This window comes from Elephas maximus, chromosome 9, assembly GCF_024166365.1.
Source record: "Elephas maximus indicus isolate mEleMax1 chromosome 9, mEleMax1 primary haplotype, whole genome shotgun sequence".
NCBI classification, from domain to species: domain Eukaryota; kingdom Metazoa; phylum Chordata; class Mammalia; order Proboscidea; family Elephantidae; genus Elephas; species Elephas maximus.
In genome coordinates this window covers 49,547,708-49,691,886 of record NC_064827.1, presented here as the reverse complement: position 1 = coordinate 49,691,886, position 144,179 = coordinate 49,547,708, and the positions used below count along the sequence as shown (strand labels likewise).

Below are 144,179 nucleotides of genomic sequence, written 5' to 3'. Positions count from 1 at the left end.
TAATAATGTAAGTGCTAATAATATTTTTAAATCTCATTAAATAATATTTTTTACATCCCTTGGTAATAATAATAGTCAGGACAGGCTTGCAGTCTGGTTAAAAAGAGAGTTTATTTCTCAGTCATGTTTTTCCTAATTGCTGGTAAACTCTGGAAGACCACAGTAATTTGGGGGAGAAAAGTTATTACTCATTTGTGATAATCAAGTCAGGGTATTATTTATGCTTATGAAATAAGATCTGCATTTCTGCTAGAGCCGATGGATGAGGTAAATACCTCTTCCCACATATAATTGGCATAATCCTTTTCTATCACCCAGCTCTGAAAAAAATATGATTACTTGACATGTACAAGTTCAGTTCCTTTAGCATATTCTCCAAGAATGAGATGGATGTTACAAAGAGCACTGGACTGTGTCTCAGAGGCCTGAGACAGGCTTTGCTGCTATTAAATTATACAACCGTGGAAAGCTTAATCTTTTGGGGGCCTAAATATCATCATCTGTAAAATGAAGTGTTAGGCTCACCGTGTGATCTTTAAGGTTCTAAAGTTGAATGCATTTTTTGGGCCGATTAAATATTGTGAGTAATGAGTCAGCTCTGCCCTGGTCTTCTAAGTCACTACCTGATTACAGGGTAAGGAGACTATGAACTCTTTAGTATAACAAGTGTGCTATTGGTAGTAATGTTGGCAATTAACTGTAGCCATTGAGAGGAATCGTGGTGGCTGGAGAGAGTTAACGTACGGCCTTCTGTCCCTAACAAGGAAATGAGTTGAAACCTGGATAGTCCGAAAGTCATTTTATATTTAGCTTTGGAATTTGTTTTTGGACATTCATTTGAATATGGATGAGTCACAGATTGACCTCATACAAATTAACACACTTACATTGGGGTGGATTCTGTTGTTTGCTCCTCTTCAATTTCTTTCTGCTCCTTGTAAACCATTTCTTCTTAAGCATAGTGGCCAAGCTAGAACTGTCCTTTTTTTTTTTTTTTTACTTTTTCCTAGGCAAGGACTGCTGGTGGTGGAGTTGCAAATCTTTACATCTTCTTTCAGAATGTGAGTAGATAAAGTGAAATGTTGAGAAGGCAGAGCATAAGGAAAGTACCAAATAGGTAGTAAGTTGAAAAAATGTTAGCAGAGTAAGCAGGGAGAATACAATAAATTCTGTTTGCAAATTTGTGAGGTTTGCAGTTAGATACTTTGTGGATAAACAAGTGCTGACTTTATAGGCCCTGAGAAGTATCTGAATTTTCACATGTTGAAAGTTTATGTATTAAGTTAGGTTTGGATGGTAAAAACATGATTTGGCCATTAATTTAATTTGGGTTATTTCTTAAATGCCTGCCCTGCATATTTAAGTATCTAGTTTCCTGTTTAGATCATATAGTTAGTAACTGATTCTGATTTTTTAGTATAATACATTTTCCAGTATTCCGCATGTTTATAGTTCACTACTGGAAAAATTCCTCCCCAACATCTGTTCTGAATTAGTTCCCTTTTCCAGTTATGTTTTCCTGTTTTGTCAGTTGTGATCAGAATAGAAAGTCATATTTTAAAGATTTCTGCTATTTCAGTTTAATAAAATCAAAATAAGCTATCACATTTTCTAATTTTCTGAAAATGATTGCCTTATTTTAAATTCACATGTTTTTAGTAAAACCACAATACATTTTTGTGCTTTTTTTTAAGCAATAGAATAATCTGGATAAAATTTAAAATCAGTTTAGTATAGCTAAATGTTTATAAGCATTTTATAGCTGTCAAATTGACTTTTTAGTGACTTTCCTGTATTTCAAAAATTTGTTGAGAAGGGCTTCTATTTTCTCAAAATCTTTTAAAATGTCTTCTTGTTTAAAACATGGTAGACATTCTCTTTGGGCTGAATATTCTTGGCCATGAATTTATTGAACACGTAGAACACTTCTTGGCACAGAGTAGGTGCTCACTAAATATTTGATGAGTAAATGAAACCAGTTTTCAAGAAGCTGTGTTTAAAACATTTTCTTCATCCCAACCAGCCTGGTGGCCTTATTAATTTTTCTGAGATAGTTTTACTCAAAGATTAGTGAAGGAGAAGCAGAGAAGTCCTGCTCTCCATCATTGTGCTGGTGCTATTACACTGCTCGGTCCATTACAGCTCGTTTGCAGAACTACAGAGATTCCAGTTGCCCATGTTGAGAGCAGAACCCCTGAGTACCACTCTGTGACATCTGTGTTTGAGCTAAGAACAAATTCAGGTATCCTACAGAATTATTGCACCACCTGTTGACCCCAGACACTTGCAAGATTAATCTCTGGCCTGTTTTTTTATTTGGATGTGCCCTTTTTGCTATGATGCTTTCCCAAGATTGTGTTCTTCCCTCTTCACTATCTGTCCACTGGGCATATGTAACCTGTTCATCAGTGAGCTCTTTGCCCCTGGTCATCAGATTGCCAACTGTAACCCTCACTTTGCATTCTAGCTTTGGATGCCACTATTCAAGGTCTACAAGTGCCCAGTCATTTGTCTACTTTCTATCACCATAGACTGAGGAACCCAAGTGTAGAATGTTCACTGAGAACTTGACTTATATCTACTTAAAAAATTTAAATATTTTAATTTTGAAAAGGTAATACGTTCATGATTCAAACAGCAAAACATTTAGAAATGAAAAATCTTCTTTCATCCCTGATCCCCATCTACTTCATTCCCATCCTTCCATAATCTTTAAATGCATAGCCAAGCCAATACAAATTCTGTTTTCCCTTCTTTTTTTATACAAATGAAAGCTTATCATATGCATTGTTCTGCCTTTTTCACTTAACAACGAATCTTGGAGTTCTTTCCTTATAGTGGAAAAGTATCCAAGATATATTTCATTTAACAGTGTGTCTTGGAGATCCAGTCCTTATGTATCATTGTGTGGATATATAATAACTTATTTAACCAGTCTCATACTAGTAGGCATTTGAGAAATTTTCAGTCTTTTTCTATTACCAACAATGCTTCAATATGTACTTTTGTTACATAGATTATTTCACCCCCTTGCAAATATATTTGTGGCATAAATTCCTAGAAGTGGATTTGCTGGAGGGTATGTACCATAGTAGTGTGATGCCATTATTATCACCAGTTGCCATCAGTCAGCTCTGACTCACGGTGACCTCATATGTGTCAGAGTAGAACAGTGCTCCACAGCGTTTTCAATGGCTGATTCTTTGGTAGTAGATTGCCAGGTCTTTCTTCTGAGGCACCTCTGGGTGGACTTGAACCTCCAGCCTTTTGGTTAGCATCTGAGTGCATTAACTGTCCCACCCAAGGACCCCAGTAGTTTGATAAAAAGCAAAATAACCAAACCCGTTGCCATCAAGTCGGTTCTTACCTATATCTTCTTCCCTAGATGACAGAGTAGAACCACCCCATATGGTTTCCAAGGAGCGGCTGGTGGATTTGAACTGCCAACGTTTTGATTAGCAGCAGTATCACTTAAACACTGCACCACCAGGGCTTGATAGGTACTGCCAAATTACCCTCTGTAGGGGTTGTACAATTTATACCCTCACCAGAAATGTATGACAGTGTCTAGTTAGCCATATTCTTGCCAATAAAATGTGTTATTGAACTTTTGGATATTTTCCAATCTGATGGGTGAAAAATGGTATCTTAATATAATTTTTGGAGCTATTGTTGCACAATGGTTAAAGCTCTCAGCTGATAACAAATAGGTCAGCATCTCAAACCGCAGGAGAAAAGACTTGGCAATGTGCTTCCAAAAGAGTACTGTCTAGGAAACCCTATGGGGGAGTTCTACTCTGTCATATAGGGTTGCTATGAGTTGGAATCGACAGCACACAACAACAGTTTAATTTTAATTTGTATTTTTCTTATGAGTGAGTTTGAACATTTTTCATATACTTAAGCACATTTCTAGTTCTTTTTTCTATGATCTCTCTCTTAAATCTTTTGCCTACATTTCCTCCCTGTCTTAGTCATCTAGTGCTGCTATAACAGAAATACCACGAATGGATATCTTTAACAAAGGCAAGTTCATTCTCTCACAGTCCAACATCATAATAAATGGAGAAACTATTGAAGTTGTCAAGTATTTCATTTTACTTGGATCCACAACCAACGTCCATGGAAGCTGCAGTCAAGAAATCGAATGATGTGTTGCATTGGGCAAATCTGCAAAAGACCTGTTTAAAGTGTTAAAAAAGCAAAGATGTCACTTTGAGGACTGAGGTGCGCCTGAGCCAAACCATGGTATTTTCAGTCACCTCACATGCATGTGAAAGCTGGACAGTGAGTAAGGAAGACCGAAAAAGAATTGATGCGTTTGAATTATAGTGTTGATGAAGAATATTGAATATACCATGGACTATAAGAAGACTGAACAAATCTGGCTTGGAAAAAGTACAGCCAGAATACTCCTTAGATGTTAGGATGGTAAGACTGTCTCAGGTACTTTGGACACGTTATCAGGAGGGACCAATCCCTGGAGAAGGACTTCATGCTTGGTAAAGTAGAGAGTGAGCAAAAAAGAGGAAGATCCCCAATGAGTTGGATTGTCACAGTGGTTCCAACAATGAACTCAAGCACAGCGATGATTGTGAAGGTGGCGCGAGACTGAACAATGTTTTGTTCTGTTGTACATAGGGTTGCTATGAGTTGGAAGTGACGCGATGACACCTAACAATAGCAGTTGCATTTGTCTTTTATGACTACTGGATTTTGTGTCATAGTTAGGAAAGCTCTCCCCAGTCCAAGGTTATATAAAAGAATTCTGTGTGTTTTCTTCTGTTACTTTTATGGTTCCATATTTTACATTTAAATTTTTGATCCCTTTTTCTTAGTGTGTGCTATGAGGATAGATCCAGCTTTATTTTTTTTCCAACCAGCTACTCAGTTGCCCCACCACCGTTCATGAATAGGCCACTTCTACATTATTTCTCTATATTGAGTCACCTACTTTGCTATGGTTGAATGTGAATACAGTTCTCCTTTCCTTCCTGCAGAACCCCCTCTTTCATGGCCAAGATGCTATCTTCCAGCTTTCCTCAGAAAAACCAACAGCCTAGCAGCCTCTTAGTATTTGATGAATACAGGCTGCTCAGAAGGTACTCTAGCATTTTCCATGGAGCAATAACTGGTTAAAAAGAAATTCTAACTAGAAGCAGTTTCTGGAGAAGACTATTCCACTCAGAGATGTCTTCTACCTCTCTCTAGCAGTGCTACCCCAGCTAAGCTAAATGTCCACCACCTGGGTTCTTCATTCCTGCGGCAGACCAATTCTGATTGCTCCCTTCTATGTTCCATGTAAATTCACATTGTCTTCCACCTCTACTTTGTTGGACAGTCTGGGATATTATCCACTGTAATTTAGGATAAGAACCATCATATGCCAAAAAAAAAGTCATGCTGGATTCTCCGTCATGCGATGGCCAGCTCCAGAATGTAATTTAATGGGAAAGTGGTTGTGGATGAGTGATTTTGGGAAACTGCCTCCTCAATTTGAAGCTTAAGCAAATTAAGTTTTTTTGTTTTGTTTTGTTTTTCCATCTAGAGAACCTAGGGAAAACTTATGGGATGGTGTCCAGGCAGACAGATGAAATTGAATTTACTTGGTATCTTTACTGGCTTTCTCTAAGCTAAATGGGCTAGGTTTACAGTCCTCCATAAAATACTTCCTACCACTTTTCAACCATTGCCCCAGACAATCTTTCCCTCCTAAACTTGTCTAGGCCATCTTTCCTGTTCTTTATTATCGAACTTACTTTGGATCCTATTTCTTATCTCTGTGTTCAGACTTTCTCCTACTGCTGTAGCAAACTCTTTGATTGATACCATTTTTAAAAATTGTGGTAAAATGTACACAACATAAAACTTGTCATTTTAACCATTTTCAAGTGTACAGTCCAGTGGCATTAATCATACTCACAAGGTTGTGCAACAGTTACCACCATTTGTTTCCAAAATATTTTCATCACCCCAAACAGAAACTCTGTCCCATTAAGCAATAACTTCCTATCCCTCCATCCTCTGAGCCCATGGTAACCATTAACCTACTTTTTGCTGTATGCATTTATCTATTCTAGATATTTCACATAAATGGGATCATACAATATTTGTCTTTTTGAGTCTAGCTTATTTCACTTAGCATAATGTTGAAGCATGTATTAGAATTTCATTCCTTTTTATGGCTGAATAATATTGCATTGTGTGCGATACCATATTTGTTTACCCATTCATCTGTTGATGAACACATGAATTCCACCTTTTGGCTATTGTGAATAATGCTGCAGTGAATAATGGTGTACAAGTATGTGTTTGAGTCCTTGCTTTCAAGTTTTTTGGGTCTGTATCCAGGTGTGGAATTATTGGGTCTGTAAACATGGCATGGTGGGGGTGTCTGACCTCTAACTTCGTGAGGGGGAAGGAGAATCAAGATCAACAGGCCAAGGCTGATTCCTGTGAGGCAGAGGTCAGACATACCTCCTCTCTCCAAACTTTTTACCAGCCTGACACCAATCATCCCTCCCAGAGCACCCTCTGCTTCTCTGCTGGGTTCGGTAATTCATTGCAATGGCCACACAGAACTCACAGACCTTGCTTACAGTTATGGGGTTTATTAGGGAAGTAACAGGTTACAATTCAGGATCAGGAACAATTCAGGATACAGTTTTTTGATCAGGACAACCTGCTCTCAGCTGTGTCTGCAAGCAGGCCTCTCTCTGGTCTTTGGCCCCTTGACCCTGTGGTCCATCAGCCTCTCAGTCCTCTCCTCTTGGGCTTCTTGGGCTGGCCCAGCCTCTGCTGTGCTCTGGCAAGTGTTACAAAGCTCTTTAGCTCCACCAGTGAGTACCCAGAGGCACCCTACTCCACCAGCAAGCCTCCTGCTTGAAGGTGCTCAGCTGTCTTGCTCCATGGGGCAGGAAGCCCACTGCTCCTGCTATCTTCTAGTTCTGCTGCTGCCATTTCTCTTTCGCCACTTTTCACTGTCTTCTGCCATCTCTGATGTTACAGCTCTCTATCTGTCCCCTGGGTGTAGGAGGTTCTCAGTGCAGAGACCCCAGGTCTAGAGGATGTGCTCCACTCCCAGCTATTCTTTTTGGTAGTAATGAGGTCCCCTGTTTCCACCTCAGATGGCTCATTTTAAGCCTACCAGGATGGCAAAACTGACCAATCCACTTGTTAGGGTTCCATACAACTTATTTGCATGGTCCTACCCCCATCACAGGGGTGCCATGCACTTTATTTGCATTATTGGCAAGCTGTCCAATCCCCTTGGTGGGCCATAAGCACCTTATTTGCATAGCCCCACCCAGTCATTTGGTGGGAGTTACAAGACCATGGTAAGAAAGGCCATATAAAAGTGATCCATCACACTGCAGAGTCACATAGTAGTTCTGTGTTTAAGTTTCTGAGGAACCACCAAACTGTTTTCCACAGAGGCTGCACCAGTTTACATTCCCACCAGCAATGGATGAGGGTTCCTATTTCTCTACATCCCACCAACACTTGTTATTTTCTTTTTCAAATAATAGCTGTACTAATGGGTGTTTAACTAACACCATTTCAACTTGTTTATTTTGACCAAGTTCAATTTAGTTGAAAGCAAACTGGTCAACTGAACAATTTGGTTAAAACAGTGATTTGGTGAAAAATTAATATCCTTAATTATTAGTTTTTGAGCTGTGATAATTTTAGTGTATTATAGGGTGATTAAATACTTGAGCCCATTTTTAGGGATTTTCCTAATTTTTCTTCATATTTCAAGGTAATATGTAGCTAAACAACACTTGTTTGGTATAATATCAAATAATTAAAACATCCTAACTGCCCAAGAATAGGAGAATAGTTGGGCAAGCTGGAATTTAACTACAAGACAATAAGAGATTAATTGGAACAACTAAAACATCTAACAATAAAATTAAAGGTTTCTTTTATTTTTTTCCCCCTTATGAAAGAGGCAGTGCATGTGCAGGACAGAGCACTCGGAAAAACATAGATAAGGAATAGAAGGACAAAAAACTCCCAGAAATCAATTTACCTGGGTATAGCCACTGTTTTCCTTCTCTGTCCTTTTGCACGCATTTCATACACAGAAACTGCGTACTGTTTGTAATCTGCCATAATTTTCCCATTATTGGATAGTCACCTTTGTCCGGAATTAGGTTTTGTTTCTTTTTTGCCTTTTGTTTTACAGCTGTGGGCCAGCCCACCTTTAATTGGTAATAGATTACTATTTTCCCTTCTGTCCCTCAGTCTTGCACAGGCTCACTTTGAGTCTGGGCCCTCAAGTCCCCTCTGCTTCCTTTAAGTGAGGCAGTTTGTAAATGAAGCCATTCTGCCAAGTATTTTTGTGGAGCTGCTTAAGGAGTCTGGTTTCAGAATTCCTGTGAAACTCTGAACTCTCTGATTTTATACAAAATTATTTTTTTAGTTCATTCTTGATGTATATTATGTGTACACGTAAAGTGAATGGAGAAAAGGGAGGGGAGGGATTAGATTGAGTCCCCACTAAAATAAAAATAAGACATTGCAGCAGGCAGAGAAATCCATTATTATTGGAGGGAAATTATTTAAAAAGATTTGCTTTTAAACAGGGTTGGCAAATATATGCTATGTATTGTGCTCCAACCTGTGTCTGTGGCTGCTGCTGTTAAGTGCCATCGAGTTGGTTCCAACTCATGTGAACCTATGTATAACAGAAAGTAATGTTGCCCAGTCCTGCTCCATCCTCACAGTTGTTGCTATGTTTGAGCTCATTGTTGCAGCCACCATGTCAATCCATCTCATTGAGAGCCTTCCTCTTTTTCACTGATCCTCTACTTTATCAAGCATAACGTCCTTCCCCAGGGACTGGTCATTCTTAGTAACATGTCCAAAGTAGTGAGATGAAGTTTCTCCATCCTCTCTTCTAAGGAGCATTTTGGCTATACTTCTTCCGAGACGGATTTGTTTGTTTTCTGGTAGTCCATGGCATGTTCAATATCCTTTGCCAACACCATGATTCAAAGGCATCAATTCTTCTTTGGTCTTCCTTATTCATTGTCCAGCTTTCGCATGCATGTGAGGTGATTGAAAATATCGTAACTTGGGTCAGGTGCACCTTAGTCTTCACAGTGACATCTTTGCTTTTTAATATTTTAAAGAGGTCTTTTGTAGCAGATTTGCCCAATGCGTTACATAGTTTGATTTCTTGGCTGCTGCTTCCGTGGGCAGTCATGGTGCTATTTTTCATTGAGTCCAGATCCAGCTTTAGAACGCTTTTCAAAATGCATTCTAGGTAGCTACATCCATTGGGGGTTGCTTTGGGAGACAAACTTATTTACCATTTTTACCCTAAAAATTTGCACTAAAGTTTTTTTACGATGATCAGTTGACCAAGAAAGTTGTAGTAAAATGTTTTATATATGATAAATACTTTTATCATATTATAAATACTTTTATCATGATAAATATGGGATGTAAGAAAAAAGTAAGTATCTGAATCTCTGACAAATCACAAAATCACATTCTTCATTAATTAAGATCATGGTAACAGTATAATTAAATTACAAGTTTGTTATAGAGTGAAAACAATGTCACAATAATACACATTATAGTTTGCCCACTCTCTAGACGTGGTGATTGACTCTCCAGCATTCATTTTAGCACAGATGATTAGTCTCAGTAGTCAAGGTTAATCCCATTTCTCTTGTCAGTGAGAGTTTAGGAATGGCATGTCATGTATTTTGGCCAAGGGGGTATAAAGGAAAGTATGGAGGAGGGTCGAGTGCTTCTAGGGAAGGCTTTCTTATCCCTAAAAAAAAAAAAAAAAAAACTACTCTCGCCATCCTGGGACAAGAAGAGAGTCAAGTTTTGGGGGAGGAGTCCCTGGGTGGTGCAAACGGTTAAGTGCTGGACTACTAACTGAAAGGTTAGTGGTTCTAAACCACCCAGAGGAGTCTCAGAAGAAGGGCCTGGCAATCTACTTTCAAAAGGTCACGGGCTTTGAAAACCCTAAATTTGTTACTAATGCCTGTCTAATTTCTTTCATAGTATTTTTGTGATTCAAATGAAATAATGTGAATGTGACAAATTAAAAAAATTCTTTTTTTTTTTTTTAGGAACACTTAAGCGTGGTTGGATTTTATGATTATTTTTCAGTGAAGTATATATATCAAAGTATTTAGAATCAGGTCTGTGTAGTTTGTTACCGTTTGTAGACAGGCATTGGAGTACGATGTGGGGCGCATCATACAAACTGACATTTTGGTGATGACCTAAGGCCTGATATGGAAGAAAGGGCCACACAATATGGAAGGGGGAAGTAAAGGTCAGAATGTTGATCTTAAGGTAACCACCGATTCTGCCTGCAAGCCAAATTAGGGGAAAGAGAAACCGATAGAAGAAACACCCCCCTCTAGTGGCTAGGGGCCAGATTCTACACTTGGTTACTAAGATGGGTGACTGGAGAATGAACGACTTCTGAAGATATTTCTAAAGTTTATTAAGAAGAATTCTGAAGAGCTACAGTTAGAATTCTTAAGGAGGATCTTTACCTCAGGCTTTATTTATCAAGAGAACACATTTCACAGAATAATGTCTTGGCACTCTCATGGAATTGATTGTCTCAAAAATGTAGAGGCTCCAATTGTTGGAACAGGTTCACAGTTTACTTTTGTGTAGGTCATTTGGAGGTAACAAAAATTGGAAAACTATTGTTGCTAAACTTCTTACTGGTTTGAGATTATACAGAAGGTACCATTTGTAGGGCAGGGGGAACCTATATTTGGTGTTGTGGATAATGCCATAGAGTGTAGTATTCATCTTTATTCATACATAATAGTGGCAATGGATTTCCTAAGCATGATTTTTGGGTTGAAATTTTTAGTGGAGCTTCTGAGAACCAAATATTTAATTTGCATCTCTGAAGTGATTTAGTTGCTACCTACGGAAAAAAAAAAACTTGTCCAGTCAATCCTGACTCATAGTGACCATATAAAGTTTCTAAGGAGTTGCTGGTGGATTCGAACTGCTAACCTTTTGGTTAGCAGCCAGGCTCTTAACCACTGTGCCACCAGGGCTCCACCTGTGTATCAAAAGGCAGTGAAATTAAGTATATTAAAATAGCATATTACTCACAATTCAGTGGCCTAGTAGGAACACCTAATGAGTTCTTGAAGGGCATCTCATCTTAAGAATGTATGCTGTTGATGATGATGATTGCAGGTGATTTTTACATGTACACATCTTGAAGTTCATTGAGGTTTTTACTGTTTCAACTTCTGTTTGGGAGGAATTCTTTTGAGTTTACTTAAAGATCTCTGAAGACGCAAAATTTCAGAGAATAAAAATTTTTGTTTTTAATGGTACTTTGTGTTAGATGTAAAGAAGATTTGAATGCCATTCAACTCTGATACAGAAAAGAATGACTAAGGCACAAGAAAATAAATTATGGCATAAGACTACATTATCAAAGTGCTGTATCTTTATTTCTTAATATCAAACTTCTTTGCCCTGAAGAAAAGAAATTTGAAACTCGTAGTAGACAGCCTCTCTGTAGTTTGGACTATGTTTGGTGATGCTTCTTGTGAAACATATTGTTGTTGTCAGGTGCTGTTGAGTCGGCTCTGACTCATAGCAACCCCTTTGTACAACAGAATGAACCAGTCCTGGTCCTGCGCCATCTTCACAATTGTTGCCATGCTTGAGCCCATCGTTGCAGCAACTGGGTCAGTCCATCTTGTTGAGGGTCTTCCTCTCTTTTGCTGACTTTACCAAGCCTGATGACCTTCACCAGGGACTGGTCCCTCATGATAACATGTCCAAAGTGCATGAGATGAAGTCTCACCATTCTTACCTCTAAGAAGCATTCTGGCTGTACTTCTTCCAAGACAGATTTGTTCATTCTTCTGGCACTCCATGGTATATTCAATATTCTTCACCAACGCCATAATTCAAAGGCATCAATTCTTCTTCGCTCTTCCTTATTCATTGTCCAGCGTTTGCATGCATAAAAAGCAATTGAAAAGACTATGGCTTGGGTCAGGTGCACCTTAGTACTCAAAGTGACGTCTCTGCTTTTTAACCTCGTGAAATAATAATGGAAGAATTCCCTAGAAAACATAAATTTATACCTGGATGAAGTGGATTAGTTATGAAAGTAATTTTTGTTCATAGCTTGTGGAACTAATATCCTTAGTTTATGGTTGTACTTCATAAATATACTTTATTTCAGGAAAGCAGTAGGCCTGGCCTTAGATTGGGATCCACCTACTGGGGAAAACCGGAAATAGGAGGAAGAGGTTATCAGTGTGTGCATTTCTTAGCTGAGAAAAATTCAGTATGGAATAATTAAGGTCATTGAAGAAAGAATTATGATTTTGTTAAATGAGTTCACAGATATTGTTGAAAGTAAATAGGCTAGAACTTATTTAATACATACGGGGCCGTTCAACCAATTAGATGATCTCCTTACTGAATCAGTGTGACAGCAGTAGAAGGTATCTGGAGGGAAGTGGAATGGATGATAAGATTAGTAGTAATTAGACCTTCTTCCATTAAATACTAGTACCGAAGAGATACTGTGTACCTTAGTGACAGCTTAATTCTATAAATAAAATTTGAAATTAAGAATTGGTATAATGTTGGTATTGTTAAAATTAGCTCACATTGTTTTGTGTACAGAGTTGCAGCAAATGGGTTTGAATAAACGAGGCGCCAAGCCTCATTTGAAATTCCAGATAAAGTATAAGAATAATGATTCATATTTATATAGGATTTTACAGTATTCTGAGTGTTCTTACATACATAAAAAAAAAAAACATGGTCTCATTTAATTCTTATAAGAACTCTAGGTGATAGTAGGACAGATTTGATTATCCTTTTTTTTTTTTTTAAAAATAATTCAGTTGAAGCTCAGAGAGATTGATAGACTTCCTAATGAGCAAACAGGGACTAAATGACAGGAGTGGAACTTGAACCCAGGGCTTCCTTCTAACGGTTAGTAGGAAGTATGGTTATATACTTCATAAATATACTGGTTTTCCCCAATAGGCGGATTGCAATCTAGTGCCAGACCTACTTCTTTCCTGAAATAAAGTATATTTATGAAGTATAACCATACTTCCTACTAATACCTGTTCATGGTATTAGTTTCCTGCCGTAACAAATTACCACATACTTGGGCACTGGGTGGGGGTTTTGGAGGCATAAGACAGCAGAAATTTATTCTGTCACAGTTCTAGAGGCCAGAAGTCCAAAATCAAAGTGTGGGCAGGGCCACACTCTTTCTGGAGGCTCTGGGGGAGAAATTCGTTCTGTGCCTCTTTCAGCTGCTGGTGGCTGTTGGCATTCCTTGATTTGTGGCCTCGTCTCTCTGATCTCTACCACTGTGATCACATGACCTCCTTTTCTGTGTCTTCTGTCCCAAATCTCCCTCTACCTGTCTAAGGACGTTTGTCATTGGATTTAGGGCCCACCTGGATGATCCAAGATGATCTCTTCATCCCAAGACCCTTAAATGTATCTGCAAAGACCTTTTTTCCGAATAGGGTCACACCCACAGGTCCCAGGGAGGACATATCTTTCTGGGGGCCACCATTCAACCACTACATTTACCATGCCATTGAAGTCTACATTTTCCTTTTGGACTGAAGAAATAAGCCTCTGTCTGAAGATGTGCAGATGGACTGGGGAATTTTTAGCTAGTATGTAGAGAGGCTGGGAGCCGTGGTGGCACAGTGGTTAAAGTGCTCAGCTGCTAACTGCAAAGCTGGCTGTTCGAAGCCACTAGCCGCTCTGCGGGAGAAAGATGTGGCAGTTTGCTTCCATAAAGATTTACAGCCTTGGGAACGTTCTGGTGCAGCTTACTCTGTCCTAGGGTTGCCGTGAGTCAGAATCAACTCCACAGCAGTGAGTTTTTTTTTTTTTTTAAATGTAGAGAGGAACATTTTCTGTGTTGCAGATTGAAGTGCAATGACTTGCTATATGCCAGGCTCTTACATGTACTATCTCAGATACTACTTCCAACTAACCTTAGAAGCTACTATCATCATAGCATGAAGAATTTATGTAAGTTGCCCAAGTTCACACCAAAATTTGAACTCAGGTAATCTGACTTCAAAGACTATGCTCTGAAGTCCAATGCCAGTCTGATACTCATTCATTTGGAAATAACCTGTTCTTTCTTTCTGAAAGCTTGTATCTTTTCCTTCATTCATAAAATTCAGAAATTTCATCAGGTTACATCTAGGTGTATGTGTTTTTTCCACCACCCATGTGTTAGTTTGTTGTGCTGTGGTGGCTTATGTGTTGTTATGATGCTGGAAGCTATGCCACCAGGATTTCAAATACCAACAGGGTCACCCAGGGTGGACAGGTTTCAGTGGAGTTTCTAGACGAAGACAGGCTGGAAAAAAAGGCACAATGATCTAATTCCAAAAATTAGCCAAGGAAAACCTTATAGATCACAACAGAACATTGACTTGCTTGCTTTGGACACGTCATTAGGAGGGATCAATCACTAGAAGAGGACGTCATGGTTGTTGAAGTACAAATTAAGGATGTGGGAGACCCTTGGTGAGATGGATTGGCACAATGCCACAATGATGGACTCAAACATGCTGGTGATTGTGGGGATGACACAGGACCAGGAAATGTTTCACTCTGTTACATGTAAGGTCACCATGAGTTGGAGTCAACTTGACAGCAGCTAACAACAATGTGCCTTTTTCTCATTTATCCTGCCTGGCACTAAGTAAGTCCTTTTGATCTGACAACTCTAGTCTCCTACTGAGGGAAATTTTTTTTTTTTTTTGGTACTATATCTTGATTATTGCTTTCTTCATGGTCCTTGCTTTCCTTCTGGAACTTGCTTTATTTGTAATTAGGCCTCCTAGACTGTTCTCTAGTTCTTTTCCATTTGTTTTTATTTTTGCTCTGGCTAATTTAATATTCAGTTGCTTTTCCAGATAACAAATTTGTTGTTCAGAAGGGTTGGTTCTTTTTTTACTTCCTCAACTTAAATTTAAAATTTATAAATTATGTTTAAAGAATTCCTCAATTTATTATTTTTTTCCAGTTATTTCTTTGCATTCAGCAGCATGTAAAACAATACCATAACTAAGTAAACAAGGTTTATTTTAGAAATGGAAGTCTATGTCAATGTTAGAAAATATTAATGTAATATATCACTTTAATAGATCAAAGGAGAAAAATCTTAGGCTCATTTCTAAATGTACTGCAAAGACATTTGATAGATCAATATCCATTTTGATTAAAAACAAACAATAGACAGCTCTTGGTGATCCAGGAAATAAAGGATACTTTGTGAACAGTTAACATCATACTTAACATTCCAGTGCTTGAGCAACAGTTCCCAAGTGTGTTTTATATAAATAAAGGTAATACAGGATGTTATAACAATACCAGTGGCTTAATACAATAGAATTGTATTTCTCCCTTGGGTAGTAGTCCAATGTGGATGTTTCTGATTGATAAACAATTTTTCTCTATGTGGTGAGTCAGTGATCAGGTTCCTTCCATCATGTAGCTCCACCATGTACTAGGGGCTTGAAATCTGCTTCCAGCTGGTGGAAAGATAAAGGGGAGAGGGTGGAGAATGCACACCTGTTTTTCCGTTACCTTGGCCTGGACATGGCACATTATTTCTGTTCACATCCCATTGTCCAGAACTAGACCCATGACCTACGAGGTATGTGTGAAGGTCAAGGGGAGACAGGAAGGGGAAACGATATCTGGGCAGCCATAGGTAGGGAAATAGACCTTCTCATTTGTAGTTGGGAGGAGTGGAAATTAGGACCACCTGAATGGAAGGCACATAAGTAATATCTATCGAATTTTAAAATATACACATCCTTTGACCTCAAAATTTTACTTCTAACAATTTTTCCTACAGATATATTAAAAAATGCATGCATGTTTGCATTTTAAGAATATACTTAGCAATATTGTAATAGAAAATTGAAAACATCCTGAATGTATATCAAATGGGATTGGATGGAGGAATTAATTATTATTTAGCCATACAGTGGAGCGCGCTGCAGCCAGTAAGAGGAGGAAGGCAGTGCTGTGTACAGTGTGTGGGGAAAGAAAACTAAGGTACAAAACTGCGAATGCACTGCTACCATTTCTTTCAAAAGGGGAATTACTATATATATGCTCATGTGTTCATGGAATGTTTGTAGAAGGATCAGAAGAAACTGGTTAACAGTGATTGCTTCTGGTTGAAACTGTAGTGGGGGGATGAGATTGGGGGAGAGACATATTTTCACTTTTGTACCTATTCAAATAAAATAATAGTTGTAGAAGTATAGTTAATAACACGAAAGGATGGTTGTAATATATTGTTGCTTGGAAACAGCTTGCTTACAAGTATGTACATATGGTCCTATTTTTATAATAAATAAAATGGCATGTATAAAATATTATAGTGGTTTGTGGTGGTTTTTTGCTTATCTGCTTTTTTAAAATTTTTCTATAATGGACATGTATCACCTTTGAAACTTAAATTACAAAAATTAAGAAAGAAACACAGTGAATGCTTTTCTTAGGAGTCTCAGTTGACCCTGCCATGAAACCTTTTCCCCTTACCCTGTTAAGATTAACGAATGCCCCCTTTTTGCTTCCATGCTACATTTTTCATACATTTATCACACTCTCAAACACATGATCTTGTACACATTTAGCTCACCGACGTTGGAAGCACTTTGAGGACCTGGATCATGCCAAATTCATCCAGGTACCCGCCCCTCTTTGTGCCTAGACATAACAGGCCTTTCCCACGACAGGTGTGCAGTAAATACTGAGCTGGCATTTAAAGCAGGGAGCACAATGTAGGTAAAGTGCTTGTGCACTTGTGTGATGCACCCTGTCTGCAATATTGTTCAAAAAAAAAAAAAAAAAACTGGCCGTCGAGTGGATTCTGACTCACAGCGACCCTAGCGGACAGAGTAGAACTGCCCGGTGAGGTTTCCAAGCAGCGGCTGGTAGATTGACTGCCGACCTTTTGGCTAGCAGCCTTAGCTCTTAACTACTACACCAGCAGGGATTCCTATCACTTACTCTTTTGTGGATGTCAGTGGCTTCTTAAACCAAAAAACCCCAAACCCGTTGCCATCAAGTTGATTCTGACTCACGGAGACCCCATGTGTTACAGAGTAGAACTGCTGTAACCTTTATGGAAGCAAATCGTCAGGGCTTTCTTCTGTGACACCTCCGGGTGGGTTCACACCACCAACTTTTGGGTTAGTGGTCAAGTGCAAACCATTTGTGCCACCCAGCGAAGCAAAGCATATGGCATAACAGATTTCCTTTCTATAATGACATTGGTTATTTCTAGGGCTCTCTCTGCATTCTAAATTAGTCACGTGGTCTGTTGTAGAACTATATGAAGTAAAAAAAATGGCATAAAGTTAAAAAATAAACGTAAGAATAATCAAACTGCTGATGACAAATGGTCTCTGCTCTGGGAAAGGTGAATACTCTCTTAAAGACTCCTATCTGGTTGGTATTATTTAGAGCAGTCTCTTCCTATTTTTCTTTCCATGCTATTTTTCTTTCTCCATTTCTATCCTTTTGTCACAAACCCTGTTTGTGCACATAGCCATGTTTTTGGTGTAGATAATCAAGGGTCAATTATGAATGAACAAGAAAAAAGTTCAAAATAGAATTGAAAGCTGATAGCATTACTTGTAAGATTTCTAATTGAAAGTTGCTTGAGAATAGGTTGACTATTTGATGTTTTGGGTCTCTGCAATTCCCAGTTTCATTGCCACTGTCTCCTTACCCTCCATCTCTCTTCCCTATGTTCTAGCCACAGAAGCCTGCTTATTATGCCCCAAATGTTCTTTCTAGGGTCTTTCATCAAAGCTTTTCTTATTGGGAGGTCCTCTGAATATATCCATTGGTCCAAGTACTACCTGCCCATAAAGTGCCAATTCAGATGCCACCTCAAAGGAGTCATCCCTGACCCTCCCAGTCAATTTCTCTCATTTTTGCATCAAATCATCATACCTCTTATTACAGCACTAATTGCAGTCTGTTCATCATTCTTTACATCTTTGTTGAATGTGAGCAAGTTGTTCTGGGAGCTAAGGTAAGAGACCACTAAGTATGGCCTCAAGGAGCTTACAGAATAATGAAGGAGATAGATAAAACAATTTCAGTAAAATGCAGTAAGTACAATGTGTGAGGAATTTTTGAGACCGCAGAGTAGGAGCGTCTAATGTAACAGGCGATTGGTAATTCCAGAAAGAGTTGAGTTGAATATTGAAGGTAGAGAAAAAGAGGTAGGGAACGAAATTTTCCGGATGGACGGAACAACAGGTTGTAAATTATGGAGGTGTGAAATATATGGCACATCTGAAGAATGATATGTAGCTCAGTTAGGCTGCAGGAGAGCTGGGGAAAGGGGCAGGGGATGAAGCCAGAAAAGCAAGAAGGGGTGGACTTGGGACTTTTTCCAAGCTGAGAATGTGAGCTTTCTGCAGAGTCCTTGAGGGAGTTTATGTAGGGGAACAATACACCTAAGCTTTGAATTATATGAGATCCTTGAGGGTAGGAATCAAGTCTTACATGTCATTATATCACCTGAGCACCTAACACAATGCTTAATACATCCTGGAGGTTCAGTAAAATTGAGTTGGACTTCCTGTATACTGCTCTGATTTTGTAAAGGAATTAATTTACCTGAACTAATATAACAACAGTAATAGTGTTGAACACTTATTGCACTCTGTAAAATCTATAAGCGTTATCTTACCTAATCCTTGCAACTACTCTATGAGATAGGTATAGTGGCTTAGAGGGTTTAACTGACAGTACTGTAGCATAGTAGTATGTAGCTTAGGTCTGAATTACCACTTCCTCACTAATTTTTGACCTGAAAGTTAAACCCTATACGTGCCTCAGTTTCCTCAGCTGTAAAATAAGAATCCTGGCTATCTGCTTCAGAAAGGTCACATCCTTGAATACCCCATGGAGCAGTTCTACTTTGCACACATGGGGTTGTCGTGAGTCAGAATCAACTCGATGGCAACTGAAAACAACCAAAGTGATAATGATGATACCTATCTCATAGGGCATTAAGGTTAATGATATAATGCATGTAAGGAGCTTGGCCTTATACTTGCCATGTGATTCCATGCTCAATAAATGTAATTCTTAGCTATTATTAGAAACATACCTCAAAGTCACATGACCAATTAGTGGTGAAGCCTAGAGTGATCAAGGCAATCTGACTTCAGAATCCACACTCTTTAATTACTATACTATGCTATGACCGCTTTTGTAGTTATAGAGATGTGTTTACAGATTGATGGGTTCTAAAGCAATGAAACAAAAGAATTTCAGTCAATGTGGGAAATACCATTTGGGGTAGAGGGTTCTTCTTCTTCTTCAAATTACCCCACTTAAGGAATTCTTCCTTTGCTACCCTGCCTACATGTTGGGAATTATTTGAGAAATAAATGTCTATAATTAAGGTGTCATTAGCTCCAGGCTTATAATGAGCATGGCTCCTGAAGCTGGAGAATACCTTACAAAGGTCTCCCTTTAGGAGTTGATCTGCTAGTGCTGACATCTGGCATACTGTGCCAACTCTTGCTACTCTGTTCCCATTCCCCACACTCCCTTGATTTTTCCAACTTTAGGACCCAAGTGGGAGTCTTATGTTGGAGGATGTTGTGCAAACCACATGCGTAAGGAAAATAATTTACATTTTTCCTTTCTTAGCTTCTGGAACATCAGTGATTCTATCCTCCCACTTCTATTGGGCAGAAATTGAGGTATTCTCCTTATGCTCCCTCATCTTCTCCAAAACCCACCACACACACACACACGCATACACACATACCACACTCCCTGCCATACATGTCAGAGCAGAGCTAGTCTTTTTTTTTTTTCCTGACTCAAGTACCCAACAACATACAGAGTCTTCGGTAATCAAGGAGTTCATGAGCAATTAGCTTTTTCTTCTCTACTCCCATCCTTTCAACTCATGACCGTCTTTAGCTTTCTTTCCTCACCATTTTATCCCTTTATTCCTTGCACAATGCCTGGTATATAGTAGACATTCAATAAATAATTTTTGAAAGAACAAATGAAAGGGAAGATGCTTTGTATATTCAGTACCTTAATGATATTCAATTATAGAAAAGTGTGCAAAAATATCACCTTGCTTTAAATTTTGACAAGAGCAGAGTATTCTTAGCAAATGGATCCTACCTTCACCTTTACTGCCACATTAGGGCTCCCATGATTTCTCTATTTCTTTGATTGCCCTGGGTATAGCTTTGGGTAGTAAAGAAACTGAATGGATGTCTCAGAAGCATTTAAGGAGATCTACAGGCTGGAGGCAGGTTTGTCCCCTGGTAACTGTCATTCCTCTGCGTTCATTTGTAATTTTTTTTTGCCATTTTTTTTTTATAATTTTCATTGTGCTTTAAGTGAAAGTTTACAAATCAAGTCAGTCTTTCACATAAAAACTTATATACACCTTGCTACATTCATTTGTAATTTTTAAGACTTTACAATGGAAAAAGTTTCCACAGATTTAAGACCGTAAAGGAAATTAATAAACCACAGTAGGTATACTAACTTTGAAAAGTGTGGGTAAAAATAACCTGAGGGAACTGGAAGGTATCTGGAAAGCCTGACCAAGTTCGTTGCTTTAACTCACGTTCTAGGTTTAGAACCTCCATGGAAATCACTGGCTTCCACAGACCTCCAAGGACATCAGCCTTCCAGGAGAGCACCAACCCTAATTCTCTTAGTTTCCAGTCTTTGAATCCCTTGCTTACATCTTTAATTATATTTGAAACTGTAGTAATCTTCTCTCCTTAATGTCTTCCTATTCTAATCCCCCTATACACTTTTTTCTCCCTTCAACTCTACTAAATTGTTAGAATTTTTATTTTAATTAGCTCAAATTTATTGACATCATCTGTTGATCAGAGTGCTAAAGTCTGCAAAATAATAGCTACAGATACCTGGAGCCCATAGTCTTAGAATAAATAACCATCATTTTGGTATCGAAAGAGCTCAAATTTATGTAGACATGGATGTAGAGAAACCCCTCCCCCACCTCCACTGGTTTTCTAGGAAAAGCTTTAGAAATGTGAAAAAAAAAAAAAAAAAAAGCCTTAAAATTTGGGATCCTATCCTTGCCTGGTTTAAAGTCAGGAAATGTGTGCGTCGGGGTTGTATCCTTTCATCATACGTATTCAATCTGTATTCCAAGCAAATAATATGAGAAGCTGGACTATACAAAGAAGAACGGGGCATCCGGATTGGAGGAAGACTCATTAATAGCCTGCGATATGCAGATGACACAACCTTGCTTGACGAAAGTGAAGAGGACTTGAAGCACTTACTAATGAAGATCAAGGACTACAGTGTTCAGTATAGATTTCACCTCAACATAAAATAAACATCATTACAACTGGACCAATAAGCAACATCATGGTAAACGGAGAAAAGACTGAAGTTGTCAAGGATTTCATTTTACTTGGATCCACAATTAACACAGCAGTCCAGGGATCAGCTGATGTATTGTGTTGGGCAAATCTGCTGCAAAAGACCTCTTTAAAGTGTTGAAAAGCAAGGATGTGACTTTGAGGACTAAGGTGCGCCTGACTCAAGCCATGATATTTTCAATCACCTTGTATGCTTGTGAAAGCTGGACAATGAATAAGACCCAACAAGAATTGACACCTTTGAATTATGGTGTTGGCGAAGAATATTGACTATACCGTGGACTGCCAGAAGAACGAACAACTCTGTCTTGGAAGAACTACACCCAGAATTCTCCTTAGAAGCTAGGATGGCTAGACTTCATCTTACATACTTTGGCTATGTTATCGAAGGGACCAGTTCCTGGAGAAGGATATCATGCTTGGTAAAGTGGAGGGTCAGCAAAAAAGAGGAAAACCCTCAACAAGATGGATTGACACAGTGACTATAACAATGGGCTCAAGCATAGCAAAGATTATGAGGATGGTGCAGGACTGGGGAGTGTTTCGTTCTGTTGTACGTGGTGTCGCTAGTCAAAAATGACTCAATGATACCTAACAACAAGGACATCCTCACCTGAAAGCCCAGACTCATGTTTATTCTGGGCCATGCTGCTATACCAGTAGACTATCCAGACATATTCAAAGCAGTGAATCTGGTCCTTCAGGACTTCTATTGGCGCTGGATCTGATACAATGTACTGCAATATGCAGAAACATTCAACAGGTATTCAAAGACGACAAGCATCTGCATCTAAAGCCTAAGCATGCTGTGTGTGTGTGTGTGTGTGTGTGTGTGTGTGTGTGTGTGTGTGTCCAACCTGGAAGTAGTCTCCAAGACTTCAAGTGAAGTCTTGAATTGGATGTCCTCCACATCCAAATATGTTTACTGCCTGTTCTGTTCCTAAACCTCTACACTACACTGTACTCCTTTACCTGCCCTAACAACTGGGGAAGAAAATGCACAATACAAAGTTTGGACTCGGGCACCACTGAGGTCAACTGTAATTTCTAGGAAATTAGAAGGGATGTATACCTTAGGGATATACCTAGGAGAGTACAACCAAGCTCAACTATGTTTTTCATTTTACTAGGGCTGTCTACCTGGAAATCTGGGGAAACCAAATCTTCTCCAGTGGAAAGAGGAGATGTGTTACTATCTGATAGAAAAATACTGTACCCGAAACACCAGAAGCCATATCTTTTACAAGGATTCAGAGAATGTTCACCAAGATAAATCGTATAGCTCTGAACACAACAGAATTATTTTAGAAATCAACAATATCTAGAAAATCCCCAAATATTTGGAAATTAAATAACATACTTCTAATGAGATTTTCTAGTGAGACCGTATTTTGAAATTAATGACAATGAAAATTTGTGGGAAGTAGGTCAATAGGGTGTAGAGAGAAATTTATAGCTTTAAATGCTTACATTAGAAAAGAAGTAAGGTGTAAAATCACATATCTAAGTTTCCACCTTAAGAAATTAGAAAAAGAACAAATTAAACTCAAAGTAAATAGAAGGAAGAAAACAATAAAGAGAAGAGCAGAAATCAGCCAAATAGAAAAGAGACAAATACCAGAGAAAATTAAGAAAACCAAAAGTTGGTTCTTTAAAAAGGTTAATAAAATTGACAAATTCTTATGAAGACTGACGAAGAAAGGGAGAAAACATAAGTTACTAATATTAGAAATGAAAGAGATATCACTATAGATCAGACTGATATTAAATGAGTAGTAAGGGAACATCATAAAAATGTGACAATAAATTCAACAAATTGATACGTTTTTAAATTCCTTGAAAACGCAACTTACCAAAGCTAATATAAGATGGAATATAAAACCAAAGTAACCCTATATCTATTTAAAAATTTGAATTCATAGTAAAAAACCTTGAAGAAAACTCAAGGTCCAGATGGCTTCTCTGGTGAATACTATCAAACATTTAAGGAAAAAATAATATGAATGTTAAACAAACTCAGAAACTAGAGGAGGGAACATTTCCCAAACTATTTTATGAGGTAAGCATTACCAAGATACTCAAACTTGAGAAAAATATTTTAAGAAAAGAATATTGCTGGTAGATATTCTTTATGATTACAGACACAAAAACTCTTAATTAAATATTAGCAAATTGAATCTAGTAATATGTACCAAGGATAATATATCATGACCCAGTGAGATTTATCTCAGGAATGCAGAATTGGTTTAATGTGAAAATCAATGTAGTTTACATTATCAGACTAAAGGAAAAAACATATATATAATCCTGTCAATTAATACATAAAAAGCATTTGAAGAAAATTCAATGTTATTCTTGACAAAAACTTTCAGCAAACTAGGAATAGAAAGAAATTTCTTTAACCTGATAAGGGCATCTACAAAACGCCTATGGTAGCACAATATTTAACACTGAAATACTGACAGCCTTTCCCCATGAATGGGAACAAAGTAAGGATATCTTCTCTTCCCACTTCTATTCAGCATTCTACTGGAGGTTCCAGCCATTGTTATAAGGCAAGAAAAAGAAATAAAGTCTGTAAAACTTGAAAAGGAAGAAGTAAAACACTCTCTTTTTACATATGACATGATTCTTTACTAGAAAATCTTAAGGAATCTGCAAAACAATTAGAATTAATAAATGAGTTTAGAAAGGTCACAAGATATATAGTCATATAAAATATATATAAAAATATGTAAAAACCAATATATAAAAACCAATTGCATTTTATAGACTAGCAGCAAGCAACTGGAAAATACAATTAAGAACATAATTCTATATTCAATAACATCAAAAACATAAAATACTTAGAGATGGATCATAGATTCAAACAGGAAATTAAAACCATAAAGCTTCAAAAGAAAATACAGGAGGATATCCTCACAAATTTAGGTTTGTCGAAAATTTCTTAGAGAGGGTAGAAGTACACTACACATACAAAAAATAGATCACCAGGCTTTTCTTCCGCGGGCCTCTAGGTGGGCTTGAGTCGCCAAACTTTCAGTTAGCAGGTGAGTGCTTAATCGTTTGCACTACCCAGAGACTACACACACACACACACACACACACACACACATTTACAAAACAGAAGTGAGCAGAAACCAGTTAGAAAATATAATAGAAAAAAATTCCTTTCACGATCACAATAAAAACATAAAAATAGGAATTAATTTAGCAAGAAATATGCCGGACTACACGAAGAAAGCAACAAAGCTTTTCTGACAAGAGAAAATTTGAATAAGTGGAGAGACAGACCATATATAAGGATGGAAAGACTGAAAATTTAAAAAATCTAAATTCCCTCCAATTACTCCATAAATTAAATTCTAACCAAATCCCAGTGACAGGTTTTGGGAATTTGACAAAATGATTTTAACATTTAGATGAAGTTACAAACATTCAAAAATACCTAAAAAATATTTCAAAAAAATAATAAAGGGAGATTTGCTCTATAAGTTATTAAAACATCATAAAAAAACTCCAAAAAACCTGTTGCCTTTGAGTTGATTCTGACTCATAGTGATCCTACAGGACAGAGTAGAACTGCCCCACAGGGTTAAAACTTTGTGAAGTGATTATAATTTGTAGTCTTTCAGAAATAGATATGCGTTTCGTAGGGATAGAATCAAAAGTCTAGCAACAGTCAAAGTTTATATAACACATTAGGACACAATGAATGACACAGTTTAAATAAGGAGGATCATACTGTATTATTAAAAAATGGGGGGGGGCATTGGCTAATTTGTCTTAGAAAAATAATTTTGTAGCTCTCCTGCAGTCTCTCATCACAATATCAAATTTCTCTAACTTCCAATATCTTCCCTGCTCTCTGTAGCTGCTTCTAGTTCTATTACCTTTTTCTCCAAAATTTCTTCCAAATTCTTTCTTGAATTGAGCTTTATCTTCTTTCTCCCAAACTTTCCCTTTCCAGGGTCTTTGTTCCAGCTGATAGTTCTCTCCCTTTGCTTCATTCCCCTATCTCCCTTAAAAAAGGACAAACCAGTCTTTTTTCGGGTGGTGTTCGGGGTGGTGTGGGTTGACGAGGCAATGCTCGTTAGAAAACTACAGGGTTTACTTGTGGGTGGAGAGGAGACTGAGAATAGTGAGGTGCTGATTTTTTTTTTTTATCACTGTTGGAGTTAAATAAATTATGGTTCACTGCTGAACTGGTATTTTCATTAGCTTCATCATATGAAAGCTGGACAACGAATAAGGAAGACAGAAGAAGAATTAATGCCTTTGAACTGTGGTGTTGATGAAGAATATTGAATATACCATGGGCTGACAAAAGAACAAACAAACCTGTCCTAGAAGAAGTATAACCAGAATGGTCCTTAGAAGCGAGGATGTTGAGACTATATCTTACATACTTAGGACACGTTGTTAGAAGAGATCACTCCCTGGAGGACATTATGCTTGGTAAATACAGGGTCAACAAAAAAGAGGGAGACCCTCAACGAGATGGATTGACACAGTGGTTGCAACTATGAGCTCAAGCATAACAACAATTGTGGGCATGGCGCAGGACTGGGTGGCGTTTCATTCATTTGTACATGGGGTCTCTATGAGCTGGAACCGACTCGACAACACTTAACAACTAAGGACAACATGAACTGGAATGCACTCACTAAAAATGAAACATTTCAGTGATTTTCAGATTGATTGGGTGCTATGAAGATGCCTCAGAGGCTGCCAGAAGTAGACAAGGAGAAGGACAAGCAGGCAGGGCATGACTCCCTAAATGTGCTTCAACCAGAACAATATTTATATATTGAGGGTTCACATAAAATGTCCTTTAAGGAAAGGTTTCTGTTGCTAAGAAGTTTGAAGATCACTTCTTATAAACAACTAAATGGTAAAGATGCTCAACAGAAAATAAACTGATTTAAAAAGCAGTATGGTATGTAAATTAAAAAAAATGCTTGGCCATAAAAAGCATTTAAGAATAGTTATATCTGAATGGTGGGAAGTGAATGCTTTTATTTGCTTTTTTTCACTTATCACTATTTAAAGTGGTTTTTTTACAGTGGATAACATACTAATGTTATTTGTTTTTATTTTTATGTTTTAGAAATATAATTTACATACAGAAAATTTCACACATTTTAAATGTATAATTTGATGACTTTTTTCATCAGCACCCAAATCAAGATACAGAACATTTCTATTGCCCAGTCACGTCCCATTCCCATGAATAGCCCCACTCCCCATGCCCCTCCACAGGTAACCATTATTTTGACTTAATTTGGATTAATTTTGTCTGTTCTTCATATAATATGTAATTTTTGCATCTGGATTATTTGCTCAAGATAATATTTCTGAGATTCATTCAAGTTGTGTATATCAGTATCTTTTAATTGCTGGGTAATAATCCATTTTATTACTATACCAAAATTTGTCTATTCTTTTGTTGGACACTTGGGTTCTTTATAGTTTTTGCTATTGAGAACAAAGCTGATTTGAACAATCTTGTTCTTGTACAAGTTTTTGGGTAGATATATTCATTTCTCTTGGGCATATACCTAGGAGTTGGATTGTAGGATATGTACATCTTTAACTTTTCAAGACATTGCCAAATTTCTCTTGAGAGTGGTTGATTGAATTTACATTTCAATTAGCAGTGTTTGAAAGTTGCCCATTCTCTTTTTCCCTCTACCACTATAAAGTAAATGAACAAGGCAGACTTGCTGCCACTGGCAAGACCAAAAGTAAGCCTTGGGGATGTGGCAAAACCAGTTTTCATCCGGTCCAGCGCTGATCCATGAGAAATATGCAGACAGCAGCAGTAGGTCTTGGCTCAGCAATTGTTGACAGTATCAGTGTGCATCGCAGTTATAAGCGAGGAGTGTGGGAGATAAAGTGAGGAGTATAGAAAGTCACTCAGGGAAAGGGTGACAGACACTACACAAAAGGTCAGGTTCCCCTAGATAACTGGATAGGTTTTCAGCTCCTCAGGGAACTGGAGGATCTTGGGCAGAAAGGATAGGGTGCCTAGACAGGTTTTGCTTGATGTCTACAAAAGCAACAGGGCTGCTGCTGCTTCTCCTCTCTGGGCACCCAGGAAAGGAAGCTCATAGTATGCCACTAAACCTAGGCTGACTTGAAACTGCAAGTAGAAGATCTTACAAACAGTTAAGGCAGAGCTGGTATAGATAGGGACAGCTAGTACCAAAAACCCAACTGTAGACTTGAGCCTAATCTCGGGGCACAGTTTGTATGTCAGTTTTCTAGGCAGGAAGTTGTCTAAGCGCATGGGGAACCTAGGTCTATAAATGTTTGAAATAAGTGGGTGTTACTTGCTAGGACAAGGGGAAAAGATCTGAACTAAGTTGGGTCCTAATAATCACGGTGCCAACGAGGCCATGTTTTCAGGCATAGCACCCATACAAGTTACTCATTTTTGGTCCATTTCATTGTCATAATCGGATTCCTAAGTCTCCCAGGATGATTTAAAAATTTGTTGCTAAGACCCGGATGACAGAATTCAGCTGATTCTGGGTCTGCTTCTAAAAATTTATCTTGAATCCTTTTTCTTCTTTCCAATTCCAATGCCATCACTGTAGTTGAAGCAACCATCATGTATATTCTTTGGTATATTCTAGTAGTCTCTTTAGTGACCTCCTACTACCAGTTTCTGCTGCACTTCAATTCATTTTTCCCGTAGCATTGGGACATGACATTTGATCAGGGTCATCATTTTCTTAAAACCATGTTGAAATTTTAGGAGCATGTGTTTTAAGATAGGTAACATGGATACTAGAAAATATACTAGTTTGGGAGTTAGAAGATTTAGGTTCTAATTCTGGCACAACCATTAACCAGCTGTATGTTTATGAACAATCATTTTTCCACCCCTCAGGTCTTAGTTTCCTCATCTGTAAATAAAAGGATTGGATCAAACTAGAAAATCCATAAGGGCCATTCTAGGTCTAACATTCTGTGATGCTTTGTGGGGCTATTCAGTGTTCTTGCCTGGGAAGAAGAGAATTGAGGATCTGAGATGGTATTTCAGTCAGCCCTCTTATCTTTTTTCTTAGAGAGGGTAACAGTGGCTGGTATCTTTGAAGTTTGAAGACAGTTCCCATATACTAAGGAAACCAAATCCAAACCAAACCAAACCCAGTGCCGTCGAGTCAATTCCGACTCATAGCGACCCTATAGGGCAGAGTAGAACTGCCCTGTAGAGTTTCCAAGGAGTGCCTGGCGGATTCGAACTGCCGACCCTTTGGTTAGCGGCTGTAGCACTTAACCACTAGGCCACCAGGGTTTCCATACTGAGGACAGCCATATGAAAATGTTTAAAGACCATTTCCTCATTTCAGCAAGTGTGCCACAAGGACTATGAGTTGCTGCAGTATAGGGAAGTCTGGGTGGTGGTTTTACGTTGGTCTAGGCTCTTGTCGGAGCCCTGGTGGTACAGTAGTTCAGAGCTTGGCTGCTAACCAAAGGGTCGGCAGTTCAAATCCACCAGCGCTCCTTGGAAATTCCATAGGGCAGTTCAACTCTGTCCTATAGGGTCGCTATGAGTCGGAATCAACTCGACAGCTACGGGTTTTGTTTTGGTTAGGCTGTTGTCAAATTCTCTTTGCATACTTGACCTTAAAGTTGTGTGGATCTTTAGAGGCTACCAATCCAGATTTTGGTAGAAGAGACCATAAGTTTCATGGAATGCTGCTGCCATCTTTGTAGGATTCTGACTGAGTGGTTGATGTAGACATATAAATTTGTCCAGTCATATTTTTTAAAATGTAAGTATTACGATATAAACTACACACACTGTATACATCTCAATTTGCTGGTTTTGATATTGTATTGTAGTTACATAAGATGTAATCATTGGGAAAACTGGATGAAGGGTATGCAGGACCTCTCTATTCTGTCTCTGTAACTTCCTATGAATTTTTAATTATTTCAAAATAAAAAGTTAGAAAAAGATGTAAATCTTACAAGTTAGTTAATAGGACTTTTACTAGGGTTGAGTCCATAACATCTACAATGGCCTGAGTTGTGGCTTTTTTTTTTTTTTCCTGAAGCAAAATGTTGATTATCCAACAGTACAATGCATTTTCATAATTTCAACTATGAAGTCTGTTCCCGAGGAATTCCCTGTTGAGGGCTCAACACATACATTCAATGACCTGTATGTTTATATTATATTTGGTCAACACCAAGGCCAGCCTCAGCAAGAGCACTGTATGTGCTGGTAATTCTGGGTCAAGAATTTGATGACCTTTTCCTTGGATTGGGATCCAGTTCCTGCAAGACAACATCTACACCATGTCCCACCTTTCTCTTCTCCGCTTCTGGGATCCTCGGCTCTCCCTAGCTCTAGGAAGTTCATGTAGACAGAAGAGCATGTACTGGTCGGGCCAATGGCCTTCTCAGACCTCTGAGGAGAATGGGTGGGGTAAAATGTGCCCCGGTAGTCCTTTAGGAATTCAGTCAATCCAGAATCCATTCTTTTCAGGATTGGAGAGAGTGTGTGTGTGTGTGTGTGTGTGTGTGTGTGTCTGTAGGGATGAGGGGAGCTTCCTGAGGGAAGAGGAAAGACTGAGAAGTAATACTTAGTATACTTAGTAGACAGAATAATGCCCTCCCCCAGATGTTCATGTCCTAGTCTCTGGAGCCTGTAAATAAGTTACCTGGCAAAGAGGAATTAAATTTACAGATTTAATTAAGGTTGCTAGTCAGCCAACCTTAAAATAGGGAAATTATCCTGGACTATCAAGGTAGGCCCAGTGTAATCACAAGGGTCCTTTAAAGTGGAAGAGGGAGGCAGAAAAAGAGAGTCAGATAATGAGCTGTTATAATGGAAGCAAAGTCAGAGAGATGCTGTGTTGCTGGCTTTGAAGATGGAGGAAGGGGGCCACCCAACACATTGGGCGGCCTCTAAAAGCTGGAAAAGGCTAGGAGATAAATTCTGTCAATCCAGTGTCTGTGGGTGACAGTGGAATGTGGCTTCCCCCTTCCCAAAGTAACTTTGCTCTACTTTCGAGTACTCATTGTATCGCCTAAATGTAGAAGTAATGACCATGGTAGATGCTAGCCTCCCAGGGATCAAAAATAGCTTATTGTTACAGAGTTGTATGTATATGATGCTTTTCATGGTGCAAGCTCAAAGTCTTCACAAACTATCTTCTTTGGTTTCTCTTTTGGGTAGACAGGTAGTAGCCATTTTGTAGTTGGCCAGAAAAAGACCAGGCTATGGATTCCCAAATATCTTTGAATTCTGAAGCATTTAGTATTCTAGAATCCTGAAATACTGAACTCAGTAAAAATGTCTTTGCATTCTGTTTGATTTTGTACACTTTTCAGTTTCACACAAACCTTTTACTGACAGAGCATTGTAGCATCTGCCAGCGATAGGGCAACCAGAGGGTTTGGCAGCTTGTGGGTGGGAGTTTCAGGGTTTGGGGACTTGGCGGCAGTTAGATTGGGCTGTTGGTGTGGGAGGATGGAACTGTGTATTGATGATGGTCTTTGCTTTCCCTAAATCACAATTGCATCATATGAGATAGCTGAATTTATGTTGAGCTTCACAAAAGCCTCCTGGGAAAAGGGCAAAACTGGTTTGAGTGCGTAAGAAATTTATTTATGGCAATTATGGTACCAAACTGAGACTGGAGACTGTTGAGAATCTGGGCAGTTTTCTGGTGGAGAAAAAAAGATTCATTTTGTTTTTGTAAGTAGGAAACATATAGTAGAATTACTGTTTGTAGCTACAGTGATTTTTGAAAGTCTTATTGCCCTTTCCATAGGCAGCAGGTCGTATATTCTTACCAAACTAATTCTACTAGAGTAGATTCTGGAAGGAAATATGAAAAAAAGAATAAGCGTGAGTGGAAAGACAATGGCCAGCTCCACGGAGGTGGTTAGAGGATATCAAGTATGGTTGGCCAGTTCCTCATGACTCATCTGCATGGCAGAGTGTTATGACAGGTCCTCCTGGAAACACTGGGGTCACGGCTTTCTGTAGTACTAAGATGACTCACTAAGAAGGGGGCTTAGATTCCATTTCAGGTTAATCTGCCAAGCATAAATGTGACTTATGTCTTTGATTTTTCGTATTTATTTTTAACTTGTGTTGCCCTGGTCTCTAGTAACAGAATGCCATGGAAGGAAAATTGTATTAAGTAATTTTTTTTTTCCCAAAAAGATGATTAGAAAACCAGAGAGCACCCCAGCCATCCTAGAACCTTGTCCTTTAAAATGGATTACTTTTGGTAAGGTTCTAACAAGAATTCTTCCAAATACAGTGTAGTATAGTGCAACCTGTTGACAACTCAGTTGAGATGTAATAAGCACTGTAATTTTTTTTCAGTCGCTACTTTCTACTAAACTGAGTAGAATCTTCTTTTTTCTTTCTTTAATAGCACCAAAACATCCTAGTCATTTTCGATGAGTTAAACTCAGTCCAATACAGAGTCCAAAACTTCAATCTCATATCTAGTTTAAAACTCTTCTCCTAACTCCTTGCTCAAGAGACTTGAAGAGTGGATTGGCGGGGGTGTGGACAAAAGACAGAGATAGAGAAGAGAGAGAGGTGGGAAGGGAGAGAGAGAAAGAAAGAGAAAGAGGGAGAGAAAGGAGAGGGAAAGGAAGAGGAGGGGAGAGGGAGGGAGAAGGAGAGGAAAGTGGGGAGAAGAGAGTGAGAGAGACACACAGAGAGAGATAGAGGGACAGAGGCAGAGAGAGAGATTGATTTTACAATAATCCTTCCTCTTCCCTGTGTACTTGTGGATCATCCAGGGTGGGTGGGGGGCACTTGGATAGAAGAGGCAACAATAGTCTTACACACTTGGTCACCTGCCAGTTTTGGGAAGATGCCTTTGGTCATGCTTTAATCACTCTGATTCTGTTTGCTTCTGGTGGCCTTTGATGATGTAATGGTCTCCATATTGATGGATTTTTGTTCAAGTAAAGCTGTCCTCCTCCGTGAGAATTTCCTTAGAGAGGAGCAGCCCTGCTAGTGGTCCATACCTCGAGTCCCCTGTCCAGTAGGGACATTTGTCCTGACAGTCTGAATAGCCCTTTTTGTCCCTTGTCCCTCATATGCTCTGTAGTCCTTGTGGACTGATAGAAACCACTGAAGTTTTCTTCCACACCTACTGTCATGACACCGAGGTGGGAGTACCACCCATCCTTTTCTTCCCAGAATTACTTCTCTACTTTCCCTCTTCTTGCCTTCATAAATCTATAGTGAGAGCAGGAACAAATAGGAACAAGTCTCCGTGTTCAAGTATATGCTCCCATCTTGAAGACTCATATGCCAAGCCCTCCCTAGAGCTCTCTCACCAGGCTCCACTCTGCTCTAATAGTGGCACCAAACTGGGCAATGAGATGCTAGTCTCCCTCTCTTGTAGTTACTCTCAATCTTTGCAAGTAATTCTCTTAGGGTTCTGCTCTACCTCATCTCTCCTTCACAAACTTGGATTTGTGGGGTGGGTGGAAGAAAATTTCCTCACTATAAATACTGTCTTCTGTGTGAGGCTGGGGATTCCAGTCATTCTTCTGTTCTTCCCCAGGCTTCTTACATGAACTGGAAAGAGGGTATGAGGGTTGGGTTGATGGCTGCCAGTGACAAGGTTGGCTTCGCCTACTAGTCAGCCCTAAGGGAAGGTATCTGTCCCTGTAGAGATGGAGACTCAGTGCTCTTGGGTTTCATCTATAGACTAGTGCCAGTTCTGGGACCACACAAAAAGTTCCACTCAAGATGCTGGAATACTAATATTTGTTTTTATGTATGACTGTGTTCTCCTGTCAGCGGCCTTTCAGTGTTGTGGGATATTATGGTGTTTTTTGTATCTGTCAATTCCTAGAAAAGTCATAGAAAACAATGGTTTATAAAAAATAATCCCAGACTCTGTTTACTTCAGTACTGAAATTTATTTATGAGATCCAGTACAAATTTATCAGAGCCTCATTTATTGTATATCACTTCTCTTCTGCACTGATTTGTGACCTTTTCTTATCATATATTAAACTGTTATGTATAATAAGCCCTGTTTATGTATAAATTCTGTTACTGATTTCAAGAATATCAATGGCCAATAGGGTTTTTGGGTGTCAAAATGCAAATATTGTGCTTCCGGTTGTGTATTTATCTGAGACATCATTTGTGGGTATCATGGTTACCCCACACTAGTATAAACTCAAGTGTTTTCAGAATGTAGTCATCAAGTGATACTACGTTACATCGAAATTTATTTATAAATATTGGTCTTTCCACATAGGGTCAAAGCTCAACACCAGTGGTGTTGAAAAGAAACGCTGAGTATCATGTTCAGATTTATTAACAAGCAGAAGTGATTTAAAAAAGAAAGTTTGCTCCCATACCATTTGTAGAGCCATTAGCTGTTATTATGTCATATTTACTCTTATAAGTAATCCCCTTCTATACTTCCCTTGCTAACTGGGCTAATGGCAGTTAATATAGAGTATTCAATTTTCCCACCGAGTAAAGTTACTCCAAGGAGCCCTAGTGGAGCAAGCGGTTAAGCACTTGGCTGCCAACAGAAAGGTTGGAGGTTTGAACTCACCCAGCGACTCTACAGGAGAAAGACCTGGCGCTCTGCTCCTGTAAAGATTACAGCCTAGATAACCTGTGGGGCAGTTCTACTCTGTCACATGGGGTTGCTATGAGTTGAAATAACAACCACCAAGTTACTCTTTGCATTCAGCTCATGCTTATAACATCTGGTGGTGGATACAGTTCTGTTATCAGCTTCATTCATCAGGCCAAGTCAAGTGGCCAGAAGTGTGAGATTGAACATGGCAAAGACTCGTAAAGATTCCTTGTGCCTAATTCCACTAGTGGATTTTATTTCTTCACTTTAACAATGATATGTCTGTTGACACATAGGATTTTATTTATACGATATATATTTTCAATATTAAGCCACTTTAGATATTTTTAGGATACATACTTAAAGTAATTGGAATCATTCTCTAGGTATTTTTTATCAAGTGACCTTGCAGATTTGAGCATTCTGGTCTTTAGCAAAGATCCTGCTTTCCCAATGACACTGAATCTGGGGGTTGATCTCATAGAGGTGGACTCTAGGACAATCATGGCTTTCTTGGGATTTGACCCTCTGAGCCAAATTCTGCCTGCATTTGGATTCTTGGTCTCTTACATCTAAGGGATCTAAAGGATAGCAATCACTCTATTTATTGCTACACAGTAGAGCATCAGAATTTGGTGGGTTGTTTCTTAAATTTTTCTGATCAAAGCGGCCATGAATTTTCTACTATCGTCTTAAGTTCACGGCGTGTGTACACTGATTTTTCAGACTTGGCCAATCCACCAAAGCGTCTCTGCTCCCTCTTTCATTCTTACAGAAGCAGGAACACCAGCCCCCATGAGTTAGGAAATTTGGCTGAGGCTGGATTCATGGGTTCTGTGGAGGAAGGATATCTATGGAGCTTAAATGATGCTGGAGTCAGTGCCTGCAGATTTGGGGAGGCTACAGGAACAGCAACAGAATGTTTTAGTGGGAAACAGGCAGATTTTTATGAAGTTTAGTAATCAGACAGAACTGGTAGGTGAAGAGTTAGAGCTATTTGAGCTTTCAGGGATATAAAGAGAAATAGGCACATATTTCTGAAGCTTTGGCTATCATCTGGGATTCATGGGGAAGAGAGGTTTTCATAACCTTATCTACATCTCAGGGGTTTCTTTAGCAGGTTCAGGATCTGATGGAGGAAGCAGATACCACCTGTTCCAAGGCCAGAATAACATGGGACAAGAGGCTCAGTGGTAGAGTCTAAGCAACCCAGGTCCTCCCAGCCCTTGAAGATATAACTGCGATTGGGCTTCTACGCCCTGGAAGAGAAATGACCAGAACGAGAATGTAAGCAAGTGATAACAGGACTGGACACAGCTGAAGCATCTCTTCATAAATTCAAATCCTACAATCGTATTTGATTCTGGGATGGGAGAGTTTTTTATACTTTTTTTTCCTTTCTCCTTGGGCCTGAACTAAAGGCTCACTTGGCACTTTATTTCATTGGAAGGGTGGTCAGCTAAAGCTGAGAGGATCGGGCCTTAAAATCCTGTCAAATCCTAAGAGTGAAACTGCAGGGAGGAACCCAGGATTAGAGATTAGGGAATAAAGGGCTTGAAGTAGTAAGGATTACAGTATTTAAATTAAAGAGGGACAACAAGATGTCAGAATTCAGCAAGGTTATGCTTAACAAAGGAGCCTTGGTGGCGCAGTGGTTAAGAATTCAGCTGCTAACCAAAAGGTCACCAGTTCAAACCCACCAGCCGCTCCTTGGAAACCCTATGGGGCAGTTATACCCAGTCCTATACGGTTGCTATGAATCAGAATCAACTCTACAGCAACGGATTTGGTTTTGGATGCTTAACAGAAGGAGCCCTGGTGGCGCAGTGGTTAAAGCGATAGATTGTTAAACACTCCATGGGAGAAAGATTTGGCAACCTGCTTTCGCAGAGATTTACAGCCTTGGAAACCCTCTGGGGGTCACTATGAGTTGGAATCATTTGGCGGCAGTGGGTTTTGGTGGGTTCATGCTTAACAGGCATAGGACCCTAGTATAAGAATGATGTCTGATAACTAAGGCAAGACTTAGGGAGACAGGATTCTGGCTCAGGGTTTTAATTTTTAGAAGAAAAGAGTAGTGTCTATTAAATACCATGTAACCCCAAAGATAGCTGATTCCTCTACTAGATAATTTAAAATAAAACTGTCTCTAGAATGTTTTATATTTCAGATTAAAAGCTAAAAAAATAACATGAGTGCATATTTGTGAATATTCCCTAAAAATTTTAAGTATGTATGTACTATACACTTTAAGACATAATATCTATACAAAGTTAGCTTGATTCGTCTCTTGAGTCTGTGTTTTTATTTTTGGCCTGCAATTTGCAGCAAGTGACTCAGAAACGGAAGTGAAAAATTATTTTACAGTTTGACTAGAGTTTTTTTTTTTTTTTCTGTTAGGGTTGTTGTAATCCTTACATAATACGCATACAAACCCCTGAATGTTTATTAGATGTCTGGTGCTAGATTTCTGTGTAAAACAATACCAACCTCCTAACTCCCATACCTCTCTAATTATATGGAAACTTGTTTAAGATCATCAAGTACAATGATTCATCACTCCAAGGTGCTTTGCTAAAGGCAGCATTGTTACAAGACTATTGTTCTCTACTGAAGTTATTTATTTTGAGCTTCGGTTACTTTTTTATTTTTAGAAATAAACTCGAGATTTCTATCTGTACTTATGTAAGAAATAATAAATAAATATTTGAATGTCTTTATCTACTTAAAAAAAGTTACTTCGTATGAGAGAAACAGGAGGTTATTGCATTCTGAGAAATATCTGTTTAGAATTGTTGCCATCATTAGCAGCAGCATCATAATTATCATCGCCTGTTGTCATCAGCATCATCATGTTATCATTGGCTGCTAACCATTTAGTTGAGCCCTGGTGGTGGAGTGGTTAAGTGCTCAGCTGCTAACCAAAAGGTCGGCAGTTTGATTCCACCAGCTGCTCCTTGGAAACCCTATGGGGGCATTTACGAGTCAGACTCCATTTGACAGCAACGGGGTATAACCATTTAGTTCAGGACATTTATCAATAGTGTATGTTAAATAGTAGGAGCCCTGGTGGTGTAGGGGTTAAGCGCTCAGCTGCTAACTGGAAGGTCAGTGGTTCAAATCCACCAGCTCAGTGGGAGAAAGATGTAGCAGTTGGCTTCATAAAGATTTACAGCCTGGGAAACCCTGTGGGGCAGTTCTACCCTGTCCTATAGGGTCACTATGAGTTGGACTCAACGGCAATGGGTTTGGTTTTTGGTTTTTATGTGTTAAGTAACAGAGCCTCTGCCCTTAGAAAATCTAGGGCTATGAAAGAGGAAAAAAAGAAAAACGAGTAAGGGCCAAAGCTGTAGGCAGTTCCTAACTTTCAAATGGGTTATTGCCAGACTTTGTAAGGCAGTATGTTGGTTCGATTGATTGAGAAGCAATGTTATATATGGGGTGTATGTACACAGTTTTGCTCACACACACACAAAAAAACAACACTAGAGCCAAAACTCTATATATTTAACTCTATAATAAAAGCATTTGAATCAGGGATCTACTTGTAAAACTCTGTAGTTCACACTCATATCTGATAAGAGCATGGGCTTTAAAGTCTGATAATCCTTTATTAGCTACGTGATCTTGGAAAAGAGGGATAAAACTGTATCTATATATATGTGATTTTCTAATGTGAGAAGGAGCATTGTTGTTGTGTGATGTTGAGTGGATTCCGACTCATAGTTACCCTACAGGACAGAGTAGAACTGCCCCATAGGATTTCCTAGGCTGTAATCTTTACAGGAGCAGGTGGCCAGGATTTTTCTCCCACGGAGCCACTGGTGGGTTCAAATTGCAAACCTTTCAGTTAGCAGCCCAGCTCTTCACCATTGCGCCACCAGGGCTCCTGGCAAAGAGTAGTGCTCACCAAACGTTCCTATTCAGCTCCTTAACATTTGCACTCCTCCACCTGTAATTATGTTAACTAGTTCTAGACAATGGCTGTGGGTTACTTAAACTGACTAGGCCCTTGTTTTCAGAACTTTAGAACAGGAGTACCATTACATCTTCTTCATAGAGTAGTTGTAGGAATTAAATAAGAAAATGCACATAAAGTACTTAGGAAAATACCTGGCACATAGCAATATTTATAATAGCGAAAGGACTCATTAACAGGGTGGCTGAAGAGGTCCTGTGTTCCAGATGCAGTTACGAAATGGTGAAGTTGCCATCAGCCTGGGTCTTTGATAAGCTGTGTGGAGCAAAGCCCGCTGCTGATCAATGATAGACAGGTAGCATTAGTGAGAAATAAACCTTGAGTTAAGGCACTGAGATTTTGGGAGTTAATTTGTTACCACAGCATAATCTATCCTATCCTGACTCATATACTTATCGTTACAAAAGTACTTACAAAAAGACTTGAAGACAATTCATCAAGATGGCAATAGTGGTTATTGTTGGATAAAGTGATTGTGGGTGATTTTAGTTTTCTTTAAAATTTTTTTTTTCAGTATTAAGAAACTTTTTTTTAAAAAAAGGTTACAGTGATGTGTTTGGTTCATTTTTAGAACGATTTTGATCAAAACTGGTTAAATTAGAGAAAGCATTGACTCCTGAAGGGTAAGCTTTAGCTGTTTAGAGAAGATTAATTAATGAGGATTACTTCACTCTCTAGCAGTGTCAACTAAATGAGAATTTAGTGTAAATTGGGAGTTGGCAAAGGAGCCCTGGTGGTGCAATGATTAAGTGCTCAGGTGCTGGCTCTGCAGAAGAAAGGACGTGGCGATCCGCCCCCATAAAGTTTACAGCCTAGGAAACCCTATGGGGGCAGTTCTACTCTGTCATATTGGGTTGCTACTCAACGGCTCACAACACCACCACCACCAATATCAAGGAGATGGCAAACTACAGCCTGTGGGCCAAATCTGGTCTTAAATGTGTTTTTGTAAATAAAGTTTTATTGGAACACAGCCACACCTATTGTTTAAGTATTGTCTATGGTGCTTTTGTGCTACAGTGGCAGGGTTGAGTCATTTCAACAGAGACCACATGGCCCGCAAAGCCTAAGATATTTACTGTGTGATCCTTTACAGAAAAAGTTTGCCAACCATTGGTGTAGACAATAAACTGAGCAGGGCCAGGACGAGGGTGAGAAGAGTGAGGCACTTGCCTCAGGTGCAAAATTTAAAGTGTGCTGAAAAATTCAGTAATCAAGATGAAACTTTTTAATGCATTATTTAAAAATAAATATTAATGTAAAAAACCCATGACAAGCAAAATATCAAAATTTTAAGCAAAGATAAGATTAATAGTAGTGCCATGTCGGGCCATATTAAAACCTGAGGTAAAAGGAAAAATTAATAATAGTAATCTCATCTTTATTTAGAATTTTGATATTTTGTTCATCATGTAGGGCAGAGGAGTGCCCTAAATTCCCTAGCACAATGCCTAGTATAGTGGGACTGTAATAAGTTTTTTCATTGATTATGAATTCATTAGCATGATATTGCAAAAGAGGAATTTAGAAAATTGTGTGAGTGGGAACAGTTTGACCCAGTTGTTCTGGTAGAAGGTAGCATTTTAATCCTCAATTTATGTACCAAGTCTATTCATTATTTTGGTGTACCAACAAATATTTGAGGTGAGTTTTGCCTTAGTCTCTAGACCTGTAGGCACCATCCTAATTTATATGACTGTTTTAAGGTAGTATTTGGGGATTTATTATGCTTTAAGCATGATTTTGAATGTACTTTTTTGAGATTTAGATTGTAAAGACTTGCTTGTACAATCTAAATACTTCACGTATTGCTTTTTAGCCAACTATTTCTGGCGTCCTCTTCCGTTTCTTAGTTGATGTATTCATCAGATAGACTAATCTCATCCTCTCTTTCCAGGCTCTTCTTCTAGTATCTTCATTCTGACTGGAAGATGAAATGTCCATTCCAAAAACCAGATTTGTTGGGATTCTAAGCCACGTTTTTCAGAGTTCAAAGGTTCGTGTAGCATGTGAACTTGAACTTTACTCAAAATGATAACTGGATCTAACTCTTTCCAGGGAATGAACATTATATTGTTAACTCTTTGGCACAGAGACTCACGTTGATCAGTACGGAGGCTTGGACAAGGAAAGGGAACATTCACCTCGTTCTCCCGAATACTCATTAGTTGTGAGAAGGAGGTAGAATTGGCAAAGACTGGGGAAGGCACACTACGAGAGTAGTTGCTAAAGTTACATAATGGTTATCAGATAGAACATTTTAAAGGGAGGATAATAAATATAGAAACAGAGAGTACAATGCTGCATTTAATTTATCATTGATAATCAAAATAAATATACTCAAGTGTTAGTTATATGCAAAAATAAATTGATCATGAAATTCTGATAAGCTTATAAGTAGTTTAGTCTCAATTATATTTAAAATGTTAGCTGATATTCTGTCAGACGTCTCCTTTGCCAGACTTCTGATTACCTAAAAGTAAAATTTCTGGTTCTTCTGTCATGTAGGGTGTGGGGAAGGACAAGATATGTTGTCTTTCTTTACCTCAGTTCTTTGCTGTGGATGGGGTAGAGGCGGGGATGTGGGAGGAGAGAGAAAATCCAGATACAAGGTTTAAAGAAAGGAAGAAGTGGAGAGAGTGAAAGGAAGAATTAAAGGAGAAACATGGAGTGGGGAAAGGGGAAAGAGGCAGAAAGAAGTTGCAAGGAGGGAGCAAGAGACAGGAATCTGGGTCTAGTAGCTCCGTCGTATCTACTAACCGAAGATAATACAATGGAGACAGACTTAGTAACGTTTGGCAGTGGAAACTCATCTGATTCATTACTTATTTACTATGCAAGTGCCTTGCAAATCACTGTATCAAGAGGGATCATAATTTGGGACTGCTGCCACTATGATTTCTTCCGAAGGCCGATATTCTGAGGTTTGATAAAATTCCTCTTCACCTTTACTGTCTCCAAGATAAAGAGCACTAAGAAGAGCTAAACATTTATCAAGGACGCATGGCAAGACCTGTGAGGAAGTTGCCTGAGAATTAAGTCTTCACTTAATTAACACTTCATTTAAGGAGCCTTGGTGGCACAGTGGCTAAAGCGCTCAGCTACTAACCGAAAGGTCGGCAGCTTGAACTTATCAGCCGTCCGGCAGGAGAAAGATGTGATAGTCTGCCTCTGTAAAGATTTACAGCCTTGGAAATCCTATGGGGGCAGCTCTACTCTGTCCTATAGGGTTGCTATGAGTCAGAATCGATGAGGCTGCAGCGGGTTTTTTTTTTTTTTTCTTTTTAACACTTCATTTATTCTCACTATCCAAATTTTCTTTTATTTTTAAATCTTCTGACATATGTTTTCCTGAGGACTGCCTATTGCGTGTTCTTTGGTATGTAGAAAAATGAAAATTTTCTGTTTTTGGTCGCCGGATTGTCTATGCTGTAGTAATTACTGTTGTTGCCCTTTGTTCCTGCATTCTTCTTAGTGTCCTCCTATGCCTTGGAATTCTTTTTTTCTTTTACTTTTCTGAAGAAAAATTCACTGCTCTCTTAAACTTTATCTGGAGGAATTGGTGTCTTAACCAGGGTTTCAAACCAGTTTGTTCTGGTTAGAACCCCTGCTAGGACTTTGTGTTTCCACCTCAGATATACTGAATCAGAATCTGCATTTTGACAAGATCCCTGGGTGAAAAAAAAAAAAAAAAAAGGGTGATTGTTATGTAATAAAATTTGAGAACCACTGCTCTACTAGTGGTTCTCAGAATCGGTCCCTAACCAGCAGCATTTGCATTGTCTGGGAACTTGTTAGAAATGCAAATTCTCAGCAGGGGTTTGAACCTGAACAAACTGGTGTGAAGCCCTGGTCTTGACTTCTCTCTATTTTTAAAAATCTTTGAGAGGAAACTGAAAGGTTTCGTGGTGACGCATAGGCAGTTTTCTAACATTCCATATCTGAGTCATGTGGAGAGAATATTTCTACTTTTGACGATAACTGTCTTCCCTCTGGACAGAATAAAAGATAGATATTTCTTTGTACCTCTCACAGCACCTAGCCACAAGCTTTGTTTGCAGAGGGTCCTCAATAAGAATTCACAAAATTATTAATTTTAAGGTTTTTATAAACAGTGACAAGGAGTCCTGGTGGTGCAGTGGTTAAGCATTCTGCTGCTAACTGATTTGAACCCACCACCCGCTCTGATATGGCACTTTGCTTCCATAAAGATTTAAAGCCTTGGAAACCCTGTGGGGACAGTTCTACTCTGTCCTATAGGGTCGATATGAATCGGAATGGACTCCACAGCAATAGGTTTGGGTTTTTTTGATAGACAATGATGTATATATAAGAGGAATTTCTACCTAACTATATGAATTGTGTGCTCTTCAGCCAGCTTGTATATCTGTTATATTTTATGTCTAAATTATATTACTGGTTTTCATTTTTAATTTAGTTTTCATTTTTATAAAACAAATATAAATGCACAGCTAAAAATGTCAAACAAAACAACATCTCACCCTGACATTACTGGCACTAATCAAAAAAACAGAAAATAACAAATGTTGGAAAGATTGTGGGGAGACTGAAACTCTTATGCTTTGCTGGTGGGAACGTAAAATGGTACAACCACTATGGAAAACAATATGGCGTCTCCTTAAAAAGCTAGAAATAGAGATACCATGTAATCCAGCAATCCCACTACTAGGAATGTATCCTAGAGAAATAAGAGCCATCACACGAATGGACATGTGCACTCACATGTTTGTTGTAGTATTATTCACAATAGCAAAAAGATGGAAACAACCTAAGTGTCCATCAACGGATGGATGGATAAACAAATTATGGTACATACACACAATAGAGTACTATGCAACCATAAAAAACAATGATGAATCCATGAATCTGTGAAACATCTCCCAACATGAATGAATCTGGAAGGCATTATGCTGAGTGAAACAAAAGGATGCATATTGTATGAGACCACTATTATAAAAACTCAAGAAAAAGTTTACATACAGATGGAAACAATCTTTGGTGGCTACAAGGAAGGGGAGGGGTGGGGAGGGGAAATCACTAAGTAGATGTTAGACAAGCATTAACTTTGGTGAAGGGAAAGACAAGACACAATATAGGGGAAATCAGCACAACTTGACCAAGGCAAAGTCATAGAAGCTCCCCAGACACATGCAAACACCTTGAGAGACCGAGTTACTGGGGCTGAGGGCTGGGGATCATGGCCTCGGCGGACCTCAAGCTCAATTGGCAGAACATAATTCATAAAGAAAATGTTCTACATCCTACTTCGATGTGCAGTATCTTGGGTCTTAAAAGCTTGTGAGTGGCCATCTAAAATACATCTTTTGGTCCCATCACATCTGGAGCAAGGGAGAATGAAGAAAACTAAAGACACAAGGAAAATATCAGTCCAAAGGTCTAATGGACCACATGAACCACAGCCTCCACCAGCCTGAGTCCAGAACTAGATGGTGCCCGGATACCACTATCTATGCTCTGACAGGGATCACAATAGAGGGCCCTGGATAGAGTGGGAGAAAAATGTAGAACAAAATGCAAATTCACAAAAAAAGACTAGACTTACTGGTCTGATACAGACTGGAGAAACCCCTGAGACTGTGGCCCCCAGACACCCTGCTAAATCAGAAATGATTCCACTCCTGAAGTCAACCTTTCAACCAAAGATTAGACAGGCCTATAAAACAAACAATAATATATGTGAAGAACGTGCTTCATAGTTCAATCAAGTATGGAGATCAAACAGGCAACACCTGCCCAAAAGCAAAGACTAGAAGGCAGGAAGCGAAAGGAAAACTGGACAAATGGAGATGAGGAACCTGGGGTGGAAAGGGGGGAGTGCTGACACATTGTGGGGATTGCAACCAATGTCACAAAACAATTTGTGTATAAATTTTTAAATGAGAAACTAATTTGCACTGTAAACTTTCACTTAAAGCATAATATAATTAAAAGAAAAAAAAAGTCAAACAGAACAAGCCTTATAACAAAAAAGAGCAGGGTATTGTCCAGTACTTTCCCACACCTGATTTCTGTTTGTTAGACTATATTACTAGGTGTTTTACCTCCTTATTTCTAAATAACATCCTATACTAACATTTTCATTTTATGTACCAATGACTTCCTTCTATGGAACTTTAGCTCTCTTATACTATTTTTTTTCTTTCGTTCTCTTCTTCCTCCCTTCCTATTATCCTTATATAAATAAAACCCATTGCCCATATCATAATTTTGTTTGAACTGAAATTTAGTGTTTTTTTTTTTTTTTTTATTATGATGTAAGTGTTTTCCATGACTGGGCCACTTAGAAATCTGTGATTACATTTCCTGTTTTTTATATTCCTCTACCTCCTGTGGAGTAGTTCTCTATGTATCAATCATTAATTTAGCCCCAGATTTTCTATTGAACTTATATATAAAAAAAAAATCCATTACTGCTTTCACATATCATATAAGCCATTGTTTCCATCCCCCCACCCCAACATCTCCCAAAGCTTCCCCTCTTCCTGCTCCAATTTGGAGTGGCAGCTCTGTAGGTCTATTGCTTAGCTGTCACCATGGGACTCTCTTTCATCATCATCCTGGCGTCCTCTTTCCTGGTCAGATTCTTGTTTCCTGAATCTCATGTCTTCCTTTTTCTTGGTGTGTTCTTTTGTTTTTGTAGACCATTTCCCTAGTAGCTTTCTGAGAAAGAATGCATGAGGGATATATGTTTTCTAGAGATCTTGCATATCTGAAAATATTTTCATTCTACCCTACCATTTGAGCAATAGTTTGCCTGAGAATAGAATTCCAGGTTGGAAATAATTTTCTCTCAGTATTTTAAAGGCATTACTATAGAGAAGTCTGATGCCATCCTGATTCTCATTCCTTTGTATGTGGCCCATTTTTTCCTCTGTGGTTTTTCTCTTTATATCTGGTATTCTGAAGTTCATGGTGATGTGCTTTGGTTTGGTCTTTTCCCATTTGTTGTGCTTGTACTTGGCAAATCCTTTCAATATGACAGCGCATGCCAGTGAGTCCTAGAAAACATTCCTGAATCCATCTCCAAATTCTCTGAGTTGAACAGAGTGAAGGGGGCTATTTAGTATGTTAACTCTGACTCAATCCCTATTTTCAGTTTGTTATCCCCTATTCTGCTTTACCTAAGGCTAGAACATCTTGAGTTCTGCTGTATAGAGAGTAAATGTCTTGCTTTTTTGCTGGGGTGTGGAAGGTTAGGTTGCCCGGATATGTGGAGTAAGAGAGAAACTGAAGATGTGTGTTCACTAGGCAAATTTTAAACTAGTCGGTCTGCAGCACTATTGTGCACCCCAACCTTCAGCGATAACTAGTTTTAATTCCTGAGACTTTCTAGAATCCTGTGGCTTGCAGCATGAGTGCCGTTGTTGCTGTTGTGTATGATTGAGACCCATAGTGACCCTATATGACAGAGTACAACTGCCCCATATGGTTTCTTTATGGGAGTGAAGCCGTTAGTGGGTTGGAATTGCCGACCTTTTGGTTAGTAGCTGAGCTCTTAACCATTGCACCACCAGGGCTCCTTGCAGCATGAGTAGACCTGCTTTTTATTGGCTTCTCCCTCTGCAGCATCCACTCCTTGTGTCCTGTTAAGTCAGGTACCACTCTTGCATCTGCTTTCCACCTTCCAAAACATTCTGGACAGTACTTTTTTGTTGTTACCTTCCATTCTTTTTGTCCTTGTGGGTGTATGATGATTTTTATTCGTTTGCCATCAGTTTAGTGAGACATTGGGGGTAAGCAGAGATAAACAAATGTATTCCGTCCACCACGCTTAACTAGAAATCTTTTTCTAAAAATTCTTTTTAATGGTTGTACTATATGACTCATCAAATATACCTGTGGAAATTTATTTTAAGAAAATAATCGGAGGTGTACACAAAAAATTTATATACACAGATGTTTATTACAGTGCATGAGCAATTATGAAAAAGTAGACAATATCTGAAGTCTAGCATTAAGAGTTTTTTTTTTTGTTGAAATGTATTATCACCTATCCATGTGATAAACTACTGTGCAGCCATTAAAAAGCATGCTTTTGAAGACTACTAGTAGCATGGAAAAATGTTCATGATATAGTGAGGGAGAAAAAGGAAATAAAATAGTTGACAGTATATCTAGTTTGACACAAATTTTGTTTAAGAAAAGAAAAAGAACATATTAAGGGGCCATGGAAGGCTACGGACCAAAATGTTAAAAGTGCATTACTCTAGATCATGAGATTGAAAGGTAATTTTTTTTTTTCCTGTTTAGGCTTTTCTGTATTTTCAAAGTGAATCATGTTGGCAAATTGCTTTCTCAAAGGGGTCTGTGATTTTGCAATACCGTCAGCATTTACAAAACTAACAGCTGAATTGTATTCTCAACAGTACTTGGCGTGGTGCTATTATTTTAAAAATTCTTGATAGTAGAAGCACCCCTTCTTTTCATTTTTATTTGGACATCTTTGTGGAATGTTGACTTGAATTAAATGCATTTACTTTTAGCTATATTTTATAGGCAGACAAGAAATTGTCATTATAGGTGCAGTTTCCGTAGGTGCATTAGTCATCCTAAATTTATTTTGGTAATTTAATTGACAACAATTGTACCTTATTTTGAGTTTCATTTCTCTGATTGTGCTCAAATAATTTTTCATAGCTTTCTCTTTCTGTTGTGTATTGAATGTATTGTGGGTTATTTGTTCATGCCCTTTGGATGGTAGATTTTGAGATATTAAAATGGTGATGGGGATTATTCTAAGCAAAGGGGACAGAGTGAGCGAAAGCATAGAATCATAAAATTGTGGAAAGGGTTTGTAAGATAGCAATTCCAGTTTGACAGTGTCTTAGTTATCTAGTGCTGCTATAACAGAAATACCACAAGTGGATGGCTTCAACAATCAGAAGTTTATTCTCTCACAGTCTAGTAGTCTAGAAGTCCAAATTCAGGGTGTCAGCTCCAGGGGAAGGCTTTCTCTCTCTATGGGCTCTGGAGGAAGGTCCTTGTCATCAATCTTCCCCTGGACTAGGAGCTTCTCAGCACAGAAACCCCGGGTCCAAAGGATGTGCTCTGCTTCCAGAGGTGCTTTCTTGGTGGTGTGAGGTCCCCATGTTTCTCTGCTTACTTCTCTCTTTTATATCTCAAAAGAGATTGGCTCAAGACACAATCCAGCCTTGTAGATTGAGTCCTGCCTCATTAACATAACTTCCACTAACCCCATCTCATCAACATCATAGAAATAAGATTTACAACACAGGAAAATCACATCAGATGACAAAATGGACAATCACACAATATTGTATATCAGTATGTATAGCCAAGTTGATACACATATTTTTGGGGACACAATTTAATCCATGACAGACAGGATTGTGGAACACATGTAGGGGAATAAGGTAGAAGAAAGTATGCCTTAGAGACATTGATCATTGCCTACCTTTCCCACTTCTTTCTAAAAGAATCTTTCCTGCCCATATCCGTGCTTTGCAATAGTCCGTCCTCTGACCCTGTTGTCTCACCCATCCCACATATTATTGAATCACAGCTGATTGGGATAGCTGTGGACATCTGATCCAAGAACAGACAATCCATAGGCTGTTTTCTGGAATTTCGGTGATTCATCATGAAAAGACAGATTGAGCCATTTGGATGCTTTGGAATTGGAAAATTAAAGAGACTGAACCAATTAGTTCAGAAGTTCAAGGAAGTGTTGAGAGTTGCCAAGGTTTAGGAGGCATTGGGAGTGGCCGTATTGTACCCTATGCTAGCTGAAACTATGAGAGAATGGAAACTATAAATAGCCAGAGGAAGCAGGACAACAGAGAGAAGGGAAACTGAAAAGAGAAGCAGAGATACTCATTAAAAAAAAAAAAAAATTAAATTTCAAAGCTTTCTTTTTTGCCGAGAGTTATCAGTTGGAGTTCTGATCAATGAGTATTCTTTAAATCTTTTTCATTTTTTGAGTTAACTCGAGTGGACCCTTAGTCCTTCCAAACATGTAGGCATTTTGGGGGCCATATTATGAAGAACTTTGGATGCTAGGACAAGATGTTGTAATTTACTAGGCAAGGGAGAAATACAACTATTTTTGAGCTGAGGAGTGATATCACTAGATGTGTATTAGATGAAGATTGATCTAGCACTAGCATGTAGGAAAGACTGGAGAAACTGATTTGGGAAGCTATCACAATAAGAAGCACAGAAGGTAATTAAGGCCTTGAATTGAGATAATGACAGAAGGAAGGTAAGGGTATGGACAGACATAAAACATATAAAAAAGGCAGAATCAACAACATGTGATAACTTATTGGATATGGGGGCAAGGAAAAAGAACAAGTCAAAGTTGAAGCTGAGGTGTCTAAGTCTTGAAGATTAGAAGTTGGTAATCTCATCAAAAGAAATAGAGAATTTAGGAGTCTGGGGTGTTTTGGGTTGTGGAGGGCCAGACAGCTGTTTAGTTTTGTGTCTGCTGAGTTTCAGGTGTTAGTTCAAAATATTGTTTAAAAAAAAAAAATTAAAAAAATTTTTATTGTTTAGTTCAGCTTAAATAACCTTTGTTGAGTTCCTACCAACCTATTTTCCATGCCCTGAATGGTGGAGCTGGGGGGTTGAAGTAAAAAAATGGACAAAATATATTTTGTTACTCTGGGAGGCCCCTACAGTTGTCTGTCAAGTAATTAGATATGTATGTGTGGAGCTTGGGAGAGAACTTGAGGACTCGAGGTCCATATTTCAATAAAGATACTCCCCTCCCCAAATGCTGAATGATCAGGGGATAGAATGAGGGGGTGTAAAGACAAGAACCAAGGGTAAAACCATGGGGAATACCTTGTTTCTAAAGACAGAAGAAGGAAGAAGAACCAAAGGAGGCATGTCCAGGAGAAACAGGATTGTACAGGTTCACAAAACCAAAGGAAGGGAGGGTTTCAGGAAGTACAAGGCTATCAATAGCATTAAATACTGCAGAAATTTTCTTGATGAGAATGAAGTTGGAGAAAAGGCTGTTGGATTTGATGTAAAGGAAGTCATTTTTGATCCTAGAAGGAATTAATTAATGAGTAAGGCGCTACTGAACAAATACAGGAAGCAAATGTAGACTCGTTTTATAATTCGGGTGTTAAAGAATGAAAGAGGGATGATAGAGGGATGATAGAGCAACGTCAAGGGGAGATTTTGTTTTGCTTTTGAAGACTGTGTCACCCCAAGCAGGCGGAAGAGGAGATGGCTGGTCAGGAAGGATCAAAGATTTAAAGAAGAAAATTTGAAGGAACAAAGAAGTAAGGAGGTGGGAGAGTTTGTAACCAAGAGTCAAGGTGAAGGAGCTCACCTTACCAGAATGAGGGACATTTCATCCTGGAGCCAAAGATGCAGAAATGGAAAGTAGGAATATAATAACAATGCAGAGAAATTGAGAAGTGAAGTGAAAGGAAGTAAAAAGAAACATACCTCAAATGGCTTTTATTTTCTCAGAAAAATAGAAAGCTAGAAGTGGAGTCTTGTGATTGGGGATTTTAGGAACCTAGAGGAAGAGAAAGTTTTAAAAGGCCACTAAAGGGAATGGAACAGGGAATTAATAAGAGGTGAATGAGAGGATTTTTGAGTGTAAAAAAAGAGACAAATGAGGATGAGAAGGTGAGCGATGAACCAAGAAAATGGAAACTATTTCAAGTTCTAGGAGTACTTAAGGAATTTTACAGAATTTCAGAGAGTTCTTCTCTCCCCCACTCGTACTATTTTACAAGTAAAGAATTTAATTCCAGACATCTCATGGATTTGTTGGAGTTCTTTCTCCTTCTTTCTGTGTCAAAAGGGATGTGACAATTGATTATAAAGTTCATTTAGGGAATTGGTTACATCTTAAATACAATCTGAACCCTGAAATCTGACTAAAAGTGACCCAACCAAAAGAGCAGAACCTGTGTATGTTGAAAAATGTGATAGCAGGTCAGTGAGTCACAGGAAATGATTCATGAAAATTCTCTATAGTTTGTGTTCTGGGTAAGAATATTTTTTGAAATTTTGAAACAATTATGATTTTTCATATAAATATTTAAATGTCTGATTTATAAAAAATATCTACCAATTAAGTCATTTTCTAAACGGAATTCAGTTGTCCTAGTGCCTATTGTATAATGAAAGTTCAGCTTTCAGTGTGAGAGTTACAGTTGTGGAAGATAATCTGAAAAATTATTACACATTTAGAAATAATCCCTCATTCCTAGCAATGGAGAGAACACTATTTAAAATGTTTTTTAAAGCATTTAATTTATTCCCAGATCTCAAGACTTGTTTCTTGTTTCCATAAAACGTCTTAAAGATGAGGCTTTGAATTTCTAAGTACTCATTTTTCAGCAGAGCTTCAAGGCTGAATTCCCTTAGAGGTAGTAGTGAAGTAAGGTAGTCCCCGATTTACAGCGGGGCTCCGTTCCCATGACTGCGTGGTATGTCAGTTCTAACGTAAGTAGCTCTGTTTTTTTAAGTTTTAATTATTATTGCCTTTTATTGTCAGTGTCTTTTTAAGTCTGGTCTTTTAATACATTCATACATGTATACATTTAAAAATGCACAAATCGTTAAAAAAAAGTCAGTTGTAAATGTGGTTTGTCAGAACTCAAGTATGTTGTAAGCTGGGGACTACCTATAGTATTCTTATTTGTCTTTGTGGACTGCATCAAATAATAACTTTATATTGAATTTCAGTGATAATCATTTGTTGTTGTTAAGTGCTGTCGAGTTGGTTCCGACTCATGGCAATCATATGTACCACAGAATGAAACACTGCCCTGTCCTGTGCCATGCTCACAACCGTTGTTATGCTTGAGCCCATTGTTGCAGCCACTGTGTCAGTCCATCTCCTTGAGGGTCTTCCTCTTTTCCGCTGACCCTGTACTTTACCAAACATGATGTCCTTCTCCAGGATCTGATCCCTCCTGACAACAAGTCCAAAGTGTGTAAGATGCAGTCTCTCCATCCTTGCTTCTAAGGAGCATTCTGGTTGTACTTCTTTCAAGACAGATTTGTTCATTCTTTTGGCAGTCCATGGTATATTCAATATTCTTCACCAACACCATAATTCAAAGGAGTCAATTCTTCTTCGGTCTTCCTTATTCATTGTCCAGCTTTCACATGCATCTGATGCAACTGAAAATACCATGGCTTGGGTCAGGCACACCTTAGTCTTCAAGGTGACGTCCTTGCTTTTCAATACTTCAAAGAGATCCTTTGCAGCAGATTTGCTCAATGCAATGTGTCTTTTGATTTCTTGACTGCAGCTGCCATGGGTGTTGATTGTGGATCCAAGTAAAATGAAATCCTTGACAACTTCAGTCTTTTCTCCATTTATTATGATGTTGCTTATTGGTCCAGTTGTGAGGATTTTTGTTTTATGCTGATGTGCAATCCATACTGAAGGCTGAAGTCTTTGATCTTCGTCAGTAAGTGCTTCAAGTCCTCTTCACTTTCAGCAAGCAAGGTTGTGCCATCTGCATAACACAGGTTGTTAATGAGTCTTCCTCCAATCCCGATGCTCCATTCTTCTTCATATAGTCCAGTTTTTCGGATTATTTTCTCAGCATACAGATTGAATAGGTATGGTGAAAGGATACAACCCTAACTCACAGCTTTCCTGACTTTAAACCATACAGTATTCCCTTGTTCTGTCTGAACAAGTGCCTCTTGATCTACGTACAGGTTCCTCATGAGCACAATTAAGTGTTCTGGAATTTTCGTTCTTCACAATGTTATCTATAACTTGTTATGACTGTGTGGTAACCCTTAGGGGTCAAATAAATTATCACAATTCTTTTCTGTTGTTTCCACGTGCAATCTTAGTAGCCACAGACAGAACAGATAGAATTGCCATAATAGGCAGAGTATTATTATTACTCCCAGTTAGCAAGTTCTGTACACATTTTTTTTTTTGCTGTTGTTGAAACTAAATAGAAAGTGACTCCTGAAAAAAGGTGAAAGTTTCATTAGGCATTTGTTTTCAAAGCACATTATAATTGTTGGTTATCTTTTATCGTGCTGTGATAGCTGATGGAAATGGCTGTCAGTGATGTCCATAGACTTCAGGATGAGGTGGGGGTCAGTGATAGTTCTGACCTCTTGCTCAGGAGATGGAATGACTCAGTTTTCTTGGCTGAATTCCAAGAAGGCCTTGGTGATGCCTTCACACTGAACTGGTACAGAACCTTTAACACTTTTATGAGTTGGTAGATCTTGTGCTCAGGGTAGAGGCAAAGCTATTGATACACCCACCTCTACTCTCTGTGTGTGTGTGCATTTACTGATGTTAGCAGTCCCACAAGGGGACCACAGCTGGACTCTGAATCTCACTATCTCTTCGGCCTCAGCTTAGGAAGGGGTGTTCTGCATTTCAGAGGCATTGCTAGCCAAGGACTACAACTTACAGGTTGAGGTATTGGACAGCTGTGTAGATGAAATTGTGGTTTGGCAGACTAGGCTCCCCAGCTGACTCAAAAGCCTGAACATTGTCCCTGGATGTCTTTGTTCATGAGGCCACATTCTAAAGAGTTTGCCCTCCTTAAACTGTGTCTGAAGTATGAGTCAAGGGAGCCTAGTGCTAATTACTATACTTTAAATTTTTCTCTTAATTCTTCTTTTCCTTTCATCCTCTTTCTTCTTCCTTTACCTGCATGAGTCATTTTGGAGCTCTGGTTATACTATTTATAGGGAATCTCTGTTGTTCTGTCTGTCTGCCACTTTTCACTTTTCTGAGAACATTTTCCACCTCTTTTGGGAAATGCTCCTTCACACACTGCAAATAGTTGGTTCAAATGTGAGCTGCCATGTTCCTGCAGACCTTTCCACCTGGTCACAGTTGATGGCTGAAAGGTGGTCAGAACTCATCATTTGGATTTGTGAACTAGGGATGAGGGTGGTAAAGCTAAGATGAAGTATGGTAGCTGCTGGTAGCCATTTTTCTTATCATATGCTTGAAGTTAGTCTAAAAGACTAAAATAAACTTGATAGAAAAGCAATGATGAGACAAGAAATCCTTGTGGGAATTCAGATTTCTGGTTCCAAAGTTTCTGACGTTCATATCTCTGTCTTTGATGCCCAGCTGTAGCACTGCCCTTCTTACAGCACACAAACCAGTATGTTTTCCCCTTTTTAACTAAACTATTTGAAGCTGGGTTTCTGTTAACTTAAAACCGAAAAAGCCCCAACCATTCCACTTATCTTCTTCCATATAATCTGTTCCATGCATTAAACCCTGCTGGTGTAGTGGTAAAGAGCTATGGCTGCTAACCAAAAGGTCAGCAGTTCGAATCCACCAGGTGCTCCTTGGAAACCCTATGGGGGCAGTTCTACTCTGTCCTATTGGGCTGCTATGAGTCAGAATTGACTTGACGACAGTGGGTTTTGGGTTTATGTTATTAGGTGATTTGCACTGATTACACTTTTGCTGAGCATATACTGAGTGTTCATGGTAAGCAGTGTCATAAGGAAATCAAGAAGGACAAGTGGGTTGACTAAAGAATACATAGGTTAGTCAGGAGGACTGATTCACGTGTAAGGTCAGCCAAGATTTATTCTCTACAAGGCAGGAGACCAGAGTGTTGTCTAGAAAATGAACTGGAAGATCTGGGATTTGAACTCTGAGGTTCAGAGAACCCAGAAAGAAAAGATTGTCAGAAAATTATAAGCACGGACTTAAGTTGGTGGCAAGTGGTATATATTGTTGTACAGAAATGTGTACCAGACCAGGGAGTTTAACATTTTCTTAGGTGTTCAACATCTGTATATACCTATATTGTAGTGTATGTAGAGGTTCAATGTGATAAGAAGATTTTTATTTATTTGCTTTTAGAAGAATTTGGTGAAAAATTGGGCTTGGGTTTTTTTTTAAATGGGAAATTAAATATGACTTGGGGCAGCTCAGTTCATGTATTCTGTTTTATGAGCTTAGAAGGGTTCTTTTAACTTGGATCTTACAAATGCCATCACAATAATAAAAAGACAAACAACCCAATAAGAATGGGCAAAATATTTGAACAGATATTTCACAAAGGAAGATATATAAATGGCCAATAATAAGGACACAAAAACATGCTCAACATCCTTAGTCATCAGGGAAATGAAATTTAAAACCATGATGAACCAACATATAATACCCACTAGAATGGATGAAATTAGAGTCTGATATCACAAAACGTTGGACAGGATGTGAAATAACCAGTATACTCAGTCATGTTGGTGGTGTGTAAAATGGTTTAACCAGTTTTGAAAAAGGTCTGGAAGTTTCTTACAAAGTTAAACATAAAACTTCTCTATGACCCAGTGATTCCATTCCTAGATATTTACCAAAGAGAAATTAAAAAAAAAAAAAAAAGTGCTCACAAAAACACTTGTGTAAGAATGTTCATAATAACTTTATTCGTAAAAAGCAAAAACTGGGAATAATCCTAGTGTTCACCTACAAAAGAATGGATAAAGAAATTATGTAGGGTATAGTCAAACAATGCACTATTACTGATCAATAAAAATGACAAACTACACAAACACGCAACAATATAAAATAATCTAAAAAAGAAAACTAAACAAAATTAAAAAGACCCAAAGCTCGGCTGAGTGAAAGAAGCCAGGCACAAAGGAATACATACTAAATATTGTATGATTCCATTTATATGAAGTTATAGAACAGATGGAACTAATCTGTGGTGAAAAAAGTCAGAACAGTGGTTGCCTCTGGGGGAGTGTGGCTGGGATTCTTTGAGAAGGAGCTTGAGGAAACTTTGTGGGATGTGGTAATGTTCTATAACTTGGTAGGGGTTGGGTTACTGTCTTAGTTATCTAGTGCTGCTATAACAGAAATAGCACAAGGGGATGGCTTTAACAAAGAGAAACTTATTCTCTCACAGTTTAGGAGGCTAGAAGTCTGAATTCATGGCACCAGCTCCAGGGGAAGGCTTTCTCTTTCTGCTGGCTGTGGTGGAAGGTCCTTGTAATCAATCTTTCCCTGGTCTAGGAGCTTCTCTACACAGGGACCGTGAGTCCAAAGGACATGCTCTGCTCCTGGTATTACTTTCTTGGTGGTATGAGGTCCCCCCCCCGCTCTCTGCTCCCTTCTCTCTTTTATATCTCAAAAGAGGTTGACCTAAAACACAACTTAATCTTGTAGATTGAGTCCTGCCTCATTAACGTAACTGCCACTAATCCCACCTCATTAACATTATAGAGGTAGGATTTACAACACATAGGAAAATCACATCAGATGACAACATGGTGGACAATCACACGGTACTGGGATTCATGGCCTAGCCAATTTGACACATTTTGGGAGGGCACGATTCAACCCATAAGTTATATAAACTCAAAACTCTTACACTTAGGATATTTGCATTTCACAGTATATAAATTTTATCTCAAAAAAGAACTGGAAACAAATATTAAATTCTAGATAATGATATTCACGCTGAAGCATTTAGGGGTAAAGTTCTGATATTTGCAAGTTACTTTGAAATACCTTTAATAATAAGATGGGTTGATGAGTGGATAGAGGGGTGCATAGATGGGTAGATAAATGATAAAGCAAATATGGTAAAATGCTAGCTGTGAAATCCAGGTGGTAGGTGTGTGGATGTTCACTGTACAGTTCTTTCAACATTTCTATATGTTTAAACATTTTATAATAAAACATTGGAAACAAATACCAAAGTGGGAAAAAAAGACATCAAATCTGTTAGTGAGATTTGATCAGGCATTACAGAATGTATTATATACCGTTCATTAAACAATCAACTTACACATAAATATATTACCACCACATAAATAAATTGCAAATGCTATATGTTGTTAGTTGCTGTTAAGTCCGCTCCAACTTATGGTGACCTCTTATTTAGGGCTGCCCTAAACCAGTTTGAAAAGTGATGATTATGTCAGAAATATTATTATATTAAGAGCACATATGTACATACATTCGTTACAGGACTAAGCAGTGTGGTAATACAGACTCGTCTCTTGGTCCGACAGCAAGTGCAGCAGATTGAGTTCCATCAAAGCTCACAGCCAGCCAGAGCTGGTGAGTAGGTTTTGCCAATCTGTTGGCTTGTTTGTTTTTTTCTATCGTAATTTCTCTTTTTGACATTGTTCCAATTTGGTGAATAGGGTTGAGCCATAAGGGCTGATAGAGGTGTGTAAGTGGGAGTGCTGGAGGTGCCATAATACAACAAAAGTCTTGTGATGGATGTTCAAAATGCTAATTTTCTGTAGTGTGTGATCTGATAAAAAAATATGGTAAAACCCAGCAGTCCATTAGGGGCTACTGGGAGTCCTCTCCTGGGGGAGGTGTGGAGAGTGCAGGCTGAGCAGCCAGACTGCCTGGTTCTAATCTTGGCTCTGCTGCTTACTTGCTCCATGTCTGTGGGCAAATTATGCAACCTCTCTGCCTCACTTCCCTCATTTATAAAATGATATAATCCACAGTACCTACTTTATAGGGTTATCGGGAGAATACAATGATTTAGTATGTGTAAAGCCCTTAGCCAGAACCTGGCACTTAGTAAGAACTCAGTAAAAATGTAACCACCATCATCATTATTATGAAGGGCATCAGAAGCATCACTGCAGCCTGGGAGGATGCCACTGGCAAATATCTCAACAAATATGATAAATAAATTATGGCCATGGACATATCAGAACTTCAGGGACTTTGACGGGAATGAAATGAAAATTACCAGTTTGTGATATAGGAAATGCAGCTTCATGGGAACCCACCACAGTTCATGCTCCCTTTTCCAGGAATGTATCCCATGTACTAAGAAGGGCTAAACTGGAGTGGTAGTTCCTCCTTGCTAGATTCAGGACAGCCCCTTAGTCAGGAGGTCTGTCCTAATCTAGCTCCAGATCCTTTTCTTAGATCATGATTGTTGCAGTAAATTCATATCTTTTTTTATTTTCATCACCTAGCATCTAAATCCAGTTTCTATGTTTGAGAAATTTTGTACGAGTCTTGGGGAGAAGCAGGACCCACTCTGTTACAGACACACAAAAAGTCTGGTATTTGTTCTCTCTAGCAGCTTGCTAACCTCAGCTATAGATTCTCCTGCCCAAGAATTTGAATCCATAGTGAGTTACCTGAAGAAGGTGTTGTTGTTAGGTGCCATCGAGTCGGTTCTGACTCATAGTGACCCTATGCACAACAGAATGAAACAGTGCCCGGTCCTGCACCATCCTTACAATCGTTGTTATGCTTGAGCCCATTGTTGCAGCCACTGTGTCAATCCACCTCGTTGAGGATCTTCCTCTTTTCCGCTCAACCTGTACTTTGCCAAACATGATGTCCTTGTCTAGAGACTGATCCCTCCTGATGACATGTCCAAAGTATGTAAGATGCAGTCCTCACCATCCTTGCTTCTAAGGAGCATTCTGGTTGTACTTCTTCCAAGACAGATTTATTCATTCTTCTGGCAGTCCATGGTATATTCAATATTCTTCGCTAACACCACACTTCAAAGGCATCAATTCTTCTTCGGTCTTCCTTATTCATTGTCCAGCTTTCACGTGCATATGGTGCGATTGAAAATACAATGGCTTGGGTCTGGCACACCTTAGTCTTCAAGGTGACATCTGTGCTCTTCAACACTTTAAAGAGGTCCTTTGCAGCAGATTTACCCAATGCAATGCATCTTTTGATTTCTTGACTGCTGCTTCCATGGGTGTTGATTGTGGATCCAAGTAAAATGAAATCCTTGACAACTGCAGTCTTTTCTCCATTTATCATGATGTTGCTCATTGGTCCAGTTGTGAGGATTTTTGTTTTCTTCATGTTGAGGTGCAACCCATACTGAAGGCTGTGGTCTTTGATCTTCAGTAATAAGTGCTTCAAGTCCTCTTCACTTTCAGCAAGCAAGGTTGTGTCATCTGCATAATGCAGGTTGTTAATGAGTCTTCCTCCAATCCTCATGCCCCGTTCTTCTTCATATAGTCCAGCTTCTCGGATTATTTGCTCAGCATACAGATCGAATAGATATGGTGAAAGTATACAACCCTGATGCACACCTTTCCTGACTTGAAACCAATCGGTATCTCCTTGTTCTGCCCAAACAACTGCCTCTTGATCTGTGTAAAGGTTCCTCATGAGCACAATTAAGTGTTCTGGAATTCCCATTCTTCACAATGTTATCCATAATTTGTTATGATCCACACAGTCGAATGCCTTTGCATAGTCAATAAAACACAGGTAAACATCCTTCTGGTATTCTCTGCTTTCAGCCAGGATCCATCTGACATCAGCAATGATATCGCTGGTTCCACGTCCTCTTCTATCGATATACTGCTGCAGCCACTTTTGAATGATCTTCAGCAAAATTTTTCTTGCGTGTGGTATTAATGATATTGTTCTATAATTTCCACATTCGGTTGGATCACCTTTCTTGGGAATAGGCATAAATATGGATCTCTTCCAGGCAGTTGGCCAGGAAGCTGTCTTCCGTATTTCTTGGCATAGATGAGTGAGCACCTCCAGTGTTGCATCTGTTTGTTGAAATATCTCAATTGATATTCCATCAGTTTCTGGAGCCTTGTTTTTCGCCAATGCCTTCAGAACAGCTTGGACTTCTTCCTTCAGTACCATCGGTTCCTGATCATATGCCACCTCTTGAAATGGCTGAACATCGACTAATTCTTTTTGGTATAATGACTCTGTGTATTCCTTCCATCTTCTTTTGATATTTCCTGTGTCATTTAATATTTTCCCCATAGAATTCTTCACTTTTGCAACTCGAGTCTTGAATTTTTTCTTCAGTTCTTTCAGCTTAAGAAACACTGAGCGTATTCTTCCCTTTTGGTTTTCCAGTTCCAGCTCTTTGCACATGTCATTATAATACTTTGTCTTCTCGAGGCGCCCTTTGAAATCTTTTGTTCAGTTCTTTTACTTCATCAATTCTTCCTTTTGCTTTAGCTGCTCGATGTTCGAGAGCAAGTTTCAGAGTCTCCTCCAACATCCATCTTGGTCTTTTCTTTTTTCCTGTCTTTTCAATGACCTCTTGCTTTCTTCATGTATGATGTCCTTGATGTTATGCCACAACTCATCCGGTCTTCGGTCACCAGTGTTCAATGTGTCAAATCTATTCTTCAGATGGTCTCTAAATTCAGGTGGGATATACTCAAGGTCATGTTTTGGTTCTCGTGGACTTGCTCTGATTTTCTGCAGTTTCAGCTTGAACTTGCATATGAGCAATTGATGGTCTGTTCCACAGTCGGCCCCTGGCCTTGTTCTGACTGATGATATTGAGCTTTTCCATCATCTCTTTCCACAGATGTAGTCAATTTGATTTCTGTGTGTTCCATCTGGCGAGGTCCATGAAGGTATTTGCAATGCAGAGGTCATTGGTCTTGCAAAATTCTATCATTTGATCTCTGGCATTGTTTCTGTCACCAAGGCCTTATTTTCCAACTACTGATCCTTCTTCTTTGTTTCCAACTTTTGCATTAAAATCACCAGTAATTATCAATGCATCTTGATTGCATGTTCGATCAATTTCAGACTGTAGCAGCTGATAAAAATCTTCTATTTCTTCATCTTTGGCCCTAGTGGTTGGTGCGTATATTTGAATAATAGTCGTGTTAACTGGTCTTCCTTGTAGGAGTATGGATATTATCCTATCACTGACAGCATTGTACTTTAGGATAGATCTTGAAATGTTCTTTTTGATGATGAATGCAACACCATTCCTCTTCAAGTTGTCATTCCCAGCATAGTAGACTATATGATTGTCCGACTCAAAATGGCCAATACTAGTCCATTTCAGCTCACTAATGCCTAGGATATCGATGTTTATGTGTTCCATTTCATTTTTGACGATTTCTAATTTTTCTGGATTCATACTTTGTACATCCCAGGTTCCGATTATTAATGGATGTTTGCAGCTGTTTCTTCTCATTTTGAGTCGTGCCACAGCAGGAAATGAAAGTCCTGAAAGCTTTACTCCATCCATGTCCTTAAGGTCGACTCTACTTTGAGGAGGCAGCTCTTCCCCGGTCATCTTTGGAGTGCCTTCCAACCTGGGGGCTCATCTTCCAGCACTATATCAGACAATGTTCTGCTGCTATTCCTAAGGTTTTCCCTGGCTAATACTTTTCATAAGTAGACTGCCGGGTCCTTCTTCCTAGCCTGTCTTAGTCTGGAAGCTTAGCTGAAACCTGTTCTCCATGGGTGACCCTGCTGGTATCTGAATACTGGTGGCATAGTGTCCTTCATCACAGCAGCACACAAGCCCCCACAGTACGACAAACTGACAGACACATGGGGGCCTAAGATAGGGACAGAAAAAAAGAAATAAGAATTTTTTTATAGGGGTGGTGTTGGCAGTGGTATCCAGAGTCAAGTGGTGGTTGAGAGAGCAGTTTCAGCAGAGTTCCCTCAAGCTGGAGGTGGTGGCAGTGCCAGCTGCAGCATCCAAAATTCAGCAGTGACGTCTGTAGCATCTAACCTGTCTATTCCTAGAATATGGCCTTGGCAGTGATTCTGGTTATCTATATTTTCCTGGTTTCTGCTTATGTTTTGAGCCTAATTTTTCAGCCTTTGTGTGGATACTATGAATTATCCAGTAGCTCTCAATGAATTCATTTTTTTTTTCACTAATTAGCCAGGGTTGGTCTCCATTGTTTGCAATCAGTAACCCTCCCTAAGGCACTCATATTCTGTGATCCACTGATCCTGTTCTATATATATTACTACACTGGCCATTTCTGTGCCACAGCAAATGTATCAAGTGTAGAAGAGTTTAGCCTTGTTTGTTGCAATCCTTTAAATTTCAGTTTTTATAGTGCAGGCTTCATGTACCCAGAGATGTTATTTTTATTAGGTGCTGTGGAGTAGGGTCTGACTCATAGCGACCCTATGTACAACAGAACAAAACACTGCCTGGTTCTGCACCATCCTCACAATTGTTACTGTTTGAGCCCACTGTTGCAGCTCCTGTGTCAATCCATCTCACTTAGGGCCTTCCTCTTTTTTGCTGATCCTGTGCTTTACCCAGCATTATATCCTTCTCCAGGGACTGGTCCCTTCTGATAACATGTCCAAAGTGCATGAGATGAAGTCTTGCCATCCTCCCTTCTAATGAGCATTCTGGTTGTACTTCTTCCAAGATAGATTTGTTTGCTCTTCTGGCAGCCCACGGTACAGTCAATATTCTTCACCAACACCATAATTCAAAGGCATCAATTCTTCTTCTGTCTTCCTTATTTATTGTCCGGTTTTCCCGTGTATATGAGGTGATTAAATATATCATGGCTTGGGTCAGGTACACCTTAGTCCTCAAGGTGAAATTTTTGCTTTTTAACACTTTAAAGGGGTCTTTTGCAGCTGATTTGCCCAATACAATGTGTCATTTGATTTCTTGGCTGCTGCTTCCGTGGGCATTGATTGTGGATACAAGTAAAATGAAATCCTTGGCAACTTCAGTATTTTCTCTATTTATCATGATGTTGGCTATTGGTCCAGTCATAGTCAACTATGTTTCTTGTCAGGAGTCTGCTGTATTTCTACAATGTGTGTTATATTTATTCAATTCATTTTGATTTAGCAATCACACAGTCAAATAAAACAAGGTTCCATCTGCACATAGTAGCTGTTTAATTTGTTATATCACATTGTGATGTGGGCAAATCAGTTCAGTCACAGCAACCACACCAAGAAAAAAAGACTCAAACAGTTCAGTTAATGAGTAAGAGTGAGGGCGGGAAAGGCAGTGTAACTTGTGCTAGAAATATGGACGTATAAGTTTGACCAGCCTTGGTTCATAATCAGGCTGTTTTTAATTTGCTGTGTGAGATGGGACAAATTGCTTAACCTATCTGAGCCTCACGCTCCTTATCGGTAAAGTGGGGATAATAACACCTCAGTCCTTTGGTTATTTTGAAACTTAAGTGAGATGATAGAGACAAAGTGATTGGCACAGAGCTTGGTACATAATTAAGTGCTTATTAAATGGTAGCCATTTTTACATCCATCACACGCCTGTCAGTTTGTTGTACTATTGTGGCTTGCATGTTGCTATGATGCTGGAAGCTACATCGCTGGTATTTCAAACCCCCGCAGGGTCATACACAGTGAACAGGTTTCAGCGGAGCTTCTGGACTAAGGTAGACTGGGAAGAGAGGCCTGGTGATCTACTTTCAAAAATAAGCCAGTGAAAGCCCTATGGATCACAACAGAATATTGTCAGATAAATAGTGCCCGAAGATGAGCCCCTCAGTTGGAAAAAAAAAAAAATTTTTTTTCTTTTTTGGAAGGCCCTCAAAATACACAGTGGCTGCAATTATGGACTCAAGGATACCAATGATCATAAAGATGGAGCAGGACTGTTTAATGTTCATTCTATTGTACACAGGGTCGCCATGAGTTGGAGCTGACTTAACAGCAACTAACAACAACAACAACAATAACATTTTCACACAGTGAATCGACTTCCCGGAAAAAAAAAAAAAAAGAAGAAGGACAGTGTAATTCCTGGGGTAAGTACAATGCTCAAGAGCATACAGCGTACCTGCAGAGTCTATGTTAGTTTCATTGGCTCCTTGACTGCTTTGGTCCCTCTTTTCTGGCCTTTTCCAGTTCTATTATACTATTCTTAACATCGGTGGTCGTAAATGTATATTTTTTCCAGCATAGATAAACCACAGTTTCAAATAGAAGTAGGCAATATTTTCTGCCTATTTTCAATGGCCTAGTTTTTTTTTTTTGAGTTGATGCTGTTTAGCAGCATTTTAATTGAATTTTTGGCTGTAGTATCAGGTTCAGGCAGTGTCTTCAGGGAATTTTTTTGTCTTTTTCCTGGGTCAGAGGTTGAAGTGGTGTCATGATATGGACTTGAGAGTGTTTTTTTTTTTTTTTTACCCGATTGCATAAAAATATACTTTACCCACACTGAGACCTCTTTGCCCCTTTCCTCTTGGCCATTTACTACTATTTGATATAGTAGGTTGACTTATATGTTTCAAAAGACATTTATGACTCATGAATCTTCCTCTACTAGCATTTTTTCCCGTGAAGACCAAGGAAAATTATTAATTTACTGAATTTGCTATCTGATCGTTTCCCTGAATGTACCTCTTTTAGACCCGAATCATTAAATTGTTATTCAGATTCTTCAGTTCATTTTGATTTTTAAAAATGTGTATTAAAAATGTTTTATAGCCTTTGGAGTCCTGTTCAAAGTACTCCCCAAATGATATTTGTTCTTGTTTTTAGTTTATAGCTAACTTGCTGTATTTTGTAGGCTTTCTTGTTTTTCCTTATATGGGCTAATTTTCCATTTTTAAAAACAGGTTTTTTTTTATCCTTGCAGTTGTTTTTGGCCATCACTGATACGTATGTGTTTTTGTTGTTGTTGTTTATTCTTGGAAGAGTTTTTAATTTTTTTTTTTTTAGTACTAGTTTTAGTCCTTTAGTTTTAAAGGACAAATATCTGCATTTTTGAAGCGCATTAAAAAAAAAAAAAGAATTACTGGAATAATTACCACTGACCTTTATTTAGGTGTGGGAGTCAACTTCAGTGAAAGAGGAAATAGGTAAATTCATGAAAGTTTTCTTGGTTGATGCCAATGTCACAATATTTATTGAATTATGGAAACCCTGGTGGTGTAGTAGTTACAAGTTTGGCTACTAACCAAAAGGCTGGTAGTTCGAATCCACCAGACGCTCCTTGGAAACCCTGTTGGGCAGCACTGCTCTGTCCTATGGGATCTCAAGTCGGAATTGACTCAATGGCAACACGTTTTTTTTGGTTTTATTGAGCTATAAGATTGTATTCAGTTATAAAAGATGAAGCTCTTTACTTGTAATCAATAATAATTCATAAGGGATGAACAGTAAAAAATGTCAATTTTATTATTTGCCTGACAATATAGTATGGGACATATGCCTTGGAGAAATAATGGGCTGGTGAACTTTTAAGCTTACTTGCCAATGGGTTATTAGTGTTACAAGAACGGGGTCCTTAAAAGTATCTGTAAGCTAAGTCTCCCCTTTTCCCTCCGTAACCCATTTAATTTAAAGTTTTTTTTTTTTTCTTTGTGGGGATGATCTCTGCCAGGTAGTTTGAAAAGGTTGGAGCTGAGGTAATTTTGGAACTATTATCTGAACGGAAGCATCTAAAAGGATTGTTTATAACAGATAATGGCTGTCAGAAAAAAGAAAATAGAATGAAAGCGTAAGCAAACTGACAGAAAATAACCGATGAGCTAGTGGAAAACCCAGAAAACATTTTGCATAAAAATAATCTCATAGTAGGGTTTTGCTTAATTTTATGGGAAGAAGTTAAACAGTAAATGTTAATTTTAGTCTGCTTCTCAAATTCTTTCTCTTCCAGGAAAATAATAATTGTTTGAAATCTCAGTTACCACACTTGTAATCTAAAAAAATAAGTTCGTATTAAATTTTCTTAAAATCATGGCTCTAATTTAACTCTGTCTTCTAGTCTCCTTTGAAACTTCAGGGATAAGAACCATAGTTACTGAAAGAAAGTAGGGTCTAGTATTCCAAAAAATTTCATTCTTTCCAGGTTCTTTTTCCCTTAAGTAATATCTTTTCTTCATGAGAACCTATTTCTTGTTGCCTTGGCTAACCCAGGATTAGGCTTTTTACTAGTTTTTCTTTCTTTTTTTTAATGCTGTGCTACTTTATGTTCACCTAGCTTTGAAGTAATGAAAAATTTAATCATAAAATAGTAAAAAAGGGCCCTAATGTCTCTTTTTCTCTCTTGAACTTGAAAATCCTATTCGAGCACACTTATGTCTGTGCTTTTAACCATCTTTTTCATCTTTTACTAGTTCTTACCATTTGATTTTCTGATTTATTTTCCCTTTATTTTCATAACTAAATTTCCTTCAAGTCGTAAGTACCAAATTTTGATTTATTACTATTTTTTTATTTTTATTTACTTATTTTTTTAATAATCCCTTAGGTTTTTTTTTTTTTAATTGTGGTAAATATGTATGTAACAAAACATTTTCCATTTCAACATTTTTGACATGTATAATTTAATGAAGAAACCCTGTTGGCGTAGTGGTTAAGTACTACGGCTGCTAACCAAGAGGTCAGCAGTTCAAATCCACCAGGCGCTCCTTGGAAACTCTATGGGGCAGTTCTACTTTGTCCTGTAGGGTCCCTATGAATCAGAATCAACTCTACGGCAGTGGGTTATAATTTAATGACAGTAATTATGTTCATCTTGTTTGTGCAACTGTTAACTCTATCCCTTGGGCATTTTTTAAAAAATTTTATTGTGTTTCAGGTAAAAGTTTACAGTGCAAATTAGTTTTACACTCAAAAATTTATACACAATTTTTTTTGTGATGTTGGTTGCAATCCCCAAAATGTGTTAACACTCTTCCCCTTTCCCTTTCCACCCTGGGTTCTCTGTATTCATTTATCCAGTTTCCCTGTACACCTTGGGCATTTTTTTCAAAATTGTGCTTTAGATGAAGGTTTATAGAGCAAATAAATTTCTCATTGAACAATTAATACACATATTGTTTTGTGACATTGGTTGACAAACTCATGACGTGTCAATACTCATCCCTTCTCGACCTTGGGTTCCCCATTACCAGCTTTCCTGTCCCCTCCCGCCTTCTTGTCCTTATCCCTGGGCTGGCATGCCCATTTAATCTCATCTTGTTTTATGGGCCTGTCTAATCTTTGGCTGAAGGATGAATCTCAGGAGTGACTTCAGTACTCAGTTAAAAGGGTGTCCGAGGGCCATATTCTTGGGATTTCTCCAGTCTCTGTCAGACCAGTAAGCCTGGTCATCTTTTGTGAGTTAGAATTTTGTCCTACGCTTTTCTCCAGCTCTGTCCTGCACCCTCTATTGTGATCCCTGTCAGAGCTGTTGGTGGTGGTAGTCAGGCACCATCTAGTTGTGTTGGACTCAGTCTGGTGGAGGCTGTGGTAGTTGTGGTCCATTAGTCCTTTGGACTAATCTTTCCCTTGTGTCTTTGGTGTTCTTAATTCTCTCTTGCTCCAGAAGGGGTGGGACCAGTGGAGTATCTTAGATGGCTGCTCACAAACTTTTAAGACCCCAGATTCTACTCACCAAAGTAGGATGTAGAACATTTTCTTTATTAACTATGTTATGCCAATTGAGCTAGATGTCTCCCCAGACCATGGTGCCCACAGCCCTCAGCCCAGTAATTAGGTCCCTCAGAAAGTTCAGATATGTCTATGAAGCTTCTATGATTTTGCCTTGGTCAAGTTGTGTTGGATTCCCCAATATTGTGTGCTATCTTACCCTTCACCAAACTTACCACTTATCTATTGTCTGTTTAGTGTTTTTCCATCCCCACCCCTTTTGTCCCTCATAATCATCAAAGATTGTTTCTTTCTCTGTGTAAACCTTTCCATGAGTTTTTATAATAGTGGTCTGATACAGTGTTTGACCTTTTGCGATTGACTTATTTCACTCAGCATAATGCCTCCAGATTCATCTGTGTTGTGAGATGTTTTACAGATTCATCATTATTCTTTATCATTGCATAGTATTCCATTGTGTATATGTACTATAATTTATTTATCCATTCATCTGTTGATGGGTACTTAGGTTGTTTCCATCTTTTTGCTATTGTGAATAATGCTGCAATGAAAATGGGCGTACATGTGTCTATTCATGTGACGGCTCTTATTTCTTTAGGATATAGTACTGGGAGTGGGACAGCTGGATTACATGGTATTTCTACTTGTAGCTTTTTAAGGAATCACCGTATGGTTTTTCAAGATGGTTGTACCATTTTACATTGCCACCAGCAGTGCATAAGAGTTCCAATCTCCCTGCAGGCTCTCCAACATTTATTTTCTGTTTTTTTTATTTGTGCCAGTAATGTTGGGGTGAGATGGTATCTCATTGTAGTTTTGGTTTGCATTTCTCTAATGGCTAGTGATCGCAAACATTTCCTCATTTGTCTGTGATGCATCTGAATGTCTTTTTGGTAAAGTGTCTGTTCATATCCTTTGCCCATTTTTTAATTGGGTTAATTGTCTTTTTGTTGTAGAGCTGTTCGATTTTCCTATAGATTTTAGAGATTAGACCTTTGTTGAATTTGTCACAGCTAAAAGTTTTTTCCCAGTCTGTAGATTCTCTTTTTACTCTTTTGGTGAAGTCTTTTGATAAGCATAAGTGTTTAATTTTTAGAAGATTCCAGTTACCTAGCTTATCTTCTGGTGTTTGTGTATTGTTAGCTATGGTTTGTATTCTATTTATGCTGTGTATTAGAGCCTCTACTGTTGACCCTATTTTTTCTTCTATGATCTTTATGGTTTTTGGTTTTATATTTAGGTCTTCGTTCCACTTTGAATTAGCTTTTGTATATGGTGTGAAGTATGGGTCCTGTTTCATTTTTTTACAGATGGACATCCAGTTTTGCCGGCACCATCTGTTAAAAAGATTGTCTTTTTCCCCATTTAATGGACTTTGGGGCTTTGCCAAAGATCAGGTGACTGTAGGTGGATGGATTTACATCTGGGTTCTCAATTCCGTTCCATTGGTTGATGTGTCTGTCATTGTACCAGTACCAGGCCGTTTTGACTACCACAGCTGTATGGTAGGTTCTGAGGTCAGGTGGTTCGAGTTCTCCTACTTTATTCTTCTTCTTCAATATTGCTTTACTTATCCGGGGCCTCTTTGCTTTCCATATAAAGTTAATGATTAATTTTTCCATCTTGTTAAAGAATGCTGTTGGTGTTTGGATTGGGATTGCATTGTATTTATAGATTGCTTTGAGTGGAATTGATATATTCACAGTGTTGAGTCCACCTATCTATGAGCATTCATTCCCATCTTTTTTTAAAATGTCACTCTGTCTTAATCATTTCCCCTACCTGATCCCAACTTTCTTCGCTTTTCCTCCCATTCTACCTTCTATAAAGAGCTGTCTTTTTCATGTGATTCTTTTGCTTTTCCTTTTCCTTTTCTTCTTTGCATCGAGGAATGAGGAATGTTAGTTATCACTGAAATTTTACTTCAACTTGTTCTAATTTACAATATTTGACTGATGTCATCCACATTCATAATCTCAATTATAATCAATAAATTTATAATTCCCACATCTATATCTCCTTTCCAAGCCTAATTTCTGGGTCTATATCTGAGTTTTCAACTGGTTCAGAAAGTAAGGTATCTGGGTGTCTCACAGATACCTTACTTTCAACCTGCCCCAAAATGGAAGATATTACCCAACCTGCTGCTTTACTGATGTTATCCTCTTTGTTTTCCATCTTGATGGTACTATTATTCACTCCAGTGTCTAAACCAGAAACTCCACAATTAGTACCTGCTATTATGACAAAAAAAAAAAATTTTTTTTTTTTTTATTATGACTATTGGAAATCCTGGCAGAATAGTGGTTAAGAGCTACAGCTGGTAACCAAAAGGTCAGCAGTTTGAATCCACCAGGCGCTCCTTGGAAACTCTATGGGGCAGTTCTACTCTGTCCTATAGGGCCGTTATGAGTTGGAATTGACTCGACAGCAGTGCGTTTTTGTTATGACTATTATTTCTATCATTTGTATGGCCTCCCTTTTTCTCAGTTCTTTATATCCATTTAGTCACCAACCCTGCTGATTCTTTCAGGTTTTTCTGGAATCTGCCCCCTTCCTTCTGTGGTCACTGTTTCTCCCTAACTTACGACCCTTATAATTTCTTGAAAAGATCACATTAATTGTGTTTTACTGTTGAAAATTATTAGCTTTGCATGAATGCAGAAAAGTTATAAGGAAAACAAGAAAACAAAGATAGTCATAATTCCATCACTTACATAACCCCTATTATTGTAAAAAATAATGCTTGCAAATGATTCTATAGCAGTACAAACTCAAACCACTGCCGTAGAGTTGATTTCGACTCATGGCAACCCCATAGGGTTTCTGAGGCTGTAAATCTCTACAGAAGCAGACTGCCACATCTTTCTCCTGAGGAGCCGCTGGTGGTTTGGAACAGCCAGCCTTTCAGTTAGCAGTCAATTGCTTTAACCACTGCATCACCTGGACTTCTTAGTGAAGTAAAAATCCTAAAGTAAAAAGGTCCTCTCACTATTTACTACAACTCTACCATCCAAAGGAGAATACTCCAAACAGTTTGATATGTAGCCTATCGTAAGCATGTCACTACCTGCATAGATCTGTCTATATATGTATAAATCATCTACATTTAACTAAAAGGATCAGACACAATCCATCCTATTGTGTATCTTGCTTTGTAAATATAACCCTCCATTTTCTAGTTTTTAATATATAAACACACATAGATTTTCCCCACTTTTTAAGTAGCTGCATAGTATTTCATTATATGGATGTGCAATAATTTAACTTTTAGGATAATTTGAGTTTTTAACTATGGAATAACTTCTTACCTGGTTTTCGTATTTGCCTCACCTTCTATCCCATCCTATACACTGCTGCCAAAGGAATCATATCTTTTCTCTGCTTAAAATCCATTGGGACTTCTATTGCTTTCAGGATAAAGGTCAAGTCCCTTTGTGATCTGGTCTCTGAAAACCTATCCAGAGTCAATACCCCTCACCTTACACCCCATGCTCTGGATTTTACAAACTTCTTTGTTTCTTGTAGGTGCCATGCTCTTTGGCCTCTGAGCCTTTGCACATGACACTCTATCTGCATGGAATTACCCCCACCCCATCCCCAAATATAGCCAACTTCCTTTGCCCTTCAGTTCTCAGTGTCAACATCAATTTTTTTAGGAAGCCATTCCTGAGCCTACTTGCCTGACTGGAATAGGTGCCCCTACTATGGGTCTCCATAAAAAAAAAAAAAAATATATATATATATATTTTAATTTTTGGCACCCAATATTAGCTCATTAAAGGACTTATCCCACTGTATTGCATATGTTGTTTGAATAATTTTCTCTACCGCTAACTTAAAAGGTCCTGAACCTAATACAATGCACATCATAGGCACCAAGAAAATATTTGTGGAATAAATAAAATTATGCTTCTTATTATATTTTAAAAAATTATAGTTTAATTAATTCAAACTCTTGGTTACTAGTAACATAAATTAATTCAAAATCTTAGACAAAAATAGGAATGTGTTGGTCTATGTCACTGATATGCAAAAAAGTAGGAATGCAGCATGTTTCTGGAACAACCAGAACCAGGGAATAGAATGCAACCAAGACTCTTTCCCATCCTACTTCTTTTCTGCATGTCAGATTCATTCTCTCAGACCAGTTTTCTTCACACAGCCACATGTAACTCTTGGCCTTTATCATCAGAGATGTTCCTCTTCCTTAGTTCTGACTCAGAACTCCTAGGGAAGGACTTTAATTTGCCTGGCTAAAGTCATGTATCCTCTCTGGTGACTAGGAGTATGGGTACTATGCTTTGTAACTCTGACTGTTCCCAAGTTTGCCATTTATTATCTGTATATGTTAAATTTGGGAAGTTTTCAGCCATAACTTCTGCAAATATTTTTCTACCCCCTTTTCTCTTTCACCTACTTCTGGATTTCCATTACCTTATGTGTTGGTATGCTTGATGTTGTCTCATATGTTTCTAAGGCTCTGTTCGTATTTTTTCACATTGGATATTTTCTGATGTGGTTTCTGATGATTTGTCTTCAAATTCATGCATACTGCTGCCATCTAGAACCTACTGTTGAGCTCCTCTAGTGATTTTTTTCTCATTTCCGTAATCGTACCTTTCAACTCTAGAATTTCAATTTGATTCTTTTTTTAAAATTTCTGTATCTTTTTGGAGAATCTCCATTTCTTGATTCATTGTTGTCATAATTTCCTTTAACTCTTTAAATGTGATTTCCTTTAGCTCTTTGAACATATTGATATAATAACTACTTTGAAGTCTTTATTTGCTAAATCCAACATCACAGCATTCCTGGCTGACCCTGAGGCTGCTTGAATGTGCATAGGAAACTAGAAGGGCTCTGAGGAAGGTAAAGCCTGAGACAGATATGAAAATCACCTGAACTTTGAATGCACTCCTCTACCCACACACAGACCCACAGGCAGGAGACAGAGTCTTCCGCTCAGAGTGTGTGAGACAACCTTTGTCCCACAAATGACTGACCACTAAGTTATACACCTCTAGGGCAACCACTAGGAAGGAACAGTAGTCCTATATAGCAGAAAACATGTTGCCTTGAAGACTATTTTTTTCCTTCTGCAAAGATGCAGAACATTGTGACTAGTATATGTCACAATGTTCTGCATCTTTGTATGTCTCATAGCTTTTTGTTTTTTTTTTTTTGTCATTGTTGTTGAGAACTGGATATTTTAGATAATGTATTATTTACAATGGATTCTAATATATTTCCCCTGAAGGTTGTTATTTACTGCTGGCTTTTGTGTTTGTGTGTGCATGTGTGTGTTTATTTGTTTTGTAACCCTCCTGTGAAATGTCTCCCCTGCAGTGTACAAATGTGCAGCCACCAATGTCTGACCGATTTGAGATATATATATGTTCAATTTGAGATAAAAAACCAAACCAAACCCACTGCCATCAAGTCGATTCTGGCTTACAGTGATCCTATAGGACAGAATAGAACTGCCCCATAGGGTTTCCAAGGAGCAGCTGGTGGATTTGACCTTTTGGTTAGCAGCTGTAGCTCTTAACCACACGCCACCAGGGTTTCCTCAGTTTGATATATATATATATATATATATATATATATATATATATATATATATACATACACACTCGTATACATATATATATATATCTCAATCAACCCGTTGCTGTCGAGTTGATTCTGACTCATAGTGACCCTATAGGACAGAGTAGAACTGCCCCATAGGGTTTCCAAGGAGCCGCTGGTGGATGTGAACTGCCTACCTTTGTGTTAGCAGCTGAGCTCTTAACCACTGCACCACCAGGGCTCCAATAATACACACACACACATTTTGAGTTACACACACACACACATGCACACATATATCCCTAGCTTGTGCAAACTGTTTGTACTCGACTGCAAACCCACCCACTGGTACCACAGAAGAAAAATGCCTGAGATCTGCTTCTGTTAAGATTACAGCCAAGAAAACACTATGGAGTAGTTTTATTCTGTAACACATAGGGTTGCCATGAGTCAGAACCAGCAACCTTTTGGTTAGCAGTCGATTACTTACCATTGTGCCCATAGGGTTCCCGAGTTAATGTAAAGAGCTTATAAAATATGTAGCACACATTATACGGAGAGCAACTAGGGTCGCATAACAATGTGTGTATAAATTTTTGCATGAGAAACTAACTTAAGCTGTAAACGTTCACCTAAAGCACACACACACACACAAAGTGGCACAAAGCTTGTATACAATATGTGTTAATTGTTATTATTTTAATAGGAACTGAGGAGCCAATGGAAGTTTTGAGTGGGAAGAGTGACTCAATCTCTGCTTTAGAAAATTCAATCTGTTAGTGGTTTATAAATAGGAGTTGGGTGGGGAAAGGTTGGGGCAAGATCAGAAATGGGGAAGACTACTTTAGGGAGTTAGTAAATACTCCAGGTGAAAGGCAATGACAGCCTGAAGAAGAATGGTAGTAGTAGACATTAAGAGGGAACAGTCACTAGTCTTTCTCAAACATCAGTGTGCACACAAATTATCTGGTGGTCTTGCAAAATGCAGATTCTGATCAATAGATCTGGGTGGGCTTGAGATACTGAAAACAAGATCCCAGGAGATATCCATATTGCTGGCCCATGAGCCCCAGTTTGAGTTGCAAGGTTTTTGAGGCTAAGATTAATAAGGTTTGACAATTGATTGGTTGTGGGGAGAGGAGGCAGAGGGATGGGGTCAGACTGATATGCTAAACTTGATTTCCTCCAATTAGGGTTGCAGGAGGTAGAACAATGTAATTACAAAAGAGGAGATTTATTATTAAAAGACCTGGATTAGATTCTGGATCCAACAATTATTAGAAAGATTATTAGGGACCTTAGCTGTTCTTCATCTCGAAACTGGAGACCATAATAACTACTTCAAAGGAATGTTGTATAGATTATTTGAGATACATTGTTTTGAAAACTTCTGACATGGTGGCCAGCACATAGGCAGAACTTAATGAATAAAAATTGCACATATAGAATGTGATTGCCTAATGTGACTCCTGGCAAGGCTGGGCTGGGCTTTATCATATACATTTTTTTCCTACAGTGTGTATACTGGTAGATACTTCAAATTGAACGGTAATTTGACAGCCTTCTGAACTTTATGTTTTCTAAGCATTCATTAGCTGACATAATTTCAGGGGACTTGAATGCCAGGATTGGCAGCGGTTCCACCAGAGCTACATCCATCAGAAACCTGCAATTGTCAGATTCTTCCTTTTAAGGCACTTCCCCAGGAATAACAGTCTGAATCAAAGAGGAAAATATCTGGTCAAACTCATTTATAATCATAGTCCAATAATGGTAAATGGCAGGCTGTGGGAGAAATCTGTGGATTTTTCATGTATGTTTCCAACCAGAGACAGCATTATTGATGATTGAAGAATTAGCTCTTCAGAGCTTATCTATGTTCTTGAGTTGGATATTTTAGACTGTTGAAAGAAAATATTTTCCCCTTAAACTTAATTTGAACTTTCAAAATAGTCCTTGCATCGGTCCCTACACAGAACTCAATAAATGAGAGTTTAGGGATAAGGTTAAACTGAAGTGAAGGTATAAATTTATGATATGAAAAGAATTTATGGCATATATTTTATCCTGAAGGCTTCATTAATAACTGTTTATAATGTTAACTAATTGTTGTTATACTACCACATTGTTGGGCAATGTAAGAACAACCTCTTTTATTTCTTGTGTCATAAAAGAGAGTAGAGAGCAAAATAAATACATAAAATAAAAACAAATTCCAGGCTAAATTATCAAGATTGTATCTTAAATATGACTGAGATCCAGTCATCCAAAGACCCACTAAGTTACAATTCTTTTAAAAACAACTTATTCTTTCCAAAAATTAAATTATATACATAAAAAAAAACTTGGAATACTTTGGGCTGGACTGCAGGGACACTAGCAGTGCAGACCTAGGGACTTTGAATCATTTAGAATCATGTGTAAGAACTGATTCCTAAATAAATCATCTCAGTTTCTATTCTAATGCTCTATTTTGTTGTCTCCAGTACTCTCCATAGCTGGAATCCATTGTTTTCCTCAACTCTAAGAAAAAAAAAAATCCAATCTTTCAAGGCTGAAAAAGCTCCAGAAGAAAATCTCTGCTGCCAGAATTATTTTGATCTTGCTTGAGTAGTTGGCCGAAGTCCTTCCCACTCTATTTTACTTAATTAACTCCACAGGTATGGATCCCTCAAGATGAACACTAAGTGTAGTTGACTCCAGGTTCAAAAAGAGAAGCCCTCCATCTTCTGAAATCACAGAACCATTAAGGCTTTTAGAAACAACCTCAAAATAACACCAAATTTCTTCTTACATTGAAAGGCTAAGTCCCAATCTAATAGTTTGCATAAGGGACAAACCAGATTTAGGCTATAAAAATATTTGTTGAATGAGTGGATTCTATTGCCTATATAGATCTACATTTACACCTGCTCCCAGTGAAGGTAATCCCACTGAATGTGGAAGTTATCAAACAATTTCATTAACATCACACACAAGTAAAAATTTTGCTGAAGGTCATTCAAAAGTGGCCGCAGCGGTATATTGACAGGGAACTGCCAGAAATTCAAGTCAGGTTCAGAAGAGGACACAGAACCAGGGATACCATTGCTGATATCGCATGGATCCTGGATGAAAGCAGAGAATACCAGAAAGATGTTTACCTGTGTTTTATTAACTATGTTAAAGCATTCAACTGTGTGGATCATAACAAATTATGGATAACGTTGCAAAAGAATGGAAATTCCAGAACACTTAATTGTGCTCATGAGGAACCAGATCATAGATCAAGAAGCAGTCGTTCCAACAGAACAAGGGAATACTGTGTGGTTTAAAGTCAGGAAAGGTGTGAGTCAGGATTGTATCCTTTCACCACACCTATTCAATCTGTATGCTGAGAAAATAATCCAAACTATATGAAGAAGAATGGGGCATCAGGATTGGAGGAAGACTCATTAACAACCTGCTTTATGAAAGTGAAGAGGACTTGAAGCACTTACTAATGAAGATCAAAGACTACAGCCTTCAGTGTGGATTGCACCTCAACATAAAGAAAACAAAAACCCTCACATCTGGACCAATAAGCAACATCATGATAAATGGGGAAAAGATTGAAGTTGTTCAGGATTACATTTTACCTGGATCCATGATCAACACCCATGGAAGCAGCAGTCAAGAAATCATAAGACTCATTGCGTTGGGCAAATCTGCTGCAAAAGACCTCTTTAAAGTGTTGAAAAGCAAAGATGTCACCTTGAAGACTAAGGTGCACCTGATCCAAGCCAAGGTGTTTTCAATTGCCTCCTATGCATGTGAAAGCTAGATGATAAATAAGGAAGACTGAAGAAGAATTGACACCTTTAAATTGTGGTGTTGGCGAAGAATATTGAATATGCCACGGACTGCGAAAAGAACGAACAAATCTGTTTTGGAAGAAGTACAACCAGAGTGCTCCTTAGAAGTGAGGATGGCGAGACTTCATCTCACATACTTTGGACATGTTTTCAGGAGGGATCAGTCCCTGGAGAAGGGTATCATGCTTGGTAGAGGGTCAGTGAAAAAGAGGAAGACCTTTAAAGAGATGGATTGACACAGTGACTGCAACAATGGACTTAAACATAACAACGATTGTGAGAAGGGCAGAGGACTGGGCAGTGTTTTGTTCTGTTGTACATAGGGTCTCTGAGTCAGAACCGACTCGATGGCACCTAACAACGACAACAGTTGTCTATTTTATTTCCTCTAGAGAATAGCTGAGACCTTTGTGAGATTTTTTTTTTTTATCTGAATTAATTATTTTTTCCCATAATTCTCCTTTCCCTGTATTCAGTACCTCTAGCCAGCATTTCTAACCATCATCTCCATTACCCATCTGTTAGCTGGATGTACTGGGGTGGCATGCATGTTGCTGTGATGCTGGAAGGTATGCCACCAATATTTCAAACACCAGCAGGGCCACCTAAAGTGGACAGGCTTTAATGGATTTTCCAGACTCAGACAGGCTATGAAGAAAGGCCTGGTGATTCACTTCTGAGAATTAGTCAGTGAAAACCCTATGGATCATAACATAATATTGTCTGATATAGTGCGTGAAGGTGAGCCCCCTAAATTGGAAGGCACTCAAAATACACACTGGCTGCAATAATGGACTCAGGTGAAGATGGTGCAGGACCTGGCAATGTTTCGTTTTGTTGTACATGGGGTCTCCATGAGTTGGAGCTAATTTGAAGGCAACTAACAACAACAACAACCATCATCTATCCCATAATCTGAGAGAGCAATATGGGCATTGTCTTGGAATTCTCCCTGCCTTCCCCATATCTAATCAATTCCCAAGGCCTGCTGACTTCTACATCCTAAATGTGTGTTGACTCTATTCTCTTCCCTCCCTGCCTTTTGGCCCTACTCTAGTCCAGGCCCTCACATTTCTCTCTGGGGCTTTCTACTAGCATCTTAAGGGCTTTCTCTGCTTCGGTCATGGCATCCTTCACTTTACCCTTCAGAGAATCTTCACAGTGATATATTTAAAGTCCAAATTTGATCATGTAATTTTTTTCCAGTGGCTCTCCATAATCCTCAGTAAAGAGTCCAGGCTCCTTGGCATGGAATCCAAGGACTCCCCTGATCTGCATTTTACAGCCTCTTAGGTTTATCACCTGCCTGCTGCTCACCTCCTCACACTTCACACTGCTGCTGGCTTTCTCTACTTCTGCGCTACTGATATTCTGGGCCAGATAATTTTTGTCATAGGGGGCTGTCCTGTGCACTGTAGATTGACAGCTCTTTGGCTTCTATCACTCTAGATACCAGTGGCGCCCCCTTCCCCCAGTCACAACAAAGGAAAATGTCTCTAGACATTGACAAACACTCTTAGGGGACAATATCGCCCTCGGCTGAGAACCCCTCAAGGGTGACTTTTTGAAGCCCTCAGCCCTCACCAGGCTATGCTGCATCTTCATTCCTTTGCTTTTGTTGTCATCTCTTCCTGGAATGCCTGTCGGAGGGGGATGAATAGGGAAAGAGGAAAAGATTCTGTCCTGCCCACTCTTTCTTTCTCTCCCCTGAGGAGGAAGGACTAGGGATCTGATTGGTCAGGTTCCAGGACACTGATTGGACCACATTTATTAGTGGGTGGGGTCATTTATTTGACAGGTCACACAAATGAGTCTCTTTCTTTACATTTTAAAAATATTACCCAATTAATTCATGAATCCATACTTGTAAAAATTCAAACAATACAGAACATAGAAGTAAAAGCATTCCAGAGTTAAAGCAATCATAACAGCACAAAAGATTTTGATAATACTAAACCAACATTATCACCACCAGACATCCTCCCCCTTTGTGGCTGTGCCCTTTGGCATTCCAGGGTAATGTATGGAAGATTGAAGTTACATAAACCAAATCAAAACCAAAACCATTGCCATCAAGTTGATTCCAACTCATAATGACCCTATAGGACAGAGTAGAACCGCCCAATAGAGTTTTCAGGGAGCACCTGGTGGATTCGAACTGCTGACCTTTTGGTTAGTAGCCCTAGCTCTTAACCACTATGCCACCAGGGTTTCCCCAAAGGATCCCTAAAACACAGGACACGATTGACTTCATGTTGCTTTCTAGTATTATTGGAGCAGGTGACTCACATTTCAGGCCTATTTAGCTCAAAGAAATTTCACCAAAGCTTATATAGGCCAGGTCTTTCATCCATAGTACCATCACTTCTCCAAATCCTTATACTGTTTTCCCTCCCATCCCCATAAAAATCCACCACACATAATAATCAGAGCTATTATCCAAGAATAAGTGCTACAGCTGCTAACCAAAAGCTCGGCAGTGTGAATCTACCAGGTGCTCCATGGAAACTCTATGGGGCGGTTCTACTTTGTCCTATAGGGCCACTATGAGTCAGAATCACTCGATGGCAATGGGTTTGGTTTTTTTATATTTTTTATTATCGTCCAAGAAAGACTTTTTTTTTTTTTTTTAAATAATACAAGTTTATTGTCTTACGGTTCCAGTTCAGAAGCCCAAAGTTGGTGTTATGGGCAAAAACTAAGTTGTCAGCAGGGCTATGTCCCTTCTGGAGGCTGTAGGGTAAAATCTATTTCCTTTCTTTTCCAGCTTCTAGAGGGTGCCCGCATTCCTTGGCTAGTGGCCACACCACCTGACTTCTGCTTCCATCCTTACATCTCCTTCTTGGAGTCTTCTTCCTCTCTAAAAAAGGGAGACTTTTGATGTTTTGTGATGTATATTACCAAACATCAGTCCATAGATGAGGCCCAGAGATTTGGCTTCACAAGGTCAAAGGTGAGTCCGAGGATCAGAATTATTTATCAGCTCCCCAGCTGAGTCTGATGTACAGTCCGGAGTGAAAGCCACTGACTAAAGAGCTACAAATGAAAATGTACAAAGATGCATCCAGGTACCCAGCAATTTGACAGCTGAGTATGGTGCTTCCCGTTCATATGGATTCAACATCCAGCATCCACATTTAAAAAATTCTACCTTACATAAATCGCTTATAGCAGATGGAGGAAAAGATGTCTATGTCTATGTCTTAAATACTAAGCAGGCCTTCAAAACAAACTAGGTAAAGAAGAAATACCTGCAAGGCTCTTTCTTAAGATAAAAAAAAACATGCCTGGTGATGGGGAAATGTAACTATTTTCATAAAGATTTCCAGCTGGGGAACAAAGGCTGAGGAAAATACTTTCCATACAAGTTTAATTCTAGAGACCCCATCCCTTAAATAGGGAATTTAAAAATAGCACTTTCCCCTAATTCTGTTGATTATTGATCTTTTGAAGCCTTCCTCACCACTTAGGATCCCAGGGGCGGTCACTACGGATGGTGGGGGTGGAGTGTTTCCAGTAGTAGAAATGAAGATGAGGGAGTCAAGTGGGAAAATGTCTTAAAGGCTCTAATTAAGACAAAAGCTAACTACAAACGTGTATCTGAGCTGTGATGACAACTATAAAAGCTCTGTCCCCACACGGACAGGACTGCGAGGGAGCATGGAAAGGATGCAATTTGCTTTGTTGGATGGCAGCATTTTTGAATGGATTGTTCTTGTGTTTTGAGTTTTGTCAATGTTTTTGTAATGTTTTGTAATAAACAACGCTATAAAAGAAACAGCTGAACCTGCTGACTAATTATTTTTAGAAAGAGCAGTTCAACTCTATCAGAGCTAAAATTGCTGCTTTTGGCAGATGCTTTTCAACATTTAAGTTGATAATACCAGATAAGCTTAACTAAGAAGTCAACTCCTCTGGTCTGTAGGAGCACTCTCTTTCTTTGCTTCTTTCCAGCTAATGTTTTCTGACAGGCATACCAAATATTAGTCCAAGCGGGGCCAAAATGAAGGTGTTTTGTTTTGTTGTTTTTATTTACTTGTTAAAATAATTGAAATGGTCGATTGGCCACCCCTGCCCTAACAAAGGCCTGGGACCAAATCATCTTCTGCAATATAGTGAAAAACTCAGGGTCCTCAAAAGAGTGCTTGTCTAGGTGTGTGAGTGGATTCAAACTCCGTTTTGAGGAGAGTATTGGTGTCACCTGCAGGAACCCCTGCAGCTTCTCTTCGCGCAGAAATGAAATGGCAAGAATACAAGTCAGGTTCTTAAAATTTGACAACAGAATGTCAGCCTTACTTCCTGCACATCTGGTGTTTAAAGCATATGGATAATCAACAGCATAGACTATTGGCACTTCAGGCACTTGACAGAGAATTCAGTCCTGAAGTGTCTTGTAACTACGCACTTGCCAAAGGCTCACCTAAGACAAATAACACTGAAGAAAGACAATTTAGTGGACAGATGGTCTCTACATTTCTCTTTGAGAAACTAATCTCTGTTGCTCTAATTTGTTACCGTATCAGGAAGCAACATAACTGGACAAGATTATCTCTGTTTATGATAGAAGTGCTCTCACTGAATTGAAAATTTATACTCTGAGACTTATGGCATTCAGTGTAAGAATTATCCATCTGAACAATGTTTTTACATCTTTTGCGAATACCATGTTGTCCCTTATGCCACCTAAAATCTATTATTTAAAAAAGGACGTGATAAATTCCTTTTGGATTTAGGACTTTCGGTTTCCTAAGGAGAATCGTAGTGACTCTGTAGGACAGAGTAGAACTGCCATGTAGAGTTTCCAAGGAGCACCTGGTGGATTCAAATTGTCTACCTTTTGGTTAGCAGCCATAGCTCTTAACCACTACAGCACCGGCACCGGTACCAGAGTTTCCAAGGAAAAGGAAGTTTCCTTTGTTTGTATCCAGGGCTTTGAACTGGTTCATTCTGGTTTAAACCCCTGTTGAGAATTTGCATTTCTAACAAGTTCCCTGCTGATAATTTGCATTTCCACAACCTTGATAGACTGAGTCAGAATCTACAGTTTAATAAGATCCTCAGGTGATTCTTATGTATAACTTCCTGGGAACTTGTTAGAAATGCAACTTCTCGGCAGGGGTTCAACCAGAACCTGTTGGAAGCCCTGCTTGTAATACAGCCTAGAAATCATGTAATTTCTCTTTGTTCTTTAGCCACCAGGAAACTCCTCCACTGGCAGTTTCTTACGGATTAAAGGAAATGAGGTGCTCAGATAGCAGAGGTGGGCATAAGGAGGAAGATACCATTTGGTACCCATTCAGTTGCTGTTAGGGCTAGCTAGGTAGGCACAACTCTTCCAACTTTAATGATTGCACTAGAATTTTTTTTTTCCTCCAAGAATCTGTTGTTCCTGAAGGGCTAGATTTTCATAAAGGAAGAAGTGCATTTCATTTTCTATAAATATCAAAATTAATTACTCATCGTTGTAACTATTCATTAAAATTCAAAATTAGATAAGAATGTTCTTCATAGATTTTTTTTAAAAATAGTTCTTAAGCTTTGAAAGAGATAAGTTTTATTATAGCATCTATAGCTCTGCTATTTAAGGAAATCATGACATAAGGTTCATAATTGAATTAAACCAATACCTTTGCCTAGATCCTAAGAAAAAATTAGTAAAAGACGGTGGGTATAATTATGGTCGTTTGTTAGGTGGAGGGAAAAATTGAAGCAATAGGGTAGAATTGTTTTTGTAGGTCTCATCCCAGCGTGTCTAGGTGGAAACATATTCATTTACTTGCTCATTCATCCTTTCAGTCCTTCATCTGTTTGAGGTACTGAGGATATATCGGTAAATAGAACAGACAGAACTCCCTGCCTTTACATTCTAGTAGGAAGAGACAGTCAATAAACAAACTGAAAAATCATGGTGTGACAATTGGTGTTATGTGAGATAGAGAAAAATCAGTTAGGTAAGGGGGGGATGGGGTCCTCTTGGTGTGGGGGTAGAGTTTGCTATTTTAAATAGTATGATCAGGTAGCAGCTGAGCAGAGATTGGAAGGAGAGAGCTAGCTATGTGAGTCTCTTCAGGAAAAGTTTCCATGCAGAGGGAAGAGTATGTGCAAAAATCCTGGAGCAGGTGTGTTCTTTTGAATTTGAGGAAAGCAAGGAGACAGGCATGGCTGGAACAGAGTATGGGGGGAGAATAGTGTGAGGTGTGACCATAGAGAGAGTAGGGAGGCAGATCATACAGGCTTTCAAGATCAGATGGGGAACAACTAGAGGGTTTTGAGCAAAAGAGTAACATGACCTGACTTATGTTTTAAAAGCTTTATTCTGCTTGCTTTGTGGAGAACAGACTATGGTGCGGGGTGGGGAAAGGGTGGAAGCAGGAAACCTAAATAGGAGGCTACTTTAATAATCCAGACAGGAGATGATGGTGGTTTGGACTTGGGTGGTAATGGTGAAGGTGGGGAAAAGTGGTCAGATTCTGGAAATATTTTGACTTTAGAGCCAGTAGGATTGCTGACAGGATAGGAATGATGAAAGTGAGGCTTCTGGTCTGAGAAGGTGCTTCAAAAATTGCAAAGGATGGGGTTGCTCTTTACCAGATAAGGAAGCCTGTGGGGGGAAGATCGGGAGTTTGGTTCTGGACAGATTAAGTTTGAGATGTCTATTTGATATCCAAGTGGTGATATCCAGTAAGCAGTTAGACAATATGAACATTAACTTTTGATGTACTCCTTTTTTAGAGAAACACTGACAAATTAAATATATTCCAAAGAGAATGACTAAGATGGAGAGGGCAGGAAACCATGCTGGATAAGCAGCAATTGAAGGGCTTGGATATGCTTAGCGTGAAGAAGAAAAATTTCAGAGCAAATGTGTCTCTTTTAATGTTGGAAGAGCCATAATGTTGAAAAGGGGGTGCAAGTGAATTTCACTTGTATTTCTCTGGGATGGATAGAAGTTACAGGAAACCAGGTTTAAGGTAAATGTAAGAATATGTGTATATATTCTTTTTTTTTCTCCAAGGTTCATTCCTTTTTGTTTCTGTGTATTTTTCCTAGGGACCATAGCTCTCCAAGTACCAACACACCACCATGAATATTCTTTCTTTTGTGTCTTAAGAGTTCATGAGTTTATGACTTCTTCCTACACTAGACTGTAAACTCTTTGAGGATTGGGGCATGTTTTCTCCTCTTTGTAGTCCCTGAAGCACTTGGCAAAAGATTTTGTATGTAACAAGTACTCAGAAAAATACTTGATGGTTGAATAATTTTACTTTCAAGGCATCCTTCTCCAAAATATAAACAGTCCTGGGATGGGAAATACATACACAGCAAACACCTTAGTGTGGTTGAATCAAGAGGACCAGTTTCATCCTTGAAACTCTGGGAGTCTGAGTAGGGGAAGGCTCTTAAATGAGGAAAAGAAGAGATTTTACCTACATCATACCTTTGCCTTTGGCTCGTCCTGTTTGTGTAGAAAGTCAACCTAACATGACAAATATTGTGGTATTGGACTATTAAGAATAAATATTAGAGTATTTGTCTGAATGATGTAGTAAAATCTTAAAACAAATAACATCCAAAGATAGTTATTTGATAAGCTTTCAGAGAAAGAATCTCATTACTTCATGTCTATAGAGTCTATAGACTTCACAGAAAACTAATAGAACTGGTAGCAGAGGTTTAATGAGTTCCTTGTCATAGAAAACGTTAAGGTAGAAAATAAATAACCAGACTCCATCCATCCATCCATCCATCCATCCATCCATCCATCCATCCATCCATCCATCCATCCATCCATCCATCCATCCATCCATCCATCCATCCATCCATCCATCCATCCATCCATCCATCCATCCATCCATCCATCCTTCCATCAACCCACCCATCCATCCACCCATCCATCCATCCATCCAAAATTTACTGAACAGATGCTATGGAGTGGACACTATGGGGAGGGGTTCAATGAAGGGCTTTGACCTTGAGGAGCTCACAGTTGAGTAGGAGAGATCATCTAACATTTATTACACTGTGCTAAGTTCTGTATGGTGGCAAAACGAAGTTCTATGGGATCAGAGAGGAAGGAGTGGCCAACTTCTTGGGTGCTCAATAAATTTGTGTTGAATGAATGAATGAATGGAGTGGAGACAAATACATGAAGTCACGGAGGAGGTGGATGTTGAGGCAGTGGCCTGGGTGAATGCCTAACTCAAGGCCACAGTAAATGTGAAGAGGAAGTCCTCTGCAGCCCACTGAACACTGACTCCCTTCGCTCATGTACAACAGCTGAATTAGGTTCTTGTGCGTGAACAGAATGATGCTGACACCCTTCCTGCTCTATTTCCCACCCATGTTCCTCCTTGCTCCCTACCCCCATCCCCTACGCTGAATAGGGAAACAAATTGATATGTTTAGGTCACTTAAACAAATATGAGACTTTATTTTGTGAAGTAAGTGTTTAGGTGGTAAAGGGATCAATGGATTATTTTGGATCAAACAACTGTGTTTTCTTTAGCTGTTGAAAGTGATCTATTTTCATTTTTTAAGCCATTGCCTTGTGAAAGGACCTAAGAATATCCCCAACTTAGTGTTAGATCCCGTAATTACATTTTCCCATTTTGAAAGCAGTTATGCAGTCCTTACAATAGAGTCAACGGAGCTAAAAATAAACTCCAGGCAGTTCATATTAACTGGGTAATAATAACAGGCAACAACGAGGCTCAGTGTCCAAATATGATGAAAACAGGAAGTTCATTACACAAGCTGTTCTTTTCTGATAGATCTGAATTCTTAAAGCCTTAACTCAAAAATAATCCCTTCAGGTTATAAATAAAAGCAGAGAATTGTCTCTTACTTGTGACTTAATGGAGATGATAACATTGTAGCTAAATAAATCCACGTCATTATGCATTGAATGTAATGCCAGAGCGTCTGTTTTGGAGGAGGAAAGAGTAATTTTGGAGACCCTACTCCTCATAACAAACCCATGGACACATTTGCCCCACGGTTCACTCTTTTTTCCTGAGAACAAGTTGCCAAGGAGATATTGCTTTACTCTGATGCAGTGGCAAGAAAGCAGAAAACCTTCAGGTGTGGAAAGGGTTTTGATTTTGCCCTGGGAAGAAAGTGGATTAGCAGAACTACTCCAAGTCTAAGTGTTTGCCAAGGATTATAAATTTCAATCCTGGTTCTCCAGGGGAAGAAATGGGCATTGAGCCCAAAGGAAGAGGTTCAATCTCTCTTCATATAGAACTCCTTTTCTCAAGCGAGTATCCTTGATAGTAAAGATTCAGAATTTCTTGAGAAAAACAAGGTGAGCATGGAGGAATATTTGAATTTATGTAACTAGAATGAACACCACCAGCTTCCTTCCTGAAACAAATCTCAACCCACCAGGGTGTCAGAGGGGCACTGTGAGGAGGGACTCATGACCTTGCGATCAACCTCCTCTTTGGGAGACTCTTATTAGTGTTATCACAGCCACCAGCAGTGTCACCTTGGCCCAAACATCTTTTGTTAACTTCCTGGAACACAGCAGAGATCAAGCTGGAAGGCTTAATCAAGACTGGACTAGAGGCTTGGAGAAGGGTAGAGAATGGGGCTAACAAAGGGGCTCCAACCACAGAGAGTAACAGCCTCAAGCTGATCTGGCTCAGCAGGTAGAGTTTTCTCTCCAGAGGCTGGGTCATACATCTACAGAGTCTGCCTTGAACAAAACAGCACACCTGGAGAGTGCTCTCCTTTTGGACTACAGCCCCTCCCTGCCCCAACCATACTCTCCCAGTTATTCTTATTCCTCTTCCATGTTTGGTGCACTCCCCCTTCCAGGAGAGCTATCTTTATTCCTTGCCCTACACAGCAAGTCTAGGAGTACATTCCAGGAAGGGGGTTCTTGCTACTATGGGAGTGATAAGGAACAAGGACAGTCTCAGAGGCCATTAGGAGTGCCAAGGTATCACATTCCAGAACAGCCTCAGATTTAGATTTTTGTTGCTATTTCCAAATGGGGCTGTACATATAGCCATAGACATACACAGACCTAATTTAAAAAAGAAGCTTCCACACAGTTTTAAACTTGCTTTCTATGACTAGATCACATTAGCTGTTGAGTACTATGAGTTTTATATTTATAAATCCTGTGAATAGCACGATTATATTACATTAAGTATATTTATTAGATGTAAATATTTAGAATATGTGACAATTTTTGGAACACTGTTTTTGTCACTTCTTCATTTTCTAGAATACTTGGGTTCTTAAAAATTGGACGTGATCTAGCCTCTGAGAGGCTCTAAATAGAGTCTCTGAATAGATCACTCCACTACGCTGCAGTAGAGACTTCTGCAGAGAGAAGAAGAAGGATTGTTCTGGAGGGCTTTATGGAAATACGTCCTCATGGTGGATGGTGCAATGGTTCTTAAAGTTACATGGGAAACAAAATCTCCTAGGAAGCTTGTTAAAAATGACACATGATGCACTGAGATTTCCTGGTTCTGGACCCAAGATCTTGACTTTGTAGGTCTGGGACTACTCTTGGAAAAACTCTGGAGCAGATAGTAGAGGGAGCTGTTGGGGGAAGGTCAAAGAGTGAAAGAGTTCTCCTTTGGGAAATGAATAATGATTTTCTCTGGGAATGGTGAGGAGCCTATCATGGAGAGAAGTTACCCCACTAAAATCAATGAAGAAGCAGAGAAAGAAGCCTGGTAACTGAGAGTGAGAGAGCACAAGCTCAGAGGATAGTTAGGGACAGCTGCCAAGCCTGGATGTAGAGCGCATGGAAGACAATGGGGAAATAATTGAATGAGCAGACCCTGAAGATGGGCAGTGACTCCAGAGGGATCCAGGAGAGGGACAGCTTCTGCAAGACCTCACTGGAGGTGAGTGGTGAGAAGACCTCAAAGTAGACCAGGTACCTCCCAAAGGGATCAGAAATTTGAGCAAGAAGCTGAAGAAGGAGCCAGAGCCTCTGCGAATGCTCGTGTAGGAAGAACCCTCATATAGGTAGAGGCCCTGTACTAACTACTCCATCCAATAACTGTCAACAAGCTAGAACACTCTTTTTAGGCCTCTTACCTAATGTATGCACAGTGCAAACTGACTTCTGATGATGTTTTTGATTAATTAATCCTTTGGTAAAAATAAGGGAGTACTAAGAGTACTTGAGGAGCCCTGGTGGCACAGTGGTAATGCACTTGGCTGCTAACCAAAAGGTCAGCGATTTGAGCCCACGCATCGCTCTGCAGGAGAAAGGTGTGGCAGTCTGGTTCGGTTAAGATTTACAGTCTTGGAAACCCTATGAGGCAGTTCTACTCTGTCCTATAGGGTTGCTATGAGTCGGAACTGACTTGATGGCAGTGGGTTTGGAAGAGTACTTGGATAGGGAAGAAATGTGTCTTAGCTATTGGTAAAGAGTAATTTTCCTAGATTTTTGAGTCATGGTTTGAGCTAAGTTAAGTAAGACATTCCTTCATAGAGCAACCTGTGCCTGTCATACCATTAGTACTTCTAACCCAAGATCAATTTTATACATTATTATAGTATAATTTAAATATATTAGTTTCATTTCCATACTCCACTTATAATCCACAGTGCCACAAATAAAAAATTCTTTTATCTTAATTTTTGTGCCAAGAACCTAGTACAAAACCCTTCCTAAGAGTAATAGAAATATGTTCACTCTCTACATAAATAAATCATTATTGAGCTTTCTTTGGTTTTAAATATCAGTGACCTCTGTTACATACAGTTTCCTTAACTTTACATTTTATTTCTTCAGTTTTCACTCATGATAGCAACTGTGCTCCATATGTGGAATTATCTGCCTAGCAAATTGAATATGAGCCATTTGAGCTAACAGTACTCAAGCTTTCTGGATTGCAAAACTCTATTGTTTCTTGACTTCCACATATTATCCATTATTTCTAATGGAGCAACATTAGCAGATTACAGAAAAAAGCCATAACAACTCAACTTCTATTTTGCTTCTGTTGTCTCCATTACAAGTAATGGTTCCCCGGTTATAAAAAATAGGACAAATATTGTTAATAAGGTTTTGAAATCAAAGATAGTTGTTAGGTGTGTGTTTGTTAACACGGTTTGTGCACAGGAAGTCAAAAGACAGCCTACTTAATTAATTCAACCAATATCTAGTTAGTGCCTAGTGCTTGCCAGGCCTAGTACAGATGCCAGGGATAAAAAAGTGTACAAAGCAATGTTTCCACTCTCAGAGAATTTACACGCTTATGGTGGGAGACAGATAACAAATAGGGAGTGACAGAAAGTGGGATATGTATGCTCTTTTATAATAGGATAGTTAGGAAGGGCCTTTCTAATAAGGTGACAGTTGAACTGAGACCTGAAAAAAGGGAGCAGAGCAACTGGATATCTGGAGAAGGGGATATCTTGGTGTAGGAACTTTGGGTACTTGGCACAGGAGATTGTACAGCATTTTGAAAAATATCAAGGAGACCAGTGAGTGGAGTGGATTGGGTGAGGAGTGGAGTGGAAGGAGATGAAGTTGAAAGTTACCTGGGAAAGATCATGTGAGGTCTTTTAGTCCAGGGTAAAGACTTTGAACTTTTTTTTTCCTAGTGAGATTGGTGAACCCACCAGCTGTGCCTCAGGAGAAAGATGTGGGAGTCTGCTTCTGAAAAGATTTACAGCCTTGGAAACCCTGTGGGGCAGTTCTGCTCTGTCCTATAGGGTTACTGTGAGTAGGAATTGACTAGACGACAGTGGGTAAGTAAGACTGGAAGCCAAGGGAAAGTTCTGAGCAAAGGAATGCTGTGAACATTTTAACAGGAACATTGTGGCTGCTGTAAGAGAAGTGTCTTAGGCTGAGTTCCCTGGACGGAGAGCCTGAGAGGGGACGTGCATGTGGCTTAAAAAGGGAGTAGTCTCAGGAGAAACTGGTGGGGGATGAGGGAAGCAGGATGAGGATGATGGGGGAGAGAGCATGGCAAGAGTGGTTTCAGGTGAGATCTAGCTTCAGCCTGCTCCCACGGGAAGCTCTGGAGCATAAATTACACTGTACAGTTTTTTTCCACTTTGAGGCAAGGGTACCCTCACCCTGATTATTGGCCAAAGACTCTGGGAAAGAGGATGGATGTATAAATCCCAGGTGTAGTGGTTTCCATTGCCCAAAGGCAATCTTCACTGAAGGACTCACAGCAGCTGGGGAAAGACCTCACCAACCAAGGAATAAGAGTGGAAGTAGAGAGACTAGGAGGCTATAGGAGGTTAGTGCAATCATCCAGAAGAGAGACAAAGGAGGCTGAGATTAGACTGTAGTGGAGGTGTTGAGGAGTGGTTGCATTCTGAGTATATTTTGAAGGCAAAGACCATAGGATTTGCTAATACATTGCCTACAAAATATGAGAAAAGGAGAAGAATCAATGACGACTGCAAGGTTTTTGGTGTAGCTATTTATTGAGATGGGGAAGACTGATGGAAGAGCAAGTTTGAGACTGGGGTGACAGAAAGTCCATTTGAGACATATGAAATTGGAAATGCCTAGAAGAAGTACAAATGAAGGTATCAAGTAGGTAATTGAATGCAAGTGTCTGACGTGAAAACATGTTTCAGTTCATAGGCTCTGATGACTAATCCTCCCTGATACTACAAGAATGTGCATATGTGCTTGAGGTATCACTGTTGATAATTTTTATTGGGGTTCTGAGAATGGATGTGGAGTGAGAGAGTCATAGGCTGTTACCATCGAGTTGATTTTGACCCATAGCAGCCCTATAGGACAGAGTGGAACTGCCCCATAGTGTTTCCAAGGAGCAGCTGGTGGATTTGAACTGCTGACCTTTTGTTTAGCAGCTGTAGCTTTTAACCACTGCACCACCGGGGCCATAATTAGCTTAAATAAACCTCAAACAGGGAAAAAGGTAAATACTGACCATTATAGAAAAGTGTGATTTTGGGTGTTGTTGGGGGCCTTCCAGTCAGTTCCAACTCTTGTATGTACAACAGAATAAAACACTGCCCAGTCCTGTGCCATCCTCACAATCATTGATATGCTTAAGCCCACTGTTGCAGCCACTGTGTCAATTCATCTGGTTGAGGGTCTTCCTCTTTTTTGCTGACCCTCTACTTTACCAAGCATGATGTCCTCCAGAGACTGGTCCCTCCTCATAACATGTCCAAGTCTTGCCATGTTTGCTGCCAAGGAGCATTCTGGCTATACTTCTTCCAAGACAGATTTGTTCATTCTTCTGGCAGCCCATGGTATGTTCAATTCTTCACTGACACCATAATTCAAAGGCATCCCTTCTTCTTCGGTCTTCCTTATTCATTGTCCAGTTTTTGCATGCGTATGAGGCTGTTAAAAATATCATAACTTGGATCAGGCACACCTTAGTCCTCAAAGTGACACCTTTGCTTTTTAACACTTCAAAGAGGTCTTTTGCAGCGGATTTGCCCAATGCAATACGTCATTTGATTTCTTGACTACTGCTTTCAGGGACATTGGTTGTGGATCCAAGTAAAATGAAATCCTTGAAACTTCAATAGTTCCTCCATTTATCATGATGTTGCTTATTGGTCCTTTATGTTCAGGTGCAATCCATACTGAAGGCTGTAGTCTTTGATTTTCATTAGTAAGTGTTTCAAGTCTTCTTCACTTTCAGCAAGCAAGGTTGTATCATCTACATATTGCAGGTTATTAGTAAGTCTTCCTGGAATCCTGATGCCACGTTCTTCTTCATATAGTCCAGCTCCTTGGATTATTTGCTCAGATACAGATTGAATAAATGTGGTGAAAGGATACAACCCTGACTCACACCTTTCCTGACTTTAAACCTCACCTTATCCCCTTGTTTTATTCAAATGACTGCCTCCTGGTCCGTATACAGGCTCTTCATGAGCACAGTTAGGTGAGGTGTATGAATTTGTGAAATTCTGCAGTCTTAGTATGTCCAGCTTTTTATACAATGTTTGTCACATTTCTTTACAATATCCTCCTGGACAAAATGAAGAAATGTGGAGCAGTACATAGAATAGTTATGTAGCTTCCTAACTGGCTAAGCAAGAAGAGGAAAAGAAGCCCCAAACTATAGATTATATGTGCTGCTGATCAAGTTGTTATATCACTAGATCCAGTGCTAGTCATCATTTTTATCAGCAACTTAAATGAATGGTTAGAAAGCATATGATTAGATTTGAAGATAGCTGGGGGAAAATAGCTAATAATACAGAACGCAAGTTTAAAAAGATTTTAGCAGATTGGAAGAAGAAGCTTGAACTCACAAACTGAAATATAATAGGGATAGATGCAAAATACAGCAAAACAACCCATTTCACAGGTTATGAGAGCTCTCCCTTCATAACAATTGACAGAACAATTTAACTTTTTTTTTTAAAAAATAGGCTATTTTTCGTTGTTAACTGTGGCATAAAGTGAAGAGTACAGGTTTTGGAGCCATCTGCCTTGACCGAAATCCTGGCTCTGCCATTTACTAGCTGTGTGATCTTGGGTACGTTCTTTTTCATTTTCCTTACACATAAAATGAAGATATAAATATTGGTTTTAACCTCATAGGGTTGTTGAATGAATTAAATAGGTAAATGAATTAAATAGTACCTGCAAGGCACTTAGAGCAATGCCTGACACATAATAAGTGTTCAATAGATGCAACTGTTATTATAAGTTCAACAGTGTTACCTGGTTGCTAAAAAAGACACAATAATGCATCTTGGGGTAGGAGTGAGGAGTGAAGATCAAAGGAAGCTTATGCCCCACTGTATTTTTTTTTAATTAACTTTTATTAAGCTTCAAGTGAACGTTTACAAATCTAATCAGTCTGTCACATTTAAGTTTACATACATCTTTCTCCGTACTCCCACTTTCTCCTATTGAGTCAGCCCTTTCAGTCTCTCCTTTCGTGACAATTTTGCCAGCTTCCCTCTCTCTCTATCCTCCCATCCCCTCTCAAGACGAGAGTTGCCAACACACTCTCAAGTGTCCACCTGATATAATTAGCTCACTCTTCATCAGCATCTCTCTCCCACCCGCTGACCAGTCCCTTTCATGTCTGATGAGTTGTCTTCGGGGATGGTTCCTGTCCTGTGCCGACAGAAGGTCTGGGGAGCATGGCCGCCGGGATTCCTCTAGTCTCAGTCAGACCATTAAGTATGGTCTTTTTATGAGAATTTGGGGTCTGCATCCCACTGATCTCCTGTTCCCTCAGGAGTTCTCTGTTGTGCTCCCTGTCAGGGCAGTCATCGATTGTGGCCGGGCACCAACTAGTTCTTCTGGTCTCAGGATGATGTAGGTCTCTGGTTCATGTGGCCCTTTCTGTCTCTTGGGCTCTTAGTTGTCATGTGAGCTTGGTGTTCTTCATTTTCCTTTGCTCCAGGTGGGTTGAGACCAATTGATGCATCTTAGATGGCCGCTTGTTAGCATTTAAGACCCCAGACGCCATATTTCAAAGTGGGATGCAGAATGTTTTCATAATAGAATTATTTTGCCAATTGACTTAGAAGTCCCCTCAAACCATGTTCCCCAGACCCCTGCCCCTGCTCCGCTGACCTTTGAAGCATTCATTTTATCCTGGAAACTTCTTTGCTTTTGGTCCAGTCCAATTGAGCTGACCTTCCATGTATTGAGTGTTGTCTTTCCCTTCACCCAAAGCAGTTCTTATCTACTGATTAATCAATAAAAAACCCTCTCCTTCCCTCCCTCCCTCCCTCCCCCCTTCGTAACCACAAAAGTATGTGTTCTTCTCAGTTTTTACTATTTCTCAAGATCTTATAATAGTGGTCTTATACAATATTTGTCCTTTTGCCTCTGACTAATTTTGCTCAGCATAATGCCTTCCAGGTTCCTCCATGTTATGAAATGTTTCAGAGATTCCTCACTGTTCTTTATCGATGCGTAGTATTCCATTGTGTGAATATACCACAATTTATTTACCCATTCACCCGTTGATGGACACCTTGGTTGCTTCCAGTTTTTTGCTATTGTAAACAGAGCTGCAATAAACATGGGTGTGCATATATCTGTTTGTGCAAAGGCTCTTGTATCTCTAGGGTATATTCCGAGGAGTGGGATTTCTGGGTTGTATGGTAGTTCTATTTCTAATTGTTTAAGATAATGCCAGATAGATTTCCAAAGTGGTTGTACCATTTTACATTCCCACCAGCAGTGTATAAGAGTTCCAATCTCTTTGCAGCCTCTCCAACATTTATTATTTTGTGTTTTTTGGATTAATGCCAGCCTTGTTGGTGTGAGATGGAATCTCATCGTAGTTTTAATTTGCATTTCTCTAATGGCTAATGATTGTGAGCATTTTCTCATGTATCTGTTGGCTGCCTGAATATCTTCTTTAGTGAAATGTGTGTTCATATCCTTTGCCCACTTCTTGATTGGGTTGTTTGTCTTTTTGTGGTTGAGTTTTGGCAAAATCATGTAGATTTTAGAGATCAGGCACTGGTCGGAGATGTCATACCTGAAAATTCTTTCCCAGTCTGTAGGTGGTCTTTTTACTCTTTTGGTGAAGTCTTTAGATGAGCATAGGTGTTTGATTTTTAGGAGCTCCCAGTTATTGGGTTTCTCTTCGTCATTTTTGGTAATGTTTTGTATTCTGTTTATGCCTTGTATTAGGGCTCCTAGGGTTGTCCCTATTTTTTCTTCCATGATCTTTATCGTTTTAGTCTTTATGTTTAGGTCTTTGATCCACTTGGAGTTAGTTTTTGTACATGGTGTGAGGTATGGGTCCTGTTTCATTCTTTTGCAAATGGATATCCAGTTATGCCAGCACCATTTGTTAAAAAGACTATCTTTTCCCCAATTAACTGACACTGGTCCTTTGTCAAATATCAGCTGCTCATACGTGGGTGGATTTATATCTGGGTTCTCAATTCTGTTCCATTGGTCTATGTGCCTGTTGTTGTACCAGTACCAGGCTGTTTTGACTACTGTGGCTGTATAATAGGTTCTGAAATCAGGTAGAGTGAGGCCTCCCACTTTCTTCTTCTTTTTCAGTAATGCTTTGCTTGTCCGAGGCTTCTTTCCCTTCCATATGAAATTGGTGATTTGTTTCTCTATCCCCTTAAAATATGACATTGGAATTTGGATCGGAAGTGCGTTATATGTATAGATGGCTTTTGGAAGAATAGACATTTTTACTATGTTAAGTCTTCCTATCCATGAGCAAGGTATGTTTTTCCACTTAAGTATGTCGTTTTGAATTTCTTATAGTAGAGCTTTGTAGTTTTCTTTGTATAGGTCTTTTACATCCTTGGTAAGATTTATTCCTAAGTATTTTATCTTCTTGGGGGCTACTGTGAATGGTATTGATTTGGTTATTTCCTCTTCAATGTTCTTTTTGTTGATGTAGAGGAATCCAAGTGATTTTTGTATGTTTATTTTATAACCTGAGACTCTGCCAAATTCTTCTATTAGTTTCAGTAGTTTTCTGGAGGATTCCTTAGGGTTTTCTGTGTATAAGATCATGTCATCTGCAAATAGTGATAACTTTACTTCCTCCTTGCCAATCCGGATACCCTTTATTTCTTTGTCTAGCCTAATTGCCCTGGCTAGGACTTCAAGTATGATGTTGAATAAGAGCCGTGATAAAGGGCATCCTTGTCTGGTTCCCGTTCTCAAGGGAAATGCTTTCAGGTTCTCTCCATTTAGAGTGATATTGGCTGTTGGCTTTGCATAGATGCCCTTTATTATGTTGAGGAATTTTTCTTCAATTCCTATTTTGGTGAGAGTTTTTATCATAAATGGGTGTTGGACTTTGTCAAATGCCTTTTCTGCATCAATTGATAAGATCATGTGGTTTTTGTCTTTTGTTTTATTTATGTGATGGATTACATTAATGGTTTTTCTGATATTAAACCAACCTTGCATACCTGGTATAAATCCCACTTGATCAGGGTGAATTATTTTTTTGATGTGTTGTTGGATTCTATTGGCTAGAATTTTGTTGAGGATTTTTGCATCTATGTTCATGAGGGATATAGGTGTATAATTTTCTTTTTTTGTGATATCTTTACCTGGTTTTGGTATCAGGGAGATGATGGCTTCATAGAATGAGTTGGGTAGTATTCCGTCATTTTCTATGCTTTGAAATACCTTCAGTAGTAGTGGTGTTAAGTGTTCTCTGAAAGTTTGGTAGAACTCTGCAGTGAAGCCGTCTGGGCAAGGGCTTTTTTTTGTTGGGAGTTTTTTGATTACCGTTTCAATCTCTTTTTTTGTTATGGGTCTATTTAGTTGTTCTACTTCTGAATGTGTTAGTTTAGGTAGGTAGTGTTTTTCCAAGAATTCATCCATTTCTTCTAGGTTTTCAAATTTGTTAGAGTACAATTTTTCGTAGTAATCTGAAATGATTCTTTTAATTTCATTTGGTTCTGTTGTGATGTGGTCCTTCTCGTTTCTTATTCGGGTTATTTGTTTCCTTTCCTATATTACTTTAGTCAGTCTAGCCAATGGTTTATCAATTTTGTTAATTTTTTCAAAGAACCAGCTTTTGGCTTTGTTAATTCTTTCAATTTTTTTTCTGTTCTCTAATTCATTTAGTTCAGCTCTAATTTTTATTATTTGTTTTCTTCTGGTGCCTGATGGGTTCTTTTGTTGCTCACTTTCTATTTGTTCAAGTTGTAGGGACAGTTCTCTGCTTTTAGCTCTTTCTTCTTTTTGTATGTGTGCATTTATCGATATAAATTGGCCTCTGAGCACGGCTTTTGCTGTGTCCCAGAGGTTTTGATAGGAAGTATTTTCCCCACTGTATTTTTTTAGTGCTGGGATTTTGTGTTCAGCTCTGGGTCCCATTTAAAAACAAACAAACAAAAATATTGCTTTTGAGTCAGTTTCGACTCATAGCAACCATATAGGACAGAGTAGAACTGCCTCATAGGGTTTCCAAGGCTGTAAATCTTTACTAAGCAAATTGCCACAGCTTTCTCCCTCTGAGTGGCTGGTAGATTTGAACCGCTTTTGTTTAGCAGCCAAGTGCTTAACCACTGTGCCACCAAGGGCTCCCTGTCCCAAATTAAGAAACTGTCCACACACTGAGGGAGATTGAATGCTGAATGTGGTGAAGGGTGTAGGATCATGCCAAGTAAAGAAAAGTTGAAAGGACTCGAGTAGAAAGGTGACTTGGAGAAAATTTAGGAGCTGAAATAAAGCTTTCTTGAAAAATTTGGAGGGCTGTCTTGGAAAAAGAAATAAACAGTCTACATTGACCCTGGAGACAGATCTAGGACCAAAGAGGAGGGGAGTAGGGTGGAGGAAATGTTTTAAATGTTTGCTATGGTCAGTGGGACGACAGAAACCTGTTCTTGCCCTGCTACTAACTCACTGTTCAATGTCAAGTCCCTCAAGTCTTCAGACCTCAGTTGCATAATCTGAGAAAAAAGGGTTTAAATTAAGTGTTCTCTAAAGTAGCAATTACAATTACAGTTGGTCTACCAATGGACTGTCTTTCTAGGCATATCAGAGTAGGCATTATTGTATTTGGCCAGAGTTTGGCCTAAATGATACCAAATATCTGTTTCAATTCTAAGATTCTTGACTTTTTTTATGTGTGTATTTAGATAGCCTATCGATTCTCCATTCCTACCCGCTTAGCTCTGCTTTCTCTCTGGAGATCTAGACTCTAAGGACTCCTTACATTCTCTGTTGATTATACTGAGGTGTTATTCCGGCCCCATTCACATTCCCTAGGGCATAAACCCCACAGAGAATTGGATGACCTCCTGAGACCATACATGGTACTAATTCCCACGGTGCCTAACTTGTCACAGAAGAATTTCTAGGTCTGGCACTCTAGTGTTGCTCCTGTTCTTTGTCTTGAAAGTAGAAAAAGTGGAAAGCGCGAACAAGTCACTGATTCAATGTTACAGGCCCCTAGGTTCATGGCTGTGTTTTGGGTACTTGGTGCCTGTGGAGGTGTGTGCAGAGTGGAACCTGGGAGGCAATTATTCTGAGGGCTGTAGTGCTGCTGTCACTATAACATGGATGCTTCCACGGTATGGTACTTGTGTAGGAATGGATACAAAGCAAATTTAAGGCCAATTCTGGCCAGAAGGCTGGAGACTTCCAGTCGCACCTTTTACTGGTCACAGGCAGAGAAACCATCAACTGGACAGCAATGGGATCTTTTAATAGTGAATATTGTGGTCCAAAATTCAGATTCTGCAAGACCCATCCATTTGTAATAATAAATAAATAGACCAAGGACTTAAAATCATCAAGATGCTTTGTTTTTATCCTAAAAAATTAATAAGTAATCTGCTTCTGTATTTGAGAAATCAGTGTGTTCTTGTGACAAAAGTACACCAAACTTCCATTCTTATTCCCAGTGTCTAGAAAATCCAGTAACACTTGCCTCAGCATTGAACAAGCACATTAAAAATGAAGTTATTGACTTTCTCTGCTAAAACTTTTTAAAATCAGTTTACAGTTATACCCAAAGCCTTTAGTTTTGAAGGATGGTAGCATGCTACATTTGTGCCAGCTATTTTTTTTTTTTTTATTGTTAGGCATTAGGGGCCAAAGTGGTTATTTTTGGACATAAAATCAACTTGAACCTGGCACCAATGACTTAATGCACTTGCAAGACAAAGCTTTAAGTGAAAGTCAATCATGTACTCCTGTTTGGAATGCCTTTTGTGAAACCAAAGCTCAGGTGATTTCATCCAGCCAAGATTAAATTCAAAGTTAAGATTTTAAAGTCAAAATGGAATATAGTCAATGAATTGGATACTTTGTTCAATTTATGGTTAGTTGAAAACATAAAGCAAGATATCCTCATTGCCCCTCTACATGTATGCCTGGAGGGAGTGGGTATGAAGGATCACTCCCTGATAATCTGTTTTATGTGGTTTTGTATCTGGCCAGTCAGCTCTGGACCATTGGCTCATAGTAGGAGAGGAAGGGTAAAAATTTTGTTTTCCTTGTCGTGTCCCCTGATTTGTCAAACCCTGTGTTATGGATTGAATTGTGTCCCCCCAAAATGTGCGACAGCTTGGCTAGGCCATGATTCCTAGTATTGTGTGATTACCCACCATTTTGTAATCTGATGTGATTTTCCTTTGTGTTGTAAATCCTGCCTCAATGATGTTAATACCAGTAGCATAGGTTTCAGCTGAGCTTCCAGACTAAGAGAGACTAGGAAGAAGGACCTGGCAGTCTACTTCCAAAAGGAAGTAGCTAATGAAAACCTTATGAATAGCCATGGAACATTGTCTGATATAGTGCTGGAAGATGAGCCCCCCAGGTTGTAAGGCACTCAAAAGATGACTGGGGAAGAGCTGCCTCCTCAAAGTAGAGTCGACCTTAATGACGTGGATAGAGTAAAGCTTTCAGGACCTTCATTTGCTGACGTGGCACAGCTCAAAATGAGAAGAAACAGCTGCAAACATCCATTAATAATTGGAATGTGAAATATATGAAGTATGAATCTAGGAAAATGGGAAATTGTCAACCATGAAATGGAATGAATAAAGATCAATATCCTAGGCATTAGTAAGCTGAAATGGACTGGTATTGGTCCTTTCGAATCAGACTATCATATGGGTTACTATGCCAGGAATGACAACTTGAAGAGGAATGGCGTTGTGTTCATGGTCAAAAGAACATTTCAAGACCTATCCTGAAGTACAACACTGTCAGTGATAGGATAACATCCATATGCCTACAAGGAAGACTAGTTAATACAACTATATTCAAATTTATGCACCAGCCATTAAGGCCAAAGATGAAGAAATTAAAAATTTTTACCAGCTTCTGTGATCTGAAATTGATCAAACATGCAATCAAGATGCACTGATAATTCCTGGTGATTGGAATGCAAAAGTTGGAAACAAAGAAGGAGGATCAGTAGTTGGAAAATATGGCCTTGATGATAGAAACTATGCCGGAGATCACACGACTAAATTTTGCAAGACCAGTGACTGCTTCCTTGCAAATACCTTTTTTCACCAACATAAACTGAGACTAGACACATGGACCTCGTCAGATGAAATACAGAGGAATCAAATCAACTACATCTGTAGAAAGAGATGATGGAAAAGCTCAATATTATCAGTTAAAACAAGGCCAGGGGCTGACTGTGGATCAGACCATCAATTACTCATATGCAAATTCAAGTTGAAACTGAAGAAAATTAGAACAAGTCCACGAGAGCCAAAGTACGACCTTGAGTATATCCCACGTGAATTTAGAGACCATCTCAAGAATAGATTTGATGTGTTGAACACTAGTGACCGAAGACCAGACGAGTAGTGGAATGACATAAAGGACATCATCCATGAAGAAAGGAAGAGGTCATTAAAAAGACAGAAGAGAAAGAAAAGGCCTAAATGGATGTCACAGAGACTCTAAAACTTGCTTTTGAATGTCGAGTAGCTAAAGCAAAAGGAAAAAATAATGAAATTAAAGAACTGAACAAGATTTCAAAGGGTGGTTAGAGAAGACAAAGTATTATGTTGACATGTACTGGAAATAGATGACATGAGCTGGAAATAGAAAACCAAAAGAGAAGAACACATTCAGCATTTCTCAAGCTGAAAGAACTGAAGAAAAAATTCAAGCCTTGAGTTTCAATACTGAAGGATTCTATAGGGAAGATATTAAATGATGCAGGAAACAACAAAAGAAAATGGAAAGAATACACAGAGTCACTATACCAAAAAGAATTGGTGGATGTTCAACCATTTCAGGAGGTAACATATGATCAGGAACTGATGGTACTGAAGGAACAAGTCCAAGCTGCACTGAAAGCATTGGCAAAAAACAAGGCTCCAGGAATTGACGGAACACCAATTGAGATGTTTCAACAGACGGATGCAGTGCTGGAAATGCTCACTCATCTATGCCAAAATATATGGAAGACAGCTACCTGGCCAACCGACTGGAAGAGATCCATATTTATGCCTATTCCCAAGAAAGATGATCTAACTGAGTTTGGAAATTATAGAACAATATCATTAATATCACATGCCAGCAAAATTTTGCTGAAGATCATTCAAAAGTGGCTGCAGCAGTATATCAACAGAGAACTGTTAGAAATTCAGGCCAGCTTCAGAAGAGGACGTGCAACCAGGGATGTCATTGCTGATGTCAGGTGGATCCTGGCTGAAAGTAGAGAATACCAGAAAGATGTTTACCTGTGTTTTATTGACGATGCTAAGGCATTGGACTCTGTGGATCATAACAAATTATGGATAACATTGCAGAGAACGGGGATTCCAAAACACTTAATCGTGCTCATGGGGAATCTATACATGGATCAAGAGGCAGTCTTTCAAACAGAACAAGGGGATACTTCATAGTTTTAAGTCAGGAAAGGTGTCTGTCAGGATTGTATCCTTTTACCATATTTATTCAGTCTGTATCTGTATCATATACATATACATATATGTATCATATAGTCCAAGAAGCTGGACTATATGAAGAAAAATGGGGCATCAGGATTGGAGGAAGACTCATTAACAACCTGTGTTATGCAGATGACACAACCTTGCTTGCTGAAAGCAAAGAGGACTTGAAGCACTTACTGATGAAGATTAGAGACCACAGCCTTCAGTATGGATTACACCTCAACATAAAGAAAACAAAAATCCTCACAACTGCAACATCATGATAAATGGAGAAAAGATTGAAGTTGTTCAGGATTTCATTTTACTTGGATCCACAATCAACACCCATGGAAGCAGCAGTCAAGAAACCAAAAGACACATTGCATTGGGCAAATCTGCTGTAAGAGGCCTCTTTAAAATGTTGGAAAACAAAGATGTCACCTTGGGGACTAAGGTGTGCCTGACCCAAGCTATGGTGTTTTCAGTTGCCTCATATGCATGTGAAAGCTGGACAACGAATAAGGAAGACTGAAGAAGAATTGACGCCTTTGAATTGTGGTGTTGACAAAGTATATTGAATATACCATAGGCTGCCAAAAGAACAAACAAATCTGTCATGGAAGAAGTACAACCAGAATGTTCCTTAGAAGCAAGGATGGTGAGACTACATCTCACATACTTTGGTCAGGTTATCAGGAGGGATCAGTCCCTGGAGAAGGACATCGTGCTTGGTGAATTAGAGGGTCAGTGAAAAAGAGGAAGACCCTCAATGAGATGGATTGACACAGTGGCGGCAACAGTGGGCTCAAGCATAGAAACAAATGTGAGGAAGGTGCAGGACTGGGCAGTGTTTTGTTCTGTTGTGCATAGGGTCACTCACTATGAGTCGGAACCGGCTGCACCTAACAACAATAATGATGTTAATGAGGCAGGGTTAGAGGCAGTTATGTTAATGAAGAAGGACTCAATCTCCAAGATTAGATTGTATCTTGAGTCAACCTCTTTTGAGATATAAAAGAGAGAAGAGAGCAGAGTGACAGGGGACCTACTAACACCCAGAAAGCAGAGCCAGAATAGTGTGTTCTTTGGCATGGGGTCCTTGCTCAGAGAAGCTCCTAGATCAGGGAAGATTGATGACAGGGACCTTCCCTAGAGCTGACAGAGAAAGCCTTCCCCTGGAGCTGGCACCCTGAATTTGGACTTCTAGCCTCCTACACTGAGAAAGAATAAGTTTCTCTTTGTTAAAGCCATCCACTGGTGGTATTTCTGTTGCAGCAGCACTAGATAACTAAAACACCCTGTGTACACAGCTTCTTCTGCAATTCTCCTTTCCCTCCCCACTCCTTCCAGTGTCTGAAACCAATGATTCAGGTAGATACGGTTGACCACTCAAAGGTTCATTGAAATATAAGGAGAATCAAAAGCCAATGCAGAGCCAGCACTTTAGGAAAAGGTTACATTTTTATAAATTATGCCTAGGGAGAAACTGTCTGAAATCTAATCCTTTAGCAACAGCACTTATTAATGTTTTTCAAAAAACTGACATATAACCTTATAGAGAAGTTCTACTCTGTAACACATGGGATGTCCATGATTCGGAATCAATTTGACATCAACTTTTTTTTAAAAGTTTTTGTTTAAAACATGCAAACATATCAAATTATTCAATAAATCTATATTGCAACATTGTAATTGTAAAAGATCGAAAGCCAATTAAATGTGAATTGTTGTGGCTCATAAAAAAAAGAAACAAAAAAAACATAATTTACATACAGTGGAAATGCTCTGATTTTTACATCAGTCAGTTTTGATGAATGCATATCAAGACAAAATAGCTTCATCACCCCAGAAAGCTCCCTCATGCCTCTTCCCAGTCCATCACCATACCTACTCCACCCCCTAAACAACCACTGATCTGATTTCTATCGCTATAGATTGATTTGATCTATTCCAGAATTTTTTATAAATGCAATCATATAATATATACTCTTTTGCATTTTGTTTCTTTAGCTCAGCATGTTTTGAGATTAACTCATGTTGTATGTGTCAGTAGTTCATTCCTTTTTATTGCTGAGTAATATTCCATTCTTTGGCTATACTACAATTTTTGTTTGTTTTTAAAATACCTGTTCCTTTGCTGATAGACATCTGGGTTGTTTCCAGTTTTTGGCTATTGTAAATAAAGCTGCTATGGACATTTTTACACAATGTTTTATGTAAGCATATATTTTCATTTCTCTTAAGAAAATATCTAGAAGTACAATTGCTGTGATATCCTTTTGTATCGTAACCCCCATTCCCATTTCACTCCAATGCTGATTCTTTATTGCACCCTACTCATCTGCCTCCAACTTCTAGGCTGCTGCTCCTGGAGGGTCTGTATGACTTGGCATTTGTTTTATTCCCAGCAGTTTACACAGATCCTAGCACAACCAAAAGACCCTATTTGTTGACGAATTGATGAATGAATGCAATGCGTTTTCCAATTTTCTCACTTGACAAATGCCTATCTGTCTTTCAAGACCAAAACCAAATGTCACCTCCTTTGAGAAAATTTTATGAGTTACCTCAAGAGTTAATTGTTCCTTTTCTGTGTCTCCTTAGTACTTTGTACATTTCTCCACTAGAGAAAATGTATGGTGATCATTTTTTTTTAAATCATTTAGTCTAGATTGTGACTGCTCCCCTCTCCGGTTGGGGTATGAGCTAGTTCTTATTCTCTGTCTTCAGGTGCCTAGAACGAAGTGTGGTCCATGTTAATTGTGACTTAGTTTGTTAAATGGATACATAAAAATGGGTTTCTTAAATGCGTTCTTAAATGTCTTTGTTGAATGATTATATAAAATAGTTTACATTAATGCTGCTTTTATTTACATGATTAATAGCATGAAGAAATACACTCGTAATGGTATGTGTGTATAAATGTGTGCATGTATTTTACTTCCTAATCATGTAGGTAATTGCAGAATTTGTTTAGGGCAAAGATGGCAACCATGTGGACATCTGCCACCATTTTTCCCTGGTGTGGCCTTGCTCAAAAGAACAAAAACAAAAACAAAAGCAAACCAAATCTGTTGCCGTTGAGTTGATTCCGGCTCACGGTGACCCCACAGGACAGAAGAAATGGTCCAAAGGGTTTCCAAGGCTGTGATCTTTATGGGAGCAGACTGCCACATCTTTCTCCTGTGGAACAGCTGCTGGATTCTAACCACTCACCTTTCAGTTAGCAGCAGAGTGCTTAACCACTGTGCCACCAGGGCTCCTTGTGACCTTGCTAAACCATTCGATTTTTTTTCTTATTGATCCCAGGCATAGACTCAGAATCCTACTTTCTAATGATAAGTCCATCATTGGATTAGATTTGTTGAATGAAGTAACGATTATTTTCCTTCCCTAATCTGATGGGTCCCTGAGACAACAAACTGGGAGGTCCTTGCTCTTGAAGGATAACACCTAGAGGGAGGATTCTAATAAGCAGACACTCTGCAGAGTCCTGTCTCTCAGAGCTTAATCACATTTGCATTTGGCTAGGATAAGGTGGTGCAAACGCAAACTCCAAACTGTCAATCAACTTGGACTTCTTTTCCAACGTTTCCTAAATCCATTTCTTTTTTAAAAACCTTTGAATATTTTTTTAAACAGAAAAATTGTACAACTAGTTTTTAAACAATTACCATGTTTTCTACCTATATACGAACACTATAATTGGCTACCTAAAATTGTTCATTGCTGAGAACCTAATTTAGGAGGTGTTCATGTGAATGTGTGTGTCTCTGTGTAAGCAAGCATATTTATGCACTGAGGTGTTCCTGGGATTTGGAGGAAAAAAGAGGAAAGATATTTATTAAAAAGGTATTTTATATTGTCCAGTTTTTACCTTTAAAATGCCAGTAGAAAAATTTCTGAAGCATATAGATTTCTGGCGTGTAATTATCTTCAAAACAGAATTTAACCTCACCAGTTATAAATTTGAGTTCTTTCTGAATTAACCATGCTGGCATTACCCCAGCTGCCTCCTTATGTTCACATGGTTGCTTCCAGACTCCATGTAGAATTTTATGCCTCTGTAGTATCAAATTTGTTAAGTGGCATATTTTTATATCAGTAATTTTTATAGCATATTGTTATTCCAGACTTTTACATGCCTTTAATTTATTCTTAACTTCAATATAGCAGTATTGATTTTTTTTCTTTTAAGTTGGATGGTATGAACAGTTTCATTGTGATTTAAAGTCATTTCACTACTGTCAGTAATTTGTAGTTCATTTTCTATTCTTTTGCAAACTTTAGCTATTTGGACAGGTACAACAGTAGGTATTAATGCTCCTCCAATTCCTTCTTTATATCTCTTTGAAAAAAATTTAGATAATTTATTAATATGATCAAGATTTTGTGGCTCTGATGACCTCGGATTACTCGTGGTGCTTAAATGCAGAATAGTTAGAACAGTTTTCGCTGCAAATCACATAAAGCCTGGTGAAGTTTCCTTAAATCATATTTCCTCTTCTAGTAACAAGGAGTAAATTGACCATGCTCTTTCTCTTCTGTACACCAAATATCAATGTCTTTTATGAAATGAGATTACTGGGTCGCAGAGTTGGCTTTAGGAAAGATTTTTCGGCAGTGTCCTTTCTCAGCTGTCTAGGTACCGTGTTTCTGTGGCTGTCAGGATTAGGCTTACAGGCAACGTGAGTGAAGGAGGCTGATGAGGCATGCTTTGGTTGCTGTATAAAGCAAGTTTCCCAGTGCAGCAATCAAGAGACTGATTTTTTTCCCCTTGGATACTTTGTTTGCAATTGAGATAAGTTGCCACCAGGTTAATGGTGGTACCCTAGTTACTTAGCCGATGATTCAAATAGCTTTAATGGGAGACCAGTTCAGAGCATTTATTTTCTGTTTTAATTATAGCATTCTTTTTTATTGACACGGAATTATGACCTCATTCATGGAGGTAAAAATAAAGAAGGAAAAATTCAACTAAAAATCAGGTGTCTTTGCTTATTTTCAGTCTGCGTCCATTCATAAACATCATATTCCATAAACAACAGATTCCATTACTACTATCTATTGCCAAAAGTTTTTCATCCTCCCTAACAGAAACTCAAGGAGCCCCGGTGGTACAGTGGTTAAAGCGATTGGCTGCTAATGAAAGGTCAGTGGTTTGAAACCACGAGCAGCTCCTCAGTAGAAAGATGTGGCAGTCTGCTTCCATAGAGATTACAGACTTGGAAACTCTATAGTGTTGGAATCGACTCACCAACAGTGGGTTTAGTTTTTAACAGAAACTCACTACCCCTTAAGCGATAATTCTTCCCTCTTTCTAGCTCTTGGTAATGACTGATGAACTTATCTCCATGCATTTGCCTAGTCTAGATATTTCCAGTAAGTGGGATGGTACAATATTTGTCCTTTAGTGTCTGACTTATTTAGCATAATGCTTCCAAGGTTCGTCCATGTTGTAGCATGTATCAGAACTTCATTTTTTTATGACGAATACTTCATTGTATGTATATACCACATTTTGCTATCCATTCTTCTGTTGGTTTGGGACATTCGGATTGTTTCCACCTTTTGGCTATTGTGAATAATGTTGCAATGATATACAGTAGTGCATTGGAATACAAGTATCTGTTTGAGTCTCTGCTTTCAGGTCTCTTGGGTATGTACTTAGGAGTGTAATTCCTGGGTCATATGGAATTTGATGTTTAACTTTTTGAGGAGCTACCAAACTATTTTCCACAGTGGTCGAACCATTTTACATTCCTACAAGCAAAGCACAAGGTTATAGTAGCCTTATAAAATGAGAAAATGAATTGCAAAGTATTTTCCTATATATTTTTTGTTGTTGTTTTTATTGTGCTTTAAGTGAAAGTTTAAAATCTAGTCAGTCTCTCATACAAAAACTTATATACACCTTGCTATATACTCCTAATTGCTCACCCCCTAATGAGACAACACATTCCTTCCCTCCACTGTCTCTTTTCGTGTCCATTCGGCCAGCTTCTGACCCCCTCTGCCCTCTCATCTCCCCTCCAGACAGGAGATGCCAACAAAGTCTCCTGTGTCAACTTGACCCAAGAAGCTCATTCTTCACCAGTATCATTTTCTATCCCATTGTCCAGTCCAATCTCTGAAGAGTTGGTTTTGGGAATGGTTCCTGTCTTGGGCTAACAGAAGGTCTGGGGACCATGACCACCAGGGTCCTTCTATTCTCAGTCAGACCGTTAAGTCTGGTCTTTTTTATGTGAATTTGGGGTCTGCATCCCACTGCTCTCCTGCTGCCTCAGGGGTTCTCTGTTGTGTTCCCTGTCAGGGCAGCCATCGGTTGTTGCTGGGCGCCATCTAGTTCTTCTGGTCTCAGGCTGATGTAGTCTCTGGTTTATGTGGCCCTTTCTGTCTCTTGGGCTCATAATTACCTTGTGTCTTTGGTGTTCTTCATTCTCCTTTGCCCCAGGTGGGTTGAGACCAATTGATGCATCTTAGATGGCCACTTGCCTAGCATTTAAGAGCCCAGATGCCACTCTCCAAAGTGGGATGCTGTTCTCCTATATTTTAACTCTAGAAGAGTTTTCATAAATTTGGGATTATCTTTTTCTTGATTTTTTGGTGGAGCTTTCTAGTAAAGCCATCTGAACAGGAATTTTCTTTGTGGGGGGACTTTATACTTCTGATTCAAAATCTCTAGTGTTACAAGACTATTCTGGTTTTCTATATCCAGGACTCCAGTTAGATATATGCTAAACCTTTACACACATACATACCTTTTAACCTTTTATTTTTTTATTTGTCCCTCTGTGCTGCATTCTGGATAATTTCTGCATGTCTTCCAATTTACTGATTTTGTTTTCCACTGTGTCTAATCTTTTTTGAAACTCTTCTGTGGAGGTTTTGATTTCAAAGATGATAAGTTATTTTTTTCTCTTTTAAAAACATGATTTCTGTTTTTCAAGTATATTTGTCATTTGTTGAAACATTAGATGTTCTTAGTTCACGTTATGTGTATGTTAATCCAATATTTACATATTTCTGGTACTCAGTGTAAAATAAAAATGTGGGACCCCTATTCAAAAATCAGGAAAAATGCTATTAAAGGTATATTATAAGGCTTTTTCCTTTCTTATGTGATCTCTCTATTGACTCTTCATGGGACTCAGCTTCACGCATCCTCACCTATTCTTTCTTCCTTCTCTTTGCCTAAGAGGAAGGGGTTCTTTCCTCCAACCAAAAGCTAATCTTTTCATTTTCACTGTAACCCAGTGGTTTTCGAACTTTAAGGTGTATCAGAATCATCTGTAAATAGGGCTTGATAAAACAAATTTGCTGGGCCCCACTCCCAGAGTTTCTGATTCAGTAGGTCTGGTATGGAGCCCAAGAATTTGCATTTCTAAAAGTTTGAGTCCCTGCTTTCAAGTCTCTTTCAGGTCATGCTGATGCTGCTGATTCAGGGCCACACTTGAAGAACAACTGCTCAAGGTCAGGAGCCAAAACCCTTTTCCTCCCAAGGGCCAGATGGTAAATAGTTTAGGCTTTGTGGCCCGTATGGTCTCTACTGTAGCTACTCAACTCTGCCATTGTAGTATGAAAGTAGCCATGGATAATACATACATGAATGGGCATAGCTATGTTCCAATAAAATTTTATTTACAAAAACAGGTGACTGGCTGACTCATGGGCTGTAGTTTATCAACCCCTGCCCTACACCTAGCTGGATTTCCCCAGACCACCCCCCGGTATGGGCATGGCATATCAGTTCAGCAGCTGACAGGAGAGGAAACTCATGAGCCTTCAGGCTCCCTGTGTTTTGGGGTGGGTTCCAGGCACCTGTGAAAGTCTACACTAGCCATGCAAAATCCCCATGCCCTGGAGTATCCCTTGGCCAGCTCCATCCCAGAGTGGGGGTGGGAGGATAGTTCTCTCTCTTCCTTCTTCCAACCCTCCTGAGTCTGGCTTGGGTTTGTTTCTGCTGACCTCCAGGGATGAGCCATGAAATACCAGTTGGGTTGTGTCAGTGATTCCGCATACAAGTTAAATGCTGTGAGGCTTGCATTTGAAATTGACATTACTGAAATGAGCCAGTTCCGAAAGACCACGTTTTGTATGATTCTCTTTATATTAAATGTCCAGAATAGGCAAATATATAGAAACAGAAAGTAGGTAACTGGTTGCCTAGGGTTGAGGGAGAGAGAAATTAGAAGTAAATGCTAATGGGTGCATAGGTTTTTTGGGTGGGAGGTAATGAAAATATTCTAAAATTAGATTGTGGTGATGATTGTACAATTCTGTGACTATACTAAAAACTACTGAATTGTATACTTTAAATAGGTGACTTTATTGTATGTAAGCTATATCTCAATAAAACTGTCATTACCTGGTCCCCAGAGCTCTATCTTTGTTTCTAGGGGCCAGATCCCCTGCAGGGGTTTAATTAAACTAGCCACTCAGGGATTCCTGCCTACAGACCAACCAAAGCACAGGGACAAATTTGCCTTTTCTATGGCCCCTCTTTTCTAAGAATTCTTGTCAATATTTAGTGAACAATTCCTGCATTGTGAAAGTATGAAAGCCAGGGCAGAGAGAGAAAAAGAGAATGGTGAGGGAGAGAGAAAGAGAGAGAAACAATGGTCCTGGGTTAGAGTATAATTTCTATCCCCCTCAATGATTGTCTCTGACACCGTATGAATTAGTAATTTAAAGTCAGTTGTATTCTTAGCAAACCAGTTCACACAGTTATACTCTTTTATACATCTTTCTGCTATACAGTTAGAATTGTATTTCTTGATGAAAGAGCAAGTAAATTCTTACATATGAAGTACTTTATCTCCAGACTTGTTTTCCTCTTGCTCTGCTTACCGTGAAAGAAGACCAGAGAAAGAGATAAGAGGGTATTCAGTGATGAAATAAATGAAACTGATACACCTGATGTGTCATATTGTGACCTATGGGCTCTAAAGCGCTCACATGAACTCATTCCTGTGGTGGGAAGGGGTGGGAGCCAAAGAGGACTAAGTAAAGAGGTGGTGGTCTAGGACAGGGAAAGGAGAAAATTGCTAGGGTCGTGATAATTTCTGTCTCATCACCATTTACATCACAATAGAAAAACTGGCAAAGTGTAAAGCCATCATAAAAAGATAACTAAAAATGTGTGATAGACATGTATATAAAGATTTAACTCACTGGTAAACAAAGAACCTAGTTAAACAGGTTTACCTATGAGTTTGGCAAAAGTTAAGGTTATCATACCCAGTGTTGGTGATGCTGTGGGAAACAGGTAGGCTCATATGCTGCTGGTGGGAGAGTGAAATGTACTTCTAGAGAGTTTGGCAAGTTAACGCAAGTCTTAAATATGTGCATATCAGCAATTCCACGTCTAAGAATTTAGCCTGAGAAAATAATCAGACAAGCTGTATATACAAGGATGTTCACCTCAGTACCCTTTATAGGAGAAAAATAGCAACAATGTCCAATATCAGGGAACTGGGTAAATAAAAGGATGATGTAGCTCTATATTGAATTGAAAGATATTTACAATATATTTTTTGGGTGAATTGGTCATAAAAATGAAAGAATAGTGTGATTTTTTTTGAAGGATATGCATTAAAATGTTAGCATTAGTTATTATTATTTTTGACTGGTAGAATTATGGGTGGTCCTTTATACTTTTCCATGCCTCTGTTTCTAATTTTCTCTTGGTAAACACATATTACTTGGATATTAAAGCAATATTAAAAGTAAAAATATTTTCCAATTTGATAGGCAAATCAGCCTCTTGATTTAATTTGTTTTTTGATTCCTAATGAGTTTAAATAATTTTTCATGTTTATTAATTACTTGTAATTAATAAAATGTAAATAGGACTAAATTAAAAGTCCTGTCTTTTCAGAAGGGATGTTACAGTTGAAAGGAAACTCAGCACCTTCCAGTCTGAAGCTCCCATTTTATAGATAAAGGCCAATAAGTCCAGGGAGGTTATAACAATTTGATCAGATTTGAGACAGCTATGGCCTATGTCTCTGACTCCCAGACCATTGAGCTTTCTGTTATAGTTTGCTGTCTGTCTCAGATCGGACTCCTGGTACCTCATATATGCTTCCCAGCAATATTAAGTGTTCTATTGTATCAACTGAGAATAATTGGTAATCATCAATCAGCTGTGATTCATGAAAACCAATGATTAATTTTGGAGGTGATTTTTTAAGATGGATGTTGATTTACACAAATTTTGTGTGTGGGGAGCTTAAGAGGGGTGTTCATTGTATACCTAAGTCTGTGCAACAGAGGGAAGAATTTCAGGTTTGGTCATAGGACCTGAGTGTGACTACAGCAGCACCATCCCTAGCTGTGTGTTCCTGGGCAAGTTACCTAGCACCTTTTGAACTTCTTACATAAATGATCAAGAATATCTACTTTGCAAGATTGTAAAGAAGATTAAATGAGGTTGTAAAGAGAACTAATGTATGTAAAAGTCCAGTAAAGTGCTATATTGAATTTTATACCTCCTATTTACTCTCATTTTCTTATTTCCATTTTTTCCAAAAAAGAATTTTAGAAGGCAGATATATATGGTATGTTTATGGTTGTTGTCATGGTTTCTACTATTATGTCAACTCTGTGGGAATGTTGGGAATCAAGGTGGCTTCAGGAAGGAAGCATAAATATTTACATACAACCTGTTCCAGGGAACTGGAGGGTGGTAAAACCAAAACCAAACCCACTGCCATCAGCGAGTTGACTCTGACTCATAGCGACCCTCTAAGACAGAGTAGTACTGCCCCATAGGGTTTCCAAGGAGCAGCTGGTAGATTTAAACTGCCTACCTTTTTCTTAGCAGCCAAACGCTTAGCTACTGCACCACCGGGGGTGGGGGTGGGGTGGGTGGGTAGGGAAATCTTCTTGGGTAGGAGAGTCATCTTAGGGCTAGGAGTAAGTCTGTTAGTCAGGATGGGGTAGAATAATCATCTGGCTGAGCAATGTGATTTACTAGAGGCCAAACACCTCTTGGTCTAGAGGAAAATGTCCCTTTTACTAGAGAGTCTTCTAGGGGATTGTGATGATTAAGGTTGTATGTCAACTTGGCTAGGCCAAGATTCTCAGTGGTTTGGCAGTTATATAATGGCATAATTTGGAGTTATGTAATGATGTAGTTATCCTCCATTTTGTGATATAATGTAATCACTTCAATGATGAGGCCTGATATAATGTAATCATCTCCATGATGAGGTCTGCTATGAGCAGCTAATCAGTTGTAACGGGTGTTACCTCAGGAGTGTGGCCTGCATCCAATATATATGGATGTTCTGGAAAAGCTCGCTGGGTTTTTGTTTGCTCTGGATCCTACATCCAGCTTGTCATCATCTGACCTCTGATTCTTAGGACTTGAGCCAGCGGCTTGCCGTATTGCCAGCCAATCTTGGATTCATCAGCTTCCACAGCCTGTGAGCCAGCAACCTGCCATCTGACCTGCTGCTCTTGGGTTCATCAGCCCCTGCAGCTAAGTGAGTCAGGAGAGGCCTCCAGCATGACACCTGACCCATGAACTTGACTTGCCAGCCTCTTCAACCAGGTGAGCCATTTCCTTGAGATAAATCTCTCTCTCTTTCTTTCTATACATATATATATAAAACCAGCATATATATATATATATATATACATGTATATATATGGGTTATGTATGTGTGTGTGTATATATATATATAAAATCACTGGTTTTGCTTCTCTAGAGAACCCAGCCTAAGACAGAGATATTTAATAGTGGTCTTCAAATACATTAAGGGCCGTCTCCCTGACTAGATTATATTTTCCTTACTGTCAAGTTTATAGGTGCACAATGTAGAATGGAACCTGGGAATATGGGCTTTGAGTGAATGTTGGTTTAACTAAATGAGCAGCACTGTCACGTGGAAGAAACATTAAGGTCTCTTCTTAGAGATCAGAAGTTCCAAAGAAGCAGATTTCAGGTTATCAAGGAGAGCTGCCCCAAGTAGTATTGGCTCCCTCTGAGGTATGTCCATCCCTGAGATGGGTCCACAAGAACTTGGCTGTCCACCTAACTACTCAATATTATGTAGAGTTTCTGGCACTGAATGACAGGTTGAACTAAATGGAATCTTGACTACTAGGATTCTATCATTCAAACTAAGGGAGAGAAGAGTGAAACTCAGAACTTAATATCATTCTTTTGCTCTGGGTGGTGCTAACAGTTAACACACTTGGCTGCTAACCAAAAGGTTGGAAGTTCTAGTTTGACCAGAGACACCTTGGAAGAAAGGCCTGGCACTTCTGAAAAATCAGCCATTGAAAACCCTATGGAACATTGTTCTACTCTGACACACATGGAGTCACCATGAGTTGGAATCAAATTGATGGCAACTGGTTTTTACTGATTTTTCCACTGAATCACACTCCTTCTCTTAGAATTTCCATGAGAGAAGCCATGATGAGATTGATGTAGTTGAAAGAGCACTACAATGAGTAGCAGGAGGTTTTGAGTTATAATTCCACTTCTCAACTAATTTGCCATGTGAGTCTAGCAAGCCTTTTCATCTCACAGGGCCTAAGTGTCCTCAAGTGTGGGGGCTAGACTAGATAATCCCTAAATTCTCTTTCAGCTCTAAAATAATTTTATCCCAGGATTAGCAGGGCACCTCCTATTGAAAGATAGGACAGACTAGCTCAAACAAGACATTTCCCTGTTATGTATTGCCAGAGTACTGAGGTTCTGCTTTTAAAAATATTTTTCCCACCTTCTGATCCCATCCCTGTCTTAGCTGCTCAGCTCCCATCCTCTTTCTAGAGCCATGCCTCTATCTTGCTTTTTGGTACCTCTTACTGGGAAAGTAGGTTTAATCAGGCTGCAGTTTTACCCTTTCTTTAGCATGCCTATGGCAAGCTCTTTCTTGCTAAATTCTGCTCATTCAGCTGGTGAAGGATTTGGAGCTGTCCAAGTCTTGGAGGGTTGGGGATATCAGCATTGAACCTCAGAAAGTGGTTGAAGCTCCTTTACTTAGGGCATTAAACACCGACAGCTCAGATTTCTCAAAGAGGAACATTTTATTCTTAGTGGAAGCAGTTTCAGGTCCCAGAATGAGCCATCTACCCATTTCTCTACTTAGGTTCTTTAATTAGAGAGCTTTACCTAAATTATTTTTTAAAAATGCTGGCAAGATTCAACCCTAAATGAATTCTCATCTGGCAACATTTTTCCCCAGCTTCCACTCAAATAGCCATCAAACAGTGAGTGTGGTCTCTAATTACCTCTAGACTTTTGTTTGAACTGTTCCAAGTTTTAAAAATTTCATTTGACTCTGGTGCTTAATATTCAATTAATTTACAGTTGCCTGTATTCCACACTATATTTGACCACATATCTCATATTAATTCTGAAGAGCCTTAAAAATTGCAGTGTCATGTTAAGAACTCCTGTTAGTCCAAGGCATGTCAATACATGTTGCCAACTTCCAACTGATTCTCATCCAGAAGATTAGCAAGGCTGCCACATGGTGTTCTTTTTTACAAAATGCTATTGCCCGCATTATAGCTAGGACTCAATGTGGTGACATTAATCCCAAATCTGCAGAATGGTACTCTTAATTCTGCTTGAGTGGAGAGTAACTTGAGCTCTCTGCATAAGCCTTTTATTTTGGGAATACCATTCTTTTTTGGGGTGGGGGGCAGATACTATTCTTTGTTATGTCTAAAAGGAATCTTAGTCAGTTACTAAGAATTTTATTTTCTGCATGGAAAAATAATGTTTTCCCTATTTTTTATATTAAGATACCCAATTTCATATCATTAGTGAATGATCTTTAGCATTGATTTAGTTGCTGATTATCCTCCCCAGACATATTTTAATTATTAATTAGGAATCTATAGGAGTTCCAGATAAATGAAGTCTGTCAATCAGCCCCTGGTGAAGTCTTTCCTACTAAAATGCCTATAAAGACAAAGAAAAAAGGTAAAAATGTAAATATAAGAAAACGATAGACAGCATAATTTCAAAATTGGGGAAGAATCTCTACTAACTATAAAGCAAGATTAAGACATGTTTATCTGGGCTTTTTTCTATGGCACACCAGGCAGACTTTACTTCATGACACAGAAATCATTTGTGGTGAGGAGGGGAGGCACTGTTTCCTCATCACTGTCTGCCCATCATCCGACTCAGAGACTCAGGGTCAGCTCCAATGAGAAAACTGGGCAGGTAGGCTTTTACCCTATTTGTGTAATTTGTGAGACTGAGAGTATTGATGTATCATTCTATATTTAGAGAAATTACAATTCTCAGAAAACAACTTGGATGGTAGGTCAGTCTTAGTCAAGAGGGGTGGACTTGTGAAGGTATATTGCATTTTCAGAGGTAAAATTTCTGCAGGCAAAGCTCTTTAGGGTGGGTCAGAAACCAAAAACAAACAGCAACAACAAACAAACAAAAAAACCCACAAAACAGCCATGGTAACAGTGCATGCTGAGAATTACTAATTTTTATGTACATTGCAGATTCATAGCATCAGGAAATCAGGTAGTGTTGGTAGAGCAAGATGGCGTCTCAATAGGAGAGTGAATTAGATGAAATAACGCTGGAAACTGGACCTTGGACTAGGGGCTGTACACACTGATTGGATAATACGGAGTCAAGGGTACTTCAACTGTCCTGTCTTTGGACAAACACCAAATCTGAATACATTTCAAATTGTTTAAAGATAAATAAGGAGGGGGAGAAAAGCACAAAGGTATGTTAAAAAAAAAAAAAAAGGCTTCACTGCAAGGTAAGAAGATTATCTAGAAGACTCAGAGGAAGAGCCCATCTCTGAAATAATCTACTAGAGGATCCAAACACATTCAGAAACTAAACATAAAGTATGACCTGTTGCCGTCGAGTCGATTCTGACTCATAGAGATCCTTCAGGCAAGAGTAGACCTGCCCCATAGGGTTTCCAAGGAGCAGCTGGTGGATTCAAACTACCAACCTTTTGGTTAGTAGCCACGCTCTTAACCACTATGCCACCAGGGTTTCAGAAATAAAGTATAATATTCAATAAAGATGATATTCACATAATATAAATAGGAATATAAAAATGTAATATAAAACATTAAATAGATATGATGTTCCTATAATGTAAACTAAATATGAATATAAAAGATATGAATGTTAAAGAGTAGAGAGTTAAATGTATGGCATATTGATATTCCTAAAAAGATACTTAAACAAATGGAAGAAAAGCAATAATCAAAGATATAACAGGAAAAATTTAGGAGCAGAAATAAGACACATATTGAAAGAATAATTGTGTTCCAGACAAATCAATGAACAAAGGCATACACAATGATGTACAGTAGCAAAAATTTTAATTTGTAAGGATAAGAAAAAACTTCCATATGCATCTAAGCAGAAGAAACAAGCAACCTCCAAAAAAAAAAAAAAAAAAAAAAATCTGGCCATTCTCTGGCTTTTACTCTGAAAGCTTAAATTTAGAAGAAAATGGAGCACTTACACAGAACTTTAGGAGCCAAAATTCGTGACTTAGTGCTTTTATACCTAGCCTAGTCATCTTTAACTTGTGAAGCAACAAAAAGACATCTCAAATACGTAAGAACTCAGAAATATGTACCCTCCTTGAAAACAATTACTTGAAAGAAAAGCCTAAGAATGGAGAAGTTATGGTAGAAAAGGATTGTCTTTGGGTCTGAAACCAAATAGAGATGTGACCAAATCAGTGTTTACCAACCTTCTTTTAGTCTTAAAATCCTTCATTTAGAGGAAATATTAATGTGAAAACCCAAAATATAAAATGGCTACAATTGTCATTCTCCAGTTAAAGAGATAGGAAATACTAAGAGGTTCCATAGAACAAAGTTTGAAAATCACTGGTCAAAAATAATTATTGTAGTCCTGTTTGTAGAATTAGGTTCAGATGTCAAAAGTTATCAAAATAAAAGATTTATAAGAGATGGATTAATTTGCTGATAATTTGGATCTAGAACTCCAGATAACAATAAAGGAATTTATAGGCTGATAGGTTTAGTTTAGTAGGAAGGTATTGTGAGGGGAACACAAGAGTTGAGAAAGACAAAAGATATTGTTTTAAACTTGATACTGACAGGTAATAAAAACTAAAGGCAATTATTAGAATTAAAAAGCAAACAAACAGAAACACTCCCCTGTCTTGGTTATCCAGTGCTGCTGTAACAAAAATACAAGTGGATGGTTTTAACAAACAAAAGTTTATTCTCTCACAGCCTAGTATATACGCTAAAGTTCAAATTCAGGGTGTCAGCTCCAGGGGAAGGCTTTCTCTGTTGGCTCTGGAGGAAGATCCTTGTCATCAATCTTCCCCTGGCCTAGGAGCTTCTCCACAGAGGAACCCCAGTTCCAAAGGACACACTTTCTCCCAGCGCTGCTTTCTTGGTGGTATGAGGTCCCCAACTCTCTGCTGGCTTCCCTTTCCTTTTATCTCTTGTAAGATAAATGGTGGTACAGGCTATACCTCGGGGGAACTCCCTTTATGTTGGATCAGGGATGTGACCTGAGTAAGAGTGTTATATCCCACCCTAATCCTCTTTAACATAATCTAATCTTGCCTCATTAACTACAGGCAGAGACTAGAATTTACAACACATAGGAAAATTACATCAATTTTTTTGTTTAGTGGTGGGTAGGAAAATTACATCAATCACAAAATGGAAGACAACCACACAATACTGGGAATCATGGCCTAACCAAGTTGACACATACTTTTTGGGGACACAATTCAATCCATGACACCACTCCACCAAAAAACAAACAAAAACCCACCACACAGTCCATCTTTTAAAAATAAGCTAGAAACCAAAGGGAACAGTAAGGAAACATGAAAACATAAAACAAGATTTAAAAATGTCGGTTATAGGTGTAAATATTTCTACATATTAAAAGGTATGAATTCTTAGATTGCTTTTAAAAACTATGAAATTTAACTAAATTCTGTAGGAAATCTACCCAACACAATATGATACAAGGAGTTTAAAAGCAGAATAATTTTGTTTTAACAAAGGTGCAATTTCAAATGAAAATATATTTAAGCAGACCAAATAATATTCCCTTGAGTGCAAAATTTGTTAGCAAATATACAGAAAAATTATTGTTGACAGATTATATTGAAAAATATAATATTTTTTCTATTTCTGTTCCTTTATCTCTTTTTTTCTATCGATATTTTTATGTCTATTTAGGTACTCCAAACTTGGTTTTTTTAGCATTAATAGAAACTTTACAGAATTCATTATTCATTAGCCCTGAAAGAAAATCTTTTTAATTTTATTTTTTATTGTGCTTTAAGTGAAAGTTTACAAATCAAGTCAGTCTCTAATACAAAAACTTACATACACCTTGCTATATACTCCTAGTTGCTCTCCCCCTAAGGAGACAGCACACTCCTTCTCTCCACTCTATATTCCTGCTATATTCAGCCAGGTTCTGTCCCCCTCTGCCTTCTCATCTCCCCTCCAGAGAGGAGCTGCCCACATAGTCTCATATTTCTACTTAAGCCGAGAAGCTCACTCTTCACCAGTATCATTTTCTATCTTATAGTCCAATCCAATCCCTGTCTGAAGAGTTGGCTTTGGGAATGGTTCCAGTCTTAGGCTAACAGAAGGTCCGGGGACCATGATCACTGGGGTCCTTCTATTCTCAGTCAGACCGTTAAGTCTGGTCTTTTTTATGTGAATTTGGGGTCTGCATCCCACTGTTCTCTTGTTCCCTCCAGGATTCCCTGTTTTGTTCCCTGTCAGGGCAGTCATCAGTTGTAGCCAGGTACCATCCAGTTCTTCTGGTCTCAGGCTGATGTAGTCTCTGATTTATGTGACCTTTTCTGTCTCTTGGACTCAAAATTACCTTGTGTCTTTGGTATTCTTCATTCTCCTTTGCTCTAGGTGGGTTGAGACCAATTGATGCATCTTAGATGGCCGCTTGCTAACGTTTAAGACCCCAGATGCCACTCATCAAAGTAGGACGTAGAATGCTTTCTTAATAGATTTTATTATGCCAATTGACCTAGATGTCCCTTGAAGCCATGGTCTTCAGACCCCCACCCCTTCTACTCTGGCCTTCGAAGCATTCTGTTGTATTCAGGGAACTTCTTTGCTTTTGGTTTAATCTGGTTGTGCTGACCTCTCCTGTATTGTGTGCTGTCTTTCCCTAGCCCTGAAAGAGAATCTTAATAAATTTCAGTGGTGTTGTTAGGTGCTGTCAAGTTGGTTCCAACTCATAGCGACCCTTTGTATAACAGAAGGAAACAATGCCTGGTCTTGCACCATCCTCACAATCGTTGTTATGCTTGAGCCCATTGTTGCAGCCACTGTGTCAATCCACGTCATTGAGGGTCTTCCTCTTTTTCACAACCCTCTTCTTTACCAAGCATAACATCTTTCTCCAGGAACTGGTCCCTTCTGATAATATGTCCAAATTATGTGAGATGAAGTCTTGCCATCCTCCCTTCTAGGGAGCGCTCTGGCTGTACTTCTCCCAGGACAGATTTGTTCATTCTTCTGGTAGTCATGGTACATTCAATATTCTTTGCCAACATTGTAATTCAAATGCATCAATTCTTCTTCAGTCTTTCTTATTCATTGCCCAGCTTTTGCATGCATATGAGGTAATTGAAAATATCATGGCTTGGGTCAGGCGTTCCTCAGTCCTCAAAGTGACATCTTTGCTTTTTAACACTTTAAAGAGGTCTTTCACAACAGATTTGCCCAATGCAATATGTCTGTTTGATTTCTTGAGTTGTATAATTTGATTTCTTGAGTTGTATAATTTCAGTAGTAGACATTATACAACTTACATTCTTGGCCACAATAGATAAAAGTAGAAATTAACAATTACATTTAAATAGCAAAAATATACCCATTTGTGAATTCAAAGCAAAATAAAACAAAAAACACAAACATTCTCTTAAATAATTCCTGTGGCAGACAGGAAATCAAGAGAGTAACTCAGACACAGATTGGTTAGGACACTCTTTCTGAAATTTCAAACTTTCTGAAAATGTTAATCTCCAGTTATAAAGATTTAGCCAAGTTTTACATTTTAAAATTGTTTTTGTTGAGGTACTATATATGCAACAACATATACAGGTATTAAGTATGGTTTGATGTATTTTGTCAATGTATATACTTGTGGTATATGTTTAACCTATTAAGAAATGACAAAGAGTTTTCCAAAGTAGTTGTTATGCACAAGCAGTGAATGAAAATTGCAGCTACTCTATATTTGTACCAACTTTTTCGAGTTCCTTTTTAAAAATTTAATTCTGGTATGTGTGACAAAGTGTCTCATTGTGATTTTAATTTGCATTTTCCCTGATTACCAATGACGTTGAGTGCCTTTCCATGTGCTTGTACAGTGTTCATATAGCTTTAAGTTCAAATTTTTATTATTGATTTGTAGAAGTTCTTTATATATTCTGGATATAAATCCTTTTTATATGTACTGTGAATATTTCCCCCTACTTTTTTCTATGGGTTCCGTTTTCACTTCATGGTTTCTTTTGATAAACAGAAAATTTTATTTTGATAAAGTCCAGTATATATTTATCAATTTGATCATATATTTTTTTCAATATTAAATAAAAATCAAAATTTGAGTTTAAGCCTTCTTCACACTCAAAGTCCGAAAACCCTTCTGCATCTCTTTTTGTATCATCAGTTTGGTATAACATCATGGCAACACACTGCTTTTCACACTTGTTCTTCTAATCATAATATTCACCTTTAGAATCATTAGTTTAATTTTAAAGCATATTGAAAGTGGTTCACTTGCTTATTCTACTTGCTTAATTTTTTTCCTTGATTGAAGTACATATAGCTAGATGACAATTAGCACCTTTAGATAATAGTCAGCCAGAATTGGTCACACTCCCATCCTTTGATTTGAAAGTTTCTATTTTCTGTTTGCAAAATTTGTCAATTTCTACTATAGTTAACTGTATTGCCTTGTGCAAGACAGAAAGTTACCTGCATACATAATTTTCATTTCAGTGCTATCACATAGTATGATTATTTGGATCACATTTTAAGTGAAACTTCAGGAATTATTTTAAGCTCAAATATAACCCTATGTTATGCTATCAATGTAAATAACTCACCTGACATGACAACTGGATAAACGTACCTTCCATGCCTGTGGCAATGATAATTATGCTTCAAATTATTCTTCTGTTTGGTCACTGCCAGATTTCATTGACATCTATTGAAAGATGCATTCCAACTTCAGCAAAGTTTAAATCTGAAAATAATACTAAGAATTATAGCATGGGAAAATTATACAATTAGTGAATTAACGAGCTTTTTCTTTTTTAAGAAATGATATATAAAGGTATGCATGTTTGGAAAGTGTGTTAAAAGAAAGGAAAAATATAGATTTAGAGATTTTAAAAACAATTACTAGAGCATACCATGTCAGTGTTTTAAAAACCTGGATAAAAAGAACGATTTTCTAGGAAAAGATGTATTACCAAATTACCTCAAATACAGTAAGAAAACTTGAACATACAGTAACCACGAAATAAGTTTAAAAAATTGTCAAAGACCAAACCAAACTTAGAAGAAATATTAAAAGGAGTCCTTTGGTTAGAGAACCAACATCGGGCAATAACCTGAGTCTAGGACACAGGACAGCATCAGAGACACCAGCCTAGATAAAGAACTCTCAATAATAAAACAAAAGACTTAAAATAGGGAAACAGAGATGTCAATATGTAAATGATGACAAAGTCAAAACAATAAAAGGAGGGAATAAGCAGTGTAGGAGCAGAACTTTCAAATGGAGAGGAAGTCAAAGTGGTATTGAGTAATAAACGACTGGTCCAAACTTAGGAAGATAAGGGTAAATTTCAAGGTAACCACAAGGAAAGTTAACCAACCTACTCATCAAAATAAAAAAGAAGAAAAACATAAAGACTAAGTAAACACAAAATCTATAGTAACAAAAGCAAAAAAAAGCCACAAACAAAAGAAACTGAGCACAAGAAAGAGGAACAAAGAAAACATCAGCACCACACAAAAAAGCACAGTATGAAAGCAATAAACTCGTACCTATTGATAACCACACTGAATGTAAATGGCTTAAATGCACCTATAAAAAGACAGAGAGTGGCAGAATGGATTAAAAAAAAAAAAAGACCCATCAATATGCTATCTACAAGAGACACACCTTAGCACAAAGACATAAATATATTAAAAATCAAAGGATGGAAAAAATATATCAATCAAACAGTAACAAAAAAAGAGCAGAAGTGGCAATATTAATTTCAGATTAAATAGACTAAGGCAAAATTAACCATAAAAAACAAGGAATGGTACCATGTAATGATTAAAGGGACAATCCACCAAGAAAACTTAACCCTAATAAATATGTACGTGCCCAATAACAAGGTTCCAAAGTACATAAAACAAACTCTAATCACACTGAATAGAGAAATTGACAGTTCCACAATAATAGTAGGAGACTTCAACACACTACTCTTGGTAAAGAACAGAACATCTAGAAAGAAATTCAACAAAGATACAAAAGATCTAAAGGCCACAGTCAACCAACTTGACCTCCAACAGCAGCAAAGTATACATTCTTTTCTAACACATATGGAACATTCTCCAGAGTAGACTATGTTTTAGCCCACAAAAGCAACTCTGAATAAAATTCAAAACATTGAAATAATACAAAACATTCTCTTTGATCACAATGCCATAAAAGTAGGATCAGTAACAGGAAGAAAAAAGGGGGAAAAAAATCAAATACATGGAGGCTGAATAACACCTTGCTTAAAAACAACTGGGTAATAGAAGAAATCAAAGAGGGAATCAAAAGATTCCTAGAATCAAGTGATAATGAAAACACATCATACCAAAACCTTTGGGACACAGCAAAGGCAATGCTCAGAGGTCAATTTATAGCCATAAACACACACATCAAAAAGGTACAGGCCAAAATCAAAACATTGGCCCTAAAACTGGAACAAATAGAAAGAGAACAGCAAAAGAAGCAAGCACAAAGTCACCAGAAGAAAGGAAATAAACATTAGAGCAAAAATAAATGAAATAAAGAACAGAAAAACAATAGAAAGAATCAACAAGACCAAAAATTGGTTCTTTGAAAAGATCAACAAAATCGATAAACCGTTGGCCAAAGTGACAAAAGAAAAACAGGAGAGGAAGCAAATAACCCCAATAAGAAATGAGGTGGGGGGCATTACAACAGATCCAACTGAAATAAAAAGGATCATAACAGAATACTATGTGTAAAAATGGCGTGGCTGAGGTGTCTGACTTCTTTTAATTAACAAGGGGGAAGGAGAATCAAGATCAACAGCCCAAGACTGATTCCGATGAGGCAGAAGTCAGACTTTCCTCCTCTATCCTCTGTCTTTACCAATTTCGACACCAGCTGTCCCTCCCACGGCATTCTCTACTTCTCTTCTGGGTTCAATAATTCATTGCAATGGCCACACAGCACTCACAGACGATACTCACGATTATGGGGTTCCTTAGGGAAGTAACAGGTTACAGTTCAGATTAGGAATGCCTAGGATACAGTTCTTCCATCAAGACAGCCTCTTCCCAGCCATGCCCCCAGGCATGCCTCTCTCTGGCCCTTGGATTCTGCCCTGCCGATGATAAGTGCCCTGAGGCACCCAACTCACCAGTAAGCCTCTGCCTGAAGGTGCTCAGCTTTACCTCTGTGGATCAGCACACCTAGCTCCACCAAGTGCCCCAAGGCACCCTTCTCTGCCAGTAAGCCTCAGCTCCAAGCGCTCAGCTTTCTAGCTCTGTGGGCCAGGAAGCCCACTGTGCTGTCTCCTGTTGTCTCTCCTGCTGCTGCTTCTCTGCCACTGCTTATTGCTGTCTTCACTGTTATAGCTCTCTCTCTCTCGGTCTCCTGGTTCCAGGAACCTCTCAGTGCAGTGGTCCCAGGTTCAAAGGATGCACTCCATTCTTGGCTTTTCTTCCTTGGTGGCAATGAGATCCTCCTTCTGCTCTGGAATTGCCTGCTTTTAAGCCCAGCAGGATGGCCAAAGTGACCAATACTCTTGATGAACTACAATTACCGTATCTGCACAGTCCCACCCAATCACTTGGGTGGGAATTACAAGACCACACAAAAGCTATCTATTGCACTGCACTATGAAAAATTGACTCCAACAAATTTGAGAACCTAGATAAAATGAACAATTTTCTAGAAACACGCTACCTACCTAAACTAACACAGACTCAGATAAAAAGTCTGAACAGACCCATAGCAAGAGAAGAAATCAAAGAGGTAATTAAAAACAAAAACAAAAAGAAACTTCCAACACAAAATCCTGGCCAGGCAGCTTCACTGGAGAATTCTACAAAACGGAAAAGCTCACACCAGTACTACTCAAGCTATTTCAGAACAGGAAAGGAAGGAATACCTCTGCATTCATTCTATGAAGCCAGCTTAACCCTGATACCATAGCCAAAGACACCACAAAAAAAAAGAAAAGAAAATTATAGACCAATATCTCTCGTGAATATCGATGTAAAAATTCTCAACAAAATTCTAGCCAATAGAATTCAGCACAATATCAAAAAGATAATATACCATGACCAAGTGGGATTCATACCAGGTATGCAAAGATGGTTCAACATTAGAAAATTAATCAACATAATATGCCACATAAATAGAACAAAAGAAAAGGACCACATGATCATCTCAATTGATGCAGAAAAGGCCTTCTATAAAGTCCAACACCCATAACTGATAAAAACTCTCAATAAAATAGGAATAGAAGGGAAATTCTTCAACATAATAGAGGGCATCTATACAAAACCAACAGCCAACCTCATTCTCAATGTAGAGAGGCTAAAACCATTCCCACTGAGAACGGGAACAAGAATGCCCTTTTCACCACTCCTATTTAACACAGTGCTAGAAGTGCTAGCTACAGCAATAAGGAAAGAAAAAGAAACGAAGGTCATCCAAATTGGAAAGGAAGAAAAACTACCCCTATTTGCAGATGATATGATACTACACATAGAGAAGATTCCACAAGAAAACTACTGGAAATAATAGAAAGATTCAGCAGAACAGCAGCATACAAGATCAAAACACGAAAATCAGTTAGATTCCTGAACACCAACAAAGAGAACAAATTATGTTACATACACACAATTTTTTTTTTTTACACACAATGGAATATTATGCAATGATAAAGAACAATGATGAATCTACGAAACATCTCACAACATGGATGACCCTGGAGGTCATTATGGTGGGTGAAATAAATCAATCACAAAAGGACAAATATTGTATGAGACTACTATTATAAAAACCCAGGGAAAGTTTTACACACAGAAAAAACAATTGTTGATGGTTATGAGGGAGGGGAGAGGTGGGGAAGGGAAATCATTTACTAGATAGTTTTTTTTTAGACAAGTGTTAACTTTGATGAAGGGAAAGACAAGACACAATACAGGGGAAGTCAGCACAACTTGAGAAGGCAAAGTCATAGAAGCTTCCTAGACACATCCAAACACCTTGAAGGACTGAGTTACTGGGACTGAGGGCTGGGGACAATGGCCTCTGGGGGACATCTAGGTCAACTGACATAACATAGTTCATAAAGAAAATGTTCCACATTCTACTTCGTTGAGTAGCGTCTGGGGTCTTAAAACCCTGGGAGAGGCCATTTAAGTAAGATACATGTACTGGTCCCATCCTATCTGGAGCAAAGGAGAATGAAGACAACTAAAGACACAAGGGAAAGATTAGTTTACAGGACTAAGGGACCATATGAACCACTCCCTCCTTAGTCCCTGAGCCCAGAAGAACTAGATGGTGCCTGGGTACCACTACCTACTGCTCTGACAGGGATCGCGATATAAATTCACACACACACACACAAGACCAGACTTACTGGCCTGACAGAGACTGGAGCAACCCCCAAGACTGTGGCCCCCAGACATCCTGTTAACTCAGAACTGAAGCCACCCCTGAAGTCCACCTTTCAGCCAAAGATTAGACATTGTATAAAACAAGCAGATACCCTGGTGGCATACTGGTTAAGTGCTACAGCTGCTAACCAAAGGTTGGCAGTTCGAATCTACCAGGTGCTCCTTGGAAACCCTATGTCCTATAGGGTTGCTATGAGTTGGAATTGACTTGATTGCATCGAGTTTTTTTTTTTTTTGTATAAAACAAGCAGTAACACATGTAAGGAATGTACTTCTTAGCTCTATCAGGTATACCTGACCAAATGGTCAACATCTGCCCAAAAGTAAAGATGAGAAGGTAGGAAGGGACAGGAAAACTGGATGAATGGACATACGGATCCTGGGTTGGAAACGGAATGGGAAAGAGTGCTGACACAATGCAGGGATTGCAAACCATGTCGCAAAACAATTAGTTATATAAATTTTTGAGTGAGAAACTAATTTACACTCTAAACTTTCACCTAAAGCACAATAAAATTGAAAAACAAACAAACAAACAAAAAATATCAATGGTCTAATGCCCAGGAAAGGCCTAAACTAAATGGATTTACAGGCAATTTTTTAAAATAACTTTTAATGAAAAATTAATTCCTATGCATAAACTGTTCTATAATAAACAGATGGTAAAAAATTCAGTTAATTTCTCAAATTTTTTTTTTAACAGGGCAATTAAACCAAAACCTTAGAAATGCTACAAGAAATATGAAGTATTTTTATTTTAAAAATTTAAAGAAAATTAAAAATAAACCTATTGGGGGCAGAGTTTTTGTTTTTTTTTTTTTCCCCAGTTACTGTTCATATTTAAGAGACTAAGAATCTGTTTCCTTGAAAGGTAGAATAAAGCTGAACACACAGTGGGTTGTGGAACCAGGCTTAGAATTTGTAACTTTTAAAGCTATATGTCAGTATCATCTCCCTTCGTTCCTCCCTTCCTCCCTTCTTCCCTTCCTCCCTTCCTCCCTTCCTTCCTTCTTTCTGTCTTTCCATCTACCCACTCACTCATCCACCCGTCTACCCGTCTACCCATCCATCCATCCATCTATCTAATGGTTAAGAATTATCATATTAAAAAACAAGAGTGAAAAATTCTTGAAGATCGTTTCCTCGAAAAGAGGTGAAACTTTAAAAATTGGAGCCATAGTGTTGGAAGGAACCTTAGAAGTCATCAACTTCACTCTCTGCTGAGGCCAGTGTCAGTCTCTTCTAAGGCATTCTGTTGTGTGAGTCCAACCTTGGCCCAACCATCTGCAGGGGTAGAGAATCAATTTTTTCCTGCGTTAGTCCACCAGATTTTAAGATGGTGGCAGTTTTAGTTATTCTGAATCAGGGACAGTCCAGGTTTTGTTGGTCCTGAAGTGTATAGAGTCTTGTGGTTTCTCTTAAGAAAAAGCATACAAAATTACAAGCACAAAATTAGTTTCAAAATTAGGGCCTAGAGGAGCTGGTGCAGCAGAGTCCTATAGCATAATCATCAGCTTCATGGAAAATCTGTCTCTGTTCTTAATTCTTTTAGCTGTTTTCCAAATTTAGTTTGTTTTGAGGCTTCTTATTAATCTGTTGCTCTACCAGTCCTAACTTGGGTTATCCAAATCTCTTTATGAGTATTCCCAGAAATAGACATCACTATTCTGATTAGTCCAGGATAGAAAAGAACTATCAACTCCTTTCCTTTAAGATCTTTATACTCCTATTACTGCAGTGATTATACTGGCTAATTTTTTTTAAAAAGAAAAATACAATATATAGGTACTTAAAAGTGATCTTAAAACCAAAAACCAAACCCACTGCTGTCAAGTCGATTCTGACTCATAGCGACCCTATAGGACAGATTAGAACTGCCCCATAGAATTTCCAAGGAGCAACTGGTGGATTGGAACTGCCGACCTTTTGGTTAGCAGCCATAGCACTAAACCACTACGCCACCAGCGTTTCCTAAAGTGATCTTAAGTCACCTAAAACACTTACGTTTCACTGACAGAGGTGAATTTTGTCCTTTACTTCCCTCCAGTGTACTTACCAAAAAACCAAAACCAAGCTCGCTGCTGTTGAGTTAATTTTGACTCATAACGACCCTACAGGACAGCGTAGAACTGCCCCATAGGGTTTCCAAGGAGCGGCTGATGGATTCAAACTGCGGACCTTTGGTTACCAGTCGAGCTCTCAACTACTTCACCACCAGGGCTTAAGAAACTCATAATTCGGATTATTATACTAATACCACAATCAATCAATCAACAACAGCAAATAGCAATTAACACCTATTGAATATGTTAGGCACCACTTTAAGCACTTTATGCATCTTAATTCAATCCTTACAAAACTCCATGAGGTAGGTACAATTATCTTCATTTTATAGATGAAAAAACTGGGATACGAAGAAGTTAAAGACTTGCCCAAGACTCTTAATTCACACCGTATATGAAATTAACTCAAAATGAATCAAATACCTAAATGTAAGAACTACATTTTGCAACAAAGCATAGGAGTGATGCTTTGAGACTTAGTTTTTGACAATGGATTTATCAATATGACACCAAAAGCATGAGCAACCTAAGACAAAATAGACAAACGAAACTTTTGTGCATCAAAGGACTTTATCAACAAAGTGCAGGGACAACCTATAGATGGGAGAAAATATTCGGGAGTCATACATCTGATAAGGGTTTAATATCCAGAATATATCAAGAACTCTTACAGCTTAACAAGGTCATTAGTCATTAGGGGAATGCAAACCAAAGGCAAAAGGAGATACCACTTCAAACCCACCAGGATGGCTAAAACAAACAAAAAAATGGAAAATAGCAAGTATTGGTGAGGTTGTGGATAAATTGGAATCCTTATACATTGCTGGTAAGATCGTAAGATTGTGCGAAACTGTGGAAAACAGTTTGGCAGTTCCTCAATAAGTTAAACATAAAATTACTATTAACCAAAAAACAAAAAAGACCCAAAAAACAAGCCTGTTGTCGTCAAGTCAATTCTAACTCATAGCGACCTTACAGGGCAGAGTAGAACTGCCCCATAGGGTTTCCAAAGACCGGCTGGTGGCTTCAAGCTACTGATGACCCAGCAATTCTGCTTCTGGGTATACTATACCCTAAAGATGTAAAAACAAGTGTTCAAACAAAAACTTGTACATGAATGTTCATAGAAGCACTATTCACAGAGGGGGAAGGTAGAGGAGTGACCACTTAATGAGTATGGGGTTTCCTTTTGGGGTCATAAAAATGTTCTGGAACAATAGTGGTGATGGTTGCACAACATTGTGAATGTACTAAATGCCACTGAATTGTACGCTTTAAAATGGTTGAGATGGCAAACATTATGTTATGCATATTTTAACACGATATAAAAACAACCACAAACTTGCCCAAGGTCACACAGCTGGTAAGTGGTGAAGCCACCTTATTTCTAAAGGAATCTCAGAGGACTCAAATTACCATTTTTTCTTCTGTTAAATCTTACTCTACTTTCAAGGTCAAGCTGAGAGTTGCTTTCTCTAGGAATCCTCTCCACATCCCTACAATCAAATGAATCATCATTTGAGATCTTATGTCATTTTAATTACACCATGGTTCGTAGCTTTCTATTATGAATAGCTGTGTCTGCATTCTCAGTGATTTGGGAACTACTTGAGGGCAAGGACCCATCTTGTCACCTTTCTCCTCTTACCTGTTCAACTCTGACATAAGATCTTGCTGGTAGGGGAGCACTCAGAAGGAGTTCTAATTCTGGCCTCTCTCAATTGAACTAGAACAGGAGGGCAGGGCTTGATGCATCAAATAGGTATTTTTGAAGAAAGAAAAGGAAACTGTTCTTTTACACAGCAGGGAGTAAACTTATTACTCATCTAGATAGAGGAATGTAGAAGATGAAAATGCACACAGGTCCTGGGAGAATTTAACCAAACTTGAGTAAGTTAGAGAGATGTGTAGCATGTTACCAAGGGAAAAAGGGAGACATGCCTTACCTTTCAAGTGAAGGCCATGGTTGACAATAACCATGATTTCTCAGGACTGTCCTGGCTCACACAGGACATCCAGTTACCCATTGATTTGGCAACAGTTCAAGTATTCTGTTCAGTTCAGATCACCAAGCTGGCTAATACATGCTTTCCACTTCACTGCAAGCTCTGGAGACACAAATGCTTGTCCACACCCCAGAATGAATCCAAGCTGAGGTTCAGCACAATTAGTTATTTGTTTCCTCTAACATCTGAACCTTGTGAGATTCAGCCACCTCCTGGGAACCAGCCGTCTGCCAACAAGGCATGAATAAAACAGAGGAGGATCTAGCTGGCATCACCTGCTGTGTTTTGCGTTATTTCTCTACCTTGCATTTCTAGACTCCTGAAATCCAGGGACCTCTCTCAAGAGGATGCAATCAGCATGGGCTGGGGCTTCAAGACCTTGCTTCCATTTTCTTTTTCTATTTTTTTTTTTTTTTGAACCTTAGCCTGAGTCCTCAGGTATTAGATAATGGAGCTGGAACTCTGATCCTCAGATTTTCACATGGCTCTGACTACTGGCCAGCCTCACAATCAAGTCCTTTCCAGGTAGCCCACTGGATATGATTAATCTGTAGATCACATAAAAGCTCATCTTTGAAGAGTGCCTATACTCTGCCATGCCGACTCTCTTGTTCTCTTGTCCTGTGTTAACAATGGTTTAGGTTCATTGTACCTACACAGCTGTAAACCATGGTTCTTGTTGAACTTTCGTTGCTTCTTCTTTCCTTTGTAGTATCTCTCCCTGAGTACATGGTGACCTGTCCTCATTTCCACTGCTATTGCCTTAGTTCAGCCTTTTGTGGCACTTTGCCTACCTGTAGGGGTAGTAGTGTTTAAATACCTGGATTCTGGAGCCAGACACTTGTGCTTAAATCCTGCATCTGCCAAAGCTGTGTGGTTTTGGGTAAATCAAATACTCTTCCTGCATCTCAGTTTTCCCATCTGGGAAACTAGCAATAATAATCACACCCATTTCCTATAGTTATTTTGATGATTAAATGAATTAATGTGAAACCTGTAAAGTGCTAAAAGTAGTATCTTACTTAAATAGGATCTGTAAGAGTGTTAGGTTGTTACTGTTGTTGTTGTTATCATTACTCCTCACATTACCCAGGACACTGCCTTGCACAGAGCATCAGTTCAGTTGTTATGAAAATAAGAATTATTTCCTATCCATTCTCTATTTTGGCAAAAAAAATCAAATTAAAATAAGCCTCTCATAGATAGGCTGGATCTGAGAGAAATTTGGTAAAAATGAGGTCTTCAAAATGCAGGTAATCCTCAGAGATGAGACTGAAGAATTAGATTAAGGGTAAACTCTAGAGGTCCTTTAACATGAAGCAAAGATGCTGGGTGTTATGATGAAGGCAGAGGAGAACCACTGAGAGTTTTGAGCTGGGAATGACCAGGAACACTGAGAGATTAATCTGCAGGAGATGTCTGACTGATTTAAAGGGGAATGGTGGTTCTAACCCACCCAATGGCTCCATGGTAAAAAGACCTGGTGATCTGCTTCAATAAAGATTAAACGGGGGGCGGAGCCAAGATGGCGGACTAGGCAGACGCTACCTCGGATCCCTCTTACAACAAAGACACGGAAAAACAAGTGAATCGGTCACATACATAACAATCTACGAACCCTGAACAACAAACACAGATTTAGAGACGGAGAACGAACTAATACGGGGAAGCAGCGATTGTTTCCAGAGCCTGGAGCCAGCGTACCAGTCAGGTACGGCACAAGCACAGAGACCTGCTCCACCCTCCTGAACTAACCCCGGGAGGGGGACCAGCCGGTTTCACGGGTGGCGTGGGACGCAGCCGGTAGGAGAAGTCCCCGGGAGGCAGTGACTGGTCTTGGAGCAGAAAGAGCAGCATCCGAGCCGGGGAACCGTCCCGCAGGGATTTGGACTGGACGCAGGTACGCCATAAACACGGAGAGTTGCTCCACCCCCCTGAACTAACCCCGGGAAGGGGACCAGCCGGGTTGCGCGGGCAGCGTGGGACGCAGCCGGTAGGAGAAGCCCCCGGGAGGCAGCGACTGGTATTGGAGCGGGGAGAACAGCGTCCCAGCCGGGACACTCGGTCACGGCACAAGCACGGGGACCTACTCCACCCATCTGAACTAACCCCGGGAGGAGGCTCAATGGGTTCTCCGGGCGGCACGGCCACGCGGCTGGAGGGACAAGAAGTCCCTGGGAGGCAGCGACTGATTTTGGAGTCGAGAGTGCACCGTCCCAGTAGGGGAGCCTTGACGCTGGGCGTGGGCCTGGAAGCGGAGGATCTGACCGTGACTCCAGCGGGCCAGACCCCCCGGGGGCAATCTCCACACAGCCAGCACACATAGGCGACGCGCCCGTGGGAATCTCAGATATAATAGTCATTCCAAGCAAGACAAGCAACTCTGGCCATATTCTGAGGTGCTACTCTCCTATCTCTCTGTTCCCTCCCCCACCCTCCCCAGGCGGCTTCATTAACATCTGAATAGCCTGAGCCAGAGGGAGAACTCTGATAGGGATCTGACTGCATTTTTTTTTAGCGGATTTTCTGGAAAAACTAGTTTCCCAGTGATGGCTCGGAGACAACAATCCATATCAAACCACTTAAAGAAGCAGACCATGACAACTTCTCCAACCCCCCAAACAAAAGAATCAAAATCTTTCCCAAATGAAGATACAATCTTGGAATTATCAGATACAGAATATAAAAAACTAATTTACAGAATGCTTAATGATATCACAAATGAAATTAGGATAACTGCAGAAAAAGCCAAGGAACACACTGATAAAACTGTTGAAGAACTCAAAAAGATTATTCAAGAACATAGTGGAAAAATTAATAAGTTGCAAGAATCCATAGAGAGACAACATGTAGAAATCCAAAAGATTAAGAATAAAATAACAGAATTAGACAACGCACTAGGAAGTCAGAGGAGCAGACTCGAGCAATTAGAATGCAGACTGGGACATCTGGAGGACCAGGGAATCAACACCAACATAGCTGAAAAAAAATCTGATAAAAGAATTAAAAAAAATGAAGAAACCCTAAGAATTATGTGGGACTCTATCAAGAAGGATAACCTGCGGGTGATTGGAGTCCCAGAACAGGGAGGGGGGACAGAAAACACAGAGAAAATAGTTGAAGAACTCCTGACAGAAAACTTCCCTGACATCATGAAAGACGAAAGGATAGCTATCCAAGATGCTCATCGAACCCCATTTAAGATTGATACAAAAAGAAAAACACCAAGACATATTATCATCAAACTCACCAAAACCAAAGATAAACAGAAAATTTTAAAAGCAGCCAGGGAGAAAAGAAAGGTTTCCTTCAAGGGAGAATCAATAAGAATATGTTCTGACTACTCAGCAGAAACCATGCAGGCAAGAAGGGAATGGGACGACATACACAGAACACTGAAGGAGAAAAACTGCCAGCCAAGGATCATATATCCAGCAAAACTCTCTCTGAAATATGAAGGCGAAATTAAGATATTTACAGACAAACACAAGTTTAGAGAATTTGCAAAAACCAAACCAAAGCTACAAGAAATACTAAAGGATATTGTTCGGTCAGAGAACCAATAATATCAGATATCAGCACAACACGAGGTCACAAAACAGAACGTCCTGATATCAACTCAAACAGGGAAATCACAAAAACAAACAAATTAAGATTAATTAAAAAAAATAAATAAAAATACACATAACAGGGAATCATGGAAGTCAATAGGTAAAAGATCACAAGAATCAAAAAGAGGGACTAAATACAGGAGACATTGAACTGCCATATGGAGAGTGATACAAGGCGATATAGAACAATACAAGTTAGGTTTTTACTTAGAAAAATAGGGGTAAGTAATAAGGTAACCACAAAAAGGTATAACAACTCTATAACTCAAGATAAAAACCAAGAAAAACGTAACGACTCAACTAACATAAAGTCAAGCACTATGAAAATGAGGATCTCACAATTTACTAAGAAAAATGCCTCAGCACAAAAAAGTATGTGGAAAAATGAAATTGTCAACAACACACATAAAAAGGCATCAAAATGACAGCACTAAAAACTTATTTATCTATAATTACCCTGAATGTAAATGGACTAAATGCACCAATAAAGAGACAGAGAGTCACGGACTGGATAAAGAAACACGATCCATCTATATGCTGCCTACAAGAGACACATCTTAGACTTAGAGACACAAACAAACTAAAACTCAAAGGATGGAAAAAAGTATATCAAGCAAACAATAAGCAAAAAAGAAGAGGAGTAGCAATATTAATTTCTGACAAAATAGACTTTAGACTTAAATCTACCACAAAGGATAAAGAAGGACACTATATAATGATAAAAGGGACAATTGATCAGGAAGACATAACCATATTAAATATTTACGCACCCAATGACAGGGCTGCAAGATACATAAATCAAATTTTCACAGAATTGAAAAGCGAGATAGATACCTCCACAATTATAGTAGGAGACTTCAACACACCACTTTCGGAGAAGGACAGGACATCCAGTAAGAAGCTCAACAGAGACATGGAAGATCTAATTACAACAATCAACCAACTTGACCTCTTTGACTTATACTGAACTCTCCACCCAACTGCTGCAAAATATACTTTTTTTTCTAGCGCACATGGAACATTCTCTAGAATAGACCACATATTAGGTCATAAAACAAACCTTTGCAGAGTCCAAAACATCGAAATATTACAAAGCATCTTCTCAGACCACAAGGCAATAAAACTAGAGATCAATAACAGAAAAACTAGGGAAAAGAAATCAAATACTTGGAAAATGAACAATACCCTCCTGAAAACAGACTGGGTTATAGAAGACATCAAGGAGGGAATAAGGAAATTCATAGAATGCAACGAGAATGAAAATACTTCCTATCAAAACCTCTGGGACACAGCAAAAGCAGTGCTCAGAGGCCAATTTATATCAATAAATGCACACATACAAAAAGAAGAAAGAGACAAAATCAGAGAACTGTCCCTACAACTTGAACAAATAGAAAGTGAGCAACAAAAGAACCCATCAGGCACCAGAAGAAAACAAATAATAAAAATTAGAGCTGAACTAAATGAATTAGAGAACAGAAAAACAATCGAAAGAATTAACAAAGCCAAAAGCTGGTTCTTTGAAAAAATTAACAAAATTGATAAACCATTGGCTAGACTGACTAAAGAAATACAGGAAAGGAAACAAATAACCCGAATAAGAAATGAGAAGGACCACATCACAACAGAACCAAATGAAATTAAAAGAATCATTTCAGATTATTATGAAAAATTGTACTCTAACAAATTTGCAAACCTAGAAGAAATGGATGAATTCCTGGAAAAACACTACCTACCTAAACTAACACATTCAGAAGTAGAACAACTAAATAGACCCATAACAAAAAAAGAGATTGAAACGGTAATCAAAAAACTCCCAACGAAAAAAAGCCCTGGCCCGGACAGCTTCACTGCAGAGTTCTACCAAACTTTCAGAGAAGAGTTAACACCACTACTACTAAAGGTATTCCAAAGCATAGAAAATGACGGAATACTACCCAACTCATTCTATGAAGCCACCATCTCCCTGATACCAAAACCAGGTAAAGACATTACAAAAAAAGAAAATTATAGACCTATATCCCTCATGAACATTGATGCAAAAATCCTCAACAAAATTCTAGCCAATAGAATCCAACAACACATCAAAAAAATAATTCACCCTGATCAAGTGGGATTTATACCAGGTATGCAAGGTTGGTTTAATATCAGAAAAACCATTAATGTAATCCATCACATAAATAAAACAAAAGACAAAAACCACATGATCTTATCAATTGATGCAGAAAAGGCATTTGACAAAGTCCAACACCCATTCATGATAAAAACTCTTACCAAAATAGGAATTGAAGGAAAATTCCTCAGCATAATAAAGGGCATCTATGCAAAGCCAACAGCCAATATCACTCTAAATGGAGAGAACCTGAAAGCATTTCCCTTAAGAACGGGAACCAGACAAGGATGCCCTTTATCACCGCTCTTATTCAACATCGTGTTGGAAGTCTTAGCCAGGGCAATTAGGCTAGACAAAGAAATAAAAGGTATCTGGATTGGCAAGGAAGAAGTAAAGTTATCACTATTTGCAGATGACATGATTATATACACAGAAAACCCTAAGGAATCCTCCAGAAAACTACTGAAACTAATAGAAGAGTTTGGCAGAGTCTCAGGTTACAAAATAAACATACAAAAATCACTTGGATTCCTCTACATCAACAAAAAGAACACCGAAGAGGAAATAACCAAATCAATACCATTCACAGTAGCCCCCAAGAAGATAAGATACTTAGGAATAAATCTTACCAAAGATGTAAAATACCTATACAAAGAAAACTACAAAGCTCTACTACAAGAAATTCAAAAGGACATACTTAAGTGGAAAAACATACCTTGCTCATGGATAGGAAGACTTAACATAGTAAAAATGTGTATTCTACCAAAAGCCATCTATACATTTAACGCACTTCCGATCCAAATTCCAATGTCATATTTTAAGGGGATAGAGAAACAAATCATCAATTTCATATGGAAGGGAAAGAAGCCCCGGATAAGCAAAGCACTACTGAAAAAGAAGAAGAAAGTGGGAGGCCTCACCTTACCTGACTTCAGAACCTATTATACAGCCACAGTAGTCAAAACAGCCTGGTATTGGTACAACAACAGACACATAGACCAATGGAACAGAATTGAGAACCCAGACATAGATCCATCCACGTATGAGCAGCTGATATTTGACAAAGGACCAGTGTCAATTAACTGGGGAAAAGATAGTCTTTTTAACAAATGGTGCTGGCATAACTGGATATCCATTTGCAAAAAATGAAACAGGACCCATACCTCACACCATGCACAAAAACTAACTCCAAGTGGATCAAAGACCTAAACATAAAGACTAAAACGATAAAGATCATGGAAGAAAAAATTGGGACAACCCTAGGAGCCCTAATACAAGGTATAAACAGAATACAAAACATTACCAAAAATGATGAAGAGAAACCCGATAACTGGGAGCTCCTAAAAATCAAACACCTATGCTCATTTAAAGACTTCACCAAAAGAGTAAAAAGACCACCTACAGATTGGGAAAGAATTTTCAGGTATGACATCTCCGACCAGCGCCTGATCTCTAAAATCTACATGATTCTGTCAAAACTCAACCACAAAAAGACAAACAACCCAATCAAGAAGTGGGCAAAGGATATGAACACACATTTCACTAAAGATGATATTCAGGCAGCCAACAGATACATGAGAAAATGCTCTCCATCATTAGCCATTAGAGAAATGCAAATTAAAACTACGATGAGATTCCATCTCACACCAACTAGACTGGCATTAATCCAAAAAACACAAAATACTAAATGTTGGAGAGGCTGCAGAGAGATTGGAACTCTCATACACTGCTGGTGGGAATGTAAAATGGTACAACCACTTTGGAAATCTATCTGGTGTTATCTTAAACAGTTAGAAATAGAACTACCATACAACCCAGAAATCCCACTCCTAGGAATATACCCTAGAGATACAAGAGCCTTCATACAAACAGATATATGCACACCCATGTTTATTGCAGCTCTGTTTACAATAGCAAAAAGTTGGAAGCAACCAAGGTGTCCATCAATGGATGAATGGGTAAATAAATTGTGGTATATTCACACAATGGAATACTACGCATCGATAAAGAACAGTGACGAATCTCTGAAACATTTCATAACATGGAGGAACCTGGAAGGCATTATGCTGAGCGAAATGAGTCAGAGGCAAAAGGACAAATATTGTATAAGACCACTATTATAAGATCTTGAGAAATAGTAAACCTGAGAAGAACACATACTTTTGTGGTTACGAGGGGGGGAGGGAGGGAGTGTGGGAGAGGGTTTTTTATTGATTAATCAGTAGATAAGAACTGCTTTAGGTGAAGGGAAAGACAACACTCAATACATGGAAGGTCAGCTCAATTGGACTGGACCAAAAGCAAAGAAGTTTCCGGGATAAAATGAATGCTTCAAAGGTCAGCGGAGCAAGCGCGGGGGTCTGGGGAACATGGTTTGCAGGGAATTCTAGGTCAATTGGCAAAATAATTCTATTATGAAATCACTCTGCATCCCACTTTGAAATGTGGTGTCTGGGGTCTTAAATGCTAACAAGCGGCCATCTAAGATGCATCAATTGGTCTCAACCCACCTGGAGCAAAGGAAAATGAAGAACACCAAGGCCACACGACAACTAAGAGCCCAAGAGACAGAAAGGGCCACATAAACCAGAGACTACATCATCCTGAGACCAGAAGAACTAGGTGGTGCCCGGCCACAATCGATGACTGCCCTGACAGGGAGCACAGCAGAGGACCCCTGAGGGAGCAGAAGATCAGTGGGATGCAGACCCCAAATTCTCATAAAAAGACCAAACTTAATGGTCTGACTGAGACTAGAGGAATCCCAGCGGCCATGCTCCCCAGACCTTCTGTTGACACAGGACAGGAACCATCCCCAAAGACAACTCATCAGACATGAAAGGGACTGGTCAGCGGGTGGGAGAGAGATGCTGATGAAGAGTGAGCTAATTATATCAGGTGGACACTTGAGATTGTGTTGGCAACTCTTGTCTGGAGGGGGGATGGGAGGATAGAGAGAGAGGGAAGCAGGCAAAATTGTCAAGAAAGGAGAGACTGAAAGGGCTGACTCAAGAGGGGGAGAGTAAGTGGGAGTAGGGAGTGAGATGTATGTAAACTTATATGTGACAGACTGATTGGATTTGTAAATGTTCAGTTGAAGTTTAATAAAAGAAAAAAAAAATTTAAGCCTTATAAACAAAGGGCAAGTCTACTCTGTTCTATAGGGTCACTATGAGTCGAAATCAACTCAACAGCAAGGGGTTTAGTTTTGGTTTTATATAGACTGGATATTGAAAAATTGTTTTTCCATGGTTTGGCTATAAATATATAGGCACCTGGTGAGTGAGGAATTAAGCATAGATGTAACGAGAGCACTAGATTACTCCTTTTAAAACTTGCTCAGGTTGTAGAGTACCCTTATAATTTGATTTTACTCAATAACAGAGGGAGAAAAAACATGAATCGCTAAGAAGTTGTAAAAACACATCTTTTTAGACTTTAACACTGGACATTATTATGAGGATTAAACAACTTAATAAAAAAAAAAAAAAAGATTAAAGGAACAAACAACAACAAAAAATCCATTGCCATCAAGTCAATTCTGACTCACAGTGACCCTATAGAACAGAGTAGAACTGCCCCATAGGGTTTTCAAGGAGTGGCTGGTGGATTTGAACTGTTGACCTTTCGGTTAGCAGCTGAACTCTTAACTACTGTAGTAGTTAATATTACAGCTTAGAAAACCCTGTGGGGCAGTTCTACTCTGTCACATGGCGTCACTATGCATCGGAATCCACTTGACGATACCTAACAACAACAGAGCTTATTTAAAAGGCCAACCCTATACCAAAAACCAAACCTGGTCCTGTCGAGTGGATTTCAACTCATAGCAACCCTATAGGACAGAATAGAACTGCCCCATAGGGTTTCCAAGGAGCCCCTGGTGGATTCAAACTGCCGACCTTCTGGCTAGTAGCTGTAGCTCTTAACCACTACGCCACCAGGGTTTCCAGCTCTATAGAGCCTGAGTTTTATTCATTTATTAAAAATTTCAAAGGACATTCAATGCCAGTTACTTACTAGGTTCTGGGAATACAATGGTGAGTAATAGTTCCTATCTTCATGGGGTTCACTGTCTAGAGGGGAAGTTGTTGTTAGCTGCCATGGAGTGGATTCCGACTCATATTGACCCTATGCATGCAGAGTAGAACTGCTTCCTAGGGTTTTCAAGGCTCCGGGTAGGGCTTTCAGAAGCAGATGGCCAGCCCTGTCTCCTGAGGCGCCTCTGGGTGGGTTCGAATCACCAGCCTTTTGGCTAGTAGTTAACTGCTTAACCATTCGTGCTACCCAGGGGCTCCTGTATGTGTGTGTACACACACACACACACACGCACACACACATCTGTGTATGTATATATATAGTTGAATAGACACATATGCACATGCACGCATATATTTAGTTGAATAGAGACACATCAGAAGCAATTTAAAGTTAAAGAAATATATAGATACCTTTTTCTTAAACTAAGCTTTATCTATAATCTGTCATTGCCTGATCTAATTTTTTTTTTATGTCTTTTCTTCACTCTTCTCTAAGGAGAATATCTTACTTTCTCACACTTAGATACGAATGCTTAACTCTTGTTAAGAGAGTTCCCACTTCCCCCCTTTGGTGTGAATTGCCTTGACAATTCTTAGTACCGTGGTAAAAGAATATTTTCTTTGCAATTTACTTTTGTTAGGTACACTAAGTTCTTTTTTTTGCAGTTTTTTTTTTTTTAGCTCCAGGCTTGGCTTTTGTACTGAAGAAACGAGATTACCAAGGCCGGCATGAACAACATGACTGTCATTTTCCAATCAAGTGAAGGTTATAACTGGCCAGCCATTTTTATGCTGTTCTTCCTAATTTCACATGCCTGATATGAGGGAAAGCATGGGCTTTAAGTCAGAGAGCACTTGGTTCAAGACTCAGCGTTGCAATTCATCTTTGTGATCTATGGCAGCTACTTAACCTCTCTGAAACTTAGTCTTCTCTTCTGTAAAATAGACAGCAAATTACATGATACGATTATGATGAATATTAAATAAAATAATATATAAATTACCTACCACGGTATCTGTACATGATAAGTACTCAATAAATTTTGATTTCCTTATCTCTCTCACTCCCGTCTCTTGAGGCTTATAATTGGGGTAAAATTCTTTGCACAAAATATTAATTATTGTAATTTAGCCACTTTAACAGCTTGCAACATACTTTAAACCTTATTTTTAAAAGAATGATTCCTAAATTTTCTTGGGCTTAAATATGAAGTTCACTGCATTTATTATTTGCCTCAGAATACTGAAAGAACTGGCAGTTAATAATTCACAGCTATTGTCAGTAATCTTTGATAAGACATGGAGGATAGGAGGAATTCCAGAACACTTAGAATAAGTAAATTTCCAAATTTCTAAAGGAAGAGCAAAATATGTACTCCCACCCCCACCCCACTCAACAATAGTAACCAGTTGCCACTGAGTTGATTCCAACTTATAGCGACCCTACGTGTTACAGACTACAACTGTTCCATAGGGTTTTCTTGGCTGTAATCTTTACAGAAGCAGATTGCAGTGCCTTTCTTTCATAGTGCTGCTGGGTGGGTTCAAACTGCCAACCTTTAGGTTAGTAATCAAGTGCAAACTATTTGTGCCACCCAGGGACCTTAAACAATAGAGTAACCAGGTTGATATCAATCTCTGGCAAAATTCTAAAATGGTAACCACATTTATGATTTGTAAATATTTAGAACAGAAAGCGGTGAACTCTAGGAACTAGTATGGATTCACTAAGAACTGGTCAATTAAACTCGTTAATCCTTCCTTTTCTTTCTTAGTGATTGTAAGTCCTGTGTCTTATGTGAATGTAATAGACATAGTGTATTTTGATGCAGCAAAGCATCTAACAAAATTCTTATGATATCCTTGTGGATAAAATGCATAGAGAAATGTGGGCTTGATTATCTGTCTAGTATCCTTATCCTTGTCCTGAAAAGACTTTTGGTGGCTTTAACAATACATGAAATTCAATAAGATAAGGAGGAAAATTAAATGAGGAAATTGGGGCAAAGGAAAAACAAGGTTAGGGAAAATAAGATGAAATCTTGAGTATGTAGTGGTCCATAAAACACATGCCCTGAGATTCTATTATTCTGCAATCTGTATATTTCCTAGAGGCTTACAGATTTTACCGTGGGCTTCCTAACAGTCAAGGCAAAGAAAAAACATAATAAAGAAAAGTGTCTATAGGAAAAAAAAAAAAAAGCCAGTACCAAGAGCAGAGAGAAACTTGTGGGTCTTCGTAAAGAGGACATATGTCATGTAGTAAACAATCTGCTCAGTACATCCTTACATGAACTGCAACAGACAGTTTAAAGGAACGCTTCTCATGAAGCGCCTTAGTGTAGGCCAAAGCACCGTCGCGTTAAAAAAAAAAACCCAAAAAAGCCGTATAGCCAATTGGGGACTGGGAGTCTTGAGAATGCCATCAAGATACGCAACTCTGGTAGTCTGGGAACACTTTTACTGTTAGACTTTAGTAAGACAGCAGGCTTATAAAACTTATTCAAAGATCATCGCTTAACGAATTGATGTCTCCACCACTCTGCTCTATCCTGGAATTATCATTAAGAATGACATCACTGAAGACACTACTCATGTTTTTGGTTAATGGGAATTGGCGAAGGACATTGACTACAGATAAACAGTCTTGATAACTGAAAAGTTGAGTTAAAGCCTACAAGATAGAATTTAGTACCTATGAATATAAATTAGGGAATTCTATGTTAAAAAAGTAAATCCTTGAGTCATAGAACAAGATAGGCCGTGGAAGAAAAGCAGGCTCTCTGAGAAGGACCCCAGGAGCTTTCAGAACTGCAGACTTGTATGGATCAATAGTGTGATTCAGTTTTCAAGAAAACAAATTTCATCTGTAGAAGCTCCGTGTCCACACAGAATCCCATCATACTCTGCCCTGGCCAGGTCGCATAAGAAGCATTGTGTTAAATTTTTACACCATTTTCCAAGAGAGGTAATTCATTCAAAGGAGAGTGTTTGAGATGGTGAGCCTTCTAAAGGAGAGTTTAAAGAAACTGTGGATGCTTCTCCTGGAAATGAGAAGACAAAACAAACAAAATCTGCCTTAGTTGAAGCCATATTATGTGAACGAGAGACTAATTTCCTCCTGTGTTAATCTACAAGGAAAAGTAAAAACTGATGATTGACTATAGAGAAAGATATTAAAGAAGAGTATTCTAATCATTAGAACTCTCTGAAAAACCAAAATGCCCTTCCTTATGAGGGGTGAGCTTTCCGTCACTGAAAGTATACGTCTGTAATGCTCAGAGTCTGGATGGCTGCCAGAGATGTTGTAGAGGATGGTCTGATATGGGTGAGAGATTGTTCTAGATGACCTCTAAGTTCTCTTCAAACTCTACAATTTTATGTGTCTTTACCAAATGGCAGAAATTTCAGGAGTTAAAAAAAACAAAACAAAACAAAATCCACAAGTTATTTAAGGAAGAAAATCAATCTAGTCTCAGACTATTGTTAGTGTTTCTGAAGATCTGCCCCCAAGTGACTAAGCTAAAATAACACAAGCAGAAGATGATGAATCATGCTGCTTTTCCTAATGGTCTCTAATGTGCAAAGCCCAAGATCACAGCTGCCACTCCGAGTGACTATGTGGGGAGGGAGAACTAAATTACATACAGCAGGTATAGCCCTGTAATGTTCTCAGTTGGTAGCTTCTGTGTATGTGATTACCTAGTATTCCTTACCAGCTGTTTTTTTTTTGTTGTTGTTGTTTAAAACATTAGTCATACTGATTTAAAACAACCACCCTCTTTTCATTTACCTCAATAGGCACCGTTCTTTTTGAAGGGGTAAGACACTTCACTTAAGAATGGAAGCTTTCCTTAGTTTTTAATTGTGTATGATGTGATGGTATATGTTCTTCCCAGGGTCATTGTGTGGTTCAGGCGAGGTAATTGTTGGGATTCCCTGCTTTTATTCCTGACCCAGATCACTGAGGTTAAGACAGGTTCATGGCAGTTAGGAAAATCAGTCTCTTCTCTGCGGGCCAAAAAAAAGGAAAGCTTTTGTGTGTGGATAAGCCTTTGGACAGGGTCCATGGAAGATGAGCAACCAGAACAGATGGTCTCCAATTGCCTTTCCCTGTTCCCTATGTGAGGGGACCTAGATGAGTGAGTTTTCTTTCTTGGTGCTCCTGGGGCTTAAATGAGACAAATCCGGAGGTGTGCTGGGTTGATAACAGAAGTGTGATTGTACCTAGTCTGAAATGGGGATGGAGTCACTGAAGGGAAGCAGGTTGAGGGACTGGATATTTCTAGGAGGGTCCCTGGAGCTATTTTATCAAGGGCGCAGGTGGGAGGAAAGCCTGAAAACCCATGTTCAAGGACTGAAGCCTAACTGGGAACAAGTAGGGTATCTAGATATTGGAAGCAAGAAAAGAAATCAGGTAAAGCTGTCCATACAGATTCTGCTGAAAGGCTTGTGGACTTCCCAATATAACTTATGTTTTACTCAGGGGCAGCTTAAAGGCCTGTGACACTGATGAAGACTAGAGGCTCCCTAGAAGCCTGGCCTGCTGGTGGGAACATGATTCCTCAATAAGACAAAACCTGCTATTACCATCTAAGATATCTCTAAGACAAATGGGTCTACTGATTAAAAGAATCTGGTTCCCTCAGGCAAAACATATGCCTGATTCCAGTGTGAATTCCTCTGCTGAGAGACCTATGAAAACTTGGGTCAGTCATCTCTCTGTTCTCAATAGTGAATTCCATTGCAGGGAGCCACGTAAGCTTATCTTCCTTGGCAGCTCTGCTAGTCAGTGTGCACCCAGGTGACTTCTGGGACAAGCAGAGGCATCTAAGGATATCACTTATTGCCCCTGGTGTGTCCTTGTACTGTCTGTTCTCTGAAACACAGACTGAGCCTTCAACATACCTTTCCTGTAGTCTAGGATAGTCTACATATCTTTCTACACTCTAAAGCTATGCCAACAGCCTAATGATAATATAATTCTAATTGGATATCTTCTTAAATTATATTTACACTTTTAATTTCCAACCACTTGTAGAGATTTAACTAGTCACCAGTGAATGCTCTTGTTGTTGTTGTTGTTGGGTGCCATCTAGTCAATTCTGACTAAAAACAATCCCATGAAACAGAGTAGAACTGCCCCATAGAGTTTTCTAGGCTGTAATCTTTACAGGAGCAGATTGCCAGGTCTTTCTCCTGTGGCACCATGGGGTGGGTTCCAACAGCCAACCTTTCAGCCAAGTGCTTAAACATTGTGCCACCAGGGTTCCTTAGTGAATGCTCTTAACCTTGTATAATATCATAAATAAATTACCAGGATTCTTGAGAATTCCTCCAAAGGCTCCTTCATCTCTGCATGGCTTATTTTACAGGTGGATTGGTTCTTTGAATTCTTTCTTAATTCCTTTGCCTATAAAAGTCTTAGGATGGTCTCACGTGTATACATTAACTCCTCATCTTGTTGTTATTATTTTTATTACTATTTTTGCTTTTCTGGGCCTATTACCACATCAACACCCGTGGAAGCAGCAGTCAAGAGATCAAACCATG

General features: G+C 38.8%; 1 long non-coding RNA gene across 3 annotated transcripts; it reads left to right on the top strand.

Moving 5' to 3' along the window:
• Nucleotides 1-39,957: 39,957 nt before the first annotated feature.
• On the top strand, nucleotides 39,958-111,412 carry LOC126083450 (uncharacterized). 3 transcript variants are annotated; one of them, XR_007518799.1, is made up of 5 exons: nucleotides 39,958-40,050; nucleotides 56,029-56,121; nucleotides 62,438-62,561; nucleotides 78,310-78,495; nucleotides 88,125-88,208. It is a non-coding gene; the product is annotated as an uncharacterized LOC126083450 (long non-coding RNA). The 3 variants fall into 3 exon arrangements; XR_007518801.1 differs by lacking the exons at nucleotides 78,310-78,495; nucleotides 88,125-88,208 and adding an exon at nucleotides 111,219-111,412; XR_007518800.1 differs by lacking the exon at nucleotides 78,310-78,495 and having other exon boundaries at nucleotides 88,125-88,206.
• Nucleotides 111,413-144,179: the final 32,767 nt, after the last annotated feature.